The sequence below is a fragment of the Pelodiscus sinensis genome, chromosome 2 (assembly GCF_049634645.1).
Source record: "Pelodiscus sinensis isolate JC-2024 chromosome 2, ASM4963464v1, whole genome shotgun sequence".
Taxonomy (NCBI): domain Eukaryota; kingdom Metazoa; phylum Chordata; order Testudines; family Trionychidae; genus Pelodiscus; species Pelodiscus sinensis.
This window is the reverse complement of record NC_134712.1, coordinates 160,928,680-161,072,858: the sequence shown is the minus strand read 5'-3', so window position 1 is coordinate 161,072,858 and position 144,179 is coordinate 160,928,680. Positions and strand designations below refer to the sequence as shown.

At 42.1% G+C, this 144,179-nt stretch overlaps 1 protein-coding gene across 2 annotated transcripts; it reads left to right on the top strand.

Annotated features, from left to right (window-relative positions):
• Positions 1-48,750: 48,750 nt before the first annotated feature.
• CUL1 (cullin 1) lies at positions 48,751-142,320 on the top strand. 2 transcript variants are annotated; one of them, XM_075921712.1, is made up of 22 exons: positions 48,751-48,902; positions 83,529-83,813; positions 96,097-96,271; positions 97,860-98,027; positions 100,910-100,960; positions 101,902-101,992; positions 107,402-107,565; positions 113,725-113,887; positions 118,777-118,907; positions 121,750-121,857; positions 121,946-122,052; positions 123,878-123,926; positions 124,368-124,499; positions 125,511-125,628; positions 126,952-127,028; positions 129,322-129,453; positions 132,222-132,314; positions 133,805-133,852; positions 133,941-134,023; positions 139,431-139,536; positions 141,019-141,132; positions 141,778-142,320. In XM_075921712.1, exons 2-22 carry the CDS (start codon positions 83,674-83,676, stop codon positions 141,856-141,858), a joined length of 2,331 nt encoding a protein of 776 aa, XP_075777827.1. In that variant the 5' UTR covers positions 48,751-48,902; positions 83,529-83,673; the 3' UTR covers positions 141,859-142,320. The 2 variants fall into 2 exon arrangements, with proteins under 2 accessions (XP_075777827.1, XP_075777826.1); XM_075921711.1 differs by lacking the exon at positions 48,751-48,902 and adding an exon at positions 64,967-65,090.
• Positions 142,321-144,179: the final 1,859 nt, after the last annotated feature.

The following is a 144,179-nucleotide window of genomic DNA, read 5'->3' as shown; positions in this document are numbered from 1 at the left end:
TGTAACTTCAGACGTCCCAGATAAATCAAATGAAAACAGAGCATCCGCTTCCTTAAGTTATGATTTTGCTGCAATACAAAGGTTGACTTTCTAACTGCATTTAATATGTGACGTGTCAACTCTACCACCTGAGATTGGATTCTATGGTTCTTCATGTAACAAAAACAGCACAAGTCACCACAAGGGTACCCTTCCCAACTAATACGTCTCATCCCTGTGCCAGAAGGGCAAGTGGATAATTGACTCTCCATGTCCAGTCAAGTCTTTGGGTGCTTGATTGACCTAGCAACAAGCATTTCGGTTGTGAGAGTGGTCTCTGTGATGGTGATGCCTACTTATCAATGACTAAACTGAGACCACCAACTCAATTCACATGAGCCAGTGAGCGTCCATCTCATGGAAATGATGGACCTAGTCTCAATTCAAACTTGTGCAATAAAGAAGAAAGAGCAAGGCCAATAGTCTTAATGACCTGGTCTCCCAACTTTCTGTCACTCAGCTCTTCACCTGAAGTCTATGACAGCTGCCTAAATTTGTGTTGGCCTCTTTGCAAGGGAACCTCATGTTGTGAAAATAAGTGGGTGATGAACTTCAGTGCTTTGATTATTTTTCTGATTCAGCAGGAAGATGGAGTTGCCTTCATAAATCCCAAAGTATTAATGATTGAAAATCTTACTGAGAGCTGCATTAGCAAGAGAGTGTTTCCTTAAACTGAAAGTGAGAGAGCTCAGAAGGCTGCGACAATGGATTTGACACTGCAGGCTGACACACATGCCATTCACACCAGCATTTTATGGTGGGGTTGGTGTCATGACTATCAGTTCTTGTAGACTTTTGCTAGAATGCCAGGGTAACTAGTCTAAAGTAGGACAAACACTAGCCTTGCTGGTGCCCAGGAACTGAGAAGCAGCCAACTAAGATGGGTAGCTCACAAAAACCTGCGAGCACTGTCTCATTTGCAAGGAAGTCTCCCTTGTAAAAGGTATGATGATATCTTCTGTGATTTGTAAAGTGAGTTCATAGGTACTTCTGGCTGATACAAGAGTTTGTACTGACCAACTGAGCAGTTAAAATGGCAGGTAACATAGTAAGTTGTTGGCAAGCAAGATATATCTTCTTATGTTGGCCCAATCTGAATCGTAACAGAGTGAATCCTGACGAATACACAACACTGCACTTGCCCTGAAATGTACTCAGACATTATAGGAGCATAGTGCACATTCAGCTGAGTCAATTTTTGTCACCTATTTCAGTCCCTATCCTTGTTTGAACACGTGGGGAAATGTAATTCTAAAAGGCTTGCTCATGCTCCCATTGAAATCCATGGCAAAATTCCTGTTGTTTTCAGTAGTAGGAGTGAGGGGGGCAGTTTGGGCCCAGAATCAGCAGTTTTGGTCTAGCGGAGTAATCCTCAGTGAAATTTGGATCTGCCGTGTCAGTAAAGGACTCCAGGAGATAAACTATGAAGTGCCAAAGAAATGTCCTAGCAAAAATAGAGAACATTAAAATGTTGCTAACAATACAGCCTTTTAGTAGAAAGCAGGGCTCTAACCTCTTGTTTCTTATGTGTTAATTCAAATGCCCCTTATTCCATATTAGAGCCACCTGACCTTAGTAATGACCTTTAAAATAAGAAATCAATATTAAACAAACGTTTGAGACTTCAGTTAGGACTGCGGTATTTGTACTTACTATACACACTGCTCTTTTGTTCTCTTTATACATAGTTACGTTTTTCACAGCAGTTACCACTTGAAAGGTTTGGAATTCGCAACATGTTTTTAATCATGCTCAAGACAGCATGACGCATATAAAAGGATGATTATCATCAATATTTCACCAAGATTGCCAAAGAGGGGGTGTATAATTACAAGTTTATGGTAGAGATAAGAGTTCATTTTAGACAAGAGTCTCTTCAGTGACTACATTTTAATCAAAACAGAGTGTCTTTTAATGGCAGATGCATCTAACTTCCAGGATACCAATTGAAATGTGAAGCTGTTTCTCATTCTGATAAGCAGTAGCTTTTTAATATGGTTTCTCACTCCAATTATCTTACATTGTGTCACAAGCATGGTGACTCTTTAAAGGGTTACGCTGTTAAAAAACAGAAACTAAATTCTATCTCTGTTAACCAAACTTGGTATTCCATTCTAGAGATATGAAACAGGAATCTCACCCTCCGAAAGCATCAGCATGTAAATTAGAATGAAAGAAGGAAAATATGTATGTATGCCTAATATCCTTTGTGAATGTCTTTCCTTTAGTTAAGAGTTCTATTAGAAACCAGATTGATAAATAAAAAAATAGAAATTCTACATAGTTTTAATTATCCTACCAGTTGCTTTCTCGTGCTTTGTATGTTATGATCATTGTCTATACTTTTTCTTCCTCTAACAATAGGAAGTCAGTTTGGAAAGGACAGAACTCTCTACCTGTGAGAAAAGACTCAAAATATGACTCATAGCCTCTCCAAAAGGACTTGTCCCTCCTTGCAACCAAGAAGGCAGTCATACACAAAATCAGTGATTGCTTAAAAATAAGAAACTGGTGCTAGATGGTGTCTAATTTCCACATCAACCTGCCGTGATTACATGCTGAAAGCCAGCTCCTTGGCTAGTGTAAGTTGGCCTGGTTCCATTGACTTCATGGGAGCCGTAGCAACTTAGGGCAGCTGAGGGTCTTGCCTCAAAAGTTTGGTCTGCACAAAATGACTGCTCTCTTGCCCTGATTGTTACCATTCAGGCTCCTTTGCAGACAGTGTCAAGGAAGTCTTGCTGTTGGTATCATTCATGGTGCATCTTATCTTCTACGCTGTAGTATTAAATGCCTATGAAAGTTCCAGCTCTTACAATAATATCATATAGCTCGCTTGTGTTCCTTCATCACCATGCTGTCCTTGAATATGGGTCTGAGCCTACTATTGATATGCAGTGAGTTGTTTATGCATCTCTGAAGGCAGAATTGGGCCTTATGCCTCTTAATCAGTGAAACTATCAGGTTCTAGAAAGCTTTTGTATGACTCCCTTCCTAAAAGTATATGAATTGTACTTGAATAAAAATGTGTGAAACCAATGAGGGAAACATAAATGTGACAAATATCAGTGAGTCAACACACACAATTGTTCCCAACTGAGGGAGGGCATTGAGGGCAGTTGGCTTAGAGCCCAGAGATTTAAAACAGAGGCCCAGGCCTTTTAAATCACCATCAAAGCCCTACAAAGCACAGTCCAAATGGTGCTGAGGGAGGTTAGTCCTCACCCCCCGCCCCTTCTGTCCATAGCCAAGCCCGCCTCCCCCATGTTGCCCAGGGCCTAACGAAGTCTTTCGACAGTCCTGCCTGTGAATGTGTGTGTGTTTATGTAAAATAAGATCATTTTGCATATGATCTGTATAATCATTGAATAATCACAATTGCACTTCATTCTGAAAACTTTAAAGAGTGTGTATGTGACAAAGTGAAAATGAGGGCTATAGCAAAACCATTGCAGAGCTGAAAAGTGTCAGGTGATAGAAGTAACTGTCTGTGGGATTAGGTAGAGAAAGATAATTGATTTTACTCACATAGTATTTTTTCTATTGACTTGTTTGGGAAGAGGAATGGTACCCTGAACTGCATTTCTTTGGCCATCTAAGATATAGTTGAAGGCTCAATCTACACTAGAAATCAGGGATGGGGAACCATTTTTGGGTCAGGGGCTGCAGACTCTCAGAAAAATCAATCGGGGGCCGCACACAAGTGAGAAGAAAAAAAACCCCAAAAACCAAACCCTCACTGACGTGGCCCCTTACTGAGAAGGAGAAAGATACTCACCACATTCCCCTTGCACAACAGAACCTGGGGGGTGTGAGGGCTGGCTAGTAAATTTTGTGTGCTCCAGCTCACAGTGGAGGGGAAGGAAGGCTGGAGTTCCAACCCAGGCTACCCAAATGCCCTGAGTCTCAGGAGCTGGATCCAGAAAAGCCAGAGGCTGCATCCAGCCCCCGATGCAGAGTGACGTATGTTGTTCAGGATGTCCTGACCTAATCCTTGGGGTAGGCACAATTTGGGTGATCGAGGAATGCTTCCATTGACCTAACTACCAACATTCTAGGAGATGGATTATCTATGGTGATGGAAAAAACCCATTTTCCTCTCAGTAGGATGCCTCTACACTAGAGTTCCAGGAGCCGAGTTTCAGTACTGCGATTCTACCACTCCTGTGACATATGACTCTACTTTTCACATACAAACAGTTCTCCTGCCAAAAAAAGCATTAAAACTAAACTTTCAAGGACTTTAGTGAGTCAAAGAGTGAGGGGAAAAATTGTTGAGGCAACAAAACCAAAGCAAGCATTGTAAAAAGAGAGCATGGTGAGAAGAGGTTTCAGCACTGAGAACATTTATTTTGATTGTAATGAGGCTTTCTCCTCCTAAGACATCAGATGAGAAAAGTAAAGCACTGCAGCTTTGAAATTAAGAAAGAAACCCTGAAGCTGTGAGCACGTACCCACTTTGCTTTATCCAGTTCTCTTCTGAAACATGCCAGGCTGAGATATTGACTGCTTAGGCCCCTGTTGGGCATCTAAATGTAACCAGCAGAACTTGAGAAAATTGTGCATCTCTTGCTTTACCAACAGATATCCATGCCTGTAAATTACATTTTGCAGAGTTAATTCTGCCCTTTGCTCAAACTGGAGCAGTGACATTACCATTTAACTCACTAGAAACATAGCGGAAATATTGATTAGTGATCTTATACAGCAACCCCTGCTAATCCTGAGCTTGTTAAATGACTATTGAAATAAACATTGATATTTAATGAAGGTTGTTGTCAGGCATGTTAAGCAAGTGGCTGAAATTTCTAGGAAACATGAAATAGGAAATTAGTTGATCTGAATGAAACTCAAAAACCAAAACATAACTTGATGTTTGTGGGATTGTTTTATAAGCTAATGGATGAGCTACGCATTTACAGAGGCTTTAGTCAGCATTCTCTCCAGTATGTAGGGTAAATTTCTAGGTACAGCAAGACAGTTATATTCAGCTGTTGTGTGTATTGCATAATCTGCAGACACAATTAATACACAATGTACAAAAGGGCTTTGCATGGTGGCTCCTTTGTAGGCAGGTCAGACTAAGAGCAGAAAGGAAAGACAGCTGTGGTGGAAAGGCTGGACTAATGGGATAAAATGTTGGTTCTTTCCCAAACCTTTTGTGTGATCTTGAGCAAATTTGTTCATCTCCCTGGGCCTAAATTCTCCATCTAGGGATGGAAATTCTTGTCTTTCTCTCCCACCTCACCACCTCCCTCGCAGGGATAGAGTGAGGAGATGTTCACCATTGTTTGTGAAGTGCTCAGATACCATGCTGACAGGACCATCCAACTACCGAGGTAGATAGAATTTTGTTGTTTGATAGATTGTTGTTAGTTTTTTTAATCCATCCTCTCACATCAAACTAGATAGATCTCACTAATTATACAGTGTCACACACACACACACCCGAGTTTGTGAGCACCTATCAAGCATTTCGTCTTACAAGCACTCTCTATAGCATTATTCCCTTCTTCCAGTCAGAGAGCTCTCTGTGGCCCAAGATTACACACGCTGTTTGGGATGTAGCAGGGCATCCTAAGTCACTGGCTAGTGGCCTAACCTCTGGACAGCCCTTCTTCTCTGCCTTTGAGGTGGTTCTCAGAAGTGTCAGTGTCTTTCCCAATTTTCCCCCTTCCCAGCATTGGTGCCTCTGCTCTTTTGCCCAAGACTAGATGGCGGTGGCTCTCTCTGGAGCTAGTCAATACTGCTCTTGAACCAGCCAGCAGGGGAGAGTCTCTCCCCTCAGGGGCTTCCTCTGTGGTATTCCCAGGCTGAGCATACACACTGTGAGTTCTCTTACACATAGGCATGTCTTGGGTTAGCAACATTTGAGTTAGCCAAATGTTTTAAAAGCGAATTTTTTTCAGAGGATGAACTTTTCTGTCTGTGTGGTTAACCAAGGAAGGGCAAATAATACATTTGTAACAGTTTTTCCAAAAATACTACAATTCTTTGGCCTGTGCTCTGAAAACACTGACCAACTTCACGAGTGGAACAACTCTTGTTCATAAACTCCAGGAGCTGCCCAAACAGCAAGATGGTGTCCAGTGATCTAGTCTCAACGTGTATTCCATCAGCAGCTTTATGTGCAGTGTTATAAAAGAAAAAAAGGTCTCAGGCTTGTTTCCAACCATACAACACACACAGAAGCACAAAGGTTTATCTGCAGCACAATCTACTGTAGCAGGATAGTTGTAGCATTGAAAAATGCCCAAAAGATCATTTTTCTGAATCCCAATTTTGAGCTCTTTTCCTTGTAAAGTTGTTGCTATCAGGGCTAAACTCTGCCCAAATTGACAAGCCCGCTGTTTTCAGAAGAGTTGCCTAGGAAATAACTCAGCAAAGAATGTGCTCTATTACCCCCCAACTATTACCCCCAATCAAGAATCCTCTCTGGTTCTTGTGAGCCTTTGAGAGAGTTCTTTGTGCCAAGCACTCTGCTCATGTTGTATCTGAGCCATCAAGACCCAGCACGACACGCAAGTTCTCAGTTATGTCACATACAAACCAAAAAAAGCATTCCGGTGCAGACAGCCTGCGCAAGGCTGAAGCAACACCTGAATCCCATTTAAGCCTTGTTTTTGAAGTTTGAAATAGTGCATTGGCCCTGTATAGGCAACCTGTTTGTTCAAGGTTGACTTCTACTCCATATGTGACTTAACAATGGTTTGTATCCAGGTCTAGTGTTCACTGGCTCAGATACACAGCTCAATCTGGGTAGCTGTGACACAACTGGTTCTCCCAAAGTTAAGAAATAATAAAGGGGTCTGGAAGGAGTCCAAGGGCATAATTTGTCTGACTATTTCTGCAGGGCTCCATTAAAAACTCTGATGTTTCGCTACAATCCTCCCCATTTGAATGTTGCTAATTAGGATACGCTACACCTCCTAGAAATGCGCTGTATAAATTGAATCCCAAATGCAAATGTTAAACCAAATAAATCATGCTTCATTTTGTTGGAATTAAATGGATTGCCTGAGTGCTTTTGCAACAAAAAACTTAGGTTGTGCTCAGTCTGAATCTACTTCCTGACTTCACTTTTAATGACAGATGTTGAGATATTTTTATGGAGCGATTTTATAAGTGGCCTTTACTTTGTCCTGTCTTAGCCTTTAATTGTGCACAGTAACTATTGACAGGCACAGAATGGGTGGGGCTGTAGGCTGCAGCCTTTAGAAAGTGGTGTCTTATCATTGATGCACTTTGGGCTGGGGAGAGTGTCTACATGTGTTTTGGTTGACTTTTTTTTTTTTCAGATATCATTTGCATGGTTTGGATTTGCTTTCCTTTCTCGGTGTCTTTTTCCCCCCTTCCTCTTTTACCTGTTGCTGCTCTGGCAGCACTATGGTTTAGAACAGGACCTTGTTTCTCAATCTCCAAGAGCTGGAGTGCAGCCTTGTGTATTCCTACTGCAGCAGCCGCCTTCCACATATGGCAACTTCCATTGGTGTGAGGCCGCCTGTAAACCAGTCACATTGTCAGACTAGCTGGGCCCTCACAACTCACATCTGTTCACAGGGTGACACCTTCAGGGTTCTCCATTGTTGCCCAGCAAGCTGGTGAAACGTGGCTTTTGATTGGAGTGGGGACTAGGGAGAAGAAGGTGTGGTAGGGATTAGCTTTGAATGAGGATTCGAACTTCAGCTGACTGCAGAGAAACAAGAGCTCTTGCAGTTGTAGGAAACTGTCAAATCATCATTGACAGAGAATATTTTACTTCCTGTCTTCCTTTCTGACTTCATTCTGGTTTTATTCCGTGTGTAAACATTCTGTACCAACTGGCGCGCCAAAGCTCAACAAATTTGCTGCCTTCTTGGTCAGACATAGATCTCGTGCCTCACGTTCACTAATCTTATTTCTCTCATGATCTAACTGACAAGCAGCATTAGGCCAGCAGAGGAAAGAGGAGCAGGGCCATCAGCTCGCAGGGAAACTGATCGAACCTCTCTACCCCTTCCTTCAATATATGGGAGAAAATTGTGCCAAGGAGGATGTACCTCTATATACCACCTGATTTGGGAATAACAGTGGCATTGATTTTCAATCATTCTAATCTGCTGACTTTTTCAATGAGTATAATTTCCCCCAAATGTAATCAGGACATTATAATTACCACCTTTAAAAAATAAATAAACCCTGATCCAAGACTATAATGTAGCTGAGATTCCTCCATTACCCGGCATTTAGTCTACAGATTTATAGCTATGTTTGCTAAGTTATGCTTGGATAAATATATATTTCATTGAAATACACAAGACAGATAAAAGAATACTGTCTCTTTAAGGAGAAGAAATTGTTTGTAAATTTATAAAGATCATAATCTGTTAGGCCTTATTTGAAATATGTACTGTGGTTTGGTAAAAGTACGACAAACATTAAAAGAGCCTTGCCAGATCGGGTTTGCATTGTGTTGCTTGTGTTCTTGTTTCTTCTATTGTTCTTGATGTAATAAAACCGAAAACCAGAGGTGAATAAAAATGTTAAACTGAGATTAAGTGAGCAGCACTTCTCAAAGCAGCAGGTAGCACGTTCCAGAAGCCAGTCATTATGGCAGTAAAATTTGAGCACCTTCCTCAAGCCAAAAGCCTCATTCAGTGTACATTGCCATTGCATCATGGAGTGATGACACTGTGGGCTAGGTTTTTAGAAGTCATTAAGTGGCTAAAATGGTGGCACCTAGTGCCATTTTCCAAAGCACTATTGAAATCAATAGGAGCGAGGCATCTAAGTACTTTTGAAAGTCCTGCTCAGATTCTATCCGCACCTTTAGACACTTACCCACCTTTGAACATGTGGGGCTGAGTCGCTCTGGGCCAGGTCTTGAAAACATTCTCTTGTGCAGGCCCATTCACTTCTAAATGGGCCTACTTTTGTAATTTACCCAGGTACACAAGTGTCTTCAGGGCACAAGAATCAAACCAACAGAGTTGCTGACACTTTCCTCAGCCAGTGATTAGGCTGCCAGTAAGTATGTGTCCCAATGTGCTTAGCTTTGCCCTTATGACAATCAGGATAGAATCAAAACTCTTATTAACTTATTCATTGTGAACTTGTGTCAAGTGATGACACCTAGCAATCTGACCCCAAAAGAATCAATGGGAGGGTGCAGGTGTTATGGTTCAAAGAAGCACATGGGATCTTTTTCAGGGGGATAAGTCAACACGACGCATTTATTGATAATATAACAAAGTAGCATATGCACACACACACACACACACACACATATACACCGTGCTGATGGAATAGTTACCAGTCTGTTGCTCAGCCCAACCCATTGGCCAGATAGGTTGGGTGCAAGGAAGAAGCCGGGTTCTTGTCATTCCGGACTGATACTCCATAGTCTTAGTAGGATGGGAACCCCAAGAGCCATATAAGACACCCCATCCTTTATAGGATTTTCCTTCCATGCAAGTCTATGTATTTTGCCTTGTGAGGCCTTAATCAGTCATTCAGCATCACAATCAATCTTCCTAGGACATGTGCTTATCGGGAAGAAGTTGTTCTCATAGTCATTTGATATCCATATGCTATTGACCCCTCGGGGGTGCTGTCTTTCTGGCAAAAGTTGTTATCAGTTCCCTATCAAAGGGTGCTTGCCACTAACTTCAGGGTTCATCAATCTGCCCCGGTAGTCTGCGTCTTCAGTGTGCTTTCGCTTAGTTGATAATTATTTGGTGTTTCTGAGTCTCCTGCCCCTCCTCTGACCATTTGAGCATGCAGTGGACTTCACACTTATCTCTCCTAAAACATTCTCTCTCTCATTCACACAAACAATACATTTAGCCTAATTGCAGCATGGGACAGAAGAGGGTACTTCTAGTCACTTTAACAAGGTTACAAGGTCTTTCAACAAGCTAACATTCTTCTCTCTATTACAAAGCTTTATCTAACACTAATTTCACTATGTATTACAATGTTTCGTCATTTCACTTCAATATGTTAACATCAAACAGAGCTGGAGCTAAATTAACAAAACTGCCTGGTCTGTCTGAGGCTTACATCTTGTGTTTAAGTTTAATCCAAACCTTTTGCTATAACATACATTCATTATAACTGATTTATGAGTTACAAAATCCCAGGGCTACACTGGGAAAATAATGGAACAAAACTCAGTAACATACCTACAAGCAAATAGTCACTTAGAAGAGATGGTCAAATAGTAAGCTAACAGAAGGCTAGAAATTGGGAAGTGGGGGGATGGGAGGAAGTTCTGGAAAAATTACAGGACAGTCAAAAGAGGGAAAACAGTGGAGTCAACAAAGCTTCTTAGATGGCCATACACAGATGCAAGGAGTATGGAAATATTAGTACATACATTAAATTATGACTTAATTGGCAATACCAGGACTTGGAGGAATTAATCGCATGACTGCAATATTGGTATCGTTTGTTAGGAAGAACAGAGAGGGGAAAATGGAAGGAAGCATTGCATTGTACATCAAGAATATAAACACTTGTTTAGCCCAGAAGATCAGAGGCAGGCCAGTTACAAGTCTCTGGGTGAAGATATAGGAACATTCATTAAATGAAATAAGCATAAGGTGTGTGTGCAAGTGGTTCAAATACATACTCAAGAATTAGTTACATATGGTTCACTGTTAAACTGGGAAGGAGCAGGAGTCAGTCCTTAAACTAGACAATATTTTCATTATTGACATGGCTAATGTAATGGATCATTAGCTTATAACATTTGTGGGCGATTCCCCCACCCCAAGCTGCAAGGGGTTCCAAGCACTTTGGTGGACAGGATTAAAATTAAAAATGACCTTGACAAATGGAGAATTGGTCTGAGCTCAGTAAGCTGAAAGTCAGTAAAGACAAGTGCAAAATATTTTACCTAGAACGGAAAACTCAAATTCACAACTATAACTGGCCAGCCAATACTACTGTTGAAAATGATCTGATGGCTAGATTGGAGCATATATTGAATATGGATCAGTATTATCACAAAGTTGCAAAAAGGGCTAGTTGCATTCTGGGGTGGAGTAACAGGAGTGTGATATGTCTCACTTTACTTGACACTAGTGAGGCTTCAGCTGGAATATGGTGTCTAGTTTTTGGTACCACACTTTAAAAAAGATGTAAAGAAATCGAGGAATGTCCAGAACAGAGCAACAAATATAAAAGATTAGGAAAAACTAACCTGTGATGAACGATTAAAAAAAAAACAGGGCATGGTTAGCTGTAAGAAAAGAAGACTGCAGGGGAAACCTGGAAAGTCTTCAAATGTGTAAAGGGCTGCTATAAAGAGGATGGTGATCAGTCGTTTGTGTCCACAAGGACAAGAAGTAAATAGCTTGTGGCAATGGACAATTAGATCAACTAGTAAGAAAAACATTCTCATATTAAGGACAATTAATCAGTGGAATAGGATTCTGAGGGAGGTGGTGGACTCCATATCACTGGTGGTGGGGGTTTTTTTTTAAGAACAGATTTGCCAAAGAGCTGTCAGGTATGAGCTACATATATTTGGACCTGCCTCAGTGCAGTAGCTGGACTAGTTGACCTCTGGAGATCTCTTCTAGTCCTAGATTTCTATGATTCTATTGGATGGGGAGGGGGGCCAGGGTTGTGCAAGTTTCATTGTTTATCAAGGTAATCTATGCTACATTTCTCTCACATGTGTTCACTTGGTTGTTTGTTCATTTAAGCAGAGCTATAAGAAAAGGTATTCAAGTAAAATATATCTTTTTTGGTCAAATTAAATGCATATTACTCACCTCATCTAGGCCCTCCAGGTCAGGGTGGACACACAATGGTAAGGGTAGTGCAAAGAATTACTGCTGCCACTGCTTATGCTGTACTTGTTCTATGGATTGTGGAGTCATGGTATTGCTGGTATATTTAAGGTTTATAGCATTGACTTGTGTAAGTGCAATGCTGCCCTTCACAAGCATCCCAACATTATTAAGCTCTTTTTCCCTGTATTTTATGTAAATGGTCTCTTGCCAGAGAAAAAATGGTTGTGTGCTGGCTTGTGGTTAATGGAACAGGGCAGGTTAGGTATTTGACAGCATAGAATCATAGAATACAAGAAGTGCAAGGGACTTTTAGAGATTATCAAATCCAATCAGTTTGGCCTCTCTCTTTCGAAAAAGCGCATCACTTTTTCGATCCGCTTTTGTGTGTGGACGCTCTCTTTCAGAAGAAGTTTTTTTCAGAAGATCTCTTCCCAAAAAAATGTCTTCCAAAAGAAGCCTGCAGTCTAGATGTAGCCCCAAATACTAAAATTTATTTTATTTATTCCCAGTGTAAGTGTGGTGGGATTTTGTTTGGTTTTGGTGAGGGTTATTTGGGTATTTTTTCTAAGGGTTAAAAACTAGGCTGGGAGTTATTTATGGTGTATATCTCTTGACCTTTCCGTAAAGGTGGTTCAGAACTCAGCATTGCGCCCCCTTCTTGTTTATCATCCTTCTGGTTATTCTCCGGCTTCCCCGCGGCTTTGCAAAGCTGGGGGGGGTGGGCTCAGGCAGTGGGGCACCCCAGGCGCACCTGGGCTGCTCCGCTGCCGGCTTCCCCAGGCTTTGCAAAGCCGCGGGAGAAGCCGGCAGCGGGACAGCCCAGACGCCCCGCGGCTGTCCCGCTACCGGCGTCCTCAGAGGCTTTGCTCCCCGTCTCCCTGGTCTGCTGGTCTCCAGCAGACCAGGGAGACGGGGAGCAAAGCCGCGGAGGACCCAGGCGGCGGGACCGCGGTGCGTCTCGGTCCGCCGCCCGTGTCTTCCTGGTCTGCTGGGGTGGGGGGGGGCGCAGCGAGTACGCCCCACCCCCCAGCAGACTAGGCTTTTCTCCGGACGCCTGTGGCAGAGCAGCTGGGGTGCTGCCGGTTGGTCCCGCAGCGCCGCTCTGGGCGCTACTGGTCCAACCCAGCAGCACCCCAGCTGCTCTGGTCCTGATTCAGCCGCTGCTGGTCAGTTTCAGCAGCGGCTGAATCAGGACACCTGGGGCAGAGCAGATGGGGTGCTGCTGGGTTGGTCCAGTAGCACCGAGGAGCGGCGCTACTGGAGCAACCCAGCAGCACCCCAGCTGCTCTGCCCCAGGCGTCCCCAAGTCAGCTTCTGCTGAAACTGACCAGCGCTGACTACAGGAAGCCCGAGGCAGAGTTGCTCTGCCCCGGGCTTCCTGGAATCAGCTGCTGATCAGTTTCAGCAGCAGCTGACTTGGGGACGCTTGGGGTTCTTAAGTTGAATCTGTATGTAAGTCAGAACTGGCGGTCAGTTTCAGCAGCGGCTGAATCTGGACGCCAGTTCCGACTTACATACAGATTCAACTTAAGAACAAACCTACAGTCCCTATCTTGTACATAACCCGGGGACTGCCTGTATATAATGTGTAATTTCAATATTGCAAAAGCGGAAGGATTATACTTGAAACTATATGGGCAGACAAGGCCAACAATGCGAAGTTTCAAGTGTCTGATCTCCAGAAACCAGGAAAATAGAGGATGAAATTAGAGCTAGGATAGGAAACATCTGGCTCAGATGGGGAGAGGCAAGTGGTCTAGTATGTGACAGGAGAATGTCAATAAGATTAAAAGGGAAAGTATGTAAACTAATGGGCTGGCTAGTTTCAAAATATGATGCTACGTGTTGGGCAGCAAAGAAGAATCCTGAGCAAATTATCAGTTCCACAGAAATGGGACTGCTGAGGTGGATGAAAGCTATAATCAAGAAAGACCACGGGAGGTGTGTGTATATATCAGGGACATGCTCAAAAAGAGAAAAATGAGGGAATGCAGGGTCAGAGAAATTTCACATGGAACCAAAAACTATGTCTATCTACCCCCAAAAAACACCTCTGTTGCTTAATAGCAATGGTTACCACATAGATAACATACCTACCAACACCACAAAAAGCAAGAAGATGAAGAGTTACCGTGTATACATAGTGTTCATTCTCTACGTTCCTTACTACTGCCAAAACTATCATATACCACCTAGTCTTAACTCTGTCCCCCAAGGGATGTGAGCTTCCCAGCACCACTTTTTGCCAAAGCAGCAGCATAGCTGAGAATTGAATCAGGCTCTTGCTTATTAGTATCTGTATTACTGTACAAGTGCCATTTTCCATTAAAGAAATGAGAGTTCTGGGGTCTCAACATGTCAAAAGGGTAGAGTCAGCTCCAGCCCAGCAAATAATAATGACTTCTCGAGTCTGGTTAGAAACCCCACTAGTAAGTAAATAGAGCATACAAGTGTCAATGGCACAATGTACATTATACAAAAGTAGAAAGCAGCATTCTGGGACTACTTTTAATAAAGCAAATGTTTCAATGAGTCTCCTATTGTTGCCTTTCAGTTCCAATAAAGGGCTAGTACAAAGAAATAAATGTCTGAAACTCCTTTCATATGCCTCCCCGATTTACTGACATTAATAAGCTCCACATGGATATCAGTTAGCTCTACACAGGAAAAAGAACGCAGAATCTGATGTAGCAAAATAAATTGCATTGATTATTTTTTATATTTGGTTGCAATTGATTTCAGAACCTAACACACACTAACAATCCCCAAGATATCACCATAGCAGTTGAATTACCTTTTGAGTGAGAGTAAAAATTATAAATGATTTGATCTTGCCCAGGCAACACTGATGTTCTCAGCCCTGCATAGGGAAAGAATGGAAGTCTTGCTTGGTTCTATAAATTAGGCTGCACTAAAGTCATTGATGCATTGAGATTGCTGGATTCTTTTCACCTCTTCTTTTTATTATTATGACATTTATTACTGAACTTTGACATTTGCACATTGCTTTGGAGAGTTTAAAATAGGACAGACCTAAGAGCTTACACTCTCAGGGCCAGATTCTGCCTCTCCTATTCATATTGAATAATACCTCATTCCGCTAGTAGATTCCATTTATTTCCATTCACACAGAGGAGGAACTAACAAGTCAGCATGAATAAGGGTTTCAAAACTGGACCCCCAAATTAGACACAACTAGAAAGATGAGATAACAGAAAAAGGAAGGGTTTGCAGTACAAAGAAGGCTGTTGTGAGTCACACTAGCAGGCTACGTCTACACTGGCACCCTTTTCCGGAAATGCTTAAAACGGAACAGTTTTCCGTTATAAGTATTTCCGGAAAAAGCACGTCCACATTGGCAGGATGCTTTTCTGGAAAAGCACTTTTTCCGGAAAAACGTCTGTGGCCAATGTAGACACACTTTTCCGGAAAAAAGTCCGAGCGTCATTTTCGCAATTGGGGCTTTTTTGCGGAAAAGACTACTGTGCTTTCTACACTGGCCCTTTTCCGAAACAGTTTTTCCGGAAAAGGACTTTTGCCCGAACGGGAGCGGCATAGTTTTTCCAGAAAAACACTGACAATTTTACAGTAGATCATCATTGCTTTTCCGGAAAAGCAAGTGGCCAGTGTAGACAGCTGGCAAGTTATTCCCGAAAAGCGGCTGCTTTTCCGGAATAAATGGCCCAGTGTAGACACAGCCGCAATATTTATTGTGTGTTTTATAAATTCTGGATTCTTTTTAACCAGGGATAGGGCAAGAAGAGAGGCTCAGGTAATAGAGGTCTAGCAGGCATTGTGGCAAAATGAGAAAGGGCTTGAAAGTGGAGAGTAAATCTGCCTTGTGCACAAGAAGTGGGACTTTGTTTTGGATGTAAGGATCAGCATGGAGGAAAAAAAGAAGGCAGAAGGCAGCAAACACAGAAGCAACTTCTTGGACATATCTTTAGTAGATGTAAATTGTCATTATGCCAGGGATCTCAGTGGACTGGCTAAGGATTCAATCCATAACTATAAAATCTATTTCTTAGCTAAGGGGTCATTGAGACACCCAAAAACTTAACAGATCATTTCCTGTGAAAAGAAATTGCCGATGATGGAAAATTGTGGCATTGGACTATTTCTGCATCATGAGCTCTATACATGGAGTTGATGGCAAAGCACAGTTGACTAGAAATGAACACTGAGTTGGGAGCTGGGAAGGATAGAAAGTGATGAATCTAATCATTTTCTTCTGCTATCAGAACGAGCCTTTACACTTGACAGGTACTGTAAGAGAAAATGGCCTTGGATTCTAATCAACTTCCTTTTGCTGTCTGTCTGTCATATGTAAAAGGTTACTGACCCTGTGGATATCATAAAGTTGAGTAGGGAAAGGCTTAAATAGAGTACAAGATATAGGAGAGGGCACAAGTAGAAAAGATAGGATTTGCTGTGATAAAAAGAGAAAATTAGGAGATGAGTGGAGAGAGAGAGAGAGAGAATAGAACAGAATAATCAAAAGAGATAGAAATTGGCTTTGAATGTGCTCTGGGGTGAGTTCAGAGGAGCCTAGAGAATATTTAGAAACTAATGGAGCTGTTTTGCAGCACCAAATCACCTTCACACCTCTGGTACTAACGTATCAAGAGACAGGTCTTCTCACCAGACTTATCCTCAGCGTGTTCAGCTCTGTCAGTCCAAATATTTCTGTTAGTCCCTCCATTTGTAGCACAGAATGTTCCTAAGATCTGAAGTGGCATAGCAATACCATTTCTGAGAGGAACTGTAGTTGAATGATGAATTCTAAGGCAAGTTTAGTGTGGGAATAATTAGCACTAAGAAGCTTAAATGAAAAACTTCCTGTAAATTAAAAACCATCAAATATCACTCAAAAAGTGACTGTCTCCAGTATCTACTGCATGGGTTCTCAACCTTTTTCTTTATGAGCCCCCTGTCCCCTTCCCCCCCCTCCCCCCCCATTCACACACACATGCTATAAAACCTCCATGGACCACCTCTGCCACAATAGATTTCCTGCAAATAAAAGACACGGCCAGATTTAAAGAGTAGCAAGCAGGACAATTGCCTGGGGCCCCAAACAACAAGGGGCCCTGCAAAGCTAAGATGCTCAGGCTTTGGCTTCAGTACTCATTGGTGGGCCTTGGAACTCTGGGTCTCAGTCCCATGTGGTGGGCTAACGTGGCTGTAACGTGATCCGTCAGGAGAGGGGGGGGCAGGCTGCTGGTTGAGAACCACAGATCTACTATGTGCTAAGGATCTTGGGTAAATTCCTAGCCCCACTAATCTAATGTTAGTTTTTCCATTTATTTCACTCCTTGTGTATAAAATACATAGACCGAATACTGTCTCAGTTACATGTCAATAAACCCAGAGTTAAATGGAATGAATTTACACTCACCTCGATGAGAGCAGCTCTGGGCCCTAATCTGTGCTTTAAAGCAGCTATTGTAATTTATATTTCATCACTTTGCTTGTCTTTTAGCAAAGTAAGAGCAAAAAGATCTGAGTCTCATTTCATTTACCTCTAACTTCACAGACCTGGGTGTGAGTGAAATCAAAACAAAGCCATATTCCTTCAGAACAATTACAATACTAATATAGTCTTGCTCACAGTAAGCACTGCGTTGCTAATCACTGATGACTGTACTAAATCATGGAACAATAACACTTCGGTTGGAGTAAACTTATGATATACAATATCATTGACGTGCTCTAATCTGCATGCAAGATTTTCTGTAGTAACAGAGATATCAGGTTATTGTTCCACAAGCCATTGGTTTCCCGAATTATGTTTTAAAAACATTACATCTCTGCATCATTGTGTGGCAGTGCAGAGATAAAATGCACAGTTTCAAATAAGAAAAATAATTTTGGTGGGCCCATCTGCTTTCCTTATTTGCTAGGAATTACCCACAGCACACCAAGGTATTCACAGCACAGCAGGTGCGTTTGCATGAAAGGCAGAATGAGAAAACTGTGACATGGTAAGTGGATGCAACAAGCTGTCTGCCATGTTGGAGATCCAGAAGGTCACCAAAGAATCTCTAAAAGAAATGATCAGAAAAGTCGCATTAGGAAAAATCAGTATATTATTCAAACTGCACTGTGATACCCTCACCTCAGGTGGGTTGCTGCCCATAGGCACTGCTCTGGGCACACACCTCTGCTAACTAAAACTGTTGCTGATTCAGCACTCTCTATATGTGGCACAGCTACCAATACTGTGGAACAAAGTGCCACATTGAACAGATGTGTGTTTCTGCAGCACCTTAGGATGCTTTAGGAGCCATATCCAATTGCTATACAGCATAAGCTGAACTGAAGAAACACTCACAGTCCATATCACAGGGTGTGCTATCCCTTTAAGAACAGGTTTGGGCCTGCATATGTCTGCTTCAGTGTCTAACCCTTTAAGTACTGGCATCTTGAGAATTTATCATTGTGTGATTGTAAGCTGCTGCAGGGCATTCTGGGAACGAGTACCAGGAAATAAAAGGAACAGCCTGACATCTATCCAAGAAGAGATTCAAGTTCTTTATGAAGCATGCAGGGGAAATGCTCACTCACAGAACAACTACTGGAATACACCTGTGAGGATATGGGATATGGAAGGACCTAAGAAAGGTGTAGAAGAAAGGGGGTGGGGCATCATAGTTTTGGTGTGAGCTTTAAGCCTGGTGTTGGAACCTGGTCATGCTTAGGAATCCCGGGCTACGTCTAGACTGCAGGTTTCTTCGGAAGAAACTTTTCCAGAAGAGATCTTTCAGAGAAACGTCTTCCGAAAGAGAGTGTCCACACTGCCATAGTGCATTGAAAAAGCAATCTGCGTTTTCAAAAGATAGTGTCCACACTGAATGGACGCTATCTTGCATTTAAGCTAGGATTTCTATGGACGGGGTGGCCACCAGGGCACCTGTGCTTTTTCCTCTTTCCTCTTCTTTCAAAAGAACTCCCGCTTCCCCGTCCACACACGCCTTTTTCTGAAAGAGCTCTTTCGTCAGGAAAAGGCTTCTTCCTTGTAGAAAGAGGTTTATCAATGTCGGGAAAAACCCTCTATTCTTTCTATTTTTTTTTTTCAAACGAACGCAATTGCAGTATGGATGTAAGTGAATTTGTGTCAGAAAAACGGCTGTTTTCCTGAAAAACTTTATAGTGTAGACATACCCCCCAGTCTGTAGCTTTCAAAGAGGCTAGAAGGAAGCTGATAGCCCTCTCAACACCCAGCTGACAAGATTTTCCTGCCAGTCTAGCAAGACCATCTTTGAGGAAAAACAGAAAGCAGATGCAGCTCCATGTTAGAGAGGTAAGAGGGAGGGGAGGGGTGAGAAAGAGGGATGGGGGCAAAATGACAAAAACTCCAAAAAGCTCTTTTCCTTTGTGTCATTTAAAAAAATAGTAAAAAAAGCTTTTGGAACAATCACAAAGTTATTTCTCCCACTCCCCCGCCTCCCCCAACCTGAAACACAGCATGTCTCTGTCAGCTTTGCTGTGTATATAATGAGGTAGCTAATCTAAAGGGTGCCATCTACTGGCACAAGAAAACAAGTAGTAGCATTTACAAGGTTCAATGAGACCATTACATGGAAAAGCTCCCTGGATGCAGCCAAGGCTTGCCTTAGGGGTAGGTGACTGCCCAGGGCACTGTGGTCAGAGGGGGCATCATGGCTTGTGCAGTATCCCAGGCTGGCAGAGGGGCCAGGTGGGTCAGGTCGGCTCCCAGCCAAGGCAGGGACTGAAGTTGCAGGGGGCACAGTGGCCTGCACGGCAGAGGGGGCAGGTGGCCTGGGCCACTTCCTAGATGGGGGGGAGGGGACACTGACATTGCTTGGTTTCACCCACTTTCCCTAAAGCCAGACCTGGATACAGCTCTCACCACTGTGTCAGAAAGTAAAATGCTTTGTCCTGCTCTAATTCATCCATGTGGCTGACCAGAGTTGCTGCTACAAATGTTGGGGGCAATATTTTACTCCCTTTTGTGATACAAAAAAAGGGGTTACATCTATGAAAGGTGGAGCTTTAGTATGGCACGAACTAACTCCGACCCTAACTCATGCCCCATGCAGTGCAGCAATGATGCTTATCCAAAATGTGCTTTGTAAGGTACCACTTGAAAAACAAATACCACACTGGTCATTAATTTTAGGCTACGTCTAGACTGGCATGATTTTCCGGAAATGCTTTTAACGGAAAAGTTTTCCGTTAAAAGCATTTTCAGAACAGAGCGGCTAGATTGGCACGGACGCTTTTCCGCAAAAGTACTTTTTGCGGAAAAGCTTCAGTGGCCAATCTAGACGCACTTTTCTGCAAAAAAGCCCCAATCACCATTTTCGCAATTGGGGATTTTTTGCGGAAAACAAATCTCAGCTGTCTACACTGGCCCTTTTGCGTAAAAGTTTTGTGCAAAAGGGACTTTTGCCCGAACGGGAGCAGCATAGTATTTCCACAAAAAGCACTGATTTCTTACAGTAGGAAGTGAGTGCTTTTGCAGAAATTCAAGTGGCCAGTGTAGACAGCTGGCAAGTTTTTCCGGAAAAGCAGCTGATTTTCCGGAAAAACTGGCCAGTCTAGACACAGCCTTATTGTATGTGGAAGTGTTAACTTCATATGTGAAGGTAAGAATTTCCTCTTTATAACATTACTAGCACATGTATAAGAAGACAGCCTAGCCTAGAAAAAGTGGTAAGGTGTGTCCTAGATAAAGGCATATAGGTTTATCTCAATTCATATATTAAAGCTATCAAGCAAAACACTGGGTATTGTCTTGAGCCTGAACATGAGACAGAGAATTAACATGAAGTTGTGGAATCTCCATCACTGGATATTTTTAAGAGTGAGTTAGACAAATACCTGGCAGGGATGATCTGCTGGTGCTTCCTCCTGCCATAAGTACAGGGGACTGGACTTGGTGACCTCTTGAGGTTCATTCCAGTGCTATGATTCTATGTCTGCTGAACACCAGAGAGATATAAGTGACTGAATTCCCAGGGTTTCTTCCTAACTTTAAGACCAAAAACAATTATTTGAGAATATAAGGAACAAAAGTTGCAGTCAAGTGAAAAGGCCATCAGTAGTCTCTATGGCCCTAGCAGTCTTAACTAGTCACTAACATCCATGAAGCTCATCACAAGCCATACTATTCTACATCAGCTTCTGTTTCTTAGGAGCCTGGCCCTCTCAGTGCATTCTAATATATATATTTTCTCTGGGAATCTCCAGTACATCTGGAACTACATTATTTGAATATAATAAGGAGGCGTATGAGATGTGCAAACATATGCATTACAAATATCAATTTACTTGTTAAACCATGTTATCATCATTCATGTGTAGTGTATTAGATGAAATTCTTCCCTGTGTTGAGGGCCAGTACAATGTCATTGTGACTGAATGTACCCCTGTGTCCATACCCTACACACTATTGTAATAATATTCATACAAACTATGCCTTGTCAGGTATCATTTAAAAACTCATATGCCCATGTAACCCTTCTTCCAGGTAGCGCCAGCACCAGCCAGGGCCAGGTTCAATATCAAGGGGTTCCTCTTCATCCATCCAACACAGAACTGGCTCAAGCACTGACCCAGTAGCGTGGGACATTCACACAACACCCCTGGGCGCCTGTGAGAGGCAATGCTTCCCTACTCACAAGCAGAGTCTGAATGTAGGAAAAGAAAGGAGAGGGAAATAACGTGGCATTAATTTGGGAAAACACAACAAACAGTTCATAGCCCCCTCAAGTAGGTTGGGCAGTGTCTTTTTCCTCTCAGGTTCTTAAGTCCATCAGTGTAAATGTCCCCTTCATAGGTCCAACTCTTCTCTGCACCCCACTCTAAGTTGATGCCCTTGGTCAGGGCAGGCCCAGAGTTCAGAGATGCATCTGTGGAGTTCACCTCCCATCCAGAGTGGGGGGGGGAGGGTAAGGAGGCATCTTACTCGCTCCGCTGGTCACTTGCCATCCGCTGCTCACTGCTGCCTGGTGCCACACAGCTGGACATTCGTCTCACTTCTCCAGCCCGGCTGGCTGCTCGTTACACCTTTCCACCACTGCTCTGCTGGCTGTGCGTCACAGCTCTCTGCCAGCTCTCAGTCACCATCCACTCACTGCTTCTTCTGGCTTGTGGTGGATTTGGTTCTGGGCCAAACGTAATGATTTCAGTTCTCAGTGATCTCAGCTCTTGGCCCAAAACTCAGTCCAGCCACTAGGAATTCCAGCATCCACTGGAGTAAATGTAAATAATAGACGAGACTCCTTATGGAGCCTTTCTTTAGCTCTAGCATTGAAACAGTGGGGAGAAACAGGTTGAGCCAGTGTTACAACTCACATTGGTAGGGCATGCAGCCTGCTGACTCAGAGTCCTGCCCTCCCCATCTTAATCTCACAGGACTCTGGAAGAGGAGCCTCTGTCCATTCAAGTGTATTTATGCTGAGAGCGTCTCTCTCTCGTGCCACGTTAAGCACAGACTTTCTTCTTTTGTAGTCCCACAATAATTATAGACATTCCAATTAGCATTAACACAATTTGTGACCCAACACCAGCCACGTTAATTACAATGAGCAAAACACTATCCCATCAAATGAATATCTAACGCATCTAAGCAAAGCAGGGGGAAACCTTATTTTCATAGACATACCCAGGGTTTCTCTCCCATTCCAGCTAGCTGTAATGGAAGCATTCACTCAGATCCTGCTTACACCAGTCAGTATTGTTTTCTTAATGTACGTGTGGCAACGCTGTAAGTTGTAAGAAACTGAACAATGGAAACTGAGAGATTTTGCTAGGGGTAGGGATAGCGTACAATGCCTCCTCCCTCTCTCCCCAAGGTTCAGAGCAGAGAGGAGCTAGCCTTTAAAGCAGCTATCGCTGCCTTGTGCTAAGGGTCCTGCCAAGGGACCCGTGGGCCAGATCTGGCTGCTTGGCATGGCAGATGCACCCCGCTGACTGCCTCTTGCCCCCCTCTGCTCTAGCATTATTGTACTAAGGACACAAAAACACTATGTTATCTAGCTGACTAGTAACCAGAGTTACTCAAATATCACCACATGTGTTCTTTTTATGTGTACAACCTATGTAATTATCATATTGCAGCCTCCATGTTGTCAGCCTAATTAACATGCTGCCTTGTCACACTTCAGAGAAACTGCACCTGTATTTACCCTCGATGGTCCACCAAGGACACTCCTGAGATTTCACTCAGATCAGAGGCTCAGACTCTCTCTCTCTCTCTCTCTTTTTCCCCTTATGAGATTTTTCCAGCCTGCAGGGGTCCCTGTCTATGCTGTGATTTCTGCAGGATATTCAGCTGCCTAAGAAGGCCTGCTTTGCTTTCTCCTCAGACATCATAAACAGCATAATTGCCCAAGCAGCTCTTTCTAAGCAAACACACTTCTTCTGAAGGTGAAAACATTTCAGAGCAAACATTAAAACAATGAAAGACTATATATACAAGCTAATAAGCCTTCCTGGGATCACCCAGGACCAGCTAGGGCTCCAACAGGTGTCAGGCCTTCAAATCCCAAGGGTTTTTCTGCAATACCCAGTGTACCAGCTTTTACTCAGAATAAGTATCCCCCTGTAGCTGAGAGTCACCACTTTATGCAGTTTGGTCCCCTGGCCAACAGGCAAGGGTCACCTTCTCAGAGTGAAGCTTCAAAAGGCTAAGGTTAGCATGGGGGGCGGGGCATGTTTGCAGAAACATTGCCCAAGAGATTTCCTGGGAAACACACAATTGTAAACCATTTATACTTGTCTAGCCCTTTGTTTCAGATAGTTCTTTGAAGCGCACACATTAGTTATGTCTCCTTTGCCCAGAGAAGTGATGCACAATAATACATACTCATACTACAATTCCACAAATAACACATTCACTTTCCATTTACAATACAATGAATGCTCAAGCTACTTACATTTAATTCAGTATGGCGTGTCCAGGAAATTGCCATATATTGCTGCAGCTGTCATACATCTTATATTTTGACTCAATAGCTGTAAGTCTGTCTACACTTACAGACACATAGAGCGTACACACAGAGCACATGTCCCTACTATAGTATAAATGGCAGTGTAGATTGTGAGGCATGTAAAGACTTGTCAGAACCTTAGAGTATGTGCCCTCTCCACCCACTCAAGTAGTGCCTTCCCTGCCTACACTGGTGGTTTCAGCAGTACAGGCAGTCCCCGGGTTACATGGATCCGACTTACATCAGATCCCTAATTACAAACGGGGTGAGGCAACCCTGCACTAGCTGCTTCCCCCCCAGCAGACCAGGGAGACGCGAAGCTAGCGCCCCTCCCGCCCCCCCCCCCCCCCCCAGCAGACCAGGGAGACGCGGAGCGGCTTTTTTCAGCAGATACCTCAGCTTGAGAATAAAGGACTGAGGGAAGTGAGGTGTGGGAGAATAAAACTGAGCTCTGGAGAAATGTTTGGCTAGAGTTTCCCCTACAATATGTACCAGTTCCGACTTACATACAAATTCAACTTAAGAACAAACCTACAGTCCCTATCTTATACGTAACCCGGGGACTGCCTGTATAGCGATTTATTGCCAGAGCCTCTACCTATCATGGGGAAAGGCTCTCTGGTGGGTAGGGAGGCAGCCAGGAAAGGCAACAACGGCTCTCTCTTGATGAAGCCTTTCACAGCCTTATGTAACTACACACTGAAGTGTTTTCTATTAAATGGCACATTAACTCTCAATGGAGCATGTTAGCCATGTGCAGCTCAGAAAGTGAATGAGACCAGAGATTCAGAACATCTCTGGGCAGACTGTGTTTGCAGTGGTCCTGTGGAGCTCTATGCATGAGCTATGGCTGTGTCCTCTCCTGGAATTTTCCGGGGAGCAGCACATTGCCTGCCCATCCTCTTGACTTGACATTTTCTTCTAAAATTACATTATTGGCAATTTACACCCCCCTGTGTCTGTGGTAATAAATCCTATCCTGGTGGCAGAAACGTAATCTCTCACTAAGTGTGAAGTAACTAGAGATGAGCAAATAATTGTGGGGTTTGAGAGTGTGGTTCAGTGGCTGAATAAAAAGATAGTTTGCCTCAAATCAGAACTAATTGTATTTGTTTTGTTTTTTTCCAGGTTCCTGCCAAAATGAAAAAAAAATCTTCTAGTCAAAGCGAATATTTCAAACTTCAATTTGAGTCAATATTTTATTTCTAAACAATTTTGTTTGCCAATGTCAAAATACAAAGTTTTGACATTTCAGAAAAGGGGGGAGGGGGGGAATTGGACAAAACTACTTGCTGAATTCAATTGAACTTTGACAATGGTTTCCATGCCCCCCAAAATATATATTTCAACAAACTTACTATTTGACCTCCCCCTCAAAAAAATCCCTATTAGTAGTGATGTAAGGGTATGTCACTTGGTGTAATTTTCTATGCTGAATGGGCTGAGAGAAGCTATTACCTATTCAAAGTTAGAAAAACCTCTGAATATGCCCTAAGGTTTGAAGTAGAAGGAAAGGGCTGTTTAGAAGTTTTTGGTAACAGCACAGAAAGAAGAGGAGTGTGTCTAGTTAAATGCTAACCAGTTACGGTCCCTAAAATGCTTGAAATATCACCTGGAGTGATGGCATGACAGTTATTCTGGAAAGATGCTGCAGTGTAGACATACCCTTAGCTTCCCAAGGGTTTTCCACAGATATCAAAATGTGGGATCCATTCTCATTGGCAGTCTCTCAGAGGTTAGGAATGTTGTGGAGTCTTCACTTGCCTGTAAGCCTTGATGTTGATCAATATATAGTGGGCTAATCACATTACCAATATATATTATTCACACCACATATTAATAGCAAAATACAGGACTATGTAGCACTTTAAAGACTAACAAGATGGTTTATTAGATGATGAGCTTTCGTGGGCCAGACCCACTTCCTCAGATCAAGTAGTGGAAGAAAATATTCACAACCATATATACCAAAGGATACACAAAAGCTCATCATCTAATAAACCATCTTGTTAGTCTTTAAAGTGCTACATAGTCCTGTATTTTGCTTCAGCTACACCAGACTAACACGACTACATTTCTATTACTATTTCACATATTAATAGGCATTAAGTACATAGTATCAATACAAAAGTTTGTGTGTGTATACACAAAGACTTCTAGTGGATACATGGCCTGAATTATTCTATATCTTTCTATAATCCTGTTTATTTATGCAAACACTTTGAAAAACTAGAATCAACTTTAAAGCAAACGTGTCAAAAGAAAAATACATTAATGTTCTGCCCAACTACAATCTGGGGAGGTTTGCTCATGGACCAGTACCCGGAAAGCTAGTATCCAAAGCCAAGATAAGGAAGGTACAGAGCAGCAGTTTAAGGAACTGGTACAAATTGATAGGTTAGATTTTAATGACATGGAAAGAGTTTTTAAACTTGTAAAATCACCCTATAAATACTCTTAGGAAGCACACCTTCTGTGTACAGTGAATTTAACAAGTCTGCATGAGACAGCTTCCTGGAAACTTGTATCATATTGAAACTTTTGTCCTGTATTATGCTCCTATTGACTTTTAGCAATATATCTGATATTGGTTATTTAATCTCTTGAGTATATTTCACGCTGGACCAAAGTATGGTCAAGCAATTGACTAAACAATTTATTAACATAGATAAGCAGAGTTTTCAACTTAGAAGGGGTGTCCCTTCCACTCTGAGGCTACATCTAGACTGCAAGCTTCTTTCGGAAGGAGTTTTTCCTGAAGAGATCTTCCAGAAAATTTTTTTTTGAAAGAGAGCATCTACACAGCAAAAGCGCAACAAAAAAGCGATTTGCTTTTTTGAAAGATAGAGTCCACATTGATTGGACGCTATCTCACGTTTCAGTTATGATTACGGAGTGGCCACCAGGGCACTTGTGCTTTTTCCTGGAGGCTTCTTCTTTCGAACAAACACTCTCTTCCACGTCCACACACGCCTTTTTCGGAAAAAGCTTTTTCGGAAAAAGGCTTCTTCCTCATAGAAAGAGGTTTACCGATGTCAGAAAAACCCCTCTGTTCTTTTGACTTTCTGTTGAAAGAATGCAATAGTAATGTGGATGAAAGTGTATTTTTTCCGGAAAAAATGGCTGTTTTTCCAGAAAAGCTCTTCACTGTAGACATACCTTGACTTGGCTAGAAGATGTCGGATACAATGTGGGTGGAAGGTGGCAAACCTGAGGGGACATGGAATCTAAGGGAAGCAAAGAAAAATAAACCCTAATACGTAAGAATTGTAAGCACTATATTTGGAGGAAACCCTGGGACCAATCAGAGGATCAATAAAATCCTTGATAACAGAAACAAACTGTAAGGTGATAAGAAAATATAATCTAAAAGACTACTTATTTATTTATTTCCCAGATGTGATCCCCGGCATTAAATCACGTGCAGTCTGACTTATATGTATAATTAGTAGTTTTTCTCTGACTATTCTAATTTTTAAAGCAATTTAGTGTACAAAACAAGAATTGCAATTTTGAGTTTAAGCTACTTTCACTTAATATGAATTTAAAACTATTTTTATTGTATTTGATTTCTAGTAAAGCTAAAGAAAGCTGATCTTTTGAGATGCCGTATTATGATAGCAATTATATGGTACACCACCAACCACAAACTTTAATTGATTTGTATCACTTCGTCATCCTGGCGAATCCCAAAGGGCCTCTCTTCCAATCAAGTGCCACCCAGATAAATGTCTGGCTAGGCCCTTAACATGGCCTACCTGAATATTTAGTTTATGCATGGGTGGTGGGTGAACCTAGGGCTGCGGGAGGCAAGCCCAAGGTGCTGTGTCCCTGCCACCCAGTACCCCGTGGGAGCCAAGCACCCCTACCCCAGTATAGGGTCAGGCCACCACTGCCCCAGCAGATGGTGTGGGGCCCAACCCTGGCCAGAGCCAAACCCTCATTCTGTTAATTTTGCTTGTATATTATATCATTTTCCTCCATCTTTGGCTGTCTTGTCCATGAAGATTGCAATCTTTTTTAGAAGGAAATGATCTATTAATATATTTGTACTGTACCTTACACTACAGAGACCTCAGGCCTAGGTGCTACTGTAACAGAACTAATGACACTTTATTGGGCTTCTCAATATCTTGTCTCTTCATCAATACTCATTCACACAGAATGTAAGTGATTCTCAGATTTTAACTAGGGCTTGGATACTGTGGTGATGGATGTGATAGATACAGGCAGTGGATACATTAAGCTAGCAAGCCAGATGTGATACTCCTCACCAAACTCTTACTAAAGACTTCAATTACTTTGTGCTGAAAAGACCAAAATGATTCCATGTACAGAAATTATATGGATGCTAAACAGGTCTCACTGTGATATCTGCTACAAACCAATTCAAATAAAATACAATCAAGACTAAGAAAATAGTAAGATGCTGTAATATGAATCTTAAAATAAATGCCAGACCCCAGCCCTTTTTTAAAAAAGGTATTATTTTATTGAAGAGCAGTTGTTATTTTTAGTCCCTATCAACCTATTTATTTGCAATGATAGATTAACCCTTTCCAAGCCCTTAAGAAATACTGATCAGTGGGTGCTTGGATTCCAGTTCATCTAGCGAGGAAAGAGGTCAGTAAGAGATAAACACACTTTTTCCTGTAATCAGTGGAACCTAGGTAACTACACGGAGTGGTATTTATGGAGAGAAGAGTTTCTTTTTCAGAGTTTGGCTACACATTGCTTAGAAACTGAAGGTTACATTATCAAGTCAAACTAGACTCTTCTTACACTGTCAATTTTGTAGACATAAATAATAGTAAGAACTGTACTTCAGTCATAAGCACAATATGTGACGTATAAGAATGATCAAATTTTGGGTACGTCTAGACTACATGCCTCTGTCGCCAGAGGCATGTAGATTAGGCTACCAGACATAGGAAAATGAAGCGGCAATTTAAATAATTGCCGCTTCATTTAAACTTACATGGTTGCCGCGCTGAGCCGACAAACAGCTGATCAACTGTTTGTCGGCTCAGCGCGATAGTCTGGACGCGCGGGTGTCGACATCAAAGATATTTGTCGACCACCCAGGTATACCTCATCCCAGGAGGCTTACCTGGGTGGTCGACAAATACCTTTGATGTCAACACCCATGCGTCCAGACTACCGCGCTGAGCCGACAAACAGCTGATTAGCTGTTTGTCGGCTCAGCGCAGCAGCCATGTAAATTTAAATGAAGCGGCGATTATTTAAATCACCGCTTCATTTTCCTATGTCTGGTAGCCTAATCTACATGCCTCTGGCAACAGAGGCATGTAGTCTAGATGTACCCTATGTAGGCATCTAAATGACATAACTTGCCTTCACAGTTACTTCTTTTCTTAAACCAAGAGAGTGCTCTTGTGGCTAGTTACACTGATTTTACACCTAATTTGCACCACCAGAACAGAGAGAGAATCTGGCCCAAAGTGCAGCTTTATTCTGTTTGTAACTACTTGAAAACAAACCCTTCTTACTTATCAGTTCTGCTCTCAGACTCTACTCAATCATATTTGCTGACATTAGTGACAAAAATGATTGCTACTTCTGTTAGCACTGTAAGATGGATTCTAATTCCTTCTAGATAGATCAACTCTGTCTTGAAGCTTTTTCCCTGAGTTAAGAACAGCCATTTAAGATAAGAATCTACATGTAACAAGTTTCTTAGTGGAGTAGAACTAGCCAGCATTTTTTGTTCATTTTTATTTAGAAACTTACTTTGATCTGTCTGTTTTCACTTGCAACCAGTTAAATCCTACTTTTTATGCTTACTGAAAACATTTTCGTTTAATATAAAACCCAGTATAAATAACTGTTACCTTACAGAGGAGCATCCACTGTGCATATCTCTCTTTCATTGATAAAGTGGACTGGCCTTATAAGATTTCTCTGTGTAACACTTTTACAGAATAAGATGGATTTATTTGGGGGTTTGATCCCTTTTGTGGGTTGGTTTCCTGAGTGCTGACCATTATAGCCGAGCCCTCACAGAGCTGGTTCAGTGCCAGTGTTACTCTAAAGCAGTGTTTCCCAAATGGTATTTCGCAGAACCCTGGGTTCCACGAAAAAATTCTGCTCCCCCACCCCCTGCAGAATCCGTAGGCAACTCCCATTGGGGCTTTGCTGGCAAGGACTGGCTTCTGGGGATGCATGGCTTTGGCCACTCCACCACCCACTACAGCTGCCCCACCCCTGAACATGGCACAGCCCCCTCCTTGCCCTGCACAACTGCCCTATCTCGGTGCCTTGCAGCCGCCTCCTCCTTGTGTGCAGGCGGCAGCTTTTACAGTGGCGGCGGTGGCGGCAGCGGCGGCGGCTGCTGCTGCTGCTGCTGGGAGGGGGAGGGTAAGGAGTGGCCTGGGCCAAGGAGCCACTTTCAGACCTCGGCATGTTTTTTACCGCCTGCATGGAACCCAGCTTGGACTCTGCTGCTCCCCCCTTGGGGTGCGCTCAGGCTCGCTGCCCCCATGTGCTGCTGCTCTCTCTCTCTCTGCACCCCTCCCCAGCCTGCTGAGGAAGTGGCAGAGTTTGATCTGGCGGGGAAGGTTGGGGTTTCTACACTCTCCCTCCCCTCTCGCCCTCGCCCTCGCCCTCGCCCTGCCAGTGAGAAGTATGGCCTGTCAATGGAAAACCTGGGGATTCCAAGCTGTAAGCAACTGCATCTTGTGTCTTAGTAATCTTCAGCCTGCTTGTATCATCACTTAGGCTATATCTAGACTGCAGGCTTCTTCCGAAAGAGAGCATCTACACAGCAAAAGCACATCAGAAAAGCCATCTGCTTTTTTTGAAAGACAGTGTCCATACTGAATGGACACTACCTCACATTTAAGCTGAGCTTACTATGGCAGGAGTGGCCAACAGGGCACCAGTGCTTTTTCCTCTTCTTTCGAAAGAGCTCTTTTGGAAAAAGGCTTCTTCCTTGTAGAAAGAGGTTTACCCATGTCAGAAAAACTGCTCTGTTCGTTCAATTTTTTTTTTTTTTTTGAAAGAATGCGATTGAGGTGTGAACATAAGTGACGTTTTTTTGGAAAAATGGCTGTTTTTCTGAAAAAACTCTGCAGTGTAGACATACCCTCTGGATGAGAATTTGCTATTCATAGCCAATCTCTTTAGTACATTAAGTTTAGTTTGTGTTATTTGCTAGGTAATCTGCTTTTATTTGATTTGTTTGCTCTTCCTTAAAATATATTGTTTGTAGTTAATAAACTTGCTTTTATTTTGTCTAAAACCACTGTGTGAAAGTCATAACCAGTGTTCCCTAGGCAGGGCTGATTAATCACCTGTGAAGCTGTGCTGCCCGCACAGCTTCCCAGCATCACTGGTCATAACTCAGGCAGAAAGCTGTTATATATTACACTCCACATTGAGGGGGAAGTGAATTTCAGGAGCTTATACTGTACAATTCCCTGCACAAGACAGTGTAATTTGGGGTTCACGCTAGGGATAGTGTGCCTGCCTGAGTACCTTGGACATTCCTTAACAAGAGCTTGATGCATAGCCATGCGCACGGGGTGTGCCGGGTGTGCCCAGGCACACCCTAATGTCTCGGGCCTGCTAGCCCAATCCATTTTTGCGCCCTGGGCCCCACCCTGCCCAGAAGCACCGCGTGGCCCAGCAGCAGGACGCAGCGCCCCTGAGGTGCCTGGGAACACCCCCACCCAGCACAGCAGCATGGCACGGTGCCTTGGAGGTGCCTGGGAGCACCCCTTCTCAGCACAGCAGTATGGTGCAGCACCCCTGAAGCTCCCCGGAGCACCCCCGCCCAGTCTAGCAGTACGGTGTGGTGCTCCTGAGGCACCCTGGGCCAGGGCCCAGCCAGCCTGTATCTTGGGCTGGCTCTAACTCCAGCCCTGCAACTAGGAAGGAAGAAGCCGAAGGTAAGGTAACGGAGGGGATGGGAGAGGAAGGGGGAAAAATAAGAGGAAGGGGTGGGAGAGGAAGGGGCTTGTGCTGAGGGGAGGGGGCAGGTCAGGGGAAGAAAGGGGAAGGCAAGGGACAGGGTAAAGAAGAGACAAATGCCAGGGGGCCAAGTGGAGACAATGAGGAAAAGGGCAGGAGGGGAGGTGTCAGTGGGGGGGGGTGGATAGGGTGATGCTGGGAGAGGAGAGGGTAAGGGCACTGAGGGCTAGAGGGGGAAGGAGAGGTGCTGGGAGAAGGCTTGAAAGAAGGAGTGGGCATGAGGAAGGCAGGGATGGAGCAAGACGTGTGAGGGCACGGGCATGAGGGGAATGTGGGCACCAGGGAAAAAGGGGGCAGGGGCAGTGAGGGAAGGGGGAGGCACCAGGAGGATGCAGGGCTAAGGGAAGGTGCCAGGGGATTCTGGGGGTGAAGCAGAAGGGCAGACACCTGCAGGGGAGGGACCAGTACCAGAGGAGAGAAGCAGGGCAGGTGTGTAGAGGGAGGTGTTAGGAGAGGGGATGAGGCGGGGTAGCTCACATGATCAGAGTGGGGCTACTGGAAGAGTGGGCACAGGGGGGCAGAGAAGGGCTGATGGAGGGGGGCAGGTCTCAGGAGGGCTGAGGACAGTGAGAAGGGCAGGAGTCAGTACAGCAGAGGCGGGTGAGGGGTTGGGAGGCAGCAGGCACCAGGGGAGCTGATGGAGCAAGGGGAGGAGACATGGCAGCAGAGGGAAAAGGTAGAGGTTTATGAGATATTTATTAATAACTTGGGTGCCACAGTGGCACATCCAAACAAGCCACATGCACTCACTACTGGTGCAAAACACAAAATACATTCTGCTCATGGGAGGAAACTCTGAGGGAACACTTCCCCCAGCCTCTCCACCCCTGAGTTAATGTCACACATGCTGGGTTAATGCAACTGCAGGATAGTTGCATGAGGGGGGGGGTTGGTGAGGGCCAAATGAATCCCTGTTGGTAGGAGGATGGTGGGAAAAGTCCTTAGAGGGGGGGTCACATGACACCTTTTACTTCTGGTTATGTGCTCATCTTGCCCCCAGAGTGTTACCTCCAGAAGTGTGGCCAATGGGGGTCAGGGGCGTGGTTAACAGGGGTCAGGGGTGTGGCTAATGGGGGTCAAAGTACAGTTAAAAAACATTCTTTGGGTGCACACCCTAATGAAATGTGCTACGCACGCCTATGGCTTGATCATGCAGTGCTGAGCACGGCATCTGCATGTAACTGCAACTGGGTGTGTTCCTACATGTATGTGTGCTGATGAAAGTACAGGCTAGTCATAGTACAGTGTAAGGGAATTCAGGGTGGTAGGTGAAGGAGACTCAGTGGTACCAGTTTCAACTGGCATCTCAGTGGGGGGAACTTTTCACAATTACTACTTTCAGGGTGACCCCAACAATGCCTACCCTCCTGTCCAGCCCTCTGCATGAGCCAAAAAGAACAAGGTTTGAATCCAGATTCCAGGTTGAGTTTATAGAATTGGTAGTTAAGAAAAATCCTTATTTATATTTGTCAATGGAGCAGATTCTCTGTGGAAAGAGGTGAGAAAATAAACAGGGTACTCCATATTGCTAAGTGTAATTGCTTTTCAGAGAACTACAGCTTTACGGTTTTATCCCATTTACAATTTAGTTTGCTGCTAGTAGCATCGCTACATCTGTTATTTCACTTGCATGTCCTGAAGCAGTTTGCCCCCAACCTTTCAAGGCCTCTGTAACCTTTCAGGTCTCTGATTTGTCTTCTATACCTCCGAGTTCCGCCTTGCTTAAAAAGGCTATGTCTACAAAATCAGACACAAAAATACAAAAGTGTCATACCTAATAATACCGAAAAATTGCTTTATTTCTCATTTTACTATATAATTATAAAATACATCAATTGGAATATAATAGTATATTTCAGTGTATAAAGCAGTATGAACAAGTCACTGTATGAAAGTTTAGGTTGTACTGACATCTCTGGTGTTTTTATATATTCTGTCCTCGTAAAATTAGGCAAATATCTGGAGTTGATGTACTCCCTGGAAGACCTTTGTAAACCCATGGTTGACAAACACTGTACTGGAGAGGAAGGTAATGTGCACAAACATGGAAGTAGAAAGAGCCAGATCCTGTGCAGACAACACCGTGTAGGCATAGAAATAATTTTAAAATTTATCAAGTATTTATTCCAAAAGGTCAAAGATCCTGAAGCACAGGTTATATTGGTTTAAACAAATGCAACATGCTGCATGGTAGTAACAAGAACAACATTGCTATTAGTCATGGATTTAAGGTGTTGCTGTGATATAGAAGAGACATGTGGGTGTACTTAATGAGCTAAAACTTTAGCATTTATAATAGGTGGATTATTATTCTTATTTAACAAACAATAGTTTTGAGTCTGTCTTCAATTAGCTTTAATTACTTTCCTTGCAGCTTTCAATTAATGTTGGCTTTTAAAGGAGGAGCCCTTTTGTTACATTTAAGTTACCTTCCCTCTGCCTTGCAAGATAAAGGAAGACCTTTATAAAAGATAACTAGTAAACAGGGTTGGCTTTTAAACAAACAGAAAGTGGCTTAAAATTTCACACAGATAGCACCTACTAAGGGTTTGTTTTACATCTCCTCTGCAGACTTTCATCATTGCATGCCATTGATTTTTCAATTAACCTAGTGATTCATATAGGTAAGAGTAGAATTAAACCTCTATTTAGTGATAATTTTTTGTTCATTGAAGTTGCACAGCCAAATGTCTGCATTCTGCTTCGAAAATTGAGGGTTAAATAAAAGAAACCTTTCACAATTGCAGGTGTTGCTATGAGAGGATTGAATGTGACTTGAGTTATGTGTCCAAAGGTAAACTTTCAACAGTTATTTCAGAGTAATGTCCTCACGAATGGAATTGAAACCCTGTGGATCCCATTTAAAAAAACATGTTAAGAGTCTGTCTACACTTGGAAATTCATCTAAATAGCTATTTGGAACCAGCTGTGTTAAATTTTTAATGTTCTGATTGGATGCTTGACACCCCCCTCACACACACACTCTCTCCCAAGGCCTTCCTGCACTCCATCCCTACCACCAAATCTCCACTCTCATAGAATCATAGAACTGGAAGAGACCTCAGAAGGTCATCAAGTCCAGCCCCCTGCTCTAGGCAGGACCAATTCCAACTAAATCAACCCGGCCAGGGCTTTGTGAAGCCGAGACTTAAACACCACTAGGGATGGAGACTCCACTGCTTCCCTAGGTAACCCATTCCAGTGCTTCACCACCCTCCTAGTGAAATAGTTTTTCCTAATATCCAACCTGGACCTCTCCCACCACAACTTGAGACCATTGCTCCTTGTTCTGCCATCTGTCACTACTGAGAACAGCCTCTCTCCATCCTCTTTGGAACCTCCCTTCAGGAAGTTGAAGGCTGCTATCAAATCCCCCCTCACTCTTCGCTTCTGCAGACTAAACAGACCCAAGTCCCTCAGCCTCGCCTCATAAGTCATATGCTCCAGCCCCCTAATCATTTTGGTTGCCCTCCGCTGGACCCTCTCCAATGCGTCCACATCCTTTTTGTAGTGGGGGGCCCAGAACTGGACACAATACTCCAGATGCGGCCTCACCAAAGCCGAATAAAGCGGAATGATGACATCTCTGGATCTGCTGGCAATGCTCCTCTTAATGCAACCTAATATGCCATTAGCCTTCTTGGCTACAAGGGCACACTGTTGACTCATATCTAGCTTCTCATCCACTGTAACCCCCAGGTCCTTTTCTGCAGAACTACTACTTAACCGGTTGGTCCCCAGCTTGTAACTATGCTTGGGATTCTTCCGTCCCAAGTGCAGGACTCTACACTTGTCCTTGTTGAACCTCATCAGATTTCTTGTGGCCCAATCCTCCAATTTGTCTAAGTCATTCTGTACCCTATCTCTGCCCTTAAGCGTATCTACCTCTCCCCCCAGTTTAGTGTCATCCGCAAACTTGCTGAGGGTGCAATCCATCCCCTCATCCAGATCATTAATAAAGATATTGAACAAAACCAGCCCTAGAACCGAACCTTGGGGCACTCCGCTAGAAACCGACCGCCATCCTGACATCGAGCCATTGATCACTACCCGCTGGGCCCGGCCTTCTAGCCATCTTTCTATCCATCTACCATCCATTTATCCAATCCACAATCCCTTAACTTGCTGGCAAGAATATTGTGGGAGACCATATCAAAAGCCTTGCTAAAGTCAAGGTATATAACATCCACTGACTTTCCCCATGTCCACCGAGCCAGTTACCTCATCATAGAAGCTAATCAGATTGGTCAGGCATGACTTTCCCTTTGTGAATCCATGCTGACTATTCCTAATCACTTTCCTCTCATCCAAGTGCCTCAATATGGATTCCTTAAGGATCCCTTCCATGATTTTTCCAGGAACTGAGGTAAGACTGAACGGCCTATAGTTTCCTGGATCATCCTTCTTTGCTTTTTTGAAGATGGGCACTACATTTGCCTTTTTCCAATCATCATGGATTTCTCGCGATCTCCACGACTTTTCAAAAATAATAGCCAAAGGCTCCACAATGACATTTGCCAACTCCCTCAGTACCCTTGGATGCACTAAGTCCAGACCCATTGATTTATGTACGTTTAGCTTTTCCAAATAATTTCTAACCTGTTCTTTACCCACCACGGGCTGTCCATCTTCATCCCATCTTGCGTCACTTGGTGCAGAAGTCCAGGAGCCGACCTTGTCCATGAATACAGAGGCAAAGAAAGCATTGAGTACTTCAGCTTTCCCCACATCATCTGTCACTAGGTTACCTCCTTCATCCATTAGGGGCCGCACACCCTCTCTGATCACCTTCTTGTTAACATGCCCGTAGAAACCTTTCTTGTTATCCTTCACATCCTTAGCCAGTCGCAATTCCATTTGCGCTTTCACCTTCCTGATAACCCCCCGGCATTCTCGAGCTATACCTTTAAATTCCTCCCTGGTCATTTGTCTAAGTTTCCACTCTTTGTAAGCTTCCTTTTTGTGCTTAAGTTCACCAAGGATTTCCCCTGTAAGCCAGTCCGGTCTCCTACCATGTTTTCTTCTCTTGCTACACATCGGGATGGTTTCTTTCTGTGCCTTCAATAAGGCTTCTTTAAAATACTGCCAGCTGTCCTGGCCTCCTTTCCCCTTCATGTTAACATGCCAGGGGATTCTGCCCATCAGGTCTCTGAGGGAGTCAAAATCTGCTTTTTTGAAGTCCAAGGTGTGTACTTTACTACTCTCTTTTCTTCCTTTGGTCAGGATCCTGAAAGCTACCATCTCATGATCACTGCTTCCCAGGTTGTCACCCACCTCCACTTCCCCTATTAGTTCCTCCCTGTTTGTGAGCAGAAGGTCAAGCTGCACATGGCCCCTGGTCGGATTTCACCCCCTCCCACAAACACACCACTTCTGTCCTTCTTCCCGATATGTATGCTGCTGAACCACTGATTGCAGTGGTCAGGAAGTGCTGGAGTGGGAGTTGCTTATCGGAGGGGCTGCTAGTAGGTGCTTAGCACCCACCATTTTTTTCCTGTGGGTGCTCCAACCTCAGAGCACCCACTGAGTCAACATCTATTACTTTTCCAGAATGATTATTCTGTTTAATAATTGTTTGCTTTCGTGTAGAATTCTTCAGAAGAAAGCTCCTTCTACTATTTTACAGTGGGAATCAGTTGCAAGGGAAAGCAGAAAGCAATGGAATTAAGAGACTAAAGACTGCAAGCAAGTTACTACTATGCTTTAAAGAGATTTATAAGGATAATGCATCCTGATTATATAATCTAACTGGGAATGCTTTTCTCTTTCAGCAATTAAGTAAAGGAAAATTACATGTAAATGGCTACTTTTAGGTTGAAAAGACAGGTTAGTACCAGGCAGCATGTCTAAATTGCTATAGTGAGCAAAAAGAGTACCATAAACCAGTCTCTCTATGAATGATATTTAAGGGCTAGTCTGCATGCGAAGCATTACAGAGGTGTAGATGCACTGTGTGTCCACTGATGGGAGAGAGCTGGTACAATAAAGCCACCTCTGTGAAAGGTGACACATAAATTAAATAAAGCCACCTCACCTGCAAACATAGCACTGTCCACACCAATGCTTAGGGAAGTGTAACTTCAGGGAAAAGTCTTGTTCAGCCCTGATAATAGAGATGGAGTCTTTGGAGATTCCAGCTGTGAGGCTCTAAGGAACGTGTGCAAACTGTTATTTTTCAAAGGCTTATAACTTGGCCAGATTTAGGTGCATTTTCACATGAATGGCAAAAGGAACATCTCTGACAAAAAGGTCACCTCCCTGCCAAAATCCAAGTCCCTTCTCTAAAGCAAAGCCTTTTAGAGCTTTTCAAAATGAAATGAAATTAAAATAAAATAAAAAAGTGTCTGGAATTTTTTAGCACAGGCAAAAGATTTTTTCCCTAGACTCATTCACAGGAATGTCTGAACTGTGAAATGGGCTTGACTGAACTTTTTTTTAAATCAATCAGCATGAAGCAGACAACCAGGCATGGAAATTGCAGCATACATGGCTGCATTTGACTACGTTTCATAAGTCTCAGACAAGTAGCCGTGTTAGTCTGTAATTGAAAAAACTTAAAAATAACAATTGGTCCTGCAGCACCTTAGAGACTAACAAAACATGTAGATGGTATCATGAGCCTTTGTGGGCACAACCCACTTCTTCAGAAGTATGAAGCAAAGAGTCCAGGGGTACAAATAAATAGCCGAAAAAGAGGGGATGGGGAAGAAAAAGAAGAAAAAAATGTGTGTTGGTTATAGTTTCCATGCTAAATGAGGCTAATAGAGTGGGCCTAAGTGTCCGATACTTCATTTTTGATGTCTTTAGGGTGTTGAATGTAGCAGTCTATCCAGTTCAGGTCTTTGTTCAAACCATAATTAAAGGTGTCAAATTTGCAAATGAAAGCAAGTTCCGCAGCTTCTCTCTCCAGCTGGTTTTAAAAATTGCTTTGTAATAGTATAATCATGTTTAGATCCATTTATGAGTACCCAGGAAAGTTAATATGCTAGGAGTAAGTTATCAGGTACATAGGTTCCAAAAACCTGATCATCCCAATTAGGAAAGGAGCATACTCTACGCCTCTATGCCACACTTCCTTGTAAAACCAAACGTATGGAGCCATCCCGCTCGTCTTTTATTCAATCAATACGAAGTGCAGTTCACTGACTACTATATTCTTTGAAGAACATGTGTATTAAACATTATACCACTAGATGGTGTCTCTCCACACTTTTCGATCATTCCGTCTCTTTAGTCTCTGGCTTTATTACTGGGTGGAACCATCTTATCCGGTTTTTACAAAGTAAAACACGGGTAGAAAGCTGAATTGAGCAAACTGATGTTCAGGTACTGAAGATGAGTTGGTTCTGTGTAACTGCTCTTGCTTTTGAAAAACAGTTCTGTGCTCCTGTGAAAGATAAAAATTACATTTACCAGAAAACATTTTCCTGGGAGGGAGGAATGCATCATCGTGCCTCAGTTCTGACAGATACTATGTATGTGATGAGACAATAATTTAGTCTTCAACTCCATTTAATCCTTGTCCAGTTTCAGCTAGCTACAAGGGTGGTAATGTAGACTTCAGTTTGCTATAAAACTGACATTCAGTTTACATAACATAGACCATCACAGCCATTGGCTCACATAGTAATACATTGACAAACTACAGTTTGAACCTTCCAGATCTGGCACCCTCGGGACTGGAGTGGTCCCAAACAAGGGACTATGCCAGACCAGGGGAGGTCAGGCTTCCAGGCTTTCCTAGGGCTCCCCTCCTGGCTGCTGCCCTGGGAGAACCTGCAGGCCTGATCTCCTCCGGCCCACTCCCAATGCTCTGCTCCCAACCCCACATGGAGCAGCAACTGCTCCCAGGGTTCCCCGCCCCCAGCCCTTGGCGCAGCAGCAGCAGCTGCTTCTGGAGTTCCTCGGCCCATAACTGCTCCCAGGATTTCCGAGACCCCGGCCCCGTGCACGTGACAACAGCGGCTCCCAGGGCTCTCTACCCCCAGGGGCACTGCCCCTGCAGGCTACCACCAACCAGACCAGCTCTACTCCCAGATGCTCTCAACCTCTGCAGCCGGAACTCTCTTGTCTAACAACATTTTTGCTCCTGCCAGACCACGGATGTTGCTGGACCAGGGAATCCTGGACAAGAGAGGTTCAACTGTATCAGCATTTTAATAGAACACTTCCACAAAAATTCCCACCTCTTAATTTCTGACATCTCCCCAACCCTTCTCAGGGGCCCGGACTTGATGATCTCTTGAGGTCCCTTCCAGTTTCTATGATTCTATAATCACACACAGGAGACAAGAGGGCCTGGAGAATCTATTCATTTGCTTGTCCATTTAAAACAAATCATAACCAGGAGAGGGCGTTTGTGTAATGGGAAGTCTGAAAGGGAGAGTGAAGCATGTTCTCCTCCACTGTTTCGTGGAAATGGTTTTGAAAATGCCTGACACACTGATGTGGTTTATTTCATTCTAAAGGGTTTCAGAAATATTTTCAGGTGTACCAGGAATTAGAGAAGACCTCATCTGGACCTCTCTGGAGCACAACCTGACCAGAGAGTGTCCAGTCATTTTTAAAACTGATCTGACTCCAACACTTCTCCCTACAACTTCTGTCAGTGCTGTCCCCACCTTATCCGAGGGGCTTTGTCCTGATGAGGATTTGATGTTCTCACGCCCCATGCCTGGGATCTGTCTTCAGTCACCTCCACTTGGCCAGCTCCCTCTGGGCACCACAACCTTCCTGAGCTCTGTACACTGTCGAGTAAGAGGCACTAAGACTTGCTGGCACACATGGCTTAGGGTGTGTCTAGACTACATGCCTCCTTTGACGGAGGCATGTAGATTAGCCAGATCGGAAGAGGGAAATGAAGCCGCGATTAAAATAATCGCGGCTTCATTTAAATTTAAATGGCTGCCCCGATCTGCCGATCAGCTGTTTGTCGGCAGATCGGGGGAGTCTGGACGCGATGCCCCGACAAAGAAGCCTTTCTTCATCGACACAGGTAAGCCTGGTTTCACGAGGCTTACCTGTGTCGATGAAGAAAGGCTTCTTTGTCGAGGCATCGCGTCCAGACTCCCCCGATCTGCCGACAAACAGCTGATCGGCAGATCGGGGCAGCCATTTAAATTTAAATGAAGCCGCGATTATTTTAATCGCGGCTTCATTTCCCTCTTCCGATCTGGCTAATCTACATGCCTCCGTCGAAGGAGGCATGTAGTCTAGACACACCCTTAGTGAGGTTGCAGCCGCAGCTGACAGGAGCAAAGCACACAGCTGCCACTGCCTACACCAACCCTGTGGGTAGGAGGAGGTGTTCAGCGATGACCCAACGCAAGTCTGAGAGTACAGGGCTGTTTTCAGATCTGAGCTGATCAGACGCAGATACTTGAGTCCCATTGGGTGAGGTTGCAAGGCTTTACCAGGGATAAGTCCCACGGACAGATTTAGCAGTAACCAGGGTGATGAATTCTAGCTTACTACACCTAGCAGTGCATCCTGTGCAGTATGTGGTATAATACAATTAATAACTAAGAAATGTGGTAGGGTACTCTCTGCAAAACAATATTTTACACTACGCCAAGAATTTTGGGGGAGGGGTCTCCACGCTCTAGCCAAAAGTAAAGTGGTGAGTCACCTCAGAAGAAAGCAATGCAGAGCAGGGCCAACAGACTGGCGTATGCCTAGGAAAGATTGAGGGGCCTGGCTCCACACGCATGGAAGGGGCAGGGCCCTGGGCAGAAGGGACAGGACTGGAGGCAACCAACCCTTAGTGCCTCCCTGACCGTGTTCCGCTGGCCCCCTGCACCTTCCAGCCATCCCTGAAAGCCACCTGGAGCGTGCTGCATGGTGCGACAGTGGCAATTTAAAGGGCCCAGAGGTTCAGCTGCTGCTGTGTCTGTAGTAGCAGTGGTGGCAGCTGGGGCTACGTCCAGACTGCAGTTTTCGCTGGAAAAAGATATGCAAATTGCCACTGTCGCACCATGCAGCACGCTCCAGGTGGCTTTCAGGGATGGCTGGAAGGTGCAGGGGGCCAGCGGAACATGGTCTGGGAGGCATTAAGGGTTGGTTGCCCCCAGTCCTGTCCCTTCTGCCCAAGGCCCTGCCTCTTCCATGAGTGTGGAGCCAGGCCCCTCAATCTTTCCTACGCATACACAAGTCTGTTGGCCCTGCTGTGCATTGCCTTCTTCTGAGGTGACTCACCACTTTTGGCTAGAGCGTGGAGACCCCTCCCCCAAAATTTGCATACCTTTTTCTGCTTTTTTTTTGGAAGAGGCTTTTCCGAAATTTGGCCCATCTACACAGGGTAAAATTTTAGAAAACTCTCCTCTTTTGGAACATCCCTTATTCCTCTCAGCAAGAGGAATACAGGGATGCCGAAAGAACGCGCCCGCTTTTTCAGAAACTGTTCTGAAAAAGTAGACATGTTCCCTTGATGTGGCAGCATTTTTCCTGGATACCTCTGGTATCCCAGAAAAACTCTGAAGTATAGACACAGCCTGGGAGCCCCAGGACCTTTTGAATCACTAGGCTCCAAAGCAACTGTCCCCAGCTATTGGGAGGCCTGTCAATGAACATAATTTGGAAGCTAGGAATTTTCAAAAGAACAAAAAAAAAAAATCCCCAAGGAAGCAGCGGTTATCCTCTACCAAACATGAACAATTGAGAGTAAATCTGCTCTGTTTTGACAACAGCAACATGAATGATGGCCCCTTAGGTGTGTAGTGAGCATGGTGAGTTATAAAATTACTCAGAACTTCCAGTCACAGATTATTTGTGCTTTAGATTGCCACTAAAACAAAAATGGTAGAAGTAAAAGCCAAGTACATGGACTAAATAATGTCTCTGAAAGTGGTGATGCAATATGGAAGACAACAGATTACAAGTCTTAGCAAGGCCACCCACCAACGTATGCTGAAAGTACACTTTTTTTGACAAATTTTTCACTGCAATGGATTCATTTTATACCTGTCTCCGTGCCAACAGGAGGACTTTAGCCTATTATTTTCACCACTACACTTCCAAGTGTTTCCCCTCACTGGACGACTCAAGAAAATGAGACAAACTAAAAAGAATGTCAGCAGAAGTACATAGAGCGAGACTTTCTGCAAAATGAATTTTAGGTTTCTTTACCTTCCATGTTATTAACTGGCTTTTTTTTTAAATGGTGAATTAATCAGCTTTATTTTAAAAGTTATCTAAATTGCACGTTTTAACAGCCCTTCACTAACTTTTAGTTAAGGAACTTTACAACATTTTTAAGTTTGATTTATTTATTATTAGTTTCCAGAAAGCTGTGAGAGAACTTGTCTGTACTTCAGGTCACATGGGCGATACTGTGAGAAGGTACTGAGGGACTATCAGATTGAAGTGGTTTAATCTGTGTCCTCACTTCAAAGTGGGCAGGTTACCAGCTCACATATTAGCAGTTCTTGAACTTTAGCCGGTAGGGCAGGCCACCTACCCTCACATTTCTGCCAAGCAGTTGAGGGGCAACATCTGTGTAAGAGCCTGCATTAAATCCTCAATGAAAACACGGCCCAGGGGTGGCCCGTGCCTATAGGCAAACTTGGCAGCCACCTAGGGTGCCAAGTTAAATGGGGTGCCAAATTCTTTGCCACGTCCCCTTCCCCTTCTCGTAATGCCTGGCGTCGGCCCCGGAGGAGGAGTGCGGCGACTTCCCTGCACTGCAGGAGGGGTGAGTCAGCCCTGGAGGAGGAGCGCGAGGAGTTGGCCTCAGGGAAGCACGTGCCAGCTTCCCCTGCGCCGCGGGAGGGGGGGTCAGCCCCGGGAGAAGCGGTGTGGGGGGGTTTCCCCATGCCACGGGAAGGGGGGGTGTTGGCCCCAGGAGAGGCGCACACGGGGGTTCCCTGCACCTTCGGGGGGGGGGGTGTTGGCCCTGGGAGAGGTGCGCGCTGGCCTCCCTCTGTGGGGGGGGGGGGAATCCTGGGAGAAGATGGGTTCAGGGGACTCTCCCCCCCCACTGGCATCCTGTTCCCTCTCCCATCTCCCCATGCTCCTCTCCCCAGCCACAGAACTCTATCCCCAGCCCCCCTCTCTCCAGCGATGTGGTAGTAATGGCAGTTAAAGCAGAATAGCGTAATGGATTATTTTGGATTTGTAATAATAAACATTATAATTAACATTTGTAATGCATTTTTATTTGAAATCATACTGAAATATTGTCTACCTGTCGTGTACAAATCTATTCTGAAAATGTCTTGTCTCTATTTTAATCTGATCTCAGAAACATTGGTTGGATGGACAAACCGAATAATTATGCCTGTTTAAATAAATATGCTTAAAAAACATTAAATGGAAAATAGGGGCAAAATGTTTCCCAGTTTACCAAAAACCTCAGCCTATATCTGCCCTTGGGGTTTGGGTGGGGAACGGGTGTCGTCGATTGCATGGTTTGCCTAGGGCGCCAGTTGCTGGCAGCTAGTCTAGGGCCACCCCTGACAAGGCCTATGTATAACAAAATCCAAGCACTTATTAGAAGGAGTCTGTAATAGAGTGTTCTCAACAGCAGACCCAAAGCTGTGAAACGCCTTGTCTAAAGAGAGTTCAGGAAGAGTTATGAAATATTCTCAGTTGATACTACAAAAATTACCCTCTCATCACAGCATTTCTGAAGCAATGGAATGTTAGATAAACTTGATCACACTCAAAGCAAGCAGCTCACAACTAACCAAGAGTAGGGTGCAGAACTATCATTTTGCCCAGTTTATTTTAAACTAATCCATGTACAGGGCCCAGACACTACTACTGTGGTTGACACTTTAGAATTATAAATTAATTAAATTGGATAGATCTGAGACCAAAAAGCCAATACGTTGTGGGCTTTACCTGGGTCATCAATATAAACTAATTTCATAGCTCATGCATCAGGCCAGGGGAGAAGTCATAAGCTATACTGAAGTCAATATTTTATTAAAGAATGACCATTTGAACTCTTCTCCTAATTTGATGATCCCACATGCGGTGAGCGATCTTTTATATTAAAAAAATATATTATACCAATAGCATTTATTATATTGAAATCATACTTAGATTGCTGGAATCTTACCAGAAAAGTTTCAGGTGGTAAAATTGGTAAGCTATAAAGAAAAAATATACTTGATAAAACCTTAAAATGTGTGCTCATTCAAATGTAACTATAGATCTGTAGGAAAACAATAAAGAATAGGTGTGCAAAGGCTTGACTATTATAGAGGGAATCAAAATTGGCAGCAATCTATAAGGGAGGACACAGCAGAAAGTAGTTATTTTCTTTTTCCTTTTTGCTAAAACACAAATGCTGAATGTACTGAAATAAAAGATTGTTTCATAATACCATAAGAAAAATAGATGAATTAGATCCCCTAATTTATTATACATAATCTATTATTTTGTTTTAGTTTGAATTTTAAATCTTGCTGTGAAAAGATATCTGACTTTCTTGATGTACTCATTCTCCAAGGATGGCTAAATGAGATTTTAGAGTAGCAGGACTAATGGGCTTCACATGAATTTGCTTGTAGCTTTTTGTTCTGAATTATCAATGTTCCCAATAGAGAAACATAAATAAAAATACAGCAGTTAGCAAAGTAACCACAAGTAAATCCTGGCAAAATGTAAAGGCATAATCTAATCATTCATCAAACAAGCTGGTCTCACTGGCCCATATTTTACTGAAGCTGGAAAGTAGCCCAAGTACAGTTTTGATTTATCCATGGCCAATAAGATATTCCTTGCTGCCTCTGAAGGGTTGTAATAGTCCCCTGCTCTGTGTTGCTTGGGAATTCTTGCAGTCCAAACTCTCTGGCTGCTCTGGCATGCTTAAATCTTCAGACTATTCCTACCAACAAAAACAAGCCCTCCATCTTGGTTATCAATCTACATTTATGTATGTAGCTGACAAGTCACTCTGGGTACGTCTACACTACAGCGTTAATATGAGTTAATTTAATTCGAAATAGTTAATTTGAATTAAGCTAATTCGAATTAACGCATCAACACACAAAACATATTTCGAAATAGCGTTTTGCTATTTTGAAATAGCGCTTGGACCCTGAACCGAAGTTAAGGCTGGTTGCAACCAGTGCTGGCAGAGCATCAGGTTAGGACTGAGTGTGTGGGGTTGCTGCCTGAGGTTAACTGAGCTCCGTGCTTAAAGGGACCCTACCCTCACCCTGGACAGACAGTTCTCAGGGTTCCCCACTTGCTTATCTACCTCGATGAGGGACAGCAAAGCAGTCCTGTCTTGGAGTGCCCTGAGTGCCCGCACTAGGGACAACACAGCACTTGGCCACATGGAGCCAGAGCTGCCCCTGGACACGCCAGTGCATCTCGTGGGGTCATTGCCATCAGCCCGGCTGCACTTGCTGCAGGCTGCCATCCGGGGGAGCCCATCGGTGGGGGGGGGGGGCTGTCAGGATCCAGGAGGCCCTGAGGGAGAGTGTCCACCCCTCAGAGCCCTCAGAGCCACCCCAGTCCTCCCCACCAGGGGCTTGTGCCCCATTCCTCCCTCACGTCCTTCCACTTACCCCTCCCTAGCCCTTCTTCGTGATGTTAAACAAAAGACACGTACATTCAAAAATAGAAACTGGGTTTATTGAACAAAACTGGGGGGGGGGGGGGCAGATGAACCTCTGGGGAGACTGGGAAAAGGAGGTGGGAGGGGGAAAAGAGAGGGTGGAAGAGGGGAGGGAGAAACCTGGGAGGAGGGAGCTGGAAGGGGGAAGCAAGGGGAAGGAGGGGAAGGGAAAGCTCAGGGCTCAGGGTTGGGAGTCTTGCCAGACCAACTTGATTTTCATGCAAACCTGCTCCTGGGTTCGCATGTGGCCTTTGGTAGCCAGGCTGGAAGCTATCCTGCCATAGACGGCCACATTCCTCTATCTAGTGCAGAGATCATGGACATTGGGGGCTCCTCCCCCAAACCTGAATATGGTCCATGATCTCTACCCTGGACCAGGAATGTGCCTGCCTTCTCCAGCCCCTGTAGGCTCCTGGGAGCTCGCAGACTGCTCCTGGGGAGCAGTGGAGGGTCTGGTTGCCAGTGGCTTGCTGGCTTATGTTTTGGGACCGCTGGGTCAGGGGCAGTGACTGTTGGCTCTGGACTGGCAGGCTTGGAGCTGGCACAGGCACTGTGGCCAGGGTCTACCCCTTTAATGGCTCCATGGCTTGGGAAGAGGAGAGTAAGTTTTCTTGGTTGTACCCAAAGTGGCCACCAGGGCTCCCTGGGAAGGACTGGAGGCCACCTATTTTGAATTAAAGTGTCTACACAGCACTTAATTCAAAATAGCTATTTCGACTTTGGTATTACTCCTCATAGAATGAGGTTTACCAAATTCGAATTAATTTTGAAATAGCAGTTTGCATGTATAGATGCTATTAAAGTTAATTCGAAATAACGGCTGTTATTTCAAATTAACTTTGCAGTGTAGACATATCCTCTGAGCTCTTTCTAATGGTTATTTTAAATTATTCACACTATCAAATAAAACCCTCATTGTAACAAACTAAATGGACTAGTCATCATAAAGTTAAAAAAGTCAACATCTTGAACTATTTTTTAGATACTCAATATAAAAGTATTTTCCACTAGGGATGTAATAGTCCATTAACTGATTAGCAAAAGCTTATAGGTTAATGCTATAGACTACACACATTTTCCCATCCCTTGCCAGTAAATTTTTTAGCAGGCTGGCCAACAGCCCAGCTCAGTACCGTCTTGTGCCAGATCTGGGACCTACCCCTCCTGCGGTTCTGCATTTGAAGTGTATTAAGAGCCAGGCAGGCAAGCAGCCTGGCTCAGTTCTGGCTCATGCTGAGTCCAGGAGCTCAGACCACACACACACACACATCCCAGAAAGGGGCTGCTGCCACCCTGAGCTGCTTCCTCTGTATCGGGTCGACAGGCAGCTGGTCTGCGAGGAGAGCAGGTTTTTAAACTGGCTCCCCTCGTGGTCCAGCTCCCTCCTGGCACCCCACACTGCTGCCTCTGATACAGAGACAGCAGCACAGAGTGCAGGGGACTCCTCGGGAGTGGGCTGCCGGCCCCACCCCCGGGGACTATAGAATAGTCGAGTAACCAATAAGAATTTATGAGGTAAATCGACGAGTCAGTTAACTGAAATATAACATCCCTATTTTCCACACGTATTCTGCTTCTGTTGGCATAATTAGAAAGTAAATTTATAGTAAAAAAGGCAAGATTCTGCCTACTCTTTCCTCATCTATGTATGTGGCTAAAGAGAGACCAGACAATGAATTGCAGGATACCCTGGATCCAGGCCCACCAACAGAGGGGTGGAGGGGCGACTGACCGGAGCCCACTGATTCAAAAAGGCCTGGAGCTCCTGGAGCTCCCAGCCCTTTAAATCACTGCTGGAGCTCCGGACAATGCTTTCTGGGCAATGCTGAGGGCTGGCTGCCCAGCTCCACTCCTCTGCCTACGGTCCCACTTCTTCCAGGAGCAACAGACCTACCCCTCTCTCCCCTCCATCCGCCGCCTTTTCCAGGGGCCTGGGGCTACTGAGTCTATCCGCTCTCCTGCTCTGATCCTCACTCTCCTGAAGCCTGATATTTTTAAGCTGAATAGGTTTTCCCCTTCCTTTGTTGTCTTACAAGGGCATTCCAAATTCAAGGTGAGATTAGGCACAGACTCCTTGATCCCTAGGTGAGTATCCTGCTGATGGACTGAACACCTCCTTTCCCCATTCAGATTGCTCCTGCTTCCATTTTTCTTCCTTCCCTCTCTTATAGCCCTATGAAAAGCTTATTGTTGGATTATGATCTCAGAAGCAAAGCTCCCCCTTGTCCTTCACCCCATTCCTCCTCCTCCTCCTCCTCAGCTATGCTCGGCACGGGTCTTTGTTCAGTTATGGGATTCTGACATGCTTCCTCTGAGGTTATGACATCAAAGGTAAATCAGCCAATCCCTGCTCTTTCCCTCTTCTCTATCTCATCTCTCTTACTTCCCCTCAGTCTTTATTCATGTGCCTACAGCTCTCTTGCTGAGAGCCAGCATGACTAGTGGACCAAGCATCAGAGTGAATAAGTTCTCAATTCAATTTTCGATGCTAGTAACATCTCATCCTATGTTGTATACAGTGTAGATTTAGCCATGTTGGTCCCAGGATATCAGAGAGACAAGGTAGGTGAAGCAATATCTTTTATTGAACAAAATTCTGTTGCGGGGGAGGGGGAGAGAGAGAAAGAGACAAGCTTTCAAGCCACATGGAGCTCTTCCTCAGGTCAGCGAGAGAGATTTGAGTGTCACAGCTAAATGCTGGATGGAACAGACTGTTTAGCATAAGTAGCTAGCACATATTATAAGGGACCTTTCAAAGCTTTTTTATAGCTTATTACAACAATCTGTAACCCTGTAGCTTACTCTTTGTGTACTTTTGTAGAGGTGTTAATGGACCACTCTACTTTGAATGGTTCTTTAGAATAGCTTTATCTTGAATGGTTCTTTAGACCAGGTTTTCAATCTCAAACTTATTTGCTCCCACCCTGTGTCATTGTGTCTGTAGTGGTTTATGCCTCCTCTACCACACAGGTATAGATACAGATATATGTGGCAGCAGTGCTTCATTTGAATTAATATCTGCCGGGGCATAGCCACAGGTGGGCCTGACGGGGCCTTACCACCCAGGACCTCTGAACCTGCGTCTGGAGCTCTTGAATCAGAGGCGGAAATTCCCAAACCCAGCTTGGTGTCCATCAGTTCAGTCACATGACATGTCACTCTCCTACCAGTGCCACAGGATGCTTCCCTGGTCTCCTGCCCCAGTGCTAGTGCCATAGGGACTGTTCCTAGTGGGGGGCATGTCTAGACAGGGCTAGCACTGGATCACTCTGCGACTGACTCCATGACTGCTTTCACAGGATGTGGGTTGAATCCTCCATCCAAAGTTATAGCTACCCTACCTGGACAAATGGTTCTTCATGGCTCTGGGACCCAGAGATGACCTGTTCAGAAGCAGTTAAATGAATACTCTTGAATAGCAAATGTGATACAACTAGATGCATGAATCTGCACAAATGGACTACATTCCAATTCTGATGCACCGCCAATCATGTCAAGGCAATGAGCATTCCATTACCACTTCTTCTGGACTATATTGTACAACTTAAAAGATATGAGTTATCCACTGGCTCTGGGAACTTGGCAGCGATCATGGTCTTTCACCCTGTGATAGACATCTACTCTGTGTTCACCCACCAGTTCATGAAAAGATTCCTGAAAGGTCTCTAAAATCTTTACTTTCATATACAGGATCCCACTCCAGCATAGGACCCTAGCTTCATTCCATGTTTTCTTATTAAACCACCTTTTGAATCAAAGCCAGTGGGCTCTGATATGCATTATACATGAAAACAGAATTTCCTGTTGCTATTGTCTCGGCCCAATGAACTGGTGAAATTGGAGCACTCATGGCATACCCCAGTAAATGACTTTGCATGAAGAAAAGGTCATGTTATATCCATAGCCTACATTTTTACCTATGGTACCTTCCTCCTTTCCATCTCAACCAACCTATCCACCTACCTGCTTCTTTCCAAAGCCAAATAACAACCAATAGGAAGTGGCATTAAACACCCATGATGTCAGACAAGCATTATCTTTCAATCTGGATAGAACTAAACCTTCCAGACAATTATCACACTTATTCCTATCAATGGCTAAAAGATTGAAAGGCATGACCAATTCTAAGCAACGCCTTTCCAAGTGTATCTCAAAGTGTAAATACCTGTGCTACCAACAGCATAATCAACAACCTCCCCCAGGAACTTGAGCACATTCCACCAGCTCACTCATCTCTTCAATCGCCTTTCTCTATGATATCCTGATTGCTGACATTTCCAAAGCAATCACATGGGCATCCATGGACACTTTCAGCCATCACTATGCCATGACTCATGACACAGCATAGGTACTCTAGCAGGACATCCACATTACATGCTGTCCCAAAATCTCCCAGAGGAAAAAAGGGTAACCCTGAACAGTAACTGAGGTTCCTTGAGATGTTTCCCTATAGTACTCCACTACCTGCCCTCCTCCCCTCTGCTTCGGACCTGAAAGTTAAGTTTTGTGGCAAAGAAGGAACTGGTCCGATGGCCAGATAGGCACTGCCATTGAAGATCACTGATCCCAGGTGCACGGGGTACTGCCACACCCACTTACAGTGAGGCATCCAGGGGAACACACATCTTGAAAAACCTCAGTTACTGCACAGGGTGAGTAACGTTTTTTCCTTTGGGAGATTGAACTACTGGATGCAATAATTTGCAAAAACTGTACAAAATGATATGACATTCTAGGATAAAGTTGGGATGGAGGTATAGCTATGGATTAACAGAAGAAAGAGTTTCTCATGATGAATGCGCAGGACTGAGTGTCAGAAGCCCTGGGCAGGGCTGGATGGAGGCATGGGTGAGCTGGGAAGCTGCCCAGGGCTCCAACCCACGGGGGGCACCTGATGGCAGCTGTAAGGGGCGCACGGTGTCCCTTGGGGCTGCCATCAGGAGCTACGCGCCCAGCTCCCACAGTGCCGGCCCTGCGGCGCCGGACAGCAGCGCCCTTGCCCCTACGACTGCGGGCGCGTGCGCTAGCAACGCTGGCCGGGTTGAGCTGGGCAGTGCATGCACCGTGCGCCCCAGGGGTAGGCTCGCACTTCCAGGGGTGGGCAAGCCCACGCCCCACGGGCGGGCCTACACATGTGCCCTGCGCCCGGGGGTGGCACCACACGCCTGGGCCCAGGGCGCCAAAAGGGCTCGGGCTGGCCCTGGCCCTGGGTTGCATTCTATGTTCTTCTGGACTTTCCTTGTTACTTTGGATAAACCAGCAATGACAAAATTCATACATGTGGATGTTTAACTTTAGCCACATAAATAAAACGCATCCAATTTTCACAGATGTTAATTACCAACAGTTCCTGTTGATGTTTGCAGGAACTCTGAGTGCTCAACACCTCCAAAATCAGGCCAGTTTTACATAGGCTACTAAATATGAATTTACCCATCTTCCTTTAGGAACCCAACTTTGGAAATGTTGGTCTTACGGGTCTTACGAAAATCACCCTAGTATAAATGTCTGACAATCCTACTTCAGCACAGGGAAATTTGTGGTAATGCTATACTTAACAACATTTTATTTTCCATACCCCAGCTTTGATTGTGATACAAATACTTATCTGCCTCATCCAACATCTTGTGAAGCTTAATTCAATAATTTTTGTACAGCAGTTTGAGATCATCAAGTAGAAGATGATATATAACAGTAATGGCAAAACATCATTGTTATATTGAACATATGTGTGGACTTTAAGTTTCACATCAGTGCTATTTTATTTTGTATATTTTCAAAGAGCCCTCTTCCAACTTACATCATCCCTTGAAATTACATTGAACCTCCTGTCATGTTTGTGCTGTCTCATTAAGGCTTCTGAAAGGTAAATCTCAAAAGGTTCTGGGCCATAAAGGAGAGAGAGGAAGGATGAGGAGATAAGAGATAGTAAAGAGGAAGAGGGACATGGAAGACCAAAGGAAAGAGATGTGTTCCACAGGAAAGCGATACAATAACAAATCACGGAAGTTTCTTGAAGTGAAAGAATTGAAAGAAAAATATGTAGGGGCATTTTAGTTAGTATGGCATAAGTTTGTAAATTTTAATAAACAGTAAGGATGGAGACATTACAGTAGGAAAACAAGAAGAAAGATGAAAAAAGAAACATAAAAAGAGAAACAATGAAATACACACTCACCTTTATTTTCATGTGGTCCAATATACTTTAAGAAATAGAAAATTAAGTCTTGGATTTCAAATTTCTTGAGGGTCCTCTCCAAACACAAACCTATCTATCTCTGAAAAAATTTATCTTGCCTGATGTGTAAATGTTGCCATATATGATACTGTTCCCAGGTAATGTTGTTTCTAGGATTATGGAGACCACCCATGTAAAACATCCTGAAAAAACTAATTTGTAAGTTATATGTAAGGTAGAGCTAGCTTGATAACCTAATGTTAGTATTGCCATCACTGAAGATAGGAAGATTGCAGGACTGAACACTTGGAGATTGGGGAAGGGCTAACAGTATAATTTGTTTTTTTCCAAGTCTGAAATAGGCTGAGACTGATTCAGAGGGCTTGAGTAGTTCAGGTAGCTGGACAACAAAGCAAGAGTACTTACACAGACTAAATATGGCCTTGCCAAGTATAGGTGCATCTAGATAGCACCCTTCTGTCGGAATAAGCTACGCAATAGCTTATTTTGGGAAATTTCAGGAAATAGCAGGTGCTTTTAAAGACATGGTGTTGCTATTTTGGGATACTTCCAGTATCCTGAAGGAGCCATGCAGTCTAGCTGTACCCTCCTTCTTGGCCTCAAATATTCAAAGAAGGAAAGCACTTATGTTAGAAATATGTGGCTGAGCCTCAGAATTCTGATAGGAATGCACTAGACTCCTATGGGAAAAGGATCTATCATAAACTTGCCAGTAATTGACGGCTATAAATGTGAAGTTAATAATGCATAGAAATGATTAACACACATAAGAGAAGCAATTTTAATAAATATTAAAATTGTGTCCCCTCTGAAGGTTGTATATATATTTGGCAGTCTCGGTAGAGTATAAGGGGAATTAATTTATAAATATAGCCATGCTATCTTCCCATCAGCATTTGTAAGGTAAGGTAGAGAACTCACTCTAGCCATATGTGGAATTAAAAGCACAATGATTTTAGATTGTCGGACAACAAAATGAACTCTGCTTATTTCTGTCCAATAGGAGGCAGATTAAGATTGAGATAAAGAATGTTTCTTTCTTAATCAGTATTGTGCTTTATAAAAGCAAAGCTCCCATCTGCTGTTACATGGGCTGCTAATTAACTTAATACATTTCCCCAATGGTTCACTGTATTTCTCCAACTGTTTTCAGTAATGCCATTTTTTTTCTCTGCGCAAAATAAATCCTACAGAACTAGGGATGATTAAGATCAATTCCCGTGTCAAGTAAGCAAGGACTTTAGAACCTTCCTGTTTTGTATTTAAAAACACACACAGAGAACAAGTTCTGCAAGGATGCATAAGAGGCAACGAATCCTGATATTTGTGGATGACAACTGAACAGACCTAGCAGGGACTGCACAACAGACACCCACTCTGTAGTTTATTAGCTATTGGTATGTTGATATACAATGTTTCATGCAAGCAAGACAGGGACAAACTGGCCTTTCCTGCTCCTACCATCTTAATCACAGCAGGAGTCTTCATAGTCAGGAGACGACTCAACCATGTTTTGACTTCTCACTTGGGGTGCACCTACACAGCACGCTACACTCAAAATAAGATACACAATTTGCGCTACTCAAATTGTGTATCTTATTTCGATTCTACTTCAAAATAGTTTATTTTGAAATGTGATGCATCAACACAGTACCAAATTTTGAAATAATGCACTATTTCAAGACATCCCTTAACCCTTGTGGAACAAGTGTTACAGGGATGCCGAAATAGCGTGACTGTTATTTAGAAAAATATTTTGAAATAATGGGAGGCTTGTTAAGACGCGGGGTAGCTATTTCGGGATACCTCCGGTGTCTTGAAATAGCCACGCAGTGTAGAGGTACCCTTGGAGTATTGTCTTGTAGCAGAATTTGAGAGGCAGAGGCAAAGCAGGGATCCCAAATTAGCTATCTTGGCATTTGCATTAATGAGCATTAGTAGGTAAAATACCTAAGTCAGACTGTGGCAGTTAAATTGTGTACTACTTTGGGAGAAACACATTACCAATAGATGCCCAACTTTCCCAATGTTTGGATAATCCACCTTTAGAAAGGGTAATGCAAGGTAGAGCCAAGACTTTGCTGCCACTTTTGGAATGGCTTGCCCAGCCAAGCAAAATAAAGGGACGATGCGGTCAGTCCTTTTCGCAAATACATGGAAGAGAGGGAGTTCCTTGTGCTTCCTTGCCATGAACCCACAAAAATCCAGTCAAAATCCAAATATAAATTAAAAAAATGAACATGACTATGAGATAAATGCTTTGTGAACCACATAGTCCGACTTGCTTCTGGGCTCTGGGATGCTCCACAAGGTTGAGGGAATCAACTTTCCTCCCAAGTCGTACAATAAAATTGTCTGCATAGCACAATCCTCACAGTGCAGTATTGCCCATTCTCCTCCCACTGCTCTTCAGAGAACAATGGCCACTCAATATTGGTTATTAGTGGGAGATCTCCCATCCTCATTTTTTTCTTCCCCAGGTTCCATCCATTTGTGCAACAGTACATGAAGAGCTACATGCTCTTTCCTGTAGTAAGCATGAAGTTTACATACTCTGTGGCCCAAAGTTTAACAAGAGGCTTCTCAGTATAATTGTACAGTGACAGGAACCCTCAAGTGGTACCTGGATGGATGGAGGACGGAATTGTCATAAATAGCAATAGACAATTGAAAAAATTCTTTTCCATCTTGAGGAGGAGGGTGGAGAAAGAGGGTGTGAATATAACTGTTCTCTCTTGAAAGAGGGTGTGAAATACCTATTCGTTTTATTCATTGCAACAGTTTCTAAAAAAAAGGTTTCCTTGTTTTAGTAAGAAAAATATTTTGTTTTTAAGTGTATTATTTATCTTAAAAGAATCAATGTCTATCACAAGAGAGAGGTAAAGGAGGGGAAATTAAATTAGTAATGACTAGTTTTATAGATTTCCTTTTATCAAAAAGCCTCAGAGTTCCAGACCAAAAATGAAAACATTCAACCTTGCACAGCCCCTGCAAAGTTCATAAGTGTTGTTATCAAAAAATAAAATCAGATGCATGAATCACTGAAAAGCAGTGTGTAATCAGAATGGTTTTACTGTTTATTTCATTTGAGGTTTGGAGCAGTGTTAGACAAGCAGTTAACACATACGAATAAGATAACATCAAACGTTTTTTGGCTGTGCAGTTTAGTGACTGTGTACTTTATTTCCTCTTTACAATATTAATTTACAAAAGAAAAACTGCTCCTTAGACATTTATAACCATTAATATAAGTACCTCAAAATACAGGTACGATCAAATAGGTATGTATCAGGATCTAGTAAGATATTTCAGCTAGTATTTCAATACTTGGAATATTAAGCACAATGGGTATGTCTACACTTCAGGCTTCTTCCACAAAAGGTCTTGTGCAAGAGCGTGTCCACATTGCCATGTGCTTTTATGCAAGAGATGCACTTTTGTGCAAGAGTGTCCATGGCAGTGTGGACGCTCTCTTGCGCAAGAAAGCTCTGATGGCCATTTTAGCCACGGCAGTTTCTTGCGCAAGAAACCCGTTGCCTATCCACACTGCCTTCTTGCACAAGAGTTCTTGCACAAGAGGGCTTATTCCTCGTGGGGAGAGGAATAACTCTTGCGCAAGTAGCCTTCTGTTCCAATACTTTATTATAAATTTTCTTGCACAAGAACCCATGTGCAGTGTAGATGCTCCTCACGTTTTTGTGCAAGAACAACTGTTCTTGCACAAGAAGCCTGCAGTATAGACGTAGCCATTGAGTCTGCTGATAAAATATGCAATTGTTTTAAAGCTTCTGTGCTTACCGACCAGCTTTACTATGTGAGATATTTCATCTGTTACAGCTTATCTATAGGGGAAAATTGCACTGTGTTAGACATGATAATCTACACACATTTTAAATACTAGATGTAGCTAAGTGCTTTCTTCTCCTAGCTTCTGAGTGGTTTCTCTCATTGAGGTTATGTCTTGATTGCATCCCTCCATCGACAGAGGGATGCAAATCAAGCACATCAAAATTGCTAATGAAGCAGGGATTTAAATATCCTGTGCTTCATTAGCATAAACATGGCCGCCGCTTTTTTTCAAAATGGAGTTTTTGTGAAAAAACGGCAGTCTAGACGCGGATCTGTCAAAAATAAAGCCTTTTTTGACAGATCCTGTATTTCTCAAAAAATGAGGTTTACAGGATCTGTCAAAAAAGGCTTTATTTTCCACAGATCTGCATCAAGACTGCCATTTTTTTCAAAAAAAACCTCAGTTTCGAAAAAAACCAGTGACCATATTTATGCTAATGAAGCGCAGGATATTTAAATCCCTGGTTCATTAGCAATTTCGATGTGCCTAATCTACATCTCTCTGTCGACAGAGAAGTGTGGACTAGACACACCCTGTATGATCAGAAATAGAGGTTTGAGCAGAAAGTCCAGCATTATCATGTTTGAAACATGTTATCATGTTTGAAATAATTTGTTTCGATTACTGTGTTGCCAGCTCTCATAGCATTGACACAGAGAGCATAATCAGGATGACAATTAGCAGTTAGAACCAGATAAAAAATAAGGGTTAGACCCTGTTTAGCATCGGGTCCAGTTTCAGCCTGTATTTAATAAGTTGAGTTCAATCATTCAAGGTATGTGCTGTGACTGTGTGCAATACTGCGTAAGGTTTATTGACCTTGGTCTGTAGAAATATTTTTGGAAAGTGTTTTAATGTGATGTTCCTGAGTATTCTTAGGGGTTTATTGCATTGGGAATCCCTTTTGACTTAACATTTTCTATACTGGAGGTAGTGTGATATTGAAAAGGTATGGGGGGGGGAGAGAATTACTTTTCAACTGTAAGATTTATTTAAGGGAATTAAGGGAATTGCCAACTACGTAAAAATATCAGTCATGACTCTCAAGTATACAACAGACTGTATCAAACTCTCAAATTTAGGTTCCATTTTTGCCTCTTCACCTGAAAATGAAGCTAACTCAGAGACTGGCAAGTGCTCTGAATGGACTTCAGTGGCCATAAATATGGTCTGGTACAGGTTGGACCTCGCTGGTCCAGCACCCTTGGGACTCGACTGGTTCTAAACGAGGGGATTTGCTGGACTAGGGAAGGTCCCTCCCTTCCTGACTTGTGCAGAAAGACTGGTCATTCACTCTATAGAGTACGGGTTTGCTGATCTTTTTTCATGAGTCCATGAAAGCAGCAAATGTTGTCAAGCAATAGGACAGGTCCTTTGAGATTGGGATCCTATTTTCTGTCTCAATGGGAAAAGTTGACCAAGACAAGTCTTACAAATGATTAAAGACAGTTATGCTACAATAATTCATGAAACCTTTCCAGGTTTCTAGACTTTCCTTCAGATAACAACATTAGAGAAGACTGGCAATTCCCTTGTGATTCAGATTACTAAAAACCAACTGCTTTACATAGAAACTTTAGAGGCTGTGCAGCATAATGAGAAATTCCGGGGTTTTTATCAGTTCTATTTGTAATACTTTAACAAAGTAAATGAACTCAAAATGTCAGAAGAGATAACAACCTGCTCATAATACATGTCTGCATCGTGCTGGGAAATTTCCTGACCTCTGCAAACAAGAAGTGTACCTGGATAAAGCAAGGTTTGTGTACAACTCACAACAGTACCGGTACAAAGCTCTCCCCCTTCAGGATGTCAGCCTGTCAGAGGATTAACCAAAGCATGCAAATACAGACTATACATCCATTTTTAGACTGCATCCCTTAGCCTTTGCTATTGATCTGGCATCGTCCCTCATTCAAAAGCAGAATTATTAACTTTTGAGAAGAGTAATGTAATCTCTTCATAATCTATTATTTGCCTGAGAATGGTGAGAGTACAGTGCAGGGCAGAGGATCATTTACCACTGACAGACTTCATAGGCACAAGTGATAGATCTGTGTGTCAGCTAGAAGAACCACAATTAAAAATATTTCAATGGTTCCAAGGCCAGAAGGGACCATTGTGATCATCTTGTCCTACCTCCTATATAATACAGGCTATAGATCTTCCCCAACATAATTCCTAGAGCATATCTTTTAGAAAAACCTGACAATTTGATTTAAAATGGTCAGCGATGGAGAATCGAACATTAAATATTGGAACAATTTACCAAGGGGTCATTACTCTCACTGTTAAAATGTACGCCTTATTTCCAGTCTGAATTTGTATAGATTCAGTTCCAGCCATAGGATTGCATTTTACCTTTCTCTACGAGATTGAAGAGCCCTTCATTAAATATTTGTTCACATGCAGGTACTTATAGACTGTAACCAAATTACTCCTTAAAATCTCCTTGTTAAGCTAAATAGATGGAGCTATTTGAGTCTATCAGTATAAGACATGCATCTGAAAAAACTTTTTCTGAAAGACAGCATACACATGCAAAAGCGCATCGAAAAAACACAACTTTTTCTGAAAGAGAGCATCCAGACTGATTGGAAGCTTTCTCGCATAAAAGGCTCTAGTTTTCAAGATATGCTATTGGGTCAGTATATACGACCCTTGACTTGTGAATGGCGGAGGATAAGTGAGTTATAAAGGGAAGAGATCTCAATTTAAACCAGAAATGACTAAAATACATCTTTGACTGGATCTATGAATAAATCTATGACTGGATTTGGACAGTATTTGCTTTTTAGGCAAAACAATGAATGATGCAATCTGAAGTTGGTATTGCATCATACATTATATGAATTGCATCATGTTATTCTTAGAAGTCATGGATGTTTTGCTGCATAATGGCAATGTTTTGCCATCAATTCCAGTTGGTCATGCAGTCCATATGAAGGAAACCTATGACAACATGAAACAACTTTTGAGGTGCATAAACTATGATCAACATCAGTGGCAGCTTTGTGGCAATTTGAAGGTTGTTGCTCTCTTGCTTGGTCTGCAGACTTGATACACAAAGAACTGCTGTTTTCTCTGCGAATGGGATAGTCATGCAAGAGATTCCCACTACATCAAGATAGATTGGCCACTCTGACAGTCTGGGAGGAAAAGTGTTCAGCATCCACCACTTGTTGAATCAAGGAAGATTTTGTTACCACCCTTACACATCACGCTGGGTCTGATGAAGAACTTTGTCAAGGCCATGGACAAAACAATTTATTCCCTTTTTATAGCCAAAGTCCAGATACAGGCCAGAGGCTGAAACCAGGTGATCTGAGTCTGAGAACAAGCCAAATTGATACTGTAATGCTAACAGACCATCTCAAATAAAAGCCATAGGTCAATTTACTTGTTAGAGTAGAACAAAGAGGGATGTCAGCACATTACAATTATATGGCATATGAACTGGTAATTACATTTAAACTAATGTTACCTGTTGACTGCTATTGCTTTATATTATGCATATTCCTGTACTTAACTAAGCATTGATCAAAAGTGTGTGTCAATGTGTAAACTTCATGCAAACTAATGAAGGATTGTTTGAATTGCAGTAATTAAATGCATTGTGTATATCTCTGCAACTGGATTGCACATCAAATGCAATTGGAGCTTTGGAACTATAAATGAATAAGCATGTTAACTTCAAAGCAAGCATCATGATGCTCGATGATGGAAAATCTGCAGACCCATTTTGCATTTAATCTAGAAAGGAAAAGCCCATGCTGTGACAGAAGCAATTGCCAGATTGCTTTCAGAGCAAACAGCTATATGGATCTAGGTGTGATCTTGTATCTCTAAGCTGTTTGGATACTTTCAGGGAGCATTCCAGATGCAAAACAGAGATCCCCAGAAAACCGGCAGATTACACTGGTCTACAATTTTTTAGAAGTCGTCTGCTTCAGAGATAAAATGTGCTATTTATTAAGTATTTTGATGTGCTGAATTCAAATATGACTATTAAAACAACTGATTGACTACTGTTGCTCTGCCCCGGGCTTCCTGGAATCAGCCGCTGATCAGTTTCAACAGCAGCTGAATCTGGACTCCTGGGACGGAACAGCTGGGGCACTGCCAGGTAGGTCCCCGCAGGACCAACCCGGCAGCACCCCATCTGCTCTACCCTAGGCATTCCGCAACAAAAGCCTGGTCTGCTGGGGGGGTGGGGACACACTAGCTGCGCCCCCTCCCCCCCCAGCAGACCAGGGAGACCCGAGCAAAGCTGCGGAGGGACAAAGGAGCAAAGGAGCAAAGCCGCAGAGGCGGGGGATCCCGCCGCCTGTGCGGCTTTGCTCCGGGGCAAAGGAGCAAAGCCGCACGGGCAGCGGGGTCCGCCGCCTGTGAGGCTTTGCTCGGGTCTCCCTGCTGTGCTGGGGAGTCCCCGTCCAGCACACCAGGGAGACCCGGAGCAGCTTTTCTCGCCCCGGAGGATGCGGTGGCGGGACCACTGCCCGCGAGCTCCGGGGCGAGAAAAGCCCCGTTCGCAAGTGTGGATCCGACATAAGTCGGATCCGCGTAAGTTGGGGACTGCCTGTACTCAGTTTGGCTTGTCTATGGTCACTGATTTCAGTTCTGCTACTGGTCCAGATCTCGGTTCCAGCACTATCTCAGCACAGTCCCAACCCCCTGATTGGTTTCTAGCTCTACTCCAACCTCTGTAGGCATGACTATCAGAAGACGGAGCCTGATAGTAATGTGCACTTTTGCATGAAATTCCCTGCCTTTTTCTGTTATCATTGGTCCTGAAACCGGAATTCCTTCAGCATGTTTTTATTTGAAACGTATATGTAGCAACATCTAAATCCTCCAATGAAGATTTTTTCAGTCTTTCTCTTCAGTACACTGAGCATTCTATTAACATCATGATTAAAGTTATGAATCCATGATTTGTCCATGTTCAAGTCATACACAATTCACAAAAAACAATTATACACTAGTGACATTTTTTTCTTGCTGGAATACCGTGCTCAAATTTCTCTATGAACTCAAGTTTCTGTTAAAGGATTAAGAAAACTTTCTTTTTGTCATGCCATGGGACAAAAAAAAAAAAAAAAAAAAAAAATAGATGGTAATAGTTTGTCCATAATTCAGGCTTTTTCCTTTTTTTACTCCTTCAAAGATTTTACCCCCTTTTATATCTTAGGTATGGCGTGATCCTTTTCTTGGTTTAGCACTTGAAAACAATGCTGACTTTAACAGTGTAAGAATTTAATTAAATGCTGCTATAATATTACAAAATGCAGTTAAAACAAACCTCGAGAGACTTACCATTGTTGTCCTCATTTATCAATAATGTCCCTCATTGGTTTCCTCCTTCCTCTGATAATCTTTTTCCGGATTCTACCATGGAGACAGCGTGTTATTCATCATGTGCTTTAACTCCACCCCTAATATATAACTCCTACTCTGGCAAATGAAAAGTGTTATGTCATGCTTAGGGACAGAGATTATAAAGCAATTTCTTCATGGACAAATTTAGTGCATGATACAATCCTTCACAGTTGTCAAATAGGTTATGTCTACACTGCAGTTTTTTTTGGAAAAAGGTACGCAAATTGCAAACTGCAATTTGCATACCTTTTTCCAATTCTTTTTTCGGAAGAGGCTTTTCCGACATTAGGCCCTGTCTACACGGGGCCAAATGTTGGAAAAACTTCCTCTTTTGGAAGAGCTCTTATTGCTTATAAAATGAGAAATACAGGGCTTCCAAAAGAACACGCCTGCTTTTTTGGAAACTGTTCTGAAAAAGCAGACACGTTCCCCGGATGTGGCAGAGTTTTTCTAGGATATCTGTACCAGGAAACTCTGTACTGTAGACATAGCCTACGGTCCATCACATCATCTGATCCTACTCCCAATGTGGTGCTTCTTGATTGCTATGCAGCACTGTTTTCTTAAGGGAGCTCTCTCAATGAATTTGATTATGTTCACTTCAGTGAACGGTTCTGGAGATTTTATTGTATAAGAAAATAATTCTGTCTTTGTTGTGGGGGCAACAACTAACTGTGGGGAGTTTAAACTGCCAAATTTTGAAAATGGTGCACAGCCTATGATGCCAAAATGTGAGCTGATACTTTCTGGGTGAAAAGGAATATGCTCTCCTAGCCTGTAATTCTACTTTTTGCGCAATTTGTACCATAATATACTCTTGAGTGTTGCACTCCCTGGGCTAGATTATGATGTCCTTTACACTGGTGTAAAAGCAGAGTAATTACATTGACTTCAGAGAAGTTACTCCAAATTTTCTTTCTCAGATCAGAATCTAGCCTGCTGTCTGGAGAGAAAAATGACCAGTGGATCTGTATTTGAACTGCTTGTAATGAAAAGGTGCAGAGGCCTCCCAAAGCCAAATTTTCAGGTGCACAGAAGAGTGTGGGTACCCTGAATCCCTAAATCCTGTTCCTTCTCCTTTTTCAGTGGAACCTCTTTAATTACACTGAATTATGGCCTTCAGTAGTTCATATCTCTGTTATTCTTCAGAAGAATGCATTTAATTATGCAAAATTATATAAACATAATTTTATATATCTGAGTTATATAAAAATTGTATCGTCTTGGTGTATGTAAAGTTATTTAATATATTTAAAGGTTTTTAATTGATTAACTCTAATTTTAAAGGCAATGTAGTCCACTTGATGGGACATAGAATTGGGAGCCAGAAGACCTGGTTTCTATTATCAGCTCTACCATTGATCTGCTATGTGTTCTTGGGCAAATTACTTTGCTAATCTATGCCTCTGGCATCCCATCCACCCTTTACCTGTCTTGACTGTTTAGATGATAAACTCTTTAGGAAAAGACTGTATCTTACTATAAGTGTGTATAGTGCTAAGGATAAAGAGCCTCTGAGCTCAGTCTCAGTAGGCTGTAGGTGCTTCTGTAACAGAAATAAGAATATTATTTTTCTATCGCCATTCATGGTACCAAGGAAGCTTGATTTCAAAGAAAGAGTAACAAAAATAGCATCACTACCATTTCCTCTCAAAAATATCCACACTCTCTATTTTATATAGTATGGAATAAACAAAATGCATGAGTTTGACAGTATAATATTTTATTGACATTCATTTTGGAGGAGCTATATTGCAGGGTTATGTAGCCTCCTCAAACTATGCTAGTGAGCATAGGTCAGTCACAGCAAGTAACAGGAAACAGTTTGGGACAGACGGTGAATATATGATACCCAACTGAAATGGTATGGGCGCTGCAGGCAGTCAGTATATTATCCAAACTGACACTTTCTCAGGGTGTTCTCAATTTTGCAAGATATGCTCTACAGTTATTAGTAACTGCAGAGGGGTTACTGTCTTGAGAAAGGCAGCATAATGCTATCAATGATGTGAGAGGATATCATTTATAGGGAGCAAATGACAACTGCTGAATTAAGTATCCTCTTCAAACACTGCTCAGGTTCAATCCGACTTGCAATAACTGCAAACCTTACAGCCCAATGTCATATATCAACACCAGGCCTTCAACGTCTCGTCCAATAATTCCTGTAAGATGACTTCTACATTTCTACTTACCCAGTGAGGCAATACATTCCCCCTACCCCCATCACATCCTCTAGAGCTCACTTCACTGTCTGTAAATAACATACGGAGCTTCAGCATGTGCCCCAATCGACAGGACAGGAGAGAGTCTCTCTCAAACAAACCTGTGGCCACTACCGGACTTTCGCCACTTTGGCCCAACTCATCAGTTAATAAAGTAACAGGCCTGAGTTATAGCCACCTCCCCCCCCCCCCCCCCCCGCCCCCAGTTTCTGTGAATTTGTGGACACCGGCTATTCCCCACGAGTCATACTGATGGCAGATGCGATAGAATCATAGAATCATAGGACTGGAAGGGACCTCGAGAGGTCATCGAGTCCAGCCCCCAGCCCTCAAGGCAGGACCAAGCTCCGTCTACACCATCCCTGACAGATGTCTATCTAACCTGTTCTTAAATATCTCCAGAGAGGGAGATTCCACCACCTCCCTTGGCAATTTATTCCAATATTTGACCACCCTGACAGTTAGGAATTGTTTCCTAATGTCCAATCTAAACCTCCCCTGCTGCACTTTAAGCCCATTACTCCTTGTCCTGTGCTCAAAGGACAGGAAGGATGTTCCATCCATCCTTCACTGGAGGACTCTAGGACCAATATGACCAATTCACTGGGGGAAGGGTGGTTTAGCCAACTCCTGCCTCGTCTCTCAGGCTGGCTGGAGGGGAGGGGGGGGGGGGATCAGTCTCCAGAGTGCGGTGTCTGGGCGGGAGTGCACTTGCTGAGTTAGTCCCCCCCCCACCTTCTCCCTCCCGCCTATTGCGATGGGGGGGGGAGGGCTCCCCCCGCTCTGTCCACATCGGGGAGTGCGGCTCGGTCTCGCTCTGGGATGAGGGGTGAGCGCTGGGGGGGGGGGGGTCGGCAGGTGGGTGCTGGCTGGGGGGAGGGGGGCGCCCCCCGCGGGTGCGGAGCGGGGCCGCGTCCCGCTCGCTGGGGCCGGACGAGCCCGGAGGCGCGTCTCCCAGCGGGGCGGGGCGCGTTGTGCGGCGGGGGCGGCGCTCGGGGAGGGAGGGAGGGAGGCGGCGGATCCGGGGCCTGGCGGAGGCGGAAGGGGCGGGCGGACGCGGCGCGGCCGGGCCTGACTCTGCGGGACGCGCGATGCTGGTGAGTGCCGAGGCCTCGGCGGCGCCGCGGTGTCGCAGTGAGGCCGGTGGCGGCGGGGCGGGCGGCGGGCTCCTTCCGCTGCTCGCTGCTCGCTGCGCTCTGCCGGCGCGTTTTGCGCCCCTGGCCCGGTAGGGCCGAGCCCAGGCCAAGATCCGGCTGCTCTGGCCCCGGCCCGGCCGCTGCTGAGAGGCCTGGAACTACGCACTGGAAATGCCTTTCCCGGGGCCGCCCCGCTTGCTCCCCCCTCCCGTATCGCCCCTGGGATCCCCGAGCCTGCCCCTTCTCCCCGCCCTGGCGGCCGCAGGAGCCTCCTGCTCAAGGGGGCAGGTGCCACAACGCCTCAGTATTGTTCCTGGAGCCTCCCCTCCCGCAGGGGCAACCTCAGTGGCTGGCCTCCTCGCCCCCTGTGGGCAGGCCCTCTCACTCCCAACATTATCCCAGTCCCTCCAGAATATTCTCTTCCACAGCTCCTTCCTCAGCCCAGCCCTCAGTGACTGCCAGACCTCGGTATCAGCTCGATTATCTCTGACCCAAGTACCATCATCCCAGTTTTCTCCACCCTCCTTCCACTCCTAAAGCCCCCTTAAAGACTTTCCCCAAAGCCCCCGACTTTTCCTATATCCCCAGTGACTGACCTTTAATATTCTGCCACTAGCCAGTGGCTTTATCCTTACAGCCCTCTGTGTTCCTCACTGATAACCCTAAAAATGCTCTAGTTCACATTCTGCCACCCACTACCACCTCTGTATCACAGCCTTACAGTAATTTATTTTTCTTTAACTGGGATCCTTTCCCCTATCCCTTTAATCACTCTTTGCCCCTCAGTGTGAAGGAGTCATTCATAATTATTCCCCCCACAACTATTTCTTGCTCTGATCATCTTATTTACTTACTCTCATCTTTCCCTAAGATCCCTCATTATGGTCCCATTACATTTCTTCCTTCTTTCTGTAAAACTGTATGCCATCTTCCCCTATTTTGTACTTGTATTCTCTTGCCTTGCCTTTTTTAATGTTGGCTTAATTTAACACCTTTTTCTATCCAGTCTGTGCACACCAATTTCCCTGTCTTTTATATTTGGCCCAAACTATGTTTTTAGTTGTTTTATAATAATAACTAACTAGTTAACTAGTTTAACCATTCCTTCCAGTACTCTGAATCAATTTTTAGTTACTGCACATATCACTTTTCTCTCTTGTATCACTTTTTATCCGGAGATAATAATCTGGTCCATCTGGCACTTCTGTAAAAATCTGCTATTTTGGAGAAGTTGGGGGGGGGGGGGAAATAGTGAGAAAAATTGAGAGTTAGTATAAAATACCAACTCAGAAATTATTTCTATTACCGTATTGTGATTTTGGGGGAAGGAGAGATGTTCAGGAGAAAAAACTTGTTGGACTCTTTTCTTCTTCAAAAGCAAATGTGTAGTAAATTGGCCCACTTTCACTATCTTTAACCTGGGTATTTTTTGTAAAGAATGGGATTTCATAGAGTTGACCTGAGATGACCCTCTTACAAATTGGTTGCTTCTTTGATTTTGTGGTTCAAGAGATTCATAGATGATAAGACCAGAAGGAACCACTCTGATCATGTACTTTGACCTTCATTATATAGAACTTCCCTGAAATAATTCCTGTTTGGACTAGAGCATAGCTTCTAGAAAAACAGCCAAACTTGATTTTAAAATTGCCAATTGTTCCTCTCTGTAGTTGACCACTTTGCCTTGCTCCTCTTTTCACTGTTAGTTTCCTAATCTGTTAACCTTGATTGCTTTAGCCTTGTAACTTGAATATTGCAGACAGAATTAAGCATCATGCATGATTACATTAAAATACTGCGTGTGTGGATAATGTACAAAAAGACAATGGATGAACTTGCTATATAAAATACTAACAGAATTTTGCTGTTTTTATAATGTAATAATTAAGGAGATATTAAATATGTTTTATTAAATATTCATCAATTACATTTCTCTGGTGCTGGATTGTTAGTTTGAGTACATGAAACATAGGCATATTCTACTAAGGAATGATTCACTGGTGACGGTGGTTACCAGCATAGGGTCCGCCTGTACTTATCTCTGCTGGCACTGGATGTAATTTAACTGCTAGTCGACAAAATGACTTTTAACATGCCTCCTTTATACTCTCTCTAGTATTACTGAAAACATTTTGTTCTATGTGCACCAGCAATTCAATTATTTTCAACTAGTTTTAGAGGATGGGGGAAAGGGAGACATATCCATTGCTGACAACAAAGGGTAATTTTCCTGCCATAGATAGATATAAATGCCGTGTGCAACAAGTTTGAGGATTTTATAGTCAGTTGGTGGCAGGGATGTAAAATCCTGTACAATTGGTTAAATGGTGAAATGTGGCATTTTAACCGATTACAGGGAGCCTGGGTGGGGGAGGCCACTTGAGCCCCCTAGGATGGAGCAGTGCCACCCACCCACAGAGGCTGGACTAGAACATCTACCCCGCCCTTCCCCTCCTTCCCTCCCTCCCCCAGCTCCAGGCAGGGGCTGTTCCAGCCCAACTTTGTCCATGGATAACTGGAGCAGCCCCTGTCCAGTGAGAGTGCTCCCGTGCGGCTGGAGTAGCCCCCTGCCTGTGGCAGGTGGGAAACTGCTCTAGCCTCCACTAGTTAATGGTTAGCTACAACCAGTAAGCATCACCTATTAAGGGTGATGCTTATATCCCTAGTTTGTGCCACAGTCACATTACTGACGTTAGAAATAAAAGTTCTGTTTGTACCTGCACAGCTTTGCTCTATTGCAGCCATGATTGAGAGACTGTATTTACCACAATGTATACTCTTGTTTGTATCCATGAATTCTAGGAAAAATTTGCGGACGTGTCTTATTACCTCAGGAAGGGACACAGAGTCTGAAAGACATGCACACAGAACAATATCAGCGGCACGTGGGGTTGTGTATTTTTAGGGTTTTCCGCTGTAGTTTGAGAACATGAAACATGGAAAGGAACTAGTGAAACCAGTAATAAACTTAGTTATGGAGTTCCTGGCACCACAATAAAAATGTGTACATCAGTTGCAGAAAGACAACTATGTGCTAATCTAGGCCTCTGGTACGGGCAAAACATAGCTAATTGCCACAATTCATGAATTTCACAGATAAGGTAGATGAAAGCAAATGGCGACTTGAGCCAACTGTGCCAATAACTAGTACCAAGCTTTTTTAAAAGTTGTAGTCTTATATTAGATAGGTATTGCATAGGGTTTCTTTTTAATCCGTCACTGTGATCACTCTGTTTTTTTCCATTTATTAGCAAGAAATAAAAGGAAATAGCTTAAGAAATGAGAGAGAAAGCTGTTGAGTTAGTCTTTTACTAGCATTTTTTTGTAAAATGTTTCACTGTGATTGTCCACTGGGAGAACTAATACAGATTGGCTACTGGTGTGTGAACTGCTGTGCAGCCTAGACTTGTTGTGAGCAGGGTTAAATAACATGGAGGTGAAGTTGTCAAGGTCAGTCTGCTCTGGGGTTCCCGCTGGTGGAGCGACACTGGCACTAGTACAGGAGTAAAACAACATATCTGCATCAGGCTTTTCACAATACCATTTAATGTAGCATTATAAGATGTCTTGGCTATCTCCAGTGCTTGCGGGAGGAAATCTTGTTTCATGAGATGGAGTGGGGGCTGCCCCGTGAGGCCGAGAGCCCAGCAGAGGAGCTGTCCTTGCAGTGGCAGGGCTGCCACGGTGAGACCAGGAGCCCAGCATGTGGAAGGGCCAGCAGCAGGGGGAAGCTGGCCGGGAGGCTGGCAGCGAGGCCATGGTGGGAGGCTGGTGGCGAGGCGTGGGTGGGGTCTAGGCTTATCAGTTAATCCAAATGACTGCATGGAACTCTCCCCCCCCCCCACCTGCTAGTAGCAGTGTGGGTGGCATGGGGCTCGCCGGGAGTGTACTGGCTGCAGGTCCCACCTCCGGGGAGTATTTTGGTAACTGTGTAACTGCTAAAAATTGTTGTGGCTACATGATTACTAAAATACATGGTATCTAGCATCCATAATTATAATTCTAATTTAGATTTTACACTGACTTGTTAATATAATACATTCTGCATCCATAGTGTTTTATATTTGAGAACCGTGAAGGGTTTACAAGCCTGAATTACTTTTCCAACCTCTAAGTAATAGTATTAATCCTGTTTTACAGATTAGGAAACACTGGCACAGGACGTTTGTGGCAGAGCCACAGATATCTGATTGCTTGGTACATAGCATTGTACCAGCGCCACACATCCTTTCTCATGTGAATATCACAATTTTTATTTGCTATTTTCAGAATCTGGGACAAAATTACTGTAGTTTCCCCATCCCCTCATCTTCTACTTTGATTAGTCTGCTTTTGGAAGCATTGTCAGTCAGAAGGTTCAGTGTTAGATGGTCAAATGGAATTTGTGTAGTTTGATAAGTAGGGATGTCAATGTATAGTCGACAATTAACAAGCGTATGCTTGTTGGTTAATCTTGTTGACTACTCGCATTCTTCCCCTTGCTGCCTCTGATACAAAGCTGCTTTCCCCCAGCACTGGCTCCGTGGTCCTGCCCTCCCCCCCACCGTGCTGCAGTACAGAGGTGGTAGTGCGGGGGACGTGGAGAGGAGGTTTCTGTGAGGCCTGCCATGGGCAGAGGCTGCTTTGAGGTACCAGCCCCTGTTTGTGGGGGGTCCAAGCTTTCCACGGACAGCGGCTGTTCCACATCTCCCAGAGTAGCTTCTGTCTACGGTGAGCCTGGGCCCACTGTGAGCAGAGGCTGCTTCACGGTACCAGCCGTGAAGGTCCGTGGAGGGTCCGAACTTAGACCTCCCATGGATAGGGGCTGCTTCTGCCCTGCTCTGCTGCCTCTGTGTCTGAGGCAGCAGGCAGCTGGTGTGTGAGGGAGAGCCTTTTTTTGAACTGCCTCCCTTCGCGTACCCGTTCCCCCTGATACAGGCAGCAGTGCAGGGTGGCATGGGACTCCCCAGGAGTGGAGCCGGGAGCACACTGGCTGCCGGCCTTGCCCTGGGGACTATCAAATAGTCATGTAACCGCAAAGATTTCATGGGGTTACACAACTGTTCAAACACCTATTATCTAACACCCCTACTGATGACGTTTTAAAATCTCATACAAAAGGTAAAGGATTGGAACACATTTAATCTTTTGTAACATCTTTCAATTTGTACAAGGGATGTTAAATAGTGGTTAGTAAGCTAATTGAGTAGTCAATGGAATTTCCTTCAGCTACTCAATTAGTTGATAAAGAGGTTCACTGCAGCTCATGCCTGATCCCAGACGCTATGCCTGGTCCCAGATGCTGCACCTCTGCTTTTTAAATGTAGTAAGAGCCTGGTATAAAAGGCAAATCCTCAGTGGTCTGGGACTGGGCACAAGGCAGGACTCAGCTGTCCTGGCTCCGTGCCTCATCCCAGAGCACTGTGGATCTGCCTGGCAGCTCTTACTTCATTTAAAAAGCAGAGGCATAGTGTCTGGGATCCAGTGTGAGCTGAGACTGCTCAGGGTCTGCCGCTGCACCTGTGCCTCCCCCTGCATGGAGACAGTGCTGGGGTGAACTGGCTTTTAAGCCAGCTCCCCAAAACACTGGCTCCTGCTCCTGATACGGGGTAGCTGCAGGGGAAAGTGACTAGTCAAGTCACTATATCCCTAATTTGTACACTTTATTCTAGAATTACTTGAAAATGTCACTATTGGATCTGCTTTTTAATTAAACTTATATATACCTGCAATAGTAATTTCTCTATATATAAAATAAATTTTCTGCGGGATGACAGAGTGATGTTATGATGTCACTCTGTGTCCCCCTGCTCCCTCAGCCACCCTGCCTCCTCTGTGCTGCAGGTTGGGAGCTATGTGCCCTCCCCCCAATCCTTCCCTGGGCAGCTGAAGCCGCGGGGCCTCCCCCTGATCCTGGGTTCCCCGCTGGGGACTTTTGTGCATTTGAAAGAAGGCACCTGTGTGCAGCCCAGACTTAGTGGGACTTCCTGCTGGCCCCAAGCTGTACATGGAGTTCCGCATTCCTCCCAGCGGGGGCTCTTGTACATTTCAGAGGAGGAATGCGGAAGTGCCTATCAACTAGTCAAAAAACTATCTGATAAGCAAATGCACATGGGATAGTCGACTAGTCTTTAACTTCCTTAACATGTTTACATGTAGAGGGCCAGGCAGGAGTGGTACTCATGAGGAGCCAGCTTTTAATCCGTCTCCCCATGAGCAATGGCTCCCGCCTTCCTTCCCACCTCTGGGATGCAGTGCGGGCGAGGCAGCTCCTCAGGACCCCCACAGAGGCAGCAAGGGTGTGTGTGCATGTAACCATTAGAATTAATCGATGAGCCCAGGCTTATTGGTTAATCATGGAAATGGCTACATGTTGGCATCCCTAATATAGACCTCTTCATGACAAGAAACAACAGAAAGTACCATTAGTTCTGTTCTTTCCAGAACCAAAGTCCTGGCTCCATGGCATAAGTGTTCCACATATCATGGTGGAGCCATCTGATATGTGTGTTCCCACCCTTCCTCCAATACACGGGGTTTTCCTCAAGATCTTGAGGACGAGGTGGTGCTCATTTGCATAGCACTACATAGTCCTGGCAGCATTGGTTCACAATGTTGCTGAGCCTGTTGGTAGACAGGCCAATACCCCTCCCTCTCCATTTTGATCTCATCACTGAAGACCACGGCCAGTTGCAGCACCCCAACCTGGAGTGTCTCCCCTCATGGCATAGAAACGTCATGGTTAAACCAGCTAGAACACCAGTGTTTGGACTTAGATATCCTGTGGGGCAGCAGGAAACCCTCCACCTGGGCAGCATGCATAGCAAAAGGGAAGAGTTTCTCATTTTGGTCCCTTCAGGAGGGCATTCGCCTACAAGAAACCACCTCCCACTGGTCTGGCATTTCAGGGGTAAAAGGTAAAGATGAGTGCTATTATCCATTAATTCCACTTACTGGCCAGACCTGTGGTCGTGGAGCCTTTAGATAAACAAAGTGAAAGAGGCCATTAGCAGCTCTTTCAGGCTTTGTCTACACTACAAACTTTTTGTGGAAGAGGCAATGCAAAGGCAGTGCTCATTAACAATTCGCACACTTCATTTGCATAATCTCGTCCGATCTTTATTGCACAAGAGGTTTTTGCGTAAAAACAAGCAGTGTGGACGTGTCCGTTTTGTGCAAAACCCTCTTTTGGCGCAAGATCCTTATTCCTCTGTTTTACAGGCATAAGGATCTTGCATAAAAAGGCTTTTTTTGCGCAAAAAGGCTTTTTGTGGACATGTCCTCACTGCTTGTTTTTGCACAAAAACCTCTTGCGCAAAAAGGATCAGAAGAGACTATGCAAATGAAGCGCGCAAAGTTGCTAATGAGCACTGCATTTGCATTGCCTCTTCTGCCAAAAAAAGATAGTGTAGGCATAGCCCCAAAGCGGGCCTGCAGCCCCCTTTGAGAAACACTGGCATAGATGAAAGCACTATAAGTTGAAAGAACACCCTCAAAAAATAGAAAATATCAGTGATTTTCTTCAGGAGTCAGTACTGAGTCCTGTACTAAGGATGTTAACTATCGATTAATTTACTAGTCTAGTGGATGGAATTTCCTGGGATTAGCTCCATGCAGTGTTTCAAAGGGGCAGTACCACGCTGTGCAGTGCTGGTGCTTCGAAGTACCCTCCCTCTCCCCCCTCCTACACGCCATCTGATAGAGGCAGCAAGGGGAGGAGGGAGCGACTAGTTGACTTGATAATCCGATAAGCATTTGGTTATCGGATACTTGATTAGTCCTTTACATCCTTATTCTGTATGGTTACATATTTTCATTAATGTCTTGGATAATGATATGGAGAGTGTGCAGGTATCCCCAAGCTGGACAGGAATGCAAATGCTGTGAATTAGAATCATAATGACTTTGATGAACTAGAGCAGCATTTCCCAAAGTGTGGTCCATGGCCCAATGCCAATTCTTAGAAAAAAAAAAAAAATACCCGTCCTCAGAAAAATGTTTGTGCATGATTCTTGGGTGAGAGCCCTCTGCCGGGGATGCTCCTGGAGGTGGGGCTAGATCAGGCAGGCGCTAGGACCCAGGGAGAAGGCCATGCGCCATGCACACTGATGCAGAATGTCTGGCGCTGAACGCAGCTGGGGGAGCTAGCACCGGCTGATATAGCGGCCGCGATTGGGGCCGGGGGACAACCCGCTGTGATTGGGGCCGGGGGGGGGGGGGGCGGAACAACCCGCTGGACAGCTAGGGTGAGTGACACGCCTGGGGCAGGGTGCGGCCTGCGGTTTCACCCACAAATGCAGGCACGACTGGGGGAGAGGACACAGGGCTACTCACCTGACCTCCAGGGCCCATATAAGCCGAGTCACCGAGCAGACCTGAGAGGGACCTTCCAACCTTACTGATCCCAAACGGGGGTAAAGTAGATACCTCTGGGTTGGGATCGGGAAACCGCCCAGGGCAGTCAACTGGGCCTGCTCCTGTTGGCACTGTGGATTTGGGGAGGACCAGAAACAATTTCTTTGCATATTCATTATTTGCTTAATGAATATGCAAATAAATGTTACTGGTCCTCCTAAAGCTTGTGAATGGGTTTACTGATCCCCAGTATCAAAAAGGTTGGGAACCACTGAACTAGAGAATTGATGTGAATTCAAAAAGATGATATTCAGTAAAGATGGAGATGAAGTATTTTATTTGGTGCATACCTTCACTTAAAGCACAACAGCGGCACAGCTTCAATGTAGTAGCTGTGATGCGTTAGTGATTTAAGTGTAGATGATGCTCACGCCAAAGGGAGGAGTCACCTGTTGGGATAGGTAATCAGTGTTCCTGAGACGACATAGCAATCAATGTTGAAGGAAGAATTCTTCTGTCACCCTAGTGTTATCCCACTTGGGATTAGGTCAGTATAGGTGTGTGGATTTTTCACACCCCTGGGAGATTGAGGAATGCTGATGTAAGTTCCTAGTACCCTTATGAAGGAAAAATTAAATGTAGAACACAAAATTGGGAATAACTGGCTATATGGTAGTATTGCTAAAAAGGATCACAAAATGAATCCGCAGTCTGATGCAGATGCAAAAAAATACACCCCAGAATTATATAAGCCTTCACCTTTCTTGCCTTACATGACCCGAGTGAGTTGAAAGTCTCTCTGACTTTTGAAAGCATCCGAGTCATCTCTTGTGCCGTCCTTCCCTTTATGAGACAGTCGTCCAGATAAGGGAATATGATGTCTCCGAGACGACGAAGATGGGCGGCGATCTTCTGCTTTATTCAGCACTAGTTAGCCTCAGCTGGAGTTTGTCCAGGTCCAGGTGCTACACTTTAGGAAATATATGAACAAATTGGAAAAAGTCTAGAGGGGAGAAACGAAAGTGATAAAAGGTTTAAAAACCTGACTTAAGTAAAGATTAAAAAAAAAAAAAACAAAAAAAAAACACCCAGGCATGTTTAATCTGTAGAAAAGTCTAAAGCAGGGCTACTCAACTTTGGAAGCCCCGGGGACCACAATGATACGGCACATGCCAAGGGCCGCAACTTAAGTGTGGTTGCATATATGACAGGCATAAATATAAAGTTTAAGGCAAGACTACACAACACACAGACCCCATTTAAGTTGGTTCGGCTGATATTAATAAAATGCAGTATTTACCCGATTTCCATCTATAAGACAGGACTTTTAATGAGCAATGACAGTCCAGGAATTCAACTACTAAAACACATATCAATAGAAGACCATTATATTGACTACTTTTTTGGTTTGGGTCCCACCCGCGGGCCACATGTTGAGCCCTGCATAAACCCAAAGCGTACTGCGGGCCACAAAGAAATGGCCCACCGGCCACATGTGGCCCACGTGTTGAGTAGCCCTGGACTGAAAGGTGTCTGATAAGTCTTCAGTATGTTAAGAGCTAGTATAAAGAAGATCATAATCAATTGTTCTTTGTTCACTGAAGGTAGGACAAGGCAGTATGGGCTTAATGTGTGGCAGGGGAGATTTAGGTTAGTTAGACATTAGGAAAAACTTTCTAACTATAAGAATGGTTTCTGGAAGAGTCTTCTAAGGGGAGTTGTGACATCTCCATCATTGGAAGTATTTTAAAACGTTGGACAAACTTCTGTCAGGGATGGTTTAGGTTTCCTTGATTCTGCCATGCTGCAGGATGTTGGATTTGGTAATGTCTCAAGGTCCTTTCAGCCCTACATTTCTATTATTCTGTATGCAACTGCTTCTGGTTTCAGTCTCTGCTGTTGATCTAAAAAAACCTAGCATGGGTCAGGGAGGCTTCCTAGAAGCTGAGAGCAGCAGATGAATTCAGTAGAATTCTTATCTGTAAAATTTACATAATGAAATTGTTCAGAAATTAGACTAAATAATACTGAAGTTCAGTTTCAGCTATAATTCAGCAAAATATAGGGAAACAGGTTGAACTAAGGACCTCCTGAGGTCTCTTCCAGCTCTATGATTCTATGAAGGACACAATTTCAACCTTAACCGAACTCAAATTAACTTTTTTGTGCATTTAAGTTGTATTTAGTATACATTGGTGTAAAATGGAATTTTTAAATCTTTTGTGTTTGTGATGAAATAAGCTCTTAAGTGATATTAATAGGACTTAGTATTGAGGCTACACTTCTGTGCTTTTAATGCACTATGTTTTGCTTGACTATTTAAATGTAGAATGTAAATTCATGAATAGCTCTGTGGTCTCATGTCAATGGAAAATGTCTACCAAAGGAAAGTGCCGTGGTTTGAGTTTAAAAAAATATATTGTGCTTTAATTCAGGAGACATTAACCTGAGGCAGTGGATATGGTTGGTTTAGGAATTTTATGGTTTTGCTTCCACACATTCTGAAAGTTCCTGTGTTGCTGCTCTTGCATTTAGTATTTACTGACTGGTACCATCAGGAGCAGCAAATGGAAATTGCAATTCTGCCCAATTTAGTAAAGCTGTGGGGAAGTGCTGTGTTATAGACCAGCTGCACAGATGTGGTTCTCTCTGGGAGAGAAGAGGTACCAAACACAAAATGTGGGCTATTGAGTGACATTAAATGTGCAAACTAAGTGATAGATGTGCAAGCCAAATGTGTTGGTAGTGGCTCAACTCATCCAGTTGTCTTTTGTAGATCATCAGAGTTCAATACAAGGCTTAGAACATTGCTGCTTCTATTAGCACAGGCTTGATATGCTGTTAAGGAAACCTACTCAACTTCTGAAGGAAAGATGTGCCTCATTTTCTGTCAAATACCTACCTGAGGGGAATTGAAGGAGCTTTGAAGGAAGTCATGGTTCAGGCCTCTTTACCAAGAAAGTTATTGAGATACATGAATTTTTGAGGTGGGGGGAAAAGGGAGACTTGAGAAGACAAAAGGATTTTTGGAAGATGCCTGAAAAAGCAAAGATTAGAAAAGAAGCCAAAACAGAGAGGGTGAAAGAGAAGAAAGGGGGACACATACAGTTAAGAAAAAGGAAAAAGATGACCAATTTCTGCAAAAACTAAATTATAGAAGTCTGGCTTTCTAAAGAGAACTTTAGAAACATTATCTTTCAAAAAACAATTCTTCTCTGTAATATGAAACCACTTTGGGGAAGATCTTGAAACACACACAAACAAAATTAAACACCTGAATAATCTTTGAGAATAAAAAATTCATGGTTCAGGATCCCTCATGGCTCTGTTGGAGTTGTTAGCAATAGTGAGAATAATTACATTAACACTTTAATTGAAGCAGGGAGCTGCATTTCTTAGCCCATTTTTATGTGCTAGTGATGTCATAAAAATACTTTCAGCTCATGTATTGTTAGGTAAGAAATGGGGCCACAGCTGAGCTTCTTCATTCAAAATACTCACCATTTTTAATCTGAACACAAATTACTCTTTATTACATGTATTTTTCCAAATTCCTTTCTTTTCTTTGCACATATGTCTCTGCTAAAATCCTTTTACTAGTATAACAAGTTTAATGCAAAAATGAACCTGTTTAAGTAAATCAATTTAAAAATCAATGTAGTTAATCTCTGGTGCAGGCTTAATTTACACTGTCTATACTACACAGCTTTTAGTGTAAACACAATTTGTGGGCACTTTTGCCAACAAAATACCTAAACCTCCTTCAGCCAGTGTTTGTGTTGTCAACAGGGGAACACTCCTGTATAGGAATGTAAATGACTAATCGACTAGCAAAAGCTTATCAGATAGTCAACACACTAGTCGACTAGTTGCTTCTCCTCTCCCCCCCCCTCCCCATCAGAAAGAGGCAGCAAGGGGGGAATTTGATTAGTTGATTAATCTAATTTTAACATCCCTACTCCTGTAGACAACGTGCTGTTTGAAGTGCCACTTGCTGCTACAAAATTTTTTACCCTTTTTTTGAGGATGGGGTGGGGAATGAGGTGTGTAAACACCTGTGAACAATAACAATTTTGCTGTTTAATTGGCAATGTAGACAACATCTTAGTGACATAAACAGGGTTTAAGGGTGTCAATGTTGACAATTTGCTTTGATTTTTCTTATAAACTGTTTTAGTTAAAATGGTACACTTTTTTGGTATAGACAAAGTGTAGCAACAGTTAGGAGCAGTTGGAAGGCAAAGATACATTTTAAAAACAGCAAGAGTTGTTGGAAATAGTCATCTGATCTTATAGAACAAATGATATTTTTGTCAGATATACGTTCTGAGCCATGCAGAAAAGTTAAATTTGGTTTATTAAAATGTAGGGATGTAAGTGACTAGTCGATTAGTGACTCGACTAAACACTTCTCCCCCGGCCCCCCAGAACCTTTTCCGTGGGGAAAAAGGGTAGGGACGCAGCAGGGAACTGGCGGTGCTTCCACCTTTGAAATGTAGCTAGAGCAGGGCTCTTCCTACATTTTAAAAGCAGAAACGCTGTTGGGAGCCTGAGCCTGGCTGGGGACAGTCCCCCACTGGTCTCCTGCTCCTGGTGGAGCTTTGCTCTTGAAATGTACAAGAGCCCTTTTGGGGCTCTTGTACATTTCAGAAGCAGGGAGCATGGGGCCAGAGGGAGACTCAAACAGTCCCCCACTGGCCATGTTCCCTGCAGTGTTTCCACCTTTGAAATGTAGCAAGAGCCAGTAGGGCTCTTGCTACATTTCAAAGGTAGAGGTGCCCTTATTGACTAATTGAATAGTCAATGCAAATTACATCGACTATTCGATTAGTTGATTGATCTAAATTTAATGTTCTTATCACAATTAAGGTATCTGGCTTAAGCTGGAGGGAAATGCAATGTGTCAGTAATTTAAGGATTTAATGCCTTAGCATTGCTCTGTGTCAATAAATGTAATTGTGTGGCATATGTTTAAAACTGGAAACACTAATTTACCATCAAATATAGAATGGAATAAAAAGGGAAGTTAGTCAATGAGTGATCTTTTTTTTTTTTTCATTTATAAGAAATTAACTAACAATTGTATTCCTGTAAAACATGCTTCATTTCAAAACATTGCATCATTAACTTCTTTGGGTGGGCTGCATTAACTTATACTAGGAGCTGGCATGGGCATGGAAGGGAGTGGAAGTGGCAGCAGTGAGGCAGGGCAAAATGTAACTGTTTGGATTATTCCTACTTGAAGGAATAAGAGATCCTCCGGAATAGGGCTTTATTCCGGAGGATCGCGCCAGTCTGGACGCTCTTTTCCGGCTTTTCCCCAAGCCGGAGAAAAAGCGGCGGCCATGTTTATTTAAATCCCACGCGGATTTCCCTATTCCAAAGTTCAAAATTAGCATGCCTATTCCGAAGAAGGGGCCAGTCTAGACCTAGCCATAGATTAAAATGTATTTACCAGAAAAGATTACATGAAGATTGCCATCATTGCTCCCTTGCTTTATGTATAGTCATGGAAGGAAACTAACAGAGAAACATCATTAAATGTTTATTTTGTTTGTTCCAATATTTAAAACAGATTTTTGTCAGGTGGTGACTATTGAGCCAAGCTGAAGTTGTCATAAAGGTCTGTAGAAATGAATAGATAGTGCTTTTAATGAAAAGTGCTGTGTTGGCGTAAAGCTGTGTTATAAATTGTAAAGTCAAAACTTATATTGACTTTAGTAATGCAGAATCATGCTCCCAAAATGCAAATTAATTATCTTCAGTTTCCTATTTTGAACCATCGGGATCATTATTTCAGGTAGTGTCTAACTTTTTTTTGCCTTTGTTTTGTCTTTTATGCTCATGGTAAAGAAGGTACTAAGCTTACTTTGACAGAATATTATGGAACTTAATCTCATAGGAATTTTTTATAGTTCTGCGTGTTAAATTTTTGTCAGTGCAGCCAGCAGACAACATATGTTAGAGTCTGAAAAATTGTTCCAAGACATGCCACACACAACTCTGAGTTGGCTTCATTGCATCCTTAGCATACACCAAGAGGAGTTGCTTTACCGCTTCATTAACATGAATAGGAGCTTGTACTCAGTGCTGGAGGAAGGTGTGGCTGGAATCTAGATTCTGTATGCCAAAGCCACACAGCAATTTAGTGGTCAAGATAGTGTTTCAACTCAGAAGTTCCTGGTTCCTACTTTTAAATTCGGTCCACCAGAACATTTTTTCTGAGGGTATGTCTACACAGCAAAGTTATTTCAGGATACCAGAGGTAACCCAAAATAGCTATCGCTCGTATTTTGAACACATCCACGATTTCAAAATATAGCAGATGCACTATTTTGCCATCCCTGTAAATCTAATTGTACGAGAAGTAAGGGATGTCTTGAAATAGCACTCTATTTAGAAATTTGGCAGTGTGTAGATAGCGCCAAATGATGAAATAAGCTATTTCGAAATAGACTCAAAATAAGCTATGAAATTTGCGTAGCGCAAATTGTGTATCTTATTTCAAGTTTCCAGTGCTGTGTAGACGCACCCTAAGAAAGAACAGTGATGGTTTAAGACTGATAGTAGTACTTACCAGTCTGAGAAGTCCCACAGACTAAGTTTATAATATTGAGCCTTTACTTTTAAACTGGCAATCTGTGCTTTCTTGGAATGGCAGCATGTTTTGGCGAATTAAAATAGGATTGGAATCCAAGAACATCAGATTTCTAATTCCAGGTCTGTAATTGCCTTCCTGAATTATTGCCTTGAGGAAGTCACTTTGAACTATTTCCCTATCTGCAAAATGGGCTGATGCAGCATACCTGTGAAAATTTAATGTTTGTATAGCACGGTGATAAAAAGTTCAGAAGTATTATAAATAATTATGTTCTGGTACATGACATAGTGTTTTTTCCCTGCCATAGTTTATTTCAAGGGCTTTAAATCTGAGTGAAGCTATCTAGAAAAGCAGGGTGAATTGATTTAAATCAAGCCATTTTAAATCATCACAAAAAAGAAGATTTATATCAAATTTCCCCCAGTACAGCTTCACATATTTCTTCAAACAATAGTGGAAATCTGGTCACTGTTAATTTGCAGCTCAGTACAGCATTTTACAACATCTAAGAGGGCAGGGCATGTTTTGTGTAATTTTTTTGTAAATAACTTGATTTTTATTAATTTAGGAAATACATATAACAAGTATTATGTGCTATTAAACTGCATGTGCAGCAGTAGTACATTAGGAATGGTAAGAATGAAGTCACACACACAAACACAATAACTCTTATATTTTATTGAACTAAATCTTAAATGTTACATAAATGTTTCACATTTACAGTTGAAGCAATCGTCCGGGTTTCAGGCTAATGACTATCCTTAAACTCCTTTATTTTTTTTTTAATTTTCAAATTGTATTCACGCCAACAGACAAGTCTTCAGAACATAAAGTGTAGGGTGTCCTTGAAACTTCTACAACTAGTTCTCACCTTCCTTACTCCCATTATCATTTTAGTGCAGATCTGGATCCAGAAAAGCTAAGACACTTATTGAAAATAATTATAGGACGGGATTCCTTTGGGAAAGCTGAGTTATGGTGAAGTAAAATGGGGAATAGATTTATGACATCATCGTTTCAGTCTGTGACAGTGATGCTCAAAAATAAGAGGCATGTATTATATAATATAAAATAAGAAAATGACACTCAGGCTACGTCTAGATTGCAAGCCTCTTTCTAAAGAGGCTTTTTCGAAAGATACTTTCGAAAAAGAGCATCTAGACTACAATCAGTACTTTTGAAAAAGCAAGCTGCTTTTTCGAAAGAGCACCCAGGCAGTCTGGATGCTCTCTTTCGAAAAAGCACAGTTTGCATTACATAGCGCCTTTTTTCGAAAGAGCACTTTCGAAAAAAGGCGTTATTCCTTGTGAAATGAGGAGTGCTGCTGTCGAAAGAAAAGCCGTGTTCTTTTGATTTAATTTCGAAAGAACATGGCTGTAGTCTAGACGCAGGTGAAGTTTTTTCGAAAAAACCCTGCAGTCTAGACACAGCCTCAGTTGCCACTCTAGATTTCTCTTACTGAAGCTTTCTGTACTATAGACTTGGGTAGTAGATTCTAAAACTAGTTAACTAATTAAACAAGTCATAAAGATTAGCTAAATTAACAGAAATTGAAAGCCCAGAACTGTCAAGGAGCAAGAGCTGGTTGTTAGAGCAATTAATTGATTTTCATTGGACAGTAAGTCTAGCAATAGCATGTTTGTGATCAGATTTCATTGTAACTGTTCTTTTAAATGAGAAATTTAAATTAAAAATTCTGATTTTTATGTTTTTAAATCGATTTTTATCATGCAGGAAAGCCATGCATGTACAGCTCTAGTTTTTCTTCTCTTTGGAATCCTAATCATTATCATTACCTTATGTGAGAGAGAAACTTAAATATAAGGAATTGTGGACTAGATCATATCTTGCAATTTAACACAGGGGCCCTCTCGTATGAATTTTAAAATAGACTTGAGTAGTCCATTCAATAACTTTACATGTAGGATAAAGCTTTTACATTTTCATAGGAAAAAGTTGTATTTAACAGCAACCTTGCTTCATAGCAAAATCTGATTTTTGCTGTACATGCCGTAGCATTGTGTATGTTGTTATCAGTAGGAGTGGCTACTTTTATAAGAAACATGTAGGCCTGTGTGTTGATAAAAGCTAGTCTTTGTTCCTTTTAAGTCAAATAACAGCTCATTCCACTTCTAGCTTTTCTATGAATGAGTGATATGTGGAAAGATCTATGCAAGCAATGAGTAGCGTTATACATCTGTTTTTCTTTCCAGTTTTGTGCCAGATAACTAGAAGAGGCAACTCTCTTCAGTCTATAAAGTCAGTAAACTCAATTGATGATAATGCTATATTAAAGCATTTAATTGCGAAATTCAAGATAGAAACTAGCCAAGTTGTACTGAAATGTTATCAAATACAGAGTATGTAGGGCTCTGAAGTGGTGGGAGAAACATGGCATGCACAGTGATCCCTGCACCTTGACCCTGCTTACCCAAGCCTTGGAGCAGTGGTGAATCCATGCCTATCTTACATGCCTGGGGGGAGTTTTAAATATGTCTTCAGCAGAGCGGACTCAGGGTATGAGTCTCCACTTCCCCAAGCTGAGACCTTGCACCTCCAGCCCCCTCACCCACCGCCTAGCTGATCCCCCTCCACTGAGATCCCTCATCCTCAACTCCCCTCTGATATTCCCTCAAGTGGAGACCCTGCACTCCCAGCCCCCTCACACACCCTCTCCACCGAGACCCTGCACTCCCAATCCCCTCACGCCTCCCCTCCACTGAGACCCCACGCCCCCAACCCCCTCATTCATCTTCCTGCCGAGACCCTAGCCCTGCCACTTATCCTCAAGCTGAGACCTCCACACTCCCAGACCGCTCCCCCAAACTCTATCTGGCCATGAAAGCTGCCAGGGAGACAGGTGTTGGCAGGTGTAGCAATATTTTGGTAGTTTAACAGTGTGGTTGTCTTCCAAATTCTTATTTTAAGGAACATTGCTAAAGTGATATGGAAGGTACATAATAAAGTCAGTACTCTTCAATGTATATATTTAAAATTACAGACTTTTTATACATACATTGTAGTCCATTCTTGATTTGCATTTCTAATATGACACACCAAGTAACCATCAGATGTACAGCCGGTCATAAAAAGCAAGGAAAATATTGCAAAGCTCCTAAAACATGCACATTGTTCAAACTTTTCACTATAACCTGGGCCTCACCTCTCTTTTTGTCATTGTCTTCTTTTTTGTGAATTTAGGCTGCAGGAGCTGTTGTATTTGTTTGTCATATTTGTTTATAAAGCACCAGACAAGCTTACAGTTATGTGAAAATAATAGCCCCTAATTAGTATGTTCTGTTGTTGAAGAATATGTGCTCTGATGATGTTGTTAAGCAGGCAGTACTCTAAATATGTAATGTTCACTTTTGAATAATTTAATGATCTATCCCTTTTTCTAGCCCCTCGTGGAAATTGAATCTAATGTCTGTGAATGTTAACTAATTGCCCTTTTGTTTTTTTAGGTTATCTTGCAAGGGGATATCATTCTTCATATGTAAAGAACATCTTTTTGAGTCCCTGAATTTGGAATGTTACTTTACTTGTGAATCTGATGGAGGAATAGCCATCTCAGATTGCTACTCTGGAAGACTTTACAGGAAACTCAAAATGTCGTCAAATAGGAGTCAGAACCCACATGGACTTAAACAGATTGGTCTTGATCAGATATGGGATGATCTTAGAGCTGGAATTCAACAGGTTTATACCAGACAAAGCATGGCAAAATCCAGATATATGGAACTCTACACGTATCCTAATACATAATTGAAAAAAGTTGGTAAATATTTTTACTGTCAGTTAAGAACTAAAATCAACTTAAAGTAAGGTGTTTTTTTTTTAAAGCATTTGATGGTGTTTTTTGTTTTTAAACTTCATTTTTGGAAAAGTTACCCTTTCTCATTTCGCTGTGACAAAAACAAATAGTAGCATCAGTCACTGGTATAAATAAAAATCACAAGTGAATGTACTGAAAATATTTTTGTTCTTATTTATAAAATGTCAAGTGGAATGCTATTAATTCTATGACCGCAACACTTAAAGGTGATTTTGAGTATATAATTTAATGTTTACAAGTTGCACCATGTAATTCCTCATTACTGATCAGCACTATGGAAATATTTTTTCATTCCATTTTTTTCACTTCAACACTTTGCTGTAAGGCTTTTGTAATGTCCAGTTATCTACTTGGAAGTAGTGGAAAAATTTTCCTTTGCAGTAGGGCTTGTCCAGCCATAGGGTTAGCATCTTTCTCTGGAGAATACCAGAATCAGTTTCAAAGCTTTCAGTCTGGAGTACTGACTAACTCTTTGAACTTCTCTCTAGGATTACTGGCTTCCTCTGAGACAGCAGTTGAAATTTTTGAGCAGCTCTAGGGTTAAAATGTAGAAGGATTCTAAAACAGCGTGGTGTTTTTTGTTTTCATGTTCATGTTAGCCTAATACAAGGAAGTTGTTTTCAAGGAAATTGTTCCTGTTCAAAGACTCTTCTGTCAGATCTGTTATTTGTGATGGAGAAAAGCAAAAAAGCATCAGAAAGGTGTACATCTCATTCTAAATCTTCAAGCCTTTAAAGAAAAAGAAGTGACTATGCAACTCAAGAGTTCATAAGATGGTTTTCACAAAGGTCTAAAAAAACCCTTTCTGCTTTGCACTCACCTATTTCCTCTTTTTACCCTTCTAAGAACCTTGTATGTTTTCTGTAGGGCAGGTGCTTTATCACAAGAAAACACTGTTGTGAAGTTGAGACAGAATAAAGAAAAATGTTTTTGGGAAGTGAGTGTGTACTCAATGAATTTTTAGTCTAGTTCTGTTATGCTCCTTGATGAATAAAAATGGCAGGTCTAAACAGTTGGTAAGCAGATAGGTATAATATCTCTAAATTCAGTTTTTTTAAAATAATATTGGAGTCTCAGGAAATTGTAAATCTGTCAGATGGTAGTCTTATTTTTAAGATTGAGTGAGTAGATAGGGAATTAGTTTCAAAACTTGAAGAAAGTGTGTGTTTAAGGGGGTAGAGGATGGTTGGGCTGAAGGCTGTGTAATATAAGCAGTCCTCTAAATTTCACAGGAGGGTAAGGTGATGTATGTAATTTATCAAATGTTCTTCAGATATACCTTCATAGAATGTGCTCATAATCAGGGCTTGACAAAGTATTGAATCTACTTGCCCGTGGCGAGTAGATTTCAGCCGGGTGCCCTGTTCATTTGCAGTGCACGCGTGCCCAGTGCGGGTCTTATGCATGCGCAGTGCGGGGCTGGCGAGTGGCTTTCGCTGCCGTTCGTCAAGCCCTGCTCATAATAATCTTCTGAACTGTGGATTTAGATTCCAAATCAGTAGAAATAATCAATGTAGTCTTCGGATTTGTATGGAATGCTCTTTCAGTAATAGTTGGGAATGTGTTGAATTCTGCACTTGATGCTTCAGGATCTGGTCTTAGACTTTTGAGAGCAAATAAAATAGGCTACACTTTTTTTAGCCCCATATCTAGGAGGAGTAACGTGTGCTTGAATTAGAAAAATCTGCAACATTTAAATGAGTGCTAGAAATCTTAAGAAAGTGCTGTGAAGTAAGGGTGTGAAAGTTCAAGAGGTGGGCCTAGAGGAGTTGCTCACCTGCCGTGCACAGGGCGCTGTTCCAGCTGAGTCCCTGCTTACGGTGGTCCTGGGCTCCCCACAGGCCGGGACTGCTCTGGTTGGGATGCAGGAGCAGCCCTGTTTGCTGGGCATCTTGGCCTGCCACAGGCAGGGACTTCTCCAGCATCCTGTCTGGAGCAGCCTCTGTCCACAGTAGGCCCGAGTGCCCCTCGGGTAGGGGCTGCTCCTACCAGGTCAGCAGAGCAACCCCTGCTTCTGGGGTGCCCTTGCCCGCCTCAGGTAGAGACTGTTCCAGCATCCCGTGGAGCAGCCTCATCTGCGGCAAGCCTCATCTGCGAAAGCAGCCCAGGCCTGTGGTGGCGGGGGAGGGCAGTTCCGAGTCCTCCACCCTCCTGCTTGTCCCCCTTTAATCAGTTAACTAGTTAAACAGTATGTTTATCCAGCTAGCCAATTAAATGGAATTTTACATCCCTATTGTGAAGTAGAAACTTAGCGATCACGGAGTCAACTGTATTCAGTTTCAAGAGTAGGTATGTTGACATGTAGTCGACTATACGATTAACTGATAAGGCTAAGCTTACCAGTTAATCTTGTTGACAACATGCATTTTCCCCTCCCCCTTGCTGCCTCTGTATACAGAGGCAGCAAGGGATGGGGAAACAGGAGCCTGTGTTTGGGGGAGCTGGCTTAAAAGCCAGTTCCTCCAGCACCAGATCAGAAGTGTCACCCACCGCCCCACGCTGCTGCCTCTTACGGAGCAGCCTCTGTCTGGGGCAAGCCTGGGTTTGCCGCAGGCAGAGGCTGGTCCTCAGCAACAGCCTCTGTCTGTAGGGGGTCCGAGCTCTTTGCGTACAGAAGCTGGCCATTGTTTGCAGGGAGTTTGGATCTTCCTCCCCCCGCAGATAGGGGCTGATGCCAGAGCAGACTGTCCGCTACGGATGTCAGTTCACCATGGACAGAGGCTGCTTTGCTGCTGCCTCTCACTCCTTCCCGGCCCACAGCGGCCTCTGTCTATGAGGAGCTCGTAACCCCTCTGTATCAGAGGCAGCAGCGTGGGGCGGCAGGGTGCTCCCTGGAAGTAGGGGCAGCGTTCACTGGCTGCTGGCCCTGCCCCCAGAACTATAGTATAGTTGAGTAACTGATAGGAATTCATGCAGTTACTTGACTGCTTAATCAATATCTAATATTCCTATTCTAGAGTCTAAAAATCTCTTGAAATATAAAGACTTGTGAGAAAACCAATCTGCAGGAGTGGCAGGTCTGTGTTTTTACTCTTAGGTTGTTTATTTTTCCAAAGCAAATAGAGTACAAGTAGTACAAAGTAAGTCATACGAGATGAGATATATTTAAAAATATAGTTTGAGGATAATCTTTTCTCTGTTCTATATCTAGATGTGTGGTAATGCTAGGCACCCACCATGTGTTAGTGTCGCTGCAGGTTAGTGAAACAGTATAACATACGATATATGAGATTCTTATAAATGCAAGATCTGAATTTACCCTTTTGATAGTATTTAAGGTATAAGAGCCACTAAATTCAGATCTTAGTGCAGTTTACTTTTTAACATTTTTTATTACCTTTTGCTATTTTAAGGCAACATCATCTTGTAGACTACACAAATAAAGTTGTTTACCTCAGTAGCACTGGTTTGCTATAAAATGGTTTGAGACAAGTTTGCATCTATCCCAGAGTTTTAAATTTCATTCAGCAAATAAGCATTGTGGGAAAGCGATCTTGTTTCAAAGAAAAGATTTTTTTTTTTTTAACAAGATATCAACGATAGCTTTACCGTCAAAGGAGCTTGGTAGAATATCAGTCAAATTTCTCTTAAATATACTGAAAAAGGCATTTTTAATGAGAGAATTACATTTGAGGATATTATAAATAATGTTAATTTAGTCAATCTTGCACTAATTCAATGATCATTAGTTGGTTGAATAACTTGGTGTTAGGTTCCATTACTCTTGGAATCACTAAGCAGATCTGAAGAGCTCTGTGTAAGCTCGACAGCTTCTCTTTCATGAACAGGAGTTGATCCTATAAAACGCGTACTACTTCTCCCACCTTTTCTCTCTAATATCCTAGGGTTTATGGCTACAACAGAACTACCAATATAAATGAAAAGTAATTCAGCATTTTCATCAGAACAAAATAGTTGAAGGAGCATCAGAACTCACATTGGAAGCCTTCTTATTTTTTCCATCAATCAAGGAAATCCAGCGTGTGCTCCTTTTTTGTTTAGCTCCTCAACCATGATACAAATATAGTGCAAGGTGGAGCTACAAAGATTTTTTTTCCAAAAAGGATTTTTAGAATGATTTTTCAAAATATCCGCCTTTTACCATTTATCTAAATTCAGATGGCAGTTTCCAAATGATAGCAGAATTATGTTGCCAAAGCTTATGTAATGAAGAGTGTTTGGCTGCCATATAGAGGAATAGGGACACTTGACTCTCTAGAGTCATTACCATCCTGAGTGACCAGGGCTTCAGCTTCTAGGAAGAAAACATATAGACAGCAACTATGTGATCTAGTATTTATATGCTGAAAAAGCACAAAAGATTTATGTTGTGTTTGTAATGTGCTCACCTGATTGAGGGGAAAGTAAATTTCCTCTTTGAGTAGTGTCCTCTTTCAGCTCTCAATCACAGATATTTTTCTGCTAACAGTGCCATGTGCGTCTTTGTGTCAGACACAGAGCCTATATAAGGAACCATGGGCAAATTGCCCTCAACTTCTTCTCATCTGCTTCGGCCTGAGACAGCCCTAGCTGCTTATCTTGAGCATGCTTTGGCTAGTTTCCTGTTGTTGTTGCTTGTTAAGATTAGTTAGTTATTGATAGTAGTCAGAGGATTAGGTTTTAGGTTTTTCCCCTCCCTCACCCCTCTTTCTCAATAGGAAATCTAGTTTTCCTGACAGGTATGCCTGGCTTTCTAGGCTTCAAACGCTGTTGCTCCTGCTGAGAGAGACTTCTTGTGCGTAACAGCCACTCTGAGTCCATTGTTTGGGGAGTCCTGTCTCCTAGTAGTGCAATTTCTGCCTAGCCCTCAAGTTCAGCGCATAAAAAAACAGAGCGACTAAGCTCAGACTTCTAATCACTGATGCAGATTCCCCTTCCTCTTTGGTGCAGGCTTTTTCTAAGGAGAGTTTGAGAGGCTTCTGAAAGGGTTTCCTGACAGAGAAGTATGGCTTCTCACCTGAAGGAGCCAGCTCTGAAAAAGCCCATTTCCTCTTGTGGCTCGGTACTGTTTCAAAGGGCTCCTCCTGTACAGGACCCTGAATTTTAGGGACAGATGGGGGTTTGACAGGGCTTTGATACCCTCTACTACAGACAAGGAGGGCAAGCCTAAGCACCCTGGCCTGGTACTATCAGGCTCAGTCCCGCTGTCCATACTTGACCATTTGGTACCTTAGGTACCAAGCAAGCAACACTGCTGAACTCTGTCAGTGCCTACATCAGTGTGTCCACCATCAGTGATACTATCAGTATTAGCACCACATCCTGTTACTGTGTTGGTACTGATTTCCTACTCCATCTTGCAAAAATCTAGTTATATGTGGCACCATCAGTCCTTAATGGATGAGCTGTAATCCCTGCTCCTCGTGGATACCAAGTGACTTTTGGTACTGAGTAGGGATGCTAAAATTAGATTACTCGTTAATCGAATAGTCAGTGGAATTTCGAGTGACGATTTGATTAGTTAATAGCCAGCTCTTCTGCTTTGAAATGTAGCAAGAGCCCGCTCTGCTCTTTCAAAGATTGAAATGCCGCATGGAGCCTGGGGCTAGCGGCGGACTCTGATCCCACACTTCATGCAGCGTTTCTGCTTTGAAATGGACAAGAGCCCCAATGGGGACTCTTTTTTACATTTCAAAGTTGGAACCCAATGCTGATCCCCTGACCCCTTTCCCCCCCCCAATGGAGCTGAGGGAACCGACTTTTAAACTGGTTCCCCCAAGCATCCCCTCCCTTCACCTCCCTTGCTACCTCTTTTTCTGATAGATGCAGCAAGGTGTGTGTGTGGGGGGGGAAGCAACCAGTCAACTAGTGTCGACTATCCGATAACCTAGAAGGACCTGGGGTGCTTCACCTGTGCATCCCTGTGTAGCTTTGGTCTGGTATGAGGAGGCCTAGGATGTATATGTGGGCTAAACAGGCACTACTAGTGGGAAAAATCTCCAGTATACGGTTTGAGATTAACATCCCTAATGCGCATGTGTAATATCAGTTAATTGAATAGTCGATTAACCTCATGAGTTGTTGTTGGTTACTCGACTATTCTATAGTCCACGGGGGTGAGGCTGGCAGCCAGTGCACTCCGGCCCCACTCTCAAGGAGCCCCCTGCTATCCTATGCTGCTGCCTCCGTAAAACCAGCTCCCCTCGTGGACCAGCTGCCTTTGGCCCCACCCTGCTGCCTCTGATACAGAGGCAGCAGCATGGGGTGGCAGCAGCTCCTGTCCAGGAGGGTGGTCTGATCTCCCATATCTGGTGTGAGCCAGAACTGAACTGGGCTGCCTGTTCACCTAGCTCCTAATACACTTTAAATGCAGAACCGCAGCAGGAATAAGTCCTGGACCCGGCGCAAGCTGGTACTGAGCCGGGCTGCTGGCCAGCCTGTTAAAAAAAATTTCCTGGCAAGGTTGGGGGAGAAATGTGTGTAGTCTATAGCATTAACCTATATGCTTTTGCTTATCGATTGATCGATTACACTATTAATCTCTCTTCTGTCGGCACCTAACACAGAATGCAAATATAAATAAATAGACCAAGAAATTAACTGATGAAATAAGGATGGAAAATCCCATTTAATTAGTTACTGGTTAAATGCATTGTTTAACTGGTTAACCTGTTTAAAGGTGGGGAGGCATGTGAGGAACTGCTCCAGCCCCTGTTGGTTAATGATAAACCGGAACTGCTAAGCATTACCTATTAAGGGATGCTTACTGGTTAACCTTTCACATACAAGTTTTAAAATATTGAATTTCTTTGGAGTTTTAGCATAAGTGTACGTTTTACTCTAGGTAAAAGCATTCATATGTTTTCTTTTCTTCAAAAATAGCAATTCGTTTTTCTGCATTTTTTTTTAAATAAAATTTTATGGAATAGCCTTAGTCTCCTGCTTCCCTGCAGCACTAAAATGTAGTCTGAGAATCATTGTTTTCAAGGAACTCTCTAATGCACTTATTCCTACACAAGTGAGAGCAATCATATGGTTCTAATTTTAAAAACAAAATCTGGCTACTTTCATATCTTTAATAATCTATACTGTTTCAATATTTCAAAAGCTATACCTTTATAATAAATACTAATTCTACTTACACAGAATGCACATGCAGCTTTAACCTTTTTCATTTGTTATGGGAAAAGACAGGAAGTACACAATCTGTAATTTATTCAATCAAGTAATTCCTATTTGAATTGATACTGGCATTTAAGAGACTTTCTAATGTCATTTGGTTAAAAAGAAAAATAAAAACAAAGGTTACCCATCTTGTAAGAACATTCAAAATGTTTGTTTAGTCAGTATTCCAGTCCTGGGGGAATTCTGCAATTTTATTACAGCTCCAAATGCAGCAATTGTAGAATTCCCCCAGGACTAGTATTTGATTAATATACATTTCACACAGAAATTAATTTAAAGGGAACTGTCCAAATTTAGATTGATCTGAAATTTACATAAACATTGGTCCAATAAGCCTGGTACTCCAGAAGCTATTTGTTACACTAAAGTACTCTGATTAACAATTTACATATTACTTTTAATAAGGATTTCCCAGATAGTGTATTTTTAATATTTAAATTTAGGAGCTTTACTAAATATGGTTTGTGGCACCTTCATTACCTACTGCATAATCTTTTCCTTATTTGTAAATTTGTTTTACTGTGATTAAAATTTTTGTTCTACCAATTTCTGCTTTATTCCTAATTTTTTTTTCTTTTATCACTTTTTGGCATCTGGTAGAACTAAATATTGGCATATCTTTGGGCATAATTAGACACATTCTAGTATTTTTCTGATGAATTAGTTTTACCTACTATACTCATAAATAAACACATCTACCTACCATCATGAACTAAAATAACTATTAAATGCAGGATGATTGTTACTTGTTAACAGGCAGACTGGGGTGGTACTCTGCCTCCGCCCATGTTAAATTGTTAATCAGTTAAACGTAACATTTAACTGGTTAACTGATTAAACAGGATTTTACATCCTTAACAGTCTATAAACTTAAACTAACTTAATTATAAATTAAAATATAAATACATGGATAGCTCTAGCTATTTAGGCTGTAGGCTTTTCTATATTAACCAAAGACAGCTGCACAAAAGTCTCCACTGGGATACTTGTGACTAGAGATGTGAAAGAGTAGTCGAGTGTTTAACCGATAAGACTGGGATTATCAATTAATCTAGTAGACTCCCCCCATCCCCATTGCTGCTTCTGTATCAGAGGCAACAGAGGGGGGAGCAGAAGCTGGTGCTGGGGGCAGCTGGCTTAAAGGCTATCCTAATATCTCCAGATTTACACTTCCAGATACAGATTGAACCTCTCTAGCATGGCACACTCTGGTCTGTCAACAGCTGTCTGGCATGATTTTAGTTAGCTGGATGTCCACTTATCATGGGTACGGCCAAATTTCCAATGATTCTATAAAGTGTATTTACTGCCACCAGTCCTAGCACTCAGCATTCTGTGCTGTTCTTTAGCTCTAATTTACCCCTAAATGTCTTCTAAGAGCCTTGTAAGCAGTGGAAGTGTTGGTAATGTTGCTAGACAATACTGATCCCCATAGTTCGGCAAATTCTCTGCTTCGGCACCAGTCAGGTCCCAAAGGTGCCAGACTAGAATTCAACCTGTACAACATTCTATTATTATAGAAATTTTACTGTATTCGTAAACCTCTGTATGTTTTATGTATTTATTAGGGCTGTCAAGAGATTAAAAAATGGAATCGCGATTAATCACGCGCACTACCCCTTGGAAATACTGTGGCGGTGTTTCAAGGGGGCAGCATTGCGTGGAGCCGGGGTTACCTGGGGACTCCAGCTGATCCCGGGCTCCTGCGGTGCTGACCCTTTGAAACGCAGTGGCAGCATTTCAACAGGGCAGTGCTGCGTGGAGCCTGGAATCAGCTGGAGTCCCCAGCTGACTCCGGCTCGGTGCAGCACTGCCCCTCTGAAAGGCTGCCCCAACCTTCAAAAGGGGCAGCGCGGCGGGAACCTGAGATCAACTGGAGTTTCCAGTTGATCCTGGGCTCTGCATTGGGCTAATCTTGGAAACAACGCCCTGCCATTTCAAAGGGGCTGCGCTGTGGGAACCTGGGATCAACTGGAGTCTCCAGCTGATTCTGGGCTGTTTTGCACTGCCCTTCTGAAATGCCAGGGCAGCGCTTCAAAGGGGCAGTACCACTCAGCTGACCCCAGGCGCTGCCCCTTTGAAACACCAGGGCAGCTCTGCCCGGAGCCCAGAGTCAGCTGAGGACTCCAGCTGATCCCAGGCTCCTACTGCGCTGCCCCTTTGAAAGTGCCGTGGAAATGCCTTTGATTAATGCGTTAATTGTGCTCTGTGTTAATCGCAGGCGTTAACCTGTGTCAATTGACAGTCCTAGTATTTATATATGTGTAATTATAATGTACTTGTTGCACTCTTTCACTACGAATGCCTGTGGTGAGGGGCCACTTCATCTCGGCCTTGGGGAGGAGGGGTGTGGTATATGGACGTTAAGGATTAGTTGACTAATTGACTCTCTGATAAGCAAATGCTTACTGGATATTTGAGTCGATTAGTCGATTCTCCCCCCTTCCCCCTTGCTGCCTCTGTCAGACAGAGGCAGCAAATTTGGAGGGGAAGATAGAATACTTCAAAGTGGCAGCGCTGCATGGAGCCCATACCTGGGCTCCATGCGTTGTTGCACCTTTGAAACACTGCCGTGGCGTTTCAAAGCGGGAGTGCTGCATAGAGCCTGGGGTTAGCTGAGGACTCCCCAGCTGATCCCGTGTTCCAGTGTGGCATTTCAAAGCGCGCATAGCCCAGTGTCAGCTGGGGAGTCCCCAGCTGACCCCAGGTTCTGTGGAAATGCCGTGTGGAGTCCGGGGTCTGCTGGGGAGTCCCCAGCTGATCCCAGGTTGCATGCAGCATGTCTCCAGCTGACCCCAGGTTCCACATGGCATTTCAAAGCGTCAGAACAGCATGGCGCCTGGGGTCATCAGGGGACACTGAGTCCCCTGCTGACCCTGGACTCCGTGAGGGCGCTTCCTCTTTGAAATGCACAAGAGCCCCTTGTGGGGCTCTTGTGCATTTCAAAGGAGGAATGTGGAAGTGCCAGTCGAGTAGTCAGTGAAAATTCCATCGACTACTCGACTAGTAAATTACAATTTAGTTAACATTCTTAATGCAATACAGCACTCCAACCCTTCACATTTAATAGACTAACCATTTAAATGAGATTTTACATCCTAATAGACATGGTATATGTCTGGTTAGACTAAAGCTATAGAAGAATTACCACCATTCTGTTTCTTAACTTGATGACTGTTTGCAGCCCAAAATTGCTTTGGCTTTTTTATTTAATCATGTTACATTGTAAACAAATGTGTACTTTGCTGTTCATTAGTGATGCTGGGTCTCTTTCCACATAACTGCTTCATATATTTCTCTTTCCCTCTGTGTGGGCATGCACTCTTACTTGTTTTTCTCAGCTAGTATTAGCTTGTATACTTCAAAATTACTATTGTTTTATTTTCAGCCCATGTTTCTGGTTCTTTTCTTTGTCTGTTCAAACTGGGGATGTTAAATATCGGTTAATTAAATAGTCTACTAACCTCGTGAATTCTTATCGGTTAGTCAACTATTCTGTAGACTCTGGGAGCAGAGCTGGCAGCTGCTGTATCAGAGGCAGCAATGCAGGGTGTCAGGCGGGAGCTGGTCCACGAGGGGAGCCCGTTTAAAAACCAGGTCCTCTTGTGGACCAACTGCCTGTTGCCCAGTGCTGCTGCCTCTGATAAAGAGGCAGCACAACAGGGTGACAACAGCCCCTGTCTAAGGTGGGTCTGAGCTCCTGTACCTGGCATGAGCCACAATTGAGCCAAGCTGCCTGCCTGGCTCCTAATACACTTTAAAAGCAGGGCTGCAGCAGAAGTAGGTTCTGGACCTTGAGCGAGCCAGAACTGATCTGTACTGCTGGCCAGGCTGCTAAAAATGTACTGGAAAGGGTGGGGGGAAGGAAATGCATGTAGTCCATAGCATTAACCTATAAGCTTTTGCTAATCAGTTAATCAACTATACTGTTACATCCCTAGTTCAAACTAGTGCTTAAATTCCTTTCAGTTCACTAACCAGAATTTCACCTCTGCGTAGCAGGCCAGCACAATACCTATGTATCCATTTAAAGTTTAATTGGTGTTTAATTGGTCTCTGGGCTTTGAGCTACTCTTTTCCCCTATTTTAAAAGATTAGTATGGTTTACAGTATCTTCCTGTTTATTAATAAAGATGTTAATTAAGATTATTCCTACCTAGCATCAATCCCAACAGTGCTCTCCTAGATCCCTCTGTGCATTTAGATACATTTTATTATTACCTCTTAGGATTTTGAGACTTTTATAAATGGTTTACTAAAATATAAATGTATTCATAGTGTTTCCCCTTTATTCATTAATTTTGTGATTCTAGCAAAAAGTGAAGGCAGTCAGATTAGCCTGGAAAGTTTTTCTTTATGTAACCTTATGGTTGCTTTTCCTGATAGGTCACCCTCTTAGGCTACATCTATACTGCAATCCTCTTGCGGAAGAGCAAATGCAAATGGAGCGCTCATTTGCATATGCAGCACTCTCATTTTCATTTCCTCTTCCTTTCCCTTTCGCGCAAGAGGTTTTTGCGCAAAAAAGCGCTGTGTAGACGGCGCCTTTTTGCGTAAACTTCCCCTCATTTTTTTGAGGAAGAACAGCTCTTGCGCAAAAGGGAAAGGAAGAGGAAATGCAAATGTGTGCTGCATATGCAAATGAGTGCTCCATTTGCATTTGTTCTTCTGCAAGAGGCTTGCTGTATAGACGTAGCCTAAATGTATTTCATTACGTTTTTTCTCTTAATATTATTTTCTTTTATTATTTTGCTGGGAACAGAAACTAAATTAACAAGAAAGCAATTCTCAGGATACTTTTGATCTTTTGAGGAATGTTATTACATTAATTTAGTCAGAAATACTTTGTCCTGTTCTCAGCTACACTACACACTGAAATACTTTGGACAGATAACGTAATCTGTCTCCTCTTCAGTTTTTCCTGTGGGGATGCTCCTTACTGACACAACAGGTAATCCTCACAGGAGGAATAAATCATTGTTTATAAATGCTTTTTCGTGTTCATATGGAATTCCTAGAATTTGCATAGCCCATTTATCATGCACACATATATTCCTTAACTTTTCTGTCAGTCATGTTTATAACTACTGTACTAGTGTACACCAGTCTAATCAAGCACGAGGAGCTGGAGTACCTCCTTCTAAATCTAAAAAAGGCCAGACACCTGGAGGAGCTCAGTTTGTTGGCTTAGAACTGTACAAACGGCTTAAAGAATTTCTGAAGAACTACTTGACAAATCTCCTTAAGGTAAGGTGGCATCATGTCAATTAAATGAATAACTACATGAAACTCAGGTGGATTGGGGTCAAAATCCTTACTGTATATTAAAGAAAACTTTTCCTGCGGGATGACAGAGTGACAACGTGCATCACTCTCCATCCCCGCAGCCCCTCTCTTCTTCCCTCCCCTGTGTTTCAGGGAGCCACGAGCCATGTGGCCTGAGGCCTACCCCTTCTCCCCTCCCCTGTGCTCGGAGGTCCAAGGGGACAGGCCTGGCCGTGCGTGGCTTTGAACCAGACCAGCCACTCTGTGGCTGGGGGGTGAAAGACTGACCTGGCTGCGCTGCAGCTTGGGAGGGGGTGTAAGGGAGAAGGGGGGCCTGAGGAGGAGAGGGAGGAAGAAGGGGGAAATGGGGGAGGGGAGGGAGAAGGGGCCCAGGGTGGCGCAGCCCCAACCCAGCTCTCCCCAGTGGCTGGGACAAGAGTCGGGGTTGCCTACCCTTTGCAAGATGGGAATGGTGAGCTCAGTGAGCAGGGGACACAGCCCCCCAGTAGTACATTAAAGCTAAAAATATCAGAAAACATTGCCAGTAAAATTGAGTGATTTGATTTGTAGGAAATCATGACATTTAACATCTTAATTCTTCCATTAACCTTTGACTCTTTACCTTGTACACTGTGAAACAAACACACACATCACACCATTTGCTGGTGCTCATAATCTATCTGTGAAACTTTAGTTTGCTGTGAGGGTTGCTGAATTTTGTTTATGTAATGCTAACCTCAATATTATCTCTACTGACAAAAAAAAAGAAAATTGTTCATTCGGTTGAAAATGCCCTCACAGCAATTATCAATGATATACTAATAGGACTAACAATTTTTTAGGAAAAAAATCCTAGTTGTTTTTGGAATCTTGTTCAGTATTAAGATAAACCATTGCTTTCAATTTCTTTTTAATTTAAGCAAGTATATAAAGTGTCTAGTGGCCCCAACAGTTAGACTTTGTAGTCATGCAGTGACAATCCAGAGTATCCCATATTGTATCCAGAACATTCCCACAATCCATATTAATCTAGTATAAAGAGATACTTCAGTTTTCCCTGTATCCAGTTACATTTTTCTTACCGTCCAGACTTCAACCCCACATTAAAAGCCAGGTCTAATGCTTTACCTCCACCAAGGTAGCAATTTTTAACTGCAGCTATATGCAGGGATATCAAAGAATGAGACAGTATTCACTCTTGACTTTTGGGTAGCAGATATACTTTAGAAATCTAGCACGTGAACTTTTCCACTGTTCCAGGTATCTAGGTGGTATTAATAGTGGAGGCTGTAGAGTAGATCTGGCTCAATTGTTTTTACTAGATATCTAACCCATAACTTTTAACATTTTACTAGGCCACTGTCAAGGAAAGAATGGATTTACTAATACTTTGTTTCCTACATGCAGCCATACCCATTGCTATAGTAAAGATCTTACTACAGGCAACAATGTATGTTCTAAGTCATGGATTTTGGTTTATAGTAGATGATTACTTTTGTGTCTACATAGCTTATTTTTTAATAAACAATACAATGCTGTGTACAGTATTGATGGACTTGCCCTATTTCAGGATGGTGAAGACTTGATGGATGAGAGTGTGCTGAAATTTTACACTCAACAATGGGAAGATTATAGGTTTTCAAGCAAAGTTTTGAATGGTATTTGTGCCTACCTCAATCGACATTGGGTTCGTCGTGAGTGTGATGAAGGTCGTAAAGGAATATATGAAATCTACTCAGTAAGTATTTTATACAACTTCAAGTAGTTTATTTGGTTTGAATTTTAGTAAAAACATTCTGATGGAAATATAAATGTATCCCTACTCTGTTCCTACCCTCTTGCACCAGTCATCTGCTTTCTCTTCACACAAATCACCCCTTAAAACTCACTCTTTGTATGATGCTCATCAGAATTTGACAGAATTGCAAGCTTATGTGATACCTTTTTCCTTCTCCATGTCTAGACAAGCTAAATTGTGCCATTTTATATGTCCTCCAAAATTCATGTCCTTGCTCTTTTTGCCCCCAAAATATTGTTCTGTGCTCTGGTGGGGACTATCATCAGTATTGTTTGCACTTTTTTTTGCCTGGACCTTTCTTTTTCATGCAATTTAATATGATGCTGCGCAAAAAAAAACAACAACAAAAAAACCACACACCATATTTTCCTCTTCTTCCCATTCACTGGTTTTTCATCTTCCACAAAAAATGACCTTTTTCTCCCACTTTGAATGCTATTTGTGACCGCCTCCTGGTCTGCTTTTGTTTTATTTCAGTATTTAATTGATTGTATTCCATCTAAGCCTTTTCCCTGACTGTATTCTTCTGACGCTGCCATTTTCTGGGGAGCAGTCCAGACTATTGAGAGGCTGTCACTTCCAGCCTTGTAACACTGAGTGCCTCAAAATTCTGTGCTGCTGTAGCTCCTTTAGGTGGATGCTTCTAGACCAGTGTTTCCCAAATGGGGTTCCGTGGAACCCTGGGGTTCTGCGAAGTGAAAATAAGGGTTCCGTGAGAAAACTCCATGACAATAATATTTTATGATTAAAAATAATATTTAAGAATTTATGAATTTTATTGAAAACAATTTTCATTTGTGCCACGATAAGTGTCCCTGTGTAATGCCAGCTAAGCCAGAGAGTGGGGACAATGATGTCACTACTCAGCGCTGTGCACGCAGTCAGTCAGTGGTGCAATTGCCTGTTATATATCATATATAAGACTGTTTTTAGGGGTTCCGCAAAATTCTTTTGAGTTTAAAAGGGTTCCATGACCAAATAAAATTGGGAAATACTGCTCTAGACAGCATACAAGCATGCACTGGTTGTGTCTGTTTTTAGGAACTCTTACTCAGCAACTCTGATTCCAGCAGGCTTCTTGTTATACCACTGCCATGTTGTGGCCTCCACCAGCCTTGGTTACACCTAGAAAGGTGACTCAAAACCCACCAGTCCTAAATTTACCTAAAATCATGTGTTCTGCGATATCCAACCCTCTCCTGGACCATTCAGGGAGAGATTATGGTTCTTTTGTTTTGTTAACATTCACTTTTGATTACAAGTAAAAACAAGATTTTTAACAAAATGAGATAGCATTTTGAGTGAGTCAAGTAAAAAGGATAGTTAGAAATAGTTACAAGAAAATAACAGTGGAAAAACACTTCCAAGGGGTTAAGATTAAACAAAACAAGCTACAACCTTTGATTGTGGTACTTACCTTACCAGTCTACTTTCCTGTAAGATGGCTGACCATTCCCTTTGCGTTTGGTTTCTTTGCCGTCTTAAATGAATCGTAACTTGGGGTTCCTTGCCCCTCTCTTTTATAGTCCAGTACATTTTTTGACTGGATTCTTCTGAAGTCTGCTCCCCAAAGAAAGCTCATTCAAGCTGTAAAGAGAGGGACATGGAATCTCTTGGTATAGGGAGGTCTTATGTTTCTTTCTTTCCCCCAATAGTGTTTGTTAAAATACAAATCGATCTGTTCCTGCAATTTCTTCTCCCTTCCATGCTGCTGAGTAGATGTATCTTTCCCTTGTTGGGTTTTTTGGTTTTTTTTTTGGTCCTATTTGTAAATTGGTCCTTCTGTATAAATTGCATTCTTATTTTCTCTTAATGTAGCCTAATGTATCTTAGAAAACCTTCAAGATGGCAGACCCACATTTCTTTGTCAAAGTTGAGGTAACTTCAGCCATGCCCAGCACCCACTCTTTGATATGAGCTCCAGTATGTTTGTAACTTTGAATTTGTCCTCTATACATACGTCATGCAATAATATAAGTGATCATCATGTCATTCGCTTTCTATTGCTATCTTGCATGACATGGTCTAGATACAGGTTTTTACATTAGTGAGTTGGAGAACAGTAAATTGCTCAGGCCAGCTGAAACTCATTACTAGATGCTAATGAGTTCTTTGCCCTCTTTCATTAGGTTGCTGTTAGACCACAAGCTACAAATCCTCTTCTATTTTATTCCTTGTATTTGAAACAGCCACTCAATAGATATGCTCTGGGTACTCTACATTTCCTCTGTATTACTTCTAAAAATTAGCCTAAACTGTCATTTCACAGTGTTCATATTCTCCCTTTCATTGAAACTTGGACTCATTGGTGAATTTAGATTGTAATATAATGAAGGAATCTTTTTATTTTAGTTTCTGTTTAATAAATATGTTATTGAACTATAAAATAATTGTATATTAAATGGGAAGATAAAAAGAGAGTTTAGGAGGGTGTCTTCAGCGAGTGTTCCTCTCCTAGTTGCTGTTCCTCTGACTGTTCGAATTCAAAGACCTTACGTCAGCCTGTAGCAGAAAATCCCATTTTTTGGTAAAATTTAAGAGTGGAGTATTTATTAAGGTAAGTGTTGGGCAATCCCATTCCTCTCTGGAGAATGAGGAAAATAGGAGTTCATAAATATTGCTATCTAGTAATTTAAATTATAGGTATGGATTTAAAACAGGCGAGCTTTCCCTGAGATAGCTTAGCTAATTGAGACTTGCTGCCATAACTAAAAGCTTCTTAAAATTAAATTCAGAATAATACATTATTTCAGTGTGCCATAAAGGATTATTCTGTGTATATATAACCATTTTCTCTTTTCTTCTTCCTTCCCCATTCTTAGCTTGCCTTGGTGACCTGGAGGGACTGTTTGTTCAGGCCGTTAAATAAGCAGGTACATATTTTATTAATACTGCATTATTTCATAAGATTAATATTGAAATGTCACAAGTAATTTTTCCAAGGTAAACTGCAAAGAGGAAGAGAAAAGGCTTCTGCTTCAATGAATTTTTAGTAATATGGGACATCAGTAAGACTGTTACATATGAGGGAAGCAAAGAGGCTCTAAATTTGTATGCACATTATAGGTATAGTTTAGCACAGAGGTTCTCAACCTTTTTTTCTTTTTTTTCCCCCTGAGGCTCTCTCCACATGCTATAAAAACTTCATGGCCCAGCTGTGACAAGACAACTATTTTTCTGCATATAAAAGCCAGGGGCAGCATTAAAGGGCAGCAAGCCGGGCAAGTGTCCGATAGACACACTGTGATGGTAAATTGCTCAGACTTTGGCTTCAGCCCCTGGTGATGGGGCTTGGGTTCTTGGGCATCAGTCCTGTGCATCATGGCTTTGGCTTTTTTTGCTCTGAGTCCTACCAAGTCTAATGCCAGCCATCCTTGTTAGACCCCCTGAAACTCGTCTGCAGCCCCACCAGGGAATACTGGATCCCAGGTTGAGAACCACTGCTTTAGCGAAGCATGGATTGGCAGGGTTCTACTATATATTTCAAATACAAACAAGGAGAATTTATAAAACCAAAGTTTAGAGATTGCTTATATGTTATAGAAAAACAGTTTAAAAACAAACAGATGCCTTTGTATTTTTTTTGCAGTTCGTTAGCTGAAGTATTGAATTATAAGTTACTGATGCGCACAACTTTCAGTTAAGTTTTCGGGAGTTAAGAGGGAGTTAAGATTTAGCACATTGCCTTAAATCTTTTTCAGTCGTTTGGATTGTCCTGAGTGTGGAAATACATGTCTGAATAATTATTGTATTTATTGATGAAGTAGTTGGTTTTTTTAGTGCATGTTGACTCATTTTAATCCATATTTCAAAGGTAACAAATGCTGTGTTGAAACTGATAGAAAAGGAAAGAAATGGTGAAACCATCAACACCAGGCTGATTAGTGGAGTCGTACAATCCTATGGTAAATAAATTTTCCTTAATGTTTTATTGTAATCACTTGGAAAATCTTCCACCAGAGCCCTGAAGCAACTTTTTTTACCATAGCTGATTAAGAAAGGTTTTTGCAGTAGAATTAACTTTTAGTAATGTAATTTGCCACGTGACAATTTTTAACTTTTAATTCTATCTGGGTGTGGGGGAAGTGACAGATAGTATATATCTCTAAAACAAATTACTCTGTCCCAACTAGTAATGCAACCTTTTCTGTTTTCAGGGGCAAAAATTCATAGCTAGGAGTAATCAGAACTCTAAGCTTGTAGATGTTCTTTCAGTGATGGTCCCTATCTGTATTTCAGTCTTGAGATAAGCATGTGAAATGTGTGTTTAAGTCTGTAATTTTTGCAGGCAGTGTCCATGGATCTGCTCATGTGCTGTAGCTCCTGTTGTAGATAGGGAGGTGAATGATTACCTGATAAGCCTCGCCCTGAATCGCTCCTCTTCAGAGAAGTGACCATCAAAACTGCCTATAGGGCCTGGGTGAGGTTCATGTTTCTGCCTTGTGTAGCTCAAGCTCAGAAAACGTCTCACATAGCACTCAATAAGGCCGTAATCAGATCCAGGCTAGGAATCACCCTCTGCCTTTATACATCAGTTTCACCAGGTAGGCAGTGCCCCTCTGAACACAAGCTTGGGAATGGAGGCTAAGTCTGTTAAGCCTTAGCAGAAGGCTTCACATGAGAACCAAGGGTACTCTCACAGACTTAAGAACAGCCATCTTTGTTTAAAACCACGTCATCAGAGTAGGGATGTTAAATATCGGTCAGTTGAATAGTTGATTAACCTCATAAATTCTTATTGGTTACTCGACTATTCTGTGATCCCGGGGGGTGAGGCTGGCAGCCACTGCATTCTGGCCCCACTCCCAAGGAGCCTCCTCCCACTCCGTGCTGCTGCCTCTGTATCAAAGGCAGCAGCACGGGGTGCCAGGCAGGAGCTTGTCCACTAGCAGAGCCAGTTTAAAAATCAGCTCCCCTCGTGGACCAGCTGCCTTTTGCCCCTCACTGCTGCCTCTGATGGTTTGGCTCTTGCTTTTTTGTTCTGACTCCTTTCAGAAGGCTACTTTGTTCCATCCAAGAAGGAAGAGTTTTTGTTCTCAGCTACCACCTAAGGCTTTGGTGGAGCAGGGGACTACAGAGAAGTCCAAGCAATAGCAAATGCTGCTATTTCTCATAAAAGACACTGGTGATTTGACCTAGGTACCAAAGGTCTTCTCTTACATTGTCCTCTACTTCACAATCTCAAATTATCAAGGCTAATTCTGAGTTTTACTAATGACATGTTTTTGGAATTTGACCAGCTCCCAAGGAGTTTAGGGTTCACTTACAAGACTTAGTGGATGAGTGCAGATTGATGGCAAAAAACTTCCTTTTAAGCTTTGATGGATACAGCAAATACTGCATCTAAGAGGGTGGCTACTGCCATTGTTATAATGAGAATCGTGGTTGCCATTCTCAACTTCCCTAGTGAGGTGCAGAATACCTTCCAAGATGTGCCCTTCAATATCATCACAATAAGATTGATGAGTGTCCCTACTAGCTCAAACTTGAGGACAGCTCTGCTCACTGGGCACATATAGCTCTTCCCCCAAGAGAAAACACTGTAGATAAGCATAGCTCCTCAACCATTATACCACCATTGTCCTCAGGAGGCACCATGCAAGAGATAGAGGGTCTCTAAATCCAGTAACCCAGCCTTTGCTACATCCATCGTATCTTACTCTAGCCCCCAAGTGAAGAGTTTCTTTTGATGGAGCTGTCAAGGGCAACATCAGTTTATTGATACCACTTAGTACACTTCCACTGATATATGAGGCTGCCTTACTCAATTTTCCAAAAACTGGAGGGCCCTAACAACAAACAAATGGTATTAGAGATTGTTTGTGGCTGCTGTTTGATGGTTTCTAGTACCTCTTAGCCATAAACCCCCTTCCTAATTCCTTTTCAGGGCCCACTGTCATAAGCAGATTCTGCACCAAGAGGTGAATTCCATTCTCCCACCAGAGCCATAGCAAGGGTTCCATCTCAACATCCAGGGAAGAGTTTCTATTCATCTTATTATTTGATCCCTAAGAAGTATGGGAGGTGGAGGCCAATTCTCAGTTTGACACAGTTGAATAGGTTCATTCAAAAACTAAAATTCAGCATAATACCTTTGGAATCCATAATTCTCCAGTTAACGGACACATGGTTTATAGCTCTTAACATGTAGTCCCCATAGGAGTTTCCTTGGGTTCCTCTCTGATCACGAACATTATGAATTCAGAATCCACCCTCTTTGGTCTTGTTTCAGCACACAGGGTTTTTACAAAGGTTTTTCAGTTGTGGCCGCTTGAATGAGAAGAGAGGGATTTATAATCTTTCCTTACCTCAGCAACTGGCTTCTGATAGGTAGTTCCTACAAGGAAAGTTCAGTGGGCAACCGTTGTTGTGCTCAGCCTTCTGCCTTTCCTCTGATATGCCACAGGACTACTAATTATTAACAACGATGAGATTCATACATTTTATGCATGAGATGTTGGCCTCGACTACAACAAAAATGTATTGACATCTCGAAAGATTCAGGCAATGAGTGCTCTGATCAGGTCACTCTCAGACCCAGATCAATCAATCAAAACTTGCCTTTCCCTCCTTGGCCACATGACCTTATTCATATACTTGATGCCACTTGCCAAGATTTATCTTTGCTGCATACAAGCCTGGCTTCTCTTCATGCCCACATCAAGAAGGGTATCTTAAATGGTAGATGACCGTTCCATCCCAAGTTTTTTTTGGTGAACAAAACAGGAGAAGGCTCAGGTGGCAAATCCCTTTCCTCACTCAACCTCCTGTGGTAACCATTGTTAGCCTCCCTTTGGGTTGAATAGCTCACATGAATTATCATATGGAACAAAATATCTAGGCTCTATGGACGTCCTAGAACTGGGAAGTCCATCAACCTTGCAAACCCTTCCTCTCACTCACCCAATCCATAAATGTCCAACTAATATCAAACAGTATTATAGATAGTGGTATTTTATGCAAGTAATTGTGTGTGTGTGGTGGAGGGCAGCAGCCCATGGTGATATCTCTCCCTTTGTGTATTGAAGTAGTCCCTTCTGTGGAATTGGTGCATCAACAATCACATAACCTTACTAGCAACATATTTACCAAAGGTATAAAACTCTTTAGGGGACAGGTTAAGCAGACATTTTTTCCTCAGTCACCAGCGGAGGAGTCATAATTCAGTTCTTGAAGGCATCTTCATCCAGAGGGCAATTCCAGTCTAAGAACTTTTTGTCTACTGAGAGAACAAGAAAATTTCTCGGTGCTATTCCAGAGCAGCCCTGGGAAAGGGTTTAATGGAAGATACCATACTGGTATCCTGGAAGGGTCTCTTTGGGTATGCCTTTTCTATCATCCCATTGATATCACAGGTTCTACAGAATATCCATGAAGACAGTGCTTGAATCATTCCCACTGGGACCAAATGGCTAAGACAGTTTTGAATTATGGATCTGGTTAAGTTCTCAGTTCACTTACCCATGAACATCCTCACATTGCCAGACTTCCTAATCCAGAATAAGGACAAGTTGAAGCACTCCAGTCCAGGATTGATACAACTCAAAGCCTGGCATTTAATGGGTATCAGAAATAGTGTGCTCGTGTTCTAAAAGGGTGCAATCCATCCTTATTCAAAATAGCAAAGACTCTACAAGAAGCTGTTACTCAGGAAAATGGAAAAATGTCTTAATTTGAACTCTCAAATTCATCTGCAAAATCTGCTAGATCTCTGCTATCATAGTGTATCATCTTATGCTTAAATCTTCAGATTTTCTTCTGATTCTCTGCAAGTGTATTTAGCAGTGATTGTCACTTTCTCTCCTCCAATCAACAGCCATACTATATTCATTCATTCTGTCACAACTGAATTGCTGAAAGGGACTATTAAATCCTTTACACCATTGGTGAAAATTACACCTTGGTGGGACCTCAGTTTTGTTTTACCGTTGCTCATTAAACCTCCGTTTGAGCCACTGACCTCGTGCTTTGTTGCCCATCAGTCCATGAAGCTGGCCTTCTTAAAAGCTGTAATGTCAGCCATAGAGCTTGGAGCATTTAGGGTGCACCTACCACTATAGCTCTTTCTGTAGAGAGAAGATGGTCTTGTGACCTCACCCTAGATTCATTCCTAAAGTAGTTTTTGAGTTTCATATGAGTCAGGTAATCCACTTGTCTCAGATGAAAGGTGATATTCTGTAGGCATCTGAAGGCTTTAGCCTTTTATCTGCAAAGAAGAAAAGATATTAAAAAGATACCTTAACTATTTGTTTCCATAGCAGAGTGCCACAAGGACTCCTGTGAAGTAAGCTGATCAAGACCCAGATGATGGGGCTTGCGGCCCCAGCAAGTCTAATGCAGGCCCTGCTTGTTGGAGCCCCCAAAACTTGAGATGAAGTGGGTCTTTCCCACGGAAGCTCATAACACTATATATTTTTGTTAGTCTCTGATATGCCACAGGACTACTAATTATTTTTAATGTTACAGGCTAACATGGCTGCCCCTCTGAGATTGTTCTATAGTACAGTCAGCAGCTTGGAGCTGACTGAGGCATACAGTCCTGGCCAATTTTTAATCTGCTGTCTTTGCCAGCTTCTCCAGAAAAACACATTTGTTCAAGGCTGCACTCTTTGTGGAGTTCTGTTAATTGACTTAAAAATGTGAAGTGTCATAAGAGAATGTGATGATTCTATTCTGTTTAAATTCCTAATAACTGCATGTCACTTTATTTTCATACTTTGGGATAGGTTAAGGACATTTCAGCTTCAGTTCTGATTTTCTTTGTACAGCGTATAGTATTTGTCAGACTTCGGAACTCAGCCGAAGTTCATGTTTCTGTGAAATAACATCAATTTTCAGGACCTGTTCTTGTTCTCTCTTTGTGTAATGCCTCGTATAATAGGATACTGTTCCATGACTTGGGCTCTTAAATGTTACAGTAATTCAAATGAGTAATAAAATAAAGACCACTTTATTCAGTAGGTGAAATATATACCTGTTTGAAAGAAGATGAGCAAGAAACTAAATGGATACTTTTGTTCCAGAGATCAAATTGTGAAAATCAATTTATTTTCATGAGTTTTTATTTAGATGAAAACTGTAAGCACACATTGTCAGTTTCATCTATCCTCAGTAAAGTTGTCTGAATTTTTTTTTTATACAGAATAGATTCATAATTAATTGGGGGGGCGGGTCTCTTGGTGCACATCATTGGTTTAGAATTAAGGATGCACTTCTGTGATTCATAACTAATTGCGGAGAGAACTAAACATTCAAAATGTATAGTAGATCATTTAATGGAGGGTCAATTAATCATTGTGTACTTTGGTTTTTAGTGGAACTGGGACTGAATGAAGATGATGCCTTTGCAAAGGGACCTACGCTAACAGTGTATAAAGAGTCTTTTGAATCTCAGTTTCTTGCTGACACAGAGAGGTTTTATACGAGAGAAAGTACTGAATTCTTGCAACAGAACCCAGTCACAGAATACATGAAAAAGGTGAGCTATTATTAAGTAGCTGGAGTTCAGTGCTTATTTCCTAGATCCAAAAATCCATTGGAGGTAAGCACTGATAAAATATTTGAGTTCTTAAGATGATAATTATTGTAGTAAAGCAAAAATACTTGCTGTCTTTCCGCTGCATTTTCAACAGAGGTGTTCTTATTCCTATCTCTGTTGCTCTTAGTTGGTTTGAAATTCCTCCCCTTAAGTGTTTTTACAGTGATTTGAAACTCTCCTTTCTTAATGAGCATAGCAAATGAAGTGATTGCATACATTCAGGTACGTCAAAGGCCTGTCAAATTTCCCAATGAAAAAGCTATTAACTGTCGTAGTGGCTTACAGGCCCCAGTTTCCATTCCAGTACTAAGAGTTGGGCTTGTAAATGGTACCAAAGGGCCTCACTGCCTTTGTTGGTTAGACAAAATCCCCTTTTCATCAAGAAGCAGATTTTAGGAAAAGTTCAGCAGAATTCTCTTTGAGAGCATTTGTTGTTCCAGCATGAGAGGGAAAGGTCTTTTTTGTTTGGTTTGCAGTGCAAAGGTATTTCACTTGCTGCTTCCCCAATGGCCCAGCTGTATTGGAGTAGACAATAGATAGTCTCCTCTTTTGACATTAAAACAAGTCAGAGACATTCTTTTTGGCTTTTGCATTTTTGCTTTAATTGATGCCTACCATCAGCAATCTCTTTTAAGCACTTTTTATTCTGCCAAGTTTCAGAGAGTGATTGTGCAAGCTATGAGCTCTTACATGCATCGGAATAGCAGATGTTAATGTACCCCGAATCTGGTGACCACTTTATTGTGATGTAGTTTGCTCAGATCCTTTGTCCTGCCTGTGGCTGAAATCCATATAGGCTTCCAAAAAGATCAAGGCACATGAAAGAGTGTGGAGAATTAATGTGATTGCAAACAGGAAGAAGGCTGAGTACTGCACACTAAAAATTATTATTAGATTTAAGAATTGAAATGATCTATACCAAACCTTGCCTGTCTTGTTTTTAAGAGACAAAGGCCCAGATCCTCAAAGGTACTTAGGTCTTGATCTATTCATTGGTGTTATCCTAATTTCAGGGTATCATTTGTCTTAAAGTAGGAGCCAGGTTCTCTATGCAATGCAAAGGGAGACTTGTGTGCCTAAGAAAGGGATCCTTGGATGCCTGCAGGCTGAGCTGTGAGCCCCCTAACTTAGCCAGAGTGAAACTGAGAAAGAGGGGCTTATGTGCTAGAAGCTGACCAGGAGCACCTGGCTAATGGGCCACAAATAGTCACCTTCCCCTGTTCAGGACTCTCAAATACAAAGACTCTGAAGTTAGGCACCAAATCCAAGTTAGCCACTTAAGTAACCTGTGTTTTCTGCTGGATTCTTCTGTCATTCTTGCCCCACATTCACTGTGTCTCTGGCCATCTTATATGTAGGTGCTGGGCTGCCCAGATGTCTCAGTGATCTTCATCTGGACTTGCTATTCATGGTCTGACAGATGTCAGGACTTAGGTCTGCTGACTTAGGAATGTGATGATTGGACTGAGCCTCACTGGTGAGAGAGGTGTTCCCTTGCCTAGTTTGAGAAAATCCCAGGGGGCCTGCAAAATCTCAATTTACCTAGAGCTCCAAGTTTTTCCTTAACTGTGGGAAGCATCAGAGCTTTGCATATGCCAGCTAATAGAAATGTAGATGGCATGGGGATTTAGTACCAGTGGCACCTAAATGATATATGTAGGCCCTGGAGACCACATTGCAAAAAACACAACAAAAACAACCATCAGACCACTTCCTTATCAAACTGGTCCCCATAGAAGTGGGGATAGATTAAATAATCTATCTCCTCTGGATCTTCTAGGGCAGTGGTCACCAACCAGTAGATCAGGATCTACAGATAGATCTTGCAGCCTCTGACAGGTGATCCTGACTGGTTTGGCCAGGGAGCTATCAAGTGCTGGCACTTCAGTTGCCTCTCCACCCACTGTCACGCTTCTCCTGCCCTCTGCTTTGGAGCTGCCCTCCTGGGAGCCTCCTGCTTGCTGCGCAGGGTATTGGAGGGAGCAAGGAAGTGCTGATGTCAGGGCTCCCCCCACTTCTGTACTGTATCTCCACACAGAGAGAATGGGATGGAGGGATTCAAATCTCTGTCATTCTCTCACTGTGTGTGTCTGTCATTCTCACAAACACACTCTGTCCTTCACTCTCATCTCCTGACCCAACATACATGGGGGGTTGCTATTAATTGTTTTACTGCTTGCAAAGTGGGTTTGTTTTGGTTTTTGACTGGTCTGTGTATTTTATAATTTTCATTTCTCTCTCACGCTTACATTTAATTCTATTGAGTAGTGAGTTCTACAATGCCTAACCTATTGTGGCTGGAGTAATTATTCCTATGGTAAATGCTGCTCCTGGAAGTGGCTGTCATGTCCCTGCAGGCCCTGGGAGAGGCAGAGCACGAGGTCTCTCCACATGCTGTCCTTGCCTGCAGACACTACTCCTGCAGCTCCCATTGATCAATAACGGGGAACCTTGGCCAGTAGAAGCTGTGGGCTCAGTGTCTGTAGATGGGGGGCAACACGTGGTGCTACAGAGCCATTGATGTACATGCCAGCTGCTTTCAGGAGTGGTGCAGGTTCAGAGCAGGATTTAGCCTGCCTTAACCCCACTGTTCCACCACCTGGAAGCTGTCTCAGTTAAACGGTGCCCAGCCAGAACCTGCTTCCTGAATTCCTGTCCCAGCCCTGAACCTTCTTCTGCACCCAACCTCTTGCCCCAGACGTGAGTCTCCCTGCACCCAAACTCCTTCCCAGAGTTTGCACCCTGAAACCCCTCCTAGATCCCAATTCCTACCCTGGGATAAGCCCAGATCCCCTCCCATACTCCAGACTCCTTGGCCCAAGACCAAAGGATGTACCCCTACCCTAGCCTGGTGAAAGTGAGTGAGGATAGAGGAGGATGGAGTGAGCAGGGTGAGGCCTTGGAGAAGAGGTGGAGCAGGGGCGGGAAGGAAAATGGGTTAAGGGTATTTGGGTTTGAGGTAGACCTTACCTTGCACTTAAATTGAAAAAAGTGATTGTGTGGTTAAAAAGTTTTAAGAACACTGTTCTAGGGTAATGAACCCTACTAAATAGCACTAGGTAAAAACTGAAATTATTGGATAATTTCATTGGCAAGTCTCTCTGACAATTAGGAACAAGTTGGTTAAAGATTATTTGACAACTTTGAGCCTGATTCGTTGGATCAGTTTTATTGTATGCAGAATAAATAGATCTTGTTTATCTCAGATAATGGTCATTATATACATTTTCAATAAATTCCCTCTTCAAAGTGATTCCATCTTCCTTCCCATTTGATTTGATGAAAACATGGGCTTTTTGTGTACTCTAATGAAAACATGATTACATGCTTTGCAACTGTAGTCCTAGAGCGCTCTTGATGCTGTTTCTTCATACCTCAAACTAGAAGGAGCTAGCTTGGAACTTTAAAATATACAAAAGTTTTAAGGGTACATTAAAATCCATCCTAACATAATTGAATTTGAGTTATTTACTGAGTATCAATCAATCTCAGATATATCTAGCTTTGTGTTCCAATAACTGTTGAATCAGCAATTCTTATTTCCCTTTTGATTTATTGCTCTGGCTTTTTCTGTCCTCTCAAAAGAGAGAAGGAAGAAAACCTTATCACACACAAACAAAAATAGTCAGTATTAGCAACAGCACTGAAAAGTGAAGGAATCCCAGTACCGTAAATCCCAATCCAAACGTTGGGTTCATCCAGCATTCATCCTCAAATGAATTCAGTTGAAGCAAACAAACAAAAAAAGCTGTGCATTAGACACCAGTCTAAAGAATATGGGAACACACAGAATACACGGAGACCAAGGGATGTGGGCCTTCAGGAAAAATGCATGCAGTGGGGCTAGATACTAGATAACTGAAACAAATTTCTTCTCCGCTGATTCTTTTCTATGGTCTCACTACAGTGGTAGAAAAACCCACACAAGTTAACCTAACTGTTTAGTTGCTATTAGGTATTAAATTATTTCTCCTGCTTTTTCCTCTTCAGTGTGTAGATAGTGTCGGTCGGGTATTTTGAGTCCAATATCACAGGATGTTTAATTTTTCTTTGGTTTCGTAGACAATGCTTGTGCTCATACATTGTGGTGATCTGTACAATATAAATATCTGGAACAGAATTGTTCTCTTCATCAGTATTAGTAAAATGAGACTCCAAAAAGCAAATTGCACTTGATTGACTCCAGTGGCTTTCATGCCAGGAGCTAAATTCTTGGTGACGAGAGAGGGTATTTATTGCACAATAATTTCTAAACCCATACTACTTATGGTACATGATTGTCCACAACACTTTTAGCTCTGTATAAGCACATGGAGGTTGAAATATGATTTATGATGTAAAATGGCTGTAGTCCGTTTCTTACTTGAAGTTCAGAAATGGACATTAGCTATGCATTGTAATATATTTGCTGAATTAAAAGGAAATATGCTCTCACTCCATGGGAGATGGGAAGGAGTAAAGGTGTGATAGTCTGTGTAGCCATAGGTAAAGGATGGATTCATAGAGACCCATCAAAGTGAAAAATCATAAATTCTGGCTGAGGTTTATTATCTGTTATTACTCTAAACACCGAAGAGTATTTCAACAGGTTAATATTGAAATTTACTTTTTACTTTTTCCTGTTTTTATTTCTTTGTGTATTTCTTCTGTATAATCAGTTGGTTTCCATTGTTATTTTTGAGGTATCTCTCCTCTTGCTTTGTGAAATGCTTAATAAAATAGAATTTTGAAAGCACAGAGATTGGCAGAGGAACTTGAGCAAGTGCCATATGAGAAATTATTTTGAGCTAATTTTTTGGAAATGAATACATTTCAAGTTGAGTGTTTCTCTTTTGACCAGTACATTTCTTGATACTATCTATAAGAAGGGGCTAAGCAATGGAGTCTCTTGACTCATAGAAATGTAAATATTGCTGGGGACTAAATCAGTTCTCCTTCTAGTCCAGTGCTATGGACACTGGCCAGTACCAGATGCTTCAGAAGAATGTGCAGTAAATCTTGCAGTGGGCAATTTAAAGAATAATTTGCTTGTAGGGAAGGTTGATTCCTAATCCCCACAGTCTTTTCCCTTGAAGTATGAGGCTATATATCGAGATTAACCAATAAGATTAGGCTATCCATTAATCGTCTAGTTGACTACTTGTTGACATCCCTAATAGAAATGAATTTAGCTAACGATTAGTGTCTGCATGATTTGAAATTTTTATTTTGTGCAAGGCCTTTCTGTCCATCTAATGTGTAGGTTTTAAAACTCAGTGTGGGCTTATCCTTAATGCTTAGTTTAACAGTTAGGAACATGAATAAACCTGTGTTCTAATTTTCTTTATGTTGTGATGGATTTTTTTAATAAAAATATCCGTAGTCTGCAATGTGGGGCCCCTTGTGCCCCTTCATCTAACCCTGCTGTTTTTACAGATCATAAAGAGAATTGTTAGCATATTCTACAAACAAAATTTAGACAATTGGTGACATATACATAAATTCAGTTTTAAGTTTTGCAATAAACACTAAACAGTTAGGATTTTAGATCAGCAGAAATATATATATGTAGGTTTCCAAGGATTAAAATAAATACTAATGCAGTTTGTGAATTTTGGAGAGTTTTTGTATGTAATCCTATATGCTGTATTTATGAACCCCCTAACCCATGTTGTGCGCATACTGTAAAATTGTTTACTTTTGTCTGTTAATTTGAGTGTAAGTATACAGGACCTTCTCTTCATGTTTATTTTTAACTGTACACTGGAAAGCCTGAAGTCTTAAATGCCGCAGATGCTCTGCCATGATTGATTTCTCATTTATTTTGAAAATATTGCTGTTCAGAGCCATAGGATGAAAATATTTTTCAGTGATGTTTTGCTGTTTTAACAGATTAAAACAGGAAAATTAATGATGTCGACACTAACACAAAGTATTACATATAAACAAAAAGAAGCTGCACTATTTTTCTTGTGAGAACAATATTCTCTGTATTTAAATAGACAGCTATAATGTTACATCAACAGATTTTTTTTTTAATCAGTTTATACTGCAGCCATTGGTTTTACTGCTGTTCCATCTCAGCTGTTATACATTAGTACATGGATCTTTGTTCTGTAGGCAGAAGCTCGTCTTTTGGAGGAACAGCGTAGAGTTCAGGTTTATCTTCATGAGAGCACACAGGATGAATTAGCACGAAAATGCGAGCAAGTACTTATTGAAAAACACTTGGAGATTTTTCATACAGAGTTTCAGAACTTACTGGATGCTGACAAAAATGAAGGTGAGTTGGTTCAAATTTCAGTTTTGGAGTTTCTCAGAGATGATGCCCCTTAATAGTACTAATGATCATAATATTGCTAACTTTGATATCTTTGGTGTGGTTGCATCAAAAGGTGCAGTTAATGCTGGATAAAGAAATTTAAAATCTGAGAAATGGGAAATTTTTAATAAAAGGAAATCCATAGAGTCAGCTCAGTGGCTACTCAAAACACTGGTGTGAGATAGATGGAATGCATAAGAAAAAAGGAGGGGGAGGGAAAAATTGCATTGGAAGGTACAAGTAATTTTAATTCAGGCAAAAAGAGATCCATTTTATTAGAGAAATAGGTCTTACTAATGGAAACGAACATTTATTTATTTATTTATTAGATATTTTTTGCTCCCTTCTCTCTTTAAAATATTTGAAGCTGCTTACCAAAATTTTAAAACACTATATATATATATTATTATTTTATTTTTATGTATAGAATAAAATTGTATAAAGAAAATAAAAAACAAGACCGCAAAAGGGGGGGGGGGACATAAAACCTGCTAAACTACCTCAGGAGGAGGACACACGCATGTGCGCGCGCACGCCAATAAAAGCATGGGTACAAAAGGTTAGCTTTAGCTTGGCAACAAAACAGTGCCAACTTTGGTGCCAGGCTAATATCCCGGGGGAGAGAATTCCATAGCTTGAGAGCAAAAACTGAGAAGGCCCTACTCCACGTAGATGTTAACTGTATCTCCGTAAGTGGTGGAACACAGAGCAAAGCCTCCCCAGCTGACCTCCATCCCTGGGCAGGTTCGTATGAGAGGAGATGGTCTTTCAAATACCCCACTCCCAACCCATTTAGAGCTTTATAAGTCATAACCAAGACCTTGAATTGTGCCTGGAAACATACCCGAAGCCTGTGCACTGGTATAATGTGCTCTGTTAGTTAAAACTCGAGCAGCTGCATTCTGGACCAGTTGAAGCTTCTGAACTCTCTTCAGAGGCAGTAGTCCAATGGGGATGTGACAGGAGCATGAATTACCATAGCAAGGTCATTCTTATTCAGGAAGGGTCACAGCTGGTGGATCAGCTGAAGCGGCCCAAAAGCACTGATTACCAAGGAAATCTGGTTCTCAAATGTTAAAAAAGGGTCCAGGAGGACACCCAAGCTGCATACCTGTTCTTTGAGGGGAAGTATACCCCCCATTTAGAACAGGTAACATATCATATTCCCAGACAGATGGCTTCCTGTTCTACAGGACCTCGGTCTTACCTGGATTCAGCTTCAGTTTATTTGACCTCATCCAGTCACTGCCTCCAAACACTAGTTCAGATCCGTCTCTGCCACACCTGGATTTGATGTCACAGAGAAATAAAGTTGGGTGTCATCTGCGTATTGATGGCACTGTCCTCTAAATCTCCTTATGACCTCTCCCAGCCATTTCATGTATATGTTAAACAGCATAAGGGACAAGAGGGAACCTTGTGGTACTCTGTAGTACAGTTGCCATGGGGTCAACCAGAAGCCCCCAGCTCCATCTTCTGAGAGCGTCCCATCAGCTAAGACTGGAACCACCACACAACAGTGCCTCCGATACCCAACTCCGCCAGGTGCTCTAGAAGGATGCCATAGTCGATGGTATAGAAAGCCACTGAAAGGTCCAAGAGAATTAACAGAGACATACTCCCCCCATCTGTCTCCCGGTGTAGGATGTTTACTAGAGCAACCAAAGCTGTTTCTGCTCCAAAACCAGGCCTGAAGCCAGACTGAAATGAATCAATATAAATGGATCAATGGAGAATATAAACTTCAGTAGTTAATATCTAAAATGGGGGCTAAAAGAGCTTAGAGAGAGAGAATTTGAGGAATATATAACTAAAGGAATATTTATAAGAAATTGTTTGAAGTATAGTAGGCACAAGACTTCTGTGGGAGAGACAATGGATCTGCTTATTGCCACGATTGAATGTCTTTCAGAAGGCACAGGCAAAGATAGGGACAGTGAAGTGATTTGATTGTATAACGATAACATTAAGAAATAATTACAAAAAACAACTGTAATGGAGGACTAGAGTGGCCAACACTACTTATTTTTATCAAAGGTACAAAGGATTATCCTACAGAATTAGGCCAGCAATCTCCTTCATTCACTAGCAGGAAAAAGAGCTAAGAAACCATTTACTGTACTAAAAATACCACTGCCGAACAATAAGAAACTAATGCTTTTAACTAACTTTTTAAAAATATAGTACTATGCATATAATGGTTCAAGTGAGCTCTTGTGTGTACCATATAATGATAAATCCCTTAAAACATCTGCCCCTGGTCTATACTAGACCAGTTCTACAAAATGCATAATGGAGTCAGCTTACCTTCAGCCGAGCCATAGTGACGGGAGCAAATGCTCTCTTGGGCTGCCCTTACTCCTCGTAAGCAGCAGGACTACCCAATGTTGGTGGGGACTGCCCTCAGCGTTTGATTTATAGGTCTATACTAGACCTGCTAAATTGAATTCTTGAAGATCGACCTCTGGAGCATCTGTTAAGTATAGACGTGCCCTTAGTGCATCTTTGTCCACCTCTCCAAGTCTCTGTGCATTAATTTTACCAATGTCTATGATACCAAATCTCTGAGCAGCTTTTTAAATAGCCACTGGTTTTGTAAAAGTTTCTTTCCTCTTAAATTGTTTTCACTTGCACAACTGGCAGTAATTGTTCCTTGGTCATTTTAAGTACCAGTATCTTATAACTCAACATGGCTAGAAACAGCTGCTTTAACCTATTGCCTGGGAATTCAGTCTTAATATAAATCATCTGTATCTAGTCTTGAGACCTCTGTATCTAGTCTCAAGTCATTGGAACTAAGCTCATGAAGCATTGAAGTAAATTATTTTAGATTATTTTAACTCCGCAATGAAAATGGTATATAGTTACATGCAATAATATATTATTTATAGCTCATCTGCCAGAAATGTGTTGTCTTGTGATCCTCCATATATAAGGTACATTAGGCACGCTGTATTACAAACCACTCGCTCTTGAGGTATTGTGTAATTGCTTAAGCATATTATGCAATAATAATAATATAGGAGACTGTGTGCATTAGTCAGCTGGTATCTAAGCACATCAGTACAATTAATGCCAGGAATAAATGTCTTTATTAAACATTGTATAAGATGTCTTAGGAAAAATTACCTTAGAAGACAAATGCAACAAGCAGGCTGAAGCTTTCATGGATTTCTAAGTATAACTAGGCTGATTCAACAATGCTTGTTCCTTCACTTTTGAGATATGGCTAACAACCACATGAGTTACATTCTCTCATAGAATTACTGTTCAGGAGATTTTACCAGGGACTTGAAACAAAAAGAGGGAACTGTGGATCAGATAGTCTTGATGTGTGTGTGTGTGTGTATATATATAAAACTACAGAAAAAACTATTTTAGAAAAAGCTTGAGGCAGTTTGTATATATCATCCTGAAAGTTCATCAAGTTATAAGTGACTAAATTTAAAAAGTTAGCCAATATTAATGTAGGAGTCACTAGTGTTCCGTATTAAAAGGCACCATTTTTGTGTGGTTTATATTTTGATATAGTGTACTGCCTTTTATTTAACATCCAGTAATTTGGGGTTTCTAATAAACTACTCATAGGCTATACAAAAAAGTCCCACAACATTGAATGGTAGGATATGACTGAAAAATCTAACATTACCGTATTGGATTATCACATCTCATGGTATGTAGTTCATGATGGTTAATTTTGTCCTTTACCTGAACATTCGAGTATCTGTTTATTAAGTCCAAGACTTTCTATGGCAACTAGTGATTTTGTGTGTTTCATTTTTTGGGTGCTCAACCTGAGACCTTGAAAAGGGCCTTATTTTTAAAAAGAGCTGAGTACTTGACTTTTGACATCAAACTCCTTCAATTTGGACACTGCAAAATCACTGAGAAATCCTGGCTGCAGCCTGTTGTTTTTATATGTTCAATAAAGTTTTTCATCCTGTGACCTTGAGTTTTGTAGAGGAACTCTTGTCAATCATCCCTTTCTTTTTAGTTGGGCTTATAAAACAAAACAGAATTTGCTAAAACTTAGCAGTCATTGAATATCATCTCCTCTACCCCCACGTCCCAAAAGGTTGATGAGGAGGCAGTAGCATTTCTCCAACAAAATTTGCAGATATCACACTTTTTGAAGTTTCTCTCAAAGGCCACATCTGCACTTGGTTTTTTGCCTCAGATTTCCCACGGTTGCTAACACTATTTTATTTCCATCACTGGGTGAAATAATGTGTGCGCTTGTGTGTCTTTGTTTTAAAGAAAGCTGCAGGTGGTTTCTGAGGTTTCAAGTATTGTGTTATGTGTACTTGCTCTGAGAGGATTACAGAATACAGTGGTTATGTTGTTGGCCAGCTGGAGCCTACGCTACATTAGCACTCCCACCACTATTACTGCTGGTGGTGCTGAAACAGTGATATCAGTTATAGAGGACTTGGAGGCAAAAATCCTAATTTACATACTCAAAGTTTAAACTGAGTTGTATGACACAGCACCTCCTCGCAAATGTGGGAACTTTATGAAAACTAGAAATAAGTTATTATTTACTGTAGTTTAGATCTTGGTTTTAGTTTCTTGATTTGTGTACCGGAAGTAAGAAGTGATTTAATACTTAATCAGAATTTTTTTATTTTCATAAGGTTTTGTCCTTTAGTGCCATCTAGTTCTTTGTATTACTCTGCAATTGTTTAGTGTAAATTGTTTGATTTGTTATGTAATAATACTTGCAATTATGCATATGTTGATGGATGTGTGGCTATGTTCGTTGGCCACTTAAAAAATGCAGCATTGGAGTGTTGGGAGAAAGGAAATCCTAGTTAATACAGATGAGAGAGATTGGCTTTCTTTTTTTCCAGACTTGGGACGCATGTATAACCTTGTATCTCGAATCCAGGATGGCCTTGGAGAGCTGAAAAAACTCTTGGAAACGCACATTCATAATCAGGGTCTAGCTGCTATTGAGAAGTGTGGAGAAGCTGCTCTAAATGCAAGTATCTTTTTGGATATAGTTTTATATTTGACTGTTAACAGTTCATTTTGTGAGAGGTGAATGCCTCTGAGGCCTTTATAGTTAACTGAGAGGCCTGTATATTTCCTTGGGAATACAGCAGCTGGGAACTAAGTGGTCGAGGTCTACTGACAAACTATTCTTTATTCTGTACTGCATCCTATGTACTTGTCTCTTGACTTGTTTTAAATCAATTTAACTTTTATTACTTCAGATACAATATTATGTATGCTGAATATGGCTGCATAAAATTGAGACAAGAAGGCTGAGGTAATACGTTTTATTGGCCAACTTCTCCTGATGGAAGTGACAAGCTTTTGAGCGTCAGAGTTCCTTTTCAAGTCAGTGGCACTCAGAAGCTTATCCTTTCTACCTGTAGGAGATGGTGGTTAGAACATAGTGCAGCACACACTTCACCCTTTCATATCCTCTCATCTACAACAGTTCTGCAAACTATATACAGCTGCTTCCCGAGTTACGAACAAGTTATGGACCAACACTTGGTCGGTAACTCGAAGTGTTCGTAACTCGGATCCCATAGAGTTACATGGCAACTGTGCTGTTCGTAAGTGTGGATCGCCGTTCGTAACTCGGATCTGCATTTACGACCGCTTTGGTCGTAAGTGTGGATGGTCGTAAATGGAGGTGGTCGTAACTCGGGGAGCGGCTGTACAATTATTTTCTAGTACAATATTTTTATTATTAAGGGAAAGTAGTGCTGATTAATTATAAAAGAATTGTAATGAGGTGCCTCACTTTAATCAACAAATATTGAGGTTGCCTCATTGAACAGTATTTAAATAATCTGCAACGTGTGTGTGTTAAAGTTATCAGGTGTATTATTTTTGTTTTAATTTTATGGAGAGAAAAGGGAATTTAGGAAGAGCAGAATATATTCTCATAATGGAACTGACTATACAGTTGTGTGTTTTTAAACAAAGAAGTGGATGACTTTCAAGCAGATGATAAAGTGAAAGAAACATTGCCTTTCTCTTCTGCTGCTTTCCCTCCACAAATTACTTGCATCTGTCTCCCTGTTCATCCCAAGCCAGCACCTACATTACATTCCCTTGGGAACCATCACACCTACTTCCCTGAATATACTTATACAAGTATATACAGGCAGTCCCCGGGTTACGTACAATATAGGGACTGTAGGTTTGTTCTTAAGTTGAATCTGTATGTAAGTCGGAACTGGCATCCAGATTCAGCCGCCGCTGAAACTGACCGCCAGTTCTGACTTACATACAGATTCAACTTAAGAACCCCAAGTCAGCTGCTGCTGAAACTGATCAGCCGCTGATTCCAGGAAGCCCGGGGCAGAGCAACTGTGCCTCAGGCTTCCTGTAGTTAGCGCTGGTCAGTTTCAGCAACGGCTGACTTGGGGACGCCTGGGGCAGAGCAACTGGGGTGCTGCTGGGTTGCTCCAGTAGCGCCGCTCCTCGGTGCTACTGGACCAACCCAGCAGCACCCCAGCTGCTCTGCCCCAGGCGTCCTGATTCAGCCGCTGCTGAAACTGACCAGCAGCGGCTGAATCAGGACGCCTGGGGCAGAGCAGCTGGGGTGCTGCCGGGTTGGTCCAGTAGTGCCCAGAGCGGCGCTGCGGGACCAACCGGCAGCGCCCCAGCTGCTCTGCCCCAGGGTCCACAACAAAAGCCTGGTCTGCTGGGGGAGGGGGGGGTCACACTAGCTGCGCCCCCTCCCCCCAGCAGACCAGGGTCACGGGGAGCAAAGCCGCAGCGGCTGGGTGCCTCGCCTCTGAGGCTTTGCTCTGGCGCGGGACCCGCTTTGCTCCCGGTGCCCCTGGTCTGCTGGAGACGGTCCCCAGCAGACCAGGGGCACCGGGAGCAAACCCGCAGCAGCGGCGTGTTCCCCCGCTTCTGAGGCTTTGCCAGAGCTGAGGCTTTGCCACAGTCCCCTGGTTGGGGACTTATACTTTTATGCTAGCGATGTGAACAAACAACCGTTTAGTTAACCAATAAGTCTGGTCTTTTCGGTTACCATTAATGGTTATACGCAGGCTCTCACCTCAGGAGCTGAATTCCATCCCACACTGCTGTAACTGCTGAGATTTTCAGCAGTTACACGGTTACATAATGACCTGCTTTTTAACATCCCTATTAAATACACCTAGATTATTTATCTCACCTGTACTCTTGTGACACTTAGCACCTTCAGAGAGACACCACGTTGAGCTCACGAGACTCGGTTTTTGTCTTGCAAGGTCTCCTGAGAGTCTTGTCTCAGAATGTTTCCTGTCTGAACCTTCTTGCAATATTTGTAGCTGTTCAAGGAGGAACCTTTTTATTAATTTCTGGTTCTATCTTGGCTTACTTTATTGGAAATATTAATAATAATTTTCATTCTGGTAAAGTATTTAGAAGTAAGATCTTATTACTGGAAAACTAATTGCATGGTTTCATCTTAGAAATTGCCATGTTTTGGTTTATTGAACGACAAAGTGTTAGATATGATTTTTAATTAAACTTGTGTCTTCAGAATATCTCCTTGTTGGATATCATTGCTTTTCCTTTTATACTTTATATAGCAGCAATAGTCATTGTACATTCGGCATTCTTATGTATGTATAAATCAACCACGAGGAAGTTACGTATCTGTTACTGTAGTAATGACTAGGACAAGTTTTCCTTGTCACTTAAATGCATTTAATAGTCTCAAATCTACTTCTGTTTTTTTTTTTAAATACTTCTAATCTCCCTTTTTTTAAACTTTCACTCTGCCTAAGAGGACATTAGTCAGTTGCATTTTTTAGAGAAACTTGCAAAAAGTTGAACAAGCAACAGATTGTTTTCTCTTTCAGGATCCAAAAATGTATGTACAAACAGTGTTGGATGTCCATAAGAAATACAACGCTCTAGTCATGTCTGCGTTCAACAATGATGCTGGCTTTGTGGCTGCATTAGATAAGGTAAAGTTTGTTTAATGTTTGTGGTAACCATTATATTGCTTTGATTTGGGGGATTTCCAAAACTTTAACTTTCTTGTGTAATTTACAGGCTTGTGGTCGATTTATAAATAATAATGCAGTGACAAAAATGGCTCAGTCATCCAGTAAATCTCCAGAATTGCTGGCACGATATTGTGACTCCTTGTTAAAGAAAAGGTATGTCTTCTAAGGAAAGTTAAAAATCAGTTTTCTAGCATTTATTTTTTTGAAAAGCTATAATAATCATCAGGGGGTAGATGAGTTAGTCTGTTACAGAAAAAAACAAAAAATGGTCTGGTAGCACTTTATAGACTAACAAAACATGGAGATGGTATCATGAGCTTTCGTGGGCACAGCCCATTTCTTCAGATTACTCTGAAATGCTACCAGGCCATTTGTTTGGGTTTTTTTTTTTTTTTATAATAATCATAGTTGTGAAGTAAAATTATACATTGCATTATAGAAACATGTTTAAATAGTTAAACATTTAATTCAAGCAAAAAAGATACCGCAGTAATGGTTGCTTGAAAATTCTATATACAAAATTGAATAGGAACATTTTCTAAAATCTGTTATCCAAAGAAAATTCCATGTTGCTCTTAAGTTTCAGTTCACAAAGGAAAAGAATCATTTTCCTTTTTTACTTCAAAACTCTGGTATTTCTTTTTAGTTTTCTGTGTCTTTCTGGCCACGTGATTGCAAATTAAGGACAAAAAAGCTTCCTTGTAAGATTTTGTGGTTCATGGTTTGATTAAAGTATTTGTTATTTAATGGTTCAGCAACTTGTGGATTGAGTTGAAATCATCCCTTTTCTTAAGGAACTTGAGTCAATATTGGCACTGATTTGGCAACCCTGATAACTGGTTCACTGAGGGTATGTCTAGACTACATGCCTCTGTTGACAGAAGCATGTAAAATAGGCTACCCGACATAGTTAGTGAAGCAGGGATTTAAATGTCCCCTGCTTCATTAAAATAAAAATGGCCGCCACGCTGTGCCGGATCAGCTGATTGTCGGCACAGCGCGGCAGTCAAGACGTGGATCGGTTGACAGGGGAAGCCTTTGTCTGACCGCTCCCTTATGCCTTGTGAAATGAGGCTTACAGGAGCAGTTGACAAAGGCTTCCCCTGTCAACTGAGCTGCGTCTTGACTGCTGTGCTATGCCGACAATCAGCTGATCCGGCACAGCGTGGTGGCCATTTTTAGTTTAATGAAGCCGGGGATATTTAAATCCCCGCTTCATTGACTACGTCAGGTAGCCTATTTTACATGCCTCCGTCGACGGAGACATGTAGTCTAGACATACCCTGAGAGATAAATATTGGCTTAACCCTTTAATAGCAGTGTTTCTCAGAGTGGTTTCGTGGGCCACTTTGAGAAACTGCTTTATAATAGGATGCTTGGTTTTTCTAGGTTAGGGTACGCTTGATGAACATATGGTGTGAAAATCTTCCTTTGTGTTGTCTGCTTACGTTCTCAGCCTACCAAGATTCAAATCTAAAACATCAGTCTTTTTTTAGAATGCAAGTGTAAAAATTTCAGAAATTCTCTTAGGCTGTGTCTAGGATAATCAGAGAGTGAGAGAGACCGAGCGAGAGAGCACTCAGTTGCAGAGAACAGCTTGAAATTCTGTACAGGGTTCATTTTTTCCATGTGGACATAGCTCTTTCTTAGCCATTGTGGAGTCCAAGCATGGTCCACTGCAGTCTTGAGGGCCATAGTCTGCACTTCAACTAAAAAGCTATTTTCTTAATTTAAATGCATTAGTTTATGTAATCTATATATTAGCATGTGGGAAAACCGTGTTTACTCCTTTTGAAGGGAAACTCGCTGGTAGATTGAAATTCTCCGAAAGAAATAAAAATTTTGAGCCGCTTTGTCTTTTGCTAGCACTCTTTGCTTATTAAATAAATTTCCATATATACCAAGTCATTAATCTAGAATGTGGCAGGGTTTTCATAAATTAATAAATTTGCTCAGTAGTGCACTTCTTTGACTGCAGCTCTAAGAATCCAGAAGAAGCGGAGCTAGAAGATACACTCAATCAAGTGGTAAGATTTTTAAATGGTTTTTTTCCCCTATATAATATAAGCTTTTTAATTTCACAATCATTTGAAGGTCATCACAGAAGATTGTAGACCATGTGCAGTCAAAACTTTTAATTTGTGTATTTCATTATTTTCTTTTCTATTTAAGATTAAAGTTTTTGGTAACATTCTTTTGTTTAAAAGTCAAAAGTCTTTGTTTTTTGGAAAACCTCTTCCTTCAATCAATATTATACCTTAAAAAGCTGAACAGAATCACCATTCTCTTTAATTTATATTATGGCATAAAATCATTTGATCTCTTCTGAACTACTTCAAAGATTAAAAAGACTGCATTTTTCAAAAATAATTAGCATTAAATTGTATGACATTTTAAACAAAATTTGGACTTGATACAAATTTTCAAGTCTGTTCCTTTTGTAAAAAAATTTTTTTTGGCTTTTACAGATGGTTGTATTCAAGTACATTGAAGACAAGGATGTGTTTCAAAAATTCTATGCTAAAATGCTGGCAAAGAGACTGGTACACCAAAACAGTGCTAGTGATGATGCTGAAGCAAGCATGATCTCTAAACTTAAGGTAATTCTTCCCTTTCTTAGCAGTGGCTTGGGAGGCACTGCTGAATATAACGTTTCAGTTCTATAATTTTACAGCTTTTTAATTTTGATCATATTAACTTTATGTTCACAAGTAATTTAATCCCATAGGCTGGCAATTAGTATGTCTCTTTTTGGAATCTTCAAAGGGGTAGCCAAGTCAGTCTGTAACTACAACTTAAACAACAAATCGTCTAGTAGCACCTTAAAAGACTAACAAAACATGTTGATGGTATCATGAGCTTTCTTTCGTAGGCACAACCACTTCTTCAGATGACAGAAATGTTGGAAGTGTTGGTTCTTGGATCTGGACTTCCAACACGCCTGTCATCTGAAGTGGGTTGTGCCCACAAAAGCTCATGATAACATCTACATGTTTTGTTAGTCTTTAAGGTGCTACTAGACTATTCGTTGTTTAAGGGGTTTGTTTTAAATAAGATCTTTAAGCTGTCGTCTTATCCAAGCAAACAGCTACAAACTGTTCCCCAGTCTGCCACTTTTGGCCCTGAAGCTAGGAGAACAATTGATTTTTTTTTTCTGTGCGTGCTGCAATTGGACAGTGGAGATAAGTGTAGTAATCATTAATCAATACAGTTGGGTTCATAATCAAATTGTATAACTGCTGTTTATTTCTGTGCAGTTTTTTGAAGGGGGAGTAAAGTGCCAATAACTTTTTCATTTTGATAGTTGTTATAAAGGGCTACCAAATAGACTGTATATTGAGACTAGTTGGTTACATTTTCATGACAGTGTTTCCTAGCTGATTCATTTTATTTTTAAAATGTTGATCTCACAGTTTTGGTGACAGAACAGCTACAGAAAAAGCAAATAAAATATGTTACTTGTCTAAATGGGTTCAGAACTTTCAGAGTGATTTTGATTGGCAGGGAATAAATTGATTCCAAATAGAGAACCCCTTATTTTCTTGTTGTGTTGGTTCTCCCTGTGTCAAAATACATGGTCTTGCAGACAAAGTTGTGTTGTTTAATTACAGCAAGCTTGTGGTTTTGAGTACACCTCTAAACTTCAGAGAATGTTCCAAGACATTGGTGTAAGCAAGGACTTGAATGAACAATTTAAAAAGCACTTGACGAATTCAGAACCATTAGATTGTAAGTATTAAATTTAATATAACCTTTCTCTTAAAAGCTTGAGTAACTGTTGAATTAGCCACACTTTCCCTTAATTGTAGTGATACAAAGGGAAATGACCAACTGTTGAATGAGGGAATTGTTTGATTCATGTAGCATACCAATGAAAACTAGAGTTATTAAAACTTCAGCTTGGATAGACTTTTTGGATTTCCAAACAGCATTTTGTGATGCCTGATATGATACAGATCACAAGGAGATTAGTTGTGCCAGTGAGAAGATTCATCTTAGTTTATCCACCTCTGCTCAAAGTGAAACCTGATGTTTTAAATGTGTTTTTTCTTTGAGCCAAATCATTGCTTAAATAGGAATATTTGTGTAGGATAGTACTGAAAAAAGATAGATTCTCCTTTGGCTCATTATAATAGGCCTGTTGCTTTCAGAGTGAGAGGTCTCTGGTTTTTTTTTTTTGTTGAAAAATGCTTTAACAGAATCATCACTTGAGTTTTTACTTTATTACAGTCCTGTGTTGTGCAAGGTCAATTTCAGGTTTTACATAATTTTATATTATAATCTATATAATGTATTCACTTCTGCCTGTCATCTGAGAATCTGTCTATGCTGCACAAACAGCCCTGTGGCAGTGAGACTCAGATCTCCTATCAAGAGGGTTAAAAATATCAATGAAGACATTCCCACTAGTTCTGTGGCCTGGGTTCCAAGGACTACACCACCTTGCTGTGGCTAAGCACCCAGGCTTCACCCTGAGTGAGAATGTCTACACTGGAGCACGATAAGCTCCATAAAAGAATGGAGGGAGTGGACCTCCACTGGCACCCAGTCCACAGCCCTGTCCCCCACTCCACTTCTTTCCTCAGAGGCCTTTCCCTTCACTCATCCGTCCCCCTGTTGCTTGCTCTTAAAGTAGATAAGAAGTGACTGGGCCATGCCCCCCCTACTATAGCACAAGGGCTGTTCCATCATGTCCCCATTAATCAGTTAACTGGTTAAATGTTAAGTTTAGCTGTTAACAAATGAAATGAGATTTTACATCCTTACTAATTAATGAGATTACATTTATAGAAATGTCAGGGAATTCTGAGTTATATTTGGAGTAAATAGAAATTTGAACCCTCGACCCACAGTGTCTTTAATTTTAATAATATGTTTTCCAAATAGTAATACCCACGGTCTTTTGTATTAGTGTCATCACTCTTTCTGGTTAGGCAAGACAGAAACTTCTCCTGTTTGAGTTGGCTTCTCCCAAACTGCACACGGACAGGTCCATAATAACAAAGGAGAAATAGCTGATAGTCTATTAATCTATGAACATTTCTTTTCCAGTGGATTTCAGCATACAGGTTCTCAGTTCTGGATCATGGCCCTTTCAGCAGTCCTGCACGTTTGCTCTACCTACTGAGGTAAGCCAATATGCTTTTAAATCTTATATTAAAGCTTAAAGTTTCAGTTTACGTTTTTCATGGAGGACCTAAAATGAACTCCCCAACGCTTTCTAACACAAAATGTCATGACTTGATCTCTTTTGCCTTTGGTAAAGATGTCCTGCAAAAGATTTATTCAAATAAAATTGAAATTTTAAGTATCTCTTCTTTTACGGTATGTAAAGAGAGCCTGAAATGTTTTTCCTGTTCATTTTTTAATTTTTGAAATATCAGAAATGGTAAGTCTTGTCTTCCCTGGTTGTGCTGGAGGACCTTTCAGGGGGAAGGTCTGAGGTGTGTGATGCTTTTTTTTTTTTTTTTAATTGATTGGACCTGAACATCTTTTACCAACATGTCCTTCTTCCAAAACATTCAGTAGTCATTAAAGTAAAATAGGTTCATGCTTTTAAAGCTTTTGTTGTAGTTAAGAAACAGAGACCCTCTCAGTTATTCAGCTTTCATTCTGTTGATTCTTGAGATTACATGATGACCAGCTTTCCAGTCACTGTTGTCCTCCAGCTAGTCCAGACCTGAATTTCTAACCTAAGGGTATGTCTAGACTGGAAAGTTTTGGCCATGCAAGTACTGTCGACATGCGAAAGTCACCAAGTCATGTTTAGACTGCAACCTCTGACGACATACTATGGACACGTTGTTAGCTTCCCCATCGACAGAAAGACCAAAGCAATGTGAGTATGCATTTCATAGTGCCTGGTGTCACCTTCAGTCACTAGGCACTGTGGAAACGCACAACGTAGTGAAAGACATTTTGGGAATGTTGAAAAAACATCCTGTCTTCCATCTCTTTGCTTCACGGGCTTCCGGCTTCCTTTGGAGTTATTTGAAACCGCCAGTCCTTACTGCACACTCCAACATCTGCTGTGAGAAATCATGGATTCCAGACTTCTTTCCTGTGCTGTATTCAGTGCTCTTAGGACATTATGCATGACAGCAGAGCTACTGTTGAACTTACTGTCAGAAGACGACTCAGATGCGAATGACAATATAAGTGACACGAACAGCAGCAACTTGGCATTTTATTTGGCTGCCACAGAGCACCTGTGCAGAGTAGTGTGTCACTTTTGAACTAGGTAAATCACTACTCAGTGGTGGGATTACATTGTCATGCAGGTGTGGGGTGAAGAAAAGTGGCTACACAACTTTGGGATGTGTAAAGCAACCTTCCTGAAGCTGTGTGCTGAACTGTGGTGCAAGAACACCCATTGAGAGCTGCTGTCTTGGTAGAGAAGCGTGTTGTGATTGCTTTGTGGAAGTTGGCAACTCCCAATTGCTACCGTTCAGTTGCACATCGGTTTGGAGTGGAGAAGTCTACCATTGGGGCAGCACTTCTGCAAGTGTGCAAGGCACTAAATCACATTTTGCTGCATAGAACTCTGTTTCTGAGAAATGTGTATGACATAGTGGCTGGCTTGGCTGACATGGGCTTTCCAAACTGGTGGGACAATTGATGGCACACACATTCCCAGTGTAGCACCACCCTATCTTGCCACAGTGTACATCAATTGGAAAAGGTACTTCTTGATGGTGCTTCAGATGCTTGTGCATCATTGTAGGTGTTTCATAGACATAAATACAGGTGGTCTAAAAAGGTGCATGATGCACACTCATCTTCAGGTACAGTGGCCTGTACAGAAAGCTGTAGATTGGGACTTTCTTTCCAGACCACAGAATTACATTGGGGGATGTGGAAATGCCGATAGTGATCCTCGGTTACCTGGCTTACCCATTGCACAAGATACCTGGACAGCAATAAGGAATGGTTCGACAACAGGCTAAGCTGATGCCTCATGGTTGTTGAATGTGCCTTTGGAAGGTTGAATGGGAGAGAGGTGTGTCTTTGGCACGCTCACCTTATGGAGCATCATATCCCCTTGGTTGTGGCCGCATGCTGTTGGGGTTTTTGGCGACAAAATTTGCCTGTATAGACGTGCCCTAACTAGTGAGATGGGGAGGAGAAGTGAAGGGAAAGGAAATGACCTTTCAGGCCTTTCTTAATACTTTGCAAAGAAGCAAAAGAACATAAGCCTGTTTTCTTTTCCTTTCCATATGACATTTAAAATGAAGTTGATCACAAAAGGAAATTTGTATGCAAGTCTGAAGAACCTTTTAAAAAATGTTCTATCTAGCTCGTCTAGCAAAGGGCATGCTTACATGGGGTAGTCTGGATTGATCTATATGCTGTCGATTCCAATACACTTACAAGTGTGAAAATACAGTGGTGGAAATATTATTATTATTTTTTTTTATGCAGTTGGAACGCAGTTACCAGAGATTTACAGCTTTTTATGCCAGTCGTCATAGTGGAAGAAAATTGACCTGGTTGTATCAGCTATCCAAAGGAGAACTGGTTACCAACTGTTTCAAAAATAGATACACATTGCAGGTAAAAATAACTTTGTATTAGGGAAAGGTTTAGTGAATAACTGAGTAATCTAAACATTTTTTTAAATGAATTCTTCCAAAGTGTAACATAGAGGAACCTTGCTGTTGGAAGTTCCTACCTCACTCTATTTTTTTTAATGTCAAACAAATGACAAAATATATATGTAGGTCTGTGTGCTAGGGAGAAAAGTTTCAGAACAAATGTTTCACATACCTTAAAAATAAGAGCCAAGCCTTCATGGCCATCCCTGCAATAGCAAAACATGAGTGTGCAATAGTTGAGAAGAAGTTAGAAACTATGTTTTAACTTCAAATTTTGGAGGTGGTTAAACAGCGAGACAAAATAATTTAAAAATGATGCATAATCACTGTATTTCTTTAAAGTGTTTAAGGCCAGATTTTCTCAAGAGTTTGGCAGCCACTTAGACATAAGAAATGAAAGGGGCAAATTTTAAAGTGCTCAAAACCTTGACAGGCTCCTTTTGGAAATCTTTCCTGCTTTATTTTAGTGCCTAAACAGGATCTGAGCTCTTTAGAAAATCTGGTCTTAAAACATTTTCTGTTGTTTTTTTTCCCCCAAAAAAACTTTTCAGCTTGTGTCAATCCTTGATATAGTCATTACAATAAGATAATTGTTTAAAAAAAATTGAGATCACTGGGTTAAAAGTTTTATAACCTTAGGACCTATTTTATGCTCCTTTTTAAAATGGCGGAGTGCTTACATTCTCCTAGCAAACCCCAGACTAACACGGCTACATTTCTACATTCTCCTAGAAGTATTCAGTATGATGTAAACTTCTGAGTTTTAGGAAGGGACTAAATCTGACTTAGACTCTCCTGTGAATTAAAACAGTGCCTGCCTACCTATGTCAGCACACAAACAACCTAATATAAATATAGGTGCTGTTCAGCTCTATTTGGTACTTTTCTGAACTCTGGAAGTCAAGTAAACACTATCTAATAGTATTTGATATTGGCATTTTAAATTAATTTTGTGTTTTCTGTAACTTCCTAAGGCAATGCCTACATTACTACGGGTGTTATTCCCAAGCTCATTGAGCAGCAGTGTAGCAGCAGGAGCATGTGTGTGCATAAATGTGTGCATTATGATTTGCAGGGTCAGTCTTTTATTAGAGGAACTAAAATAAACAGATTTTTGAGTTCACAAATGCCTTACTTGGACTATTTATTGAATTTATGCATTTATGGTATTAATTCTACTAGAGGTAAACTTGAATGAAAACCATTGGTCTGTAGGGTTGCCAGGTGTCCGGTTTTGAGCTTTCTGTTCAGGAAACAAATTAAGAAAATGTAAATGTCCGGTATTTTCTAAATAAGATGTAGATTGTGATGTAATGTCAAGCATGTCCGGTATTTTTGTTGAAACCATCTGGCAACCCTATAAAATGGTCTGAGCACTGTAGTTCATTAATTTACTATAGATCTTGATGAAAAATTAGTCTTACAGTATGTACAATTGTATTTCAAATGTTTCTTATGTCAAGTAGTGAAAACCAATAAACTGTGTTTAGGTTTCATATTAAAGGTAAAATGGAAATTACTCTCAGGGTATGCCTAGACTGGTGGGTTTTTCTGGGATACTGGAGCTATCCCGGAAAAACTCCGCCACATCCAAGGAATGCGTTTGCTTTTCTGCTTTTTTGTGGAAGAGCAAATGCGCTCTTTCGGGGAGCCCCTGTATACCTCGTTCTACAAGAAATATGGGCTCCTCCAAAAGAGGAGGCTTTTCTGTCATTTGGCCCCCCTCTAGACGGAGCCAAATGGCAGAAAAGTCTCTGCCGGAAGAGCAATCGGAAAAAGCTACCCAAATTGTGGAGCGTAATTTGCTGGCTTTTTCTGAAAAGATGAGGATAGTGTAGCTCTAGCTTCAGTTGAGTAACAAACTGAAGGGAAATATTGTGAAATTAGAAATCGTATGGGTAAAAGACAAAGCTTTAGCTATGACACCAGGATACTTGGAAGGAACTGTCTGCATGTAGTTCAACTGGTCACAAGCTTAGGATTGAGATATAAAGAATACTGGAACATAGGCAATACAATGCTGGCACATGTGAAATAACATACAGAGAGTTTTAGTGAAGATTTATCTCCCATTTTAAATAGAAAATTGTGTTTTATTGGCAGTCCCATGAAGCTCTTTAAAGAACGTAGTCTGAAAGCATGTGGCCTAATTTCTCAGTTCTCAATTATCATTCACACATTCAAGTTTGTGTTGTGTAGACATATCTGAAGGCATGAATGTCTCACTGTTTTTAGTTGTATTACAAACATTATGCCTCTTTGCTTTCTCATGCTTAGGCATAGAGAGAATTTTACTCATAATCTATTTTAAAAAAAAAAACCTGTAGCACAGTTTCTAACCCTTATTTTTTTTAAAAAAGTACATCTTTCAGAATTGTTTGCTTTAAACATCCATTCAAAATGTTGTTTAATAGCAGAGAAGAAATGGTAGACGTGAGTACGAAGGGTCATTGAAAAGTACATCTCGCATTTACTTTTTTAAAGTGATGATAATTTCAAATTGAGTATTATAAACCTTTTCCTCCTTTTAGATTAAATAGTTATCGCTATCAGGCTTCATCAAGGTTTCAGTTCAGTTTGGTGGGAGAAGGAGTGAGTTTGCATGTGTGTGTATTCATGATTCATGAATTTTCCAGGGCTTCAAGTTCAAATACACATTCAGGTTATGTGTACTTTCACTCAGATTTTATATTTGGCCTTTTCTTTTCTTTCTTTGGTGTCTGGAAGGCATCAACATTCCAGATGGCAATCCTACTGCAGTACAACACAGAAGATGCCTATACTGTGCAACAGCTGACAGACAGTACTCAAATAAAAATGGTAGTGACTTAATATATTGTATTATACTAGTTTTATGTTATCATTTCACTTACTCACTACCTCCCTTCTCAGGTCCTATAACTAGTCATTGGTTTTCCAGTGCATGTGTTTTTGTTTTAAAACTTCTGTTTTGGGGGAAGGTGCTGGTTTCCCTTTATTAGGTTCCTAGAGGTTTCCATGTGTTTTATATCCTGAAAGATTAAGAACATGAATGCATTGAGAACATAGGTTCATTGGCTAAGTGTTTGCTTTACTTGGAGAGGCAATTCCCTACTGTTCCTTCAAAAGCAGATGCTATACCCCAACTGTTTAAAAACTAGATATTTTTCCAATAGGTTCACATGAGGTCTGCTCTAAAGCATGTTAAGAAAAGGCAAATTATTCCTGGTCAGCGAACTTAAGTGACCTGCCAAAGAGAGAATAAATTTGTGAATACAAATTAGAGCTGTGGATGCTCCATAGAAAATTCATAGGGTGATGTCTGCATTGAATAATTGCCTCTGTTATGGACATTGTCAGCCACCGATGTAGCTGCACCTAGTGCAAACTCAATACTGTTTGCATGGATGTAGCATCTATCTGCTTCAGACTGGGTTCAGTTTCAGCAGAGGAATTAGCAGCTTCACATGTACTTGAGAGAGGCACTAGTGCAACTTCCTCAGGGCCTGGCCTCAAGTGTTTGTACTTAAATATAAGCCCCAATGTAGATAAGACCTAAAAAATGTTCAGGAAGCTGCTATGGTGCATTTTCTGAGTTCTTACTCAGCATGAATGAAATAGTCTTTGGCCAGATGCATCCCTACATGTCAGCACCATTTAGTGGGGAAAGGGTCATTAAAGGGGTAATTGGAAAGAATTGTTCTTTGAAATTGGCCTATTTGAGAATCCTCAGAGCAGTCTGGCACAAAAAAGGGGAAAATCTACTATTGTGTTGATGCTAAAGTGGTGGTATTTGTCTGTAATCTGGTAAAATTAAGTCTTTAATATTTCCCATATGCTTTTATGGTATTTTTCAATCACTAATTATCACTGTCTTGATGCTCTATATGTGGAGGGCTGCTGACCCACATTAAAATCAATCAGCTTACATACCAGAGCCTTGGGAGCTAGTAGAATTTGTGTGCTCCAGCCGTGTGGGGGGATGGCAGGAGACTGGAGCACCAGTATGAGTTCCCCAATGCTGGGAGGGAGCCCATGCCTTGGAGGCCAGATCCAGGCAAGCTGGGGGCCGCATCTAGACCCAGGCCTTAGGTTCCCCACCCTTGCTCCTTGTGTTCTATTTTTGCAATTTTTTCCTATATTGGTGATTTTTTTTTTTTCAGTTTGGCCTACAGTACATATTTTTGTAGCTATGAAAAATGAAACCTGAATAGCTCCAATGCATGCAGAACTTGTCAGCTATTTTGTTATAACTCATTGTCAAAATTCATTTGACATTTGCACAAAATGTATTGTAAATTCACATTGATAATGTTTCCTGTAACTTGTAGGATATCTTGGCACAAGTTCTACAGATTTTACTGAAGTCAAAATTATTGGTAAGGTCTTTTGCTTTCTTGCATATTTGATTCATTCAAACACAATTTAGCAAATATATATCTTATAATAATGTTTTGTTTCTTGTAGGTTTTGGAAGATGAAAATGCAAATGTTGATGAGGTGGAGTTGAAGCCAGATACCTTAATAAAACTATATCTTGGTTATAAAAAGTAAGAAAAATATAATAGAATAAGCCTGTTGTGTATAAATGGTAACAACCTGTTTCTCTGAAGCATCTGCTATCTATAGTGTCACTTTGCTATAGCTATAATTGAGCAAAGATCCTTAAAGCAAATAAGCTGGTACTCACCAGCAGTGTCAGTAAACATACTCTCACATCTTCAGCTCTTGATTCTTGTTAGTCACTGGGGCATAGTAAAATCTGGTGTAATTTAGACAGACATTGATCAAATAGACACATTTAGTTTGTGTGCCATCAGTGTGGGTTTTGCCATTAGTCCTGACTCTCACATGTCAAGTAAATTACATGTAATTTAATTATTAATTTTTTTTTAAATAAAAGCAAGCACCAAATTGAAAGTTTTAAGTACATGGCCATTAAAAACAGCCCCTGAAAAAAATCAGCTTCTGGAAAAAGATCAGTGTGCTTATTTAGAGATTTAAACTCTGAAGTGTCTTAAAAATTAAGGTTCTCTTTGCAGTGTCTTTTCGTTAGCTCCTCTTACTCCAGTGTCATATTTATAGTCATATGTGTCAACAGGGGTGAAAGGAACAGGTACTGTCGTATTACAACCCTTTCTCCCCCCACCCCCTCTCGTGTTTCAGCACAGAAGTGGTTCAGTGCAGGGGTGTGGGTTGCATTACAGCAGTACCTGTAAGAAGTTTAATTGTGGGAGGGGATGTGGAGGACTCAAGATGAGGGGTTAGGGTGCAGAGGCACAGAGTGGGGAGGGAGGAGTGTGTAGAGGGCTCATGGCAGAAGTTTGTGGGATGTGGGGAGGCTCAGGGCCGGGAGTACAGATACCACACTGCCCAGCCATTGGGGCTGTGGTCTGGGTCTGCTATGGCTCTGCTATCCAGGGGCTGTGGATGCTTGCTGGGGCTTGGGATTTTGCAGAAGAGAAGGGTAGAAGAGGGGGAAGAGAGCAAAAGGGAAGGGGTGAGCCACCTATGCCAAGCACTGGCATGGGAACCCTATGGTAGTACAGCGGCTGGTGTAGTAATAGCATCCAGAGCCCCTCTCCCAGCAAGTCACTCTCTTAGGGTACGTCTAGACTACCGCGTTTTGTCGACAGATACTGTCGACAAAACTTCCGTCGACAATTTGCGTCCAGACACATGGAGTTCTGTCGACAAAGCAAGCTGCTTTGTCGACAGAATTCCGTAGTCTGGACGCAACGTTACAGGCAATAACACCTTCTGTCGACAGAAGGTGTTTTGCCTCGTAAAATGAGGTTTACCAGCGTCGACAAAACCGCGGAGTTCTGTCGACGTTATGTCGACAGAACTCCGCGGTAGTGTAGACGCTGGTATTGTTTTGTCGACAAAAGTCCACTTTTGTCGACAAAACTAGGTAGTCTAGACACACCCTTACTTTCACCGTTGTATCTCAAACTACCTATAGTGGTGATTTTTGTGTACTTAGTCAAGGGGTATATTTAATCTCAGGTATGAAATCTACACTGATGTTGATGTATTTAAGAATCCTTTTAGTTTAGCACATATAACTTAATCCACGTGCTAAAAAATAAACCATTTCATGTGAAATGAACATTTTTATTGAGAAATCCTGCCTTGTATTTAATTTTTTCCCTTCTGTATCTAAACAATGACTAGAGCGCTGAGTATTCTGTTTTGCGAAAAATCATAAGTGATTACACTTGAACCTCTTTAATCCAGGAACGGTGGGAAACAGGGTATGCCAGATTAAAGATTTTGCCAGGTCAGGGAGGGGTGCTGTGGGGACTGGGCATGAGGGGCTGGGGATAGGGCACTTTTCTGCCACCCCGCTCCTGGGGGCACATGTGGCTCCGTGCCACTACGGAGCACTGCCCCCAGAGCAGCGGGGAAAAGCCTCAGGGGAAGAGGTTCTGCATGCTGCCATTCCCTCAGATACAGGGGAGGAGAGTGGCAGCACAAGACTAAATAAACCCAAATCCCTCTGCTCTCCTCATAAGTCCTGTGCTCCAGCCCCCTAATCATTTTTGTTGCCCTGTAGTAGACTTTCTCCAGTGTGTCCACATCTTTTCTGTAATGGGGGACCCAGAACTGAACGCAGTACTCCAGATGTGGCCTCACCAGTGCCGAATAGAGAGGAATAATCACTTCCCTGGTTCTGGTGACGATGTTTTCGCTCTTTTTTAATACTCTTTTTTTCAAATCAACTACTTTTGTTTGAGTTTCAAAATCAGTGGAATTGATAAAAATCTGTTTTCAACAGTGCAGTGGATTCACAAGGATGCTTATAAAAATGGCAAAACCTAAAAAACAATGAATGGTCTCGCAGCACCTTAAAGACTAGCAAAATATATAAATGGTGTCATTAGCTTTCATGGGTACAATCTTACTATCTACATATTTTGTTAGTCTGTAAGGTGTTGCTAGAGCATTTGTTGTTTTAAGTTTTTTCCAGTTACAGGCTAACCCTCTGAAGCTTATAAATACGGCTTATTTGAAAAGTATAAAACTTCAGTCGTTTTTTTGGGTCACTTTCGACAAATATTTACAATATTCAAATGTGTAATTGCAACAGTATCCCTACTTGGGGCAAAATACATCTTATGAAAGATTAATTTTGGGATTTTTTTTATCTCCTCGCTATGAGCAGAATGTAATAAGTACACCAACGCATTGACTTTTCTCCTAAATGTCATTTTTCTATTGTCCATGTGTGTATACTCATATAATTGGAGCTCAGCATCGATTTCATTTCTCTCTTACTAGAGGCAAAATTCCAAAAATAACTTGGAGGCGTAGCTGTGTTAGTCTGTAATTTTAAAAACAATGAGTAATCCTGTGGCACTTTAAAGACTAACCAAATATTTTGAAAACCTGATCTTATCCATGAAAGCTCGTGATTCTATATATTTTTGTTAGTCTCTAAGGTGCCACAGGACTATTTGCTGTTTCATATTTAATGTTGTATTTGACCAGATGAGGCCAAAAGTCTGTGGGGGTAACTAATTGCACTTGATGTGTAAATAATCCAAATTGTTCACAGCTTGTTCTTGAAGAAGATGAAGTACAGGCAGTCCCCGGGTAACGTACAAGATAGGGACTGTAGGTTTGTTCTTAAGTTGAATCTGTATGTAAGTCGGAACTGGCATCCAGATTCAGCCGCTGCTGAAACTGACTGCCAGTTCTGACTTACATACAGATTCAACTTAAGAACCCCAAGTCAGCTGCTGCTGAAACTGATCAGCAGCTGATACCAGGAAGCCCGGGGCAGAGCAACTCTGCCTGGGGCTTCCTGTAGTCAGCGCTGGTCAGTTTCAGCAACGACTGACTTGGGGACGTCTGGGGCAGAGCAGCTGGGGTGCTGCTGGGTTGCTCCAGTAGCACCGCTCCTCGGCGCTACTGGACCAACCCAGCAGCACCCCAGCTGCTCTGCCCCAGGAGTCCTGATTCAGCCACTGCTGAAACTGACCAGCAGCGGCTGAATCAGGACGCCTGGGGCAGAGCAGTTGGGGTGCTGCCGGGTTGGTCCAGTAGTGCCCAGAGCGGCGCTGCGGGACCAACCGGCAGCGCCCCAGCTGCTCTGCCCCAGGGTCCACAACAAAAGCCTGGTCTGCTTGGGGGGGGGGGGGGTACACTAGCTGCGCCCCCCCCCCCCCCCCAGCAGACCAGGGACACAGGGAGCAAAGCGGCAGCGGGGTGCTGCGCCTCTGAGGCTTTGCTGTGACCGGACCGCTTTGCTCCCGGTGCCCCTGGTTTGCTGTAGACGGTCCCCAGCAGACCAGGGGCACCGGGAGCAAACCCGCAGCCGCGGCGGGGTCCCCGCACTGCTGCGGGTTTGCTCGCGGTGCCTCTGGTCTGCTGGGGACCGTCTCCAGCAGACCAGGGACACCGCGAGCAAACCCGCAGCAGCCTCAGAAGCGCGGGACCCCCCCGCTGCTGCGGGTTTGCTCCCGATGCCCCATGTCTGCTGGAGACGGTCCCCAGCAGACCAGGGGCACCGGGAGCAGCTTTTCTCGCCCCGGAGCTCGAGGTGGCTGACCGCTGCCTGTGAGCTCCGGGGTGAGAGAGCCCCGTTCGTAAGTGCGGATCCGACGTAAGTGGATCCGCGTAAGTCGGGGACTGCCTGTAGTAAACTGTCAAAGTTCTGCTTTCAAAAGTCACTTACAAGCCTCACTGTGAAGTTTACCTTTCCAAGTCATATTTGGAAATACAGCTTTGGCTCTTTTGAAAATGTTATCCTTGGTACCCAGAATAAAATTTTAGCTGTGTATGTTTTAGTTTTATATACATTTAATATGAATAGAATTAAAATGTAAATAGTAAACAGATATTAATGGCAAAAATAAATTCACTTTAGAATTGAGTAATTTAGGTAAATCATTTTGTATTTTTGTAAAAGTAAGTTCCTTTTTAATTTTGCAGCCTGTACGCCTTTAGCAGTCAGTACACAAGTAGTCTTTGTTAGTTTGCATTTTGTAACCAAAATTCCTGTTTCAAAGGTTACATTTGGTTGCCTTAAATATTTTTAAAACAAATTCATAATTTGAGATGTTTTAATTTTCTACTTGAAACACAAAACTAAATCTAAATATGCAGTTCATGTGTGTGCTTTTGTACCAGGATTTGTCCAATTGTGGTCTGATCCTGCAGACTCAGTGGGACCATTCACATGAGGAGTTTGATGGCTAAATCCCTTTATTGCTTGGACAGATCACTGCCCTTTCTAGTATTAACCATTTTGTGGAGATTATGGTATTTTGAAGCTTGTTTAAATCAGGCATGTAAAATCCCATTCAATTGGTTAACCATTAAACACAATAGTTAATTGTCTGACTGCTTAAATGTAGTGTTAAAGGGGAGCGGGGAGGGGGGGGAGCTGGCCCTGCTGCAGCCTGGCAGGGCTCAAGTGGCCCCCCCTGCATGTGCCCAGAAGGGCTGGTGGGGGCGGGGAGAAGGCCTCTTCCAGCCCTGCGTAGGGGCCCAGTTGTGCTGGAGTTGCCCTCTGCCTACAACTGGCCATTCCCAGATACCGGTTAACTATTACCCGGTAAGCATAATCCATTATGGGTGATGCTTACTGGGTAACCAGTTACCTGTTAACATCCCTACTTTAAATTTAGTGCCCAGTTGTGCCTGCACACTCTAGAGTACTATGAATTGTATTCCATCTGGCCTGGATAGCTCTTACGATGAAGAATGTCACAGTGTTAAGATCTTTTAAAGATCACTGCCCTGTCACGTTTGGAGAAGGGGAGAAATTGTGAAATAAATGGAACCACCACAAATTCCTCTCCTCTCCTAAAGAAGAAAAGCTGTGTTGTGAGCAAATGGGCAGGGAATTTATTCTTTTTGGAAATAGGAGGAGTACTCAGATATTTCCATTCAAATTTCCTTTTTGAAATTAGACTAATTATTTACTTAACTACCTTTTCCTGGCAGCAAAAAATTGAGGGTCAACATAAATGTGCCAATGAAGACTGAACAGAAGCAGGAGCAGGAAACTACACACAAAAATATAGAGGAAGATAGGAAACTACTGATTCAGGTGGGTTGGATAGTGATGTGATAATATATTGCCTCCAATGGCATGTGGTCAATATCAAGTCCTACTGTCAGAGATTCTGGGAGAAAGGGGATTGCCACCTTCTGTAGTGTGCGGGATGGGTCACTTGCTGGTTTACCTAGACTAAATAGTGAATTCTTTAAAACATGAAGTCTTTACATCATGACTTCAGTAACTACATCAGAGGTTACAGGAGTGGGTGGGTCAAGTCCTGTGGCCTGCAGTATGCAGGTGGTCAGACTAGATGGTCACAATGATGCAGTCTGGCCTTAGTCTGTAAGTGTGAATCTATTTCAGCCCCATGAGTTTAAGTTCATTAACACTTCTGTATTTCTGCAGAAGCTTGCTTTTAATATTTATGCCCAAGAGAACATGATAGTGTAATATTCCTCTGCAAAACAAACTTGAAACAAAACATAACAGGGTTTTCAAATAGATAGCTTTTATATTTATACATAAAAACAGACATAGGAGGGTGTCAAAGGCTTTTTGTTGTTGCCGACATTGAAGAGCATACTAAGGAGGATTTAGATTCTGGGGATTCATGCACTGATTTTGCTGAGCACCTAGGTGCAATGTAAACTTCAGGATGTTGTTCAGATTTAAAATAATCACAGTGGAATTGATTTATATTGTACCTGTTACAATTCTGAATCCACCTCCAGAAGAAAAAGTTGTAAGCCTCATTTTGAAGTTTTCTGGCTAATATTGCCATTGATGTCCATTACTAATACTAGCCTTGTACAAAACAGTTTGTAATCTGGTAGATTAGCAAGGGTCTAAGAACAAGCATATAATGAGACACTGAAAGTTCTCAGTAAGAACTCTGTGCATGTTCGTTCCACCACTAGGCAGTGCTTACATCCTCTTTAGCAGGTACAAGCCACTGGTAGCTGCATGATAAAGCTCTGAAGACCATGTTTCCCCAACAGCAGGTCACAGAAAGGTTTTAGATGGGTTGTGGGCCAGGTGCAGGAGTGAGCCCACTGTTCAGTGGTGACTCCAGTTCCATAGGACTGAGCCCAGCTCCAGGTATTGTGATCTGATGAAACTACTCTCCCTAATTTGGCTCAGCTGTTTCTCAGTTATGACAGAGGAGAAGTTGGGTCAAACCTGAGTGGCGCAGTCACCCTGTATGCAACATTGCAATCCCCATAGTGAGGAGCTGGCCCTAGCCCCATGGGACAGAAGATGCTGCTGTGCTACACTCAGACAGAATCATGGTTTCAGTGAAGGTTGCTGCTGGTTGGTATCCGTGGCTGGGTGAGGAAGGAGGAGGATTTTGATTTTGTCTTCTGATTTTGCTCCCACCCTCCCCAAACAAATTTGGATCTTGGCTAAGTCTCAGAAAGAGACAAAAAGTAATTTGTGGATTGTCTTAGTGAAAACTTTGGGAAAAGTGGCTTGATCCAGAATGGCAAATTGTATCTTCCTAAAAAGGTCTGTTTCTACTTTGCTATTTAGGCTGCTATTGTGAGAATTATGAAAATGCGAAAGGTTCTAAAACACCAGCAATTGCTTGGAGAAGTTCTAACCCAGCTGTCCTCAAGATTCAAACCACGAGTTCCAGTAATTAAGGTATGTCAAAATAGCAGTAATATATATTAACTCAGATGCTTGTTTTCTAAATTCAGCCTGTTAATTTTTTAAGGTTTAAAGAAATAAATTATTCAACTATTATACTTTAAGTAGGAAACATTTAATTTAATCCCTTACAAGTTCTCAAAGACTAGTCAGCATATTGATATGATGAGGCTAAATAATAAGACCTCATCATGTGCCAGTAAGCATGCTACAGTGTTTATTGTGACATAATTTATCATATCATTGTCAAAATAAAGGAACCACGTACATTTTGGCTTAAATGTTTTATTGCTCACTTACAGAATAATAATGTTCTAGGGAATTAGTAACATTTGGCTGTGTTCAGTCATCGTTACTCCCTTGAATAGTGTTTGCGGAGTGGCCTCTTCTAGGCATGGTCAAAAATTGAGTAAATTGCCATTGTTTGAATAGTCTGTTTGTTTATGCCATTTCCCTGCATAATATTTAATGCAAGTCTTTGAAATAAACATGTATTCAGCATGATATTTAGTAGCCAAAACTGTTAAAAAGCTTTCAGCAACCAAAAATTGTTTTATTGCTCTTAAAGTGCCTACCTGGGGTTTGTTTTATTAAATACTATGAAATGCATTACTTGCCTTTCAACGTTTTCCCCTACAGAAATGCATTGACATTCTGATTGAAAAGGAGTACTTGGAGCGTGTCGATGGTGAGAAGGACACCTACAGTTACTTGGCTTAACATTTTTATTAGCAGTTGTCTGACTCTGTGAGACACTCAGCAGATAGATATGTGATGGAAAGAATGAAAACAACTGAACTTCATAGCAGCCCGTCTGCTGCCATTTGGACCTCCCTTTTTAATGACTGAGACAAGGACTCCCATCAGCCAGTCTCAGATTTACATCGGAACTGCTCAGGATTGATACATTTCAAGTATGTAAATATGGACACCAATGCCATTTAACCTAATTTAAGAACAGAAAGGAATCAAAACCTTCTACCCTGAGGGTTGCATGCTACTGCATTTAAATCAATACATTGGCTATATGATAAATAGCTGCCACCACAGGCAGCACTTAGAAATGTTGGCAGCACTTTGAGAGCGAGTCTGAATGGACGTATGTGTAATCTGCTATGAAAAACCATTTGTATAGTGTGTTTCATTTTTTAATGTGTGATAAATAAAAAAAATTAAAAGATTTCTGTACAAGTTGCATTTGGTTTTATTGTTTTAAGTTTCACTACTTTCTAAATGTAAATAAAAGGTATAATGATTATGAAAGCTACAATAATTTGTTAGTTTTGCTTTCTTCCTTTCCTGTTTTCCAGTGATTATAGCAAAACACTTCCCAGGATTGAAAAATGAATCTGTATTTGTGGCTTTTTGGAGGAGGGAGTGACTGAATTCAGGGAAGTGTTCATTGAATTGTGCATACTGTTTTTTTTTCGATATATGCTAATAAATCTCAATAGCAGATACTTGGAAAATGTGCACAAATGTTTTGGCATTGCAGTTTGCGTTTCTCAAAATGGATACAACAGATGCTAAACTCATCTACTTAAGCGGTCAGGTAATATTTTTGCACGAGGTTAAGCAAATTAGGCCACTTTTATCAATAGTGTGGCAGTACATCTTGGATGCACGTTCTTGGACAAAACTGTGTACTTAACACACGTGCTCTGAGATTATTCCCATTTTAACATTTAGCTAAGTTTTTTTTCTCATTTTTGAACAAGTGAGCTCTAGTTCTTTATAACTTGTATGTGACTGAGCATTGCTCCGAGCTGTGAAAGCCTGATTGATTAAAATGAAAAAGTGAAAACCTAATTTCATAATGGTGGAAGTGCTGTACTCACTATTGGTACAAATGTAAAATTCTTGCTTTTAGTGTTTCCAAATTGTCATTGTGAGCAGAAGCTCCATCTTTATTTTTATGGTGCACATCCGGCACTCAAAGACACCACAGCATTAAGCCATTGTTTTCTGAGAAATACCCATTCCTCTTTGAGCCACCTTTCTTCATTTCCCATAATGATGTGAAGATATTGTCCTAGCAACTCTTTTTTTTCTGGTCTTGCTTTGTTGAAAGTGTTGCTTTGCCCTAATGAAGGCTTAAACAAATTACCAGAAAGGATTTAAAAAACACCTTGTGTGCATTTGGGGGGGGGAGCGCGGAGGGAAGCTTAAAAGTTCAGGGACTAATTGACTTAGTTGCTTACATCCCTACCTGCGACCTGACTGGTCCCAAATGAGAATTTGCCAGACCTGGAAGCTGGACCCCCTTGCCACCTGAGTCTCACTGGGGGGGGGGGGAGACACACTTTGTTACCCCAGCCCAAAGGTTCCTGGGCCACACCACTGAACTCTCTGGTCTAGGAACATCTGTGGCCTGATATTGCTGGACCAGAAAGTCCTGGTGCAACCTGTACTAGGTCTGTCAACAGACTGCCCTTACAGTAATAAAAACTGTTGTGAAAGTGAATATGTTTTGTATTTTAGAGACCAGTGATTGCTGGACACCCACTCCCAGTTTTTGACAGTCTAGAGACACATCATCCCTGCCCATTTTGGCTAGTAGCCATTGATGGACCTGTCCTCAATGAATTCATCTAGTTCTTTTTTGAAAGCTAACGTCTTTGCCTTCACAATATCCTCTGGCAGGGAGTTCTACAGGATGTGCTTTGTTTTAAACCTGCTGCCTATTCATTTTATTTGGTGAGCCTAGTTCGTGTTCTGGGGAGGAATAAATAACTTTTCCTTATGTACTTTCTTCACACCAGTCATGATTTTTATAGACCTCTGTCATCATAATCTCCATTACTCATCTCTCTTTCCAAGCTGAAAAGTCCATTATTAAGCTCACCTCATAGCAGCTGTTCCATTCCCCTAACCATTTTCCAATTCCACTAACTTTGAGATTAGGGGTGGGTGCAGTATTCAAGATGTAGGCATACCATGGATTTATATAGAGGCAATATATTTTCTTTATGTATCTCTTTCTTGATGATTCCCAGGTTTGTTTGCTTTTTGACTTCTGCTGTACATTCAGTGGGGCTACG

Excerpts from the sequence above, each read along its gene's own strand:
- CUL1 (XM_075921712.1), top strand. The coding sequence starts at position 83,674 with ATGTCGTCAAATAGGAGTCAGAACCCACATGGACTTAAACAGATTGGT. Across the intron at positions 96,272-97,859 it reads ACTTGACAAATCTCCTTAAG|GATGGTGAAGACTTGATGGA; the intron begins GTAAGGTGGCAT and ends GCCCTATTTCAG. Across the intron at positions 139,537-141,018 it reads ATAGGAAACTACTGATTCAG|GCTGCTATTGTGAGAATTAT; the intron begins GTGGGTTGGATA and ends TTTGCTATTTAG.